Raw genomic sequence first — 117,735 nt, 5'->3', positions numbered from 1 at the left:
GTTTTGGGGGTCCCCTAGCTCTGCCTGACTCCTTCCAGCAGCTTTTTCCATCCCAGCTCTGCCTTCTCCTTGTCCTTGACAGTTCCTTGGCACCGGGAGAGGAGCCAGGATGGGTCTGGCTACCAGGATTTGTCCCCCCCGAACCCCCTCAGGCTTTTCCAGGGGGTCCTTGGGGTCCCCCAGCCCCACCTGAAGGGATGTTTGGGGTGCTGTGTCCCCTTGGGAAGGGGTTGAGGGGCAGTCAGTGCTCCCAGGGGCTGTTTGGAGGGTCCTTGGGGTGCCTTGTGCCCCTAAAAGGTGTTTGGGGAGGTCCGTGTGGTGCCCCCATGGGGGTGCTGGGGGTTCTGTGGGGTCCCTGTGGCTCTGGGGGGTCCCTTGGAGGGGTTCTCGGGGTCTTGGTGCCCTCAAGGGTGGGTGTTCAGTGGCTTCCATGGGATCCCAATAACCCCTGGGTGGGTTTTTGGGGGATCCCGGTGCTCCCGGGGTGTTTGGGAGTCCCGGTGCCCTGGGAGGGGTGTTTTGGGGTGATCCCAGGGCATGTTTTGGGGCAGTTTGGGGGGTCCCAGGTGGCATGTTTGGGGGTCCAGGGTGGGATTTTTGAGGGGTACCGGGTGGGATTTTTAGGGGTCCCCGTTGGGATTTTTGAGGGGTCCCGGGTGGGATTTTTGGGGGGTCCCGGGCGGCATTTTTGGGGGATCCCGGGTGGGATTTTTGAGGGGTCCCGGGTGGGATTTTTGGGGGATCCCGGGCGGCATTTTCGGGGGTCCCGGCGCTGCGCCGCGGAGGAGGCGTGGCCTGAGACTGAGGGGGCGTGGCCTGAGGCGGTCTCAGCCAATAGGAGCGCTCTCCGTCCCGGCGGCCGCGCGTGCGCCCTGCACGGCCCCGAGCAGCGGCGGCGGGAGCGGAGCTGAGGTAGGACCGGGATGGACCGGGACGGGCCGGGACGGGCCGGGATGGGCACGGCAGCCCTGCCATGCCACAGGGAACAGGCTGCGGGGACGGGCCGCCCAGGGGAGGGAGGCAGCGGGCCGGGGGGAGCGGGCTGGGGCCGGCCCCGAGCCCCGGATGGGGATGGGGGATGCAGGGGAGGATGCAGGATGCAGGCGAGGATGCAGGATGCAGGCGAGGATGCAGAGAGCGGCTGTTTAGGGTTTGGGACCGGTCCTAAGGCCTGGGGACAGCCATGGGGGCTCGTTTTGGGACAGCCCGTGGGGTCTGCGGCGGGTGAGGGTGCAGGTAGAGGTGGGGTCTGAGGTGGAGCACCCCGTTATGGGGTGCAGGACTCAGTTTTGGGATGCCGGGCCCAGTTATGGGGCCTGACACCACCAGTGGAAGCTCTGGGACCAGGCAGCGGCGGTGGGATTGGGCAGGGCCTGGGGGGCAGCAGCAGCTCCGGTGCAGGGGGCACGGGGCAGGACTTTGGGGTCCGTGTGGGGTGCGATGCCCGGGGTATCTCTGGGGTATCTCCGGCTTTCGCTGCCCATCTGCCCGCCCCCGGGCCTGCGGGCTGGGGCCACGGGAAAGGAGCGGACAGAACCGTCCGGAGGCTCCAGGGGTGTCCCTGACCCAGGAACGTGCCCGCTGCCGGCCCCGGGACGAGCCGCAGGTCATGGAAAACCTTCCCTGCTCCTCCTGGAAACGCTCCTTGCCGCAGGACACGTGGAGCGGCGTTTGCTCCGGAAGGAGCTCGGCGGCCGCTGGCTCTGACCGCCCGGGCAGGAGCAGGACGGGTCCGGGGGGGGATGGAATGGGGGGGTCCCCGCTGTCCCCCTCCCTCCCTCCCTCCCTCCCTCCCGTCCAGGTTTGCGGCAGCCCGCTGTCGCCGTCCCCGCGCGGGATTTCGCGGAGCGGCTGGCGCGGGGCTGACGTCGCCGGGGTCATGCTCGGCCGTGCCAGCGGTTCTTATTCCCGGCGTCACCTTCCCGCTCGGAACGGGGGGAGGGATCCGCGTGGGGATAGCGGCCGGGATCGAGGATCTCCGGGAAGTGAAGCCCGGGGAGTTTGGGAAAGGGTTTGCCCGGCCTTGGGAGCTGCCCGGTGCTGTCGTGGCATCGCTCCCGGCCACATCCCTCCCCGGGCATCGGTCCCTTCCCGTGGCAGCGGTTTGTCCCCGTGCCCCATCCCGAGGAGCGATAAAGTAGGTCAGGCGCTGGCTCCGGGCTCCGGGAGCGCATCCCGGTGGAAGGACGCCCTTGAAGGTAGCGAGCAGGAGGCCGGGGGGCTCCGGGGGTACCGCAGCTGGCGCTGGGGATGGCGAGGGTCGGCGGTTTTTTTTTGGTGTTTGCCGCATCCCGTTTGTCCCGGGACGCTGGGCTGGGTGTGCTCGGCACCCTCCTGCCTTGCCCTGGGATTCCAGCAGGTCGGAGCCCCTCGGGATTGTCCCTCTTTGGGCCCTTCTCTTCCCCAGGGGCGGCTCCTCCAACCTCGTTTTGCCCTAAAACGGAGCGAGCCCGTGCAGCTCCGGCCGCTGCCCGGCTCTGCCCGCTCAGCGCTTTCCTTTGGCAGCTGGGCGAGAGTTGAGGTCCGGTTTTCCACCCTGGGCGTATCCGGCTCAGCCCGGCTTTGGGAGAAACCCCCGGCAGGGATTTTGGCAGCGGAGAGAGCTGCGTGCCTTGGCAAGGGCCCGGGACATCGGTGTGCAGGGGGCAGGACGGGCTCCCGGCGGGGTCGGGGACACGGGGAGCACTGGGCTGGGAAGGGCAGCCAAAGAGACGTGCGGCCAGCCGGGACAAACCTTTGGCACGGTGGGCTCTGTGCCAGCACCTGTGGGAGTCTGGATGTCCCGTGCAGCCCAGGAGGAGCCACCTGGAAAGGTGGATTTGGGATAGGGAGCAGCCTGGATGTCCCGTGCAGCCCAGGAGGAGCCACCTGGAAAGGTGGATTTGGGATAGGGAGGCGGAGGAAGGGTCTGGGCTCGCTGGGGGATGCTGAAGAGGCAGAGCTCCCTCGGGTCCCCCCACCCAGCAGGGTGTTCCCAGCACCAGCACCGCTCTGGATGGGCTCCTTCCCTTGTTTTGGGAGGAGAGGGGTTAAGTCAAAGCATCCGAGCTAAGCCCTGGCAGGAGGAGGCTAAAACCTCCCGGAGAACAAAGCTCACAAAGTGGTGGTAAGCTGGTAAAACCTGTGGGAACGTGGGAGCCTTCAGGGGGAGCGGGGTCCCGGATGGGGAGCGGGGTCCTGCGGGTTCCCCGGCAGCCCCTTGGCATGGAAATCCTGGCCCCAGGTTATTTTTGGAACAATTGCTTGGCCAGGCTTCAAAAACGTCCTGGTTTTTGGAAGAGACTGTAGCCTGTGAGCCGTCAGCACAGGCCAGGCACTGCGGGATATCCAGGGCTGGGTCAGGAGCACCAGGAGCCCCTGGGAAGGGGAGCCAGGGGGATCAGGAGGTGCACCTGGAGCCCCACACTGGGATCGGGATGGCTGCTGCACTGACGGAGGCAGCAGACTTTTATTTCTCTCCTTGCACATCCCAAATTTGCCATCCACCTTTGAGGGAAGCTTTTCCAGGGAGGTGGCCTGAGCTCCAGGCTCTTGGGGGAGCTCCCAGGGTGGACGTGCAGGTCGTGCCTGGCGTTCCCCCCCTTCTCCCTGAGCCCCTTCCTTTGCACCCCGGGGCTCTGCCACCCCTCTTTTATCAATTCCCGGCACACATGAAAGGGGCAGAGAGGGCAAGGATTGATTCTGGGCAAACACTATAAAGGCACCTCCAGTTAGAGCAGGGAAGCACTCGGTTCATGGTAATCATCCTGGTTAAATTATAACCTCAGGAACAGGCCACCTCTGTCCCCGGGGCTCCCGTGTTCCTCCGAGCGCTGGCATTGAAGTCCTGGAGGTGTTTGTGTCACCGAGGGGACCCACGCGTGGCCGAGGGCCGGAACGTGACTCCTCACCCCCCCGGAGAGCTGGATTTGGGGCTGGCACAGCTGGATTTCGGTGCAGCCCTGCCTGCTTCCCGACCATCCTGCTCTTCCCAGGGTCCCCGAGGTGCTGCGGAGCTGGAGAGCCCCCGGGAGCCGTGTCCTGGCAGCCCCCCACGGTGAGTGAGGGTGGACAATGAGGAGGAGGAGGAGGGGGTGGTCTTGCATGGAAAGATTGTGGAAAAATACTGAGTCCTCCTCAGGATCTGGGTGCTCCCAGCGCTGTTCCCCCGTTTCCCTGCGGATAAATCCATCGGCGGGGTGGAGGAGCCGCAGTTGGAGCGCTGGGAATGCCAAACCCAACGGCAGCGTGGTTTCTCTCCCAGCATCCCAGAGGCACCATGATCCCCAGCGCGGGCCCCCGGAGCTGCTGCCTGCTCCTGCTGCTCTGCCTCCTCCCCTGCCCGCGGGTCCGGGCGGGCAGGGACAGCACCGGCGTGTCTGCAGCCTCCTTCCTGCAGGATCTGCTGCAGCGCTACGGGGAGAGCCAGACCTTGAGCCTGAAGCAGCTCAAAGCCCTGCTGAACCGCCTGGATGTGGGAGTGGGGCACGCCAACGTCTCCCAAACACCTCAGCAGCGCCTGAACCTCTCCCGGGTAAGGAGGGGACCCCCCAAAACCTCCCTGTGGATCCCCAAAATCTCCCTGCGGAGCTGTGGGAATCTCAAGGCACCTTTCTGTCCCTTCCCTCCCCCCACAGTGCTTCAGCTCCGTGGAGCTTTTTGCCATCCACAACCTGAGCGAGGGCTCCCCTGTGGGGCACAGCGAGTTCAAGGAGTTCTGCCCCACCATCCTGCAGCAGCTGGAGTCGGGGGCGTGCGCCTCCGAGAACCTGGAAAATGAGGAGAACGAGCAGACAGAGGAGAGCAGGCCCAGCTCAGCTGAAGGTAATTGGGGTGCTGGGGGGGGCCCACGGGCACTGCCTGGGCCTGGGCACGGAGCCTGGGGACATGAGGAACAGCCAGTTCCCACTCCTGGGAATTCCCTGGGAATCCTGACCGAGTATTCCTCGCCGTGGATCGTGCCGTGGTGTGGTTTTGCCAGGATAAGCTCTGTGCCTCCGGGATGGCTGGATGAGGAGGGGACTCTGCTGGGAGTTCCTGTGGGTGGGAGGGGGTGACCTGGCCCCTGGAGGGACCCGCTGGCCTCCAGCCGCCGGCAGATGCTCACCCAGCTCCCGCCTATCCCGGTCCCAGCGATTCCCAAGGTCATGGATCAGCTGCCCTGAGCACAGCTTGGTTTCTCCCACGCTGGGGCCAGCTCGGGAAAACCTTTTCCAAGGAACCTGGTGGCTCCATTCCCACCTTCCCTGCAGCAAACACGACGGTTTTGTCACAGCTGGAGCATCCGGAGCGCGGGGAGCAGCCCTGGAGCCAGCCTTCCCCACCTGCCCGAGGCCGGGCTCTCCGAGAGCCTCGGTAATGTCTGGCCCTCGTTTCTTCTCGTTCCGCAGTGTGGGGCTTTGGTTTTCTCAGTGTGTCCATGATTAACGTGGCCTCCCTGCTCGGGATCCTCATCGTTCCGTGCTCCCAGAAGGCCTTTTTCAGCCGGGTGCTCCTGTTTTTCATCGCGCTCTCCATCGGCACGCTGCTCTCTAACGCGCTCTTCCAGCTCATCCCAGAGGTGCGGTAGAACGTCCCTGCCTCTCCTCCCGTCTCCAGGGGCAGCTCCCCTGGGCGCCCTCTCTGCCTCCACCCCGCCGAATCGATCCGACCCCTCGTCACCCGAGGCTCAGGGCTTGGCTCAAGGGGCTCCGCAGGGCTTTTCTGACCTCTCTGAGCACCAGGAAACCCTCAGTGTCCTCTGTCCCCGCCATGTCTGAGGAGTGGGAATGTGCTGGGAGAACGCATGTGAATGTGTGCCAGAATGCGTTTGCTCCTGCTCTGTGCATCCAGGAGTTTATCCCTTGGAGGGATGGGCTCAGCCACGCTTGTGGCAGCGCTACTGGCATGATCCGGAGGGAAAAGAATGTGAAATATCCATGAAAATATTATCAAATATCCATAGAAAAGCATGGAGAACAGCCCGGAGAAGCACTGGCTTCCTCTGGAGTCAGCCAACTTTTACAAATCCTTTTGTTGCCTTTTTTTTTTTCCCCCCCTACCTGGTTTCCCAGCCCGATGTTCCCACAAGGGTTCTGGCTTCCACGAGGTTTCCTGGTGCTCCGACGGGACCGACAGAAATGTCGCACATTAATTGTGTTGTAATTGCGCCGTTCTGGAGCTGAATAAATCCACCTGGATTGGAAACCTTTGGAACGTGCTCCAGGTGCATCCTCAGAGGATGAGCCAGATTTGGCACAGTCCAGCCTTAAAATTCCAGCGGGTTTTTTTTTCCAAACCCTGGCGTTGCCTGTTTTGCTGCCAGGCAGCGAACGCCTCATCCGTGCTGGCGGTGGGATGTTTTTCCGAGGTTCCTTTTCAGCTCCAGAACTGCAACTTTTATTTGAAACTGAGTGCCTCTAATTCCTGATCTGCCGGGAATTGAAATGCCGGAGTTACGCTCCAGCCCTGCTGGCACCTGGAACATCCCAGCAGGGACCGGCTGCAGGGCAGGGATGGAGCGTACGAGGTTGCTCGGGGGACCCGGGCGCTCTGTGGCTTGGGAATGACCCACGGAGCAGAGCCAGGGGCTGGCTGGGACACGCAGCCTGGCTGCCCAAACTCAACTGAGATTCCCAAACTTTTCCCAAAGCCGCTCAGCGCCGGGTTCACCCTTTGGGAGGTGGCGCCAGATGAACAGCAATCACTAATGAATGTCCCTCTTCTCTCCCTCCCTCCCTCCTCTCTCTGCCCTGTCGGTGTGGATTCCTTCCCTGCCCGTCCCCACGTTGATCTCGTCCCTTCCTGTCTCCCGGGGTGGGTTTGGCTCTGCCAGTCTGGGGTTACGGTTTCCTCTGCGTCTCCGTCATCTCCCTGTGCTCGCTGGTGGGAGCCAGCGTGGTGCCCTTCATGAAGAAGACCTTTTACAAGCGGCTGCTCCTCTACTTCATAGCTCTGGCGATTGGAACTCTCTACTCCAACGCCCTCTTCCAGCTCATTCCCGAGGTAGGGAGAGGACTGGTGGGTCTGGCTGGGCTTTTCTCTCTCTCTCTCTCTCTGGGGCTGTTTCTCTGGGTGCTCGCTGGCTGCAGAAGGGGAAGGCAGCATCGGAGGGGAGCCCAGAGTGAGGTATGGAGGGCTGGAAGCCCCTCGGAGCTGGAGTTTGGAAGGGAATTGCCCCAGGGAGATCCCTGGTCTGCTTCAAGCAGAGAATCGTTGTTTTATTGCCTTTTCTGGCTTTTTCTAGCCCTGGAGGCAGGTGCCCCGTGCAGAGCGGAGCCTGGTTTTGGCATCCCTGCCCCAGTGCAGGTGCTGGATCCAACGCCTTGGGGCACAGCCGGCTTGGATGAGGGAATGAGGGGGATTAAAGGTGCACAAAGGTGTTTCCTGAGCTTGTCCCCAAAGCAGCTGCTCTTCAGAGAGAGCTCAGAGCTGTGTCACCCCTCCAGTGTCACCCCCAGGGGCAAAGGCAGATGAAGGACACTGCCAGGGCCTGCTCCTCATCCTCTCCCCTGTCCCCTCCTGCCTGCAGGCGTTTGGATTCAACCCTCAGGAGGATTATTACGTTTCCAAATCCGCTGTGGTGTTCGGGGGCTTCTACCTCTTCTTCTTCACGGAGAAGATCCTGAAGATGCTCCTGAAGCAGAAGGACCAGGTGAGGCAGAGCAGGGGATGGTGGGGTGGGAAAGAGCAGGAATTTCAGGATGGAGGGACGGGAGGGATATCGGGGTGGAGGGATGGGAACCAGCAGGAGTTTTGGGATGGTGGGGTAGGAAAGAGCAGGTATTTCGGGGTGGTGGGGTGGAAAAGAGCAGGAATATCGGGATGGCAGGGTGGGAAAGAGGAGGAATTTCAGGATGACCGACAGCCCTGAATCCTCTGATCCTGCAGCACCACCACGGGCACAGCCACTACGGCCCCGAGGCTCTGCCCTCCAAGAAGGACCGGGAGGAGGGGGTCACGGAGAAACTGCAGAACGGGGACCTGGACCACATGATCCCACACATCACCAACGACCTGGAGTGCAAGCCCCCCTCCGGGGATGAGAAGGCTGTGGTGGGCTCCCTCTCTGTCCAGGTGAGCGCCTCATCCCGTGGGACTGTGGCAAAATCCCACCTGTCAGTTAAAAGCAACTCCGCAGCCCGAATTCTCTGCGTGCGGTGGGAACAAAACTGTAAACTGTGGATTTAACGAACGCGGGGGGGGCGGGGTGGTTTTCCCATCTGGAGGAGGGATCAGTGATCCCCACCTGGGTGCTGAGCCCCGTCTCGGGGTGCCGTGGCAGGACCTGCAGGCCTCCCAGAGCGCGTGCTACTGGCTGAAGGAGGTGAGGTACTCGGACATCGGGACGCTGGCCTGGATGATCACCCTCAGCGACGGCCTCCACAACTTCATCGACGGCCTGGCCATCGGCGCTTCCTTCACCGTCTCCGTCTTCCAGGGCATCAGCACCTCCGTGGCCATCCTCTGCGAGGAGTTCCCACACGAGCTGGGTATGTCACTCCTTGCACCTGCCCCTGGTGCTGCTGGCTCTGGAGTCCCTCCTTTTTCCATCCAGAACGGCGGATTTTGGGGTGGAATAAACAGTGATGATGCTGGGAGTGGTGTGGGGTGGGGGGGGAAGGGAGGGCTGTAAATTGCTCTGAGTAATCGCTGCTCTAAAAATAACGAGGTAATATGATGTCTGAGATTTAAATTTAGATGGAGGCATCTGAAGACAAAAAAAAAAAACCCAAAACCCTCGATACCTCGTTGGTTTGGGAGGGGGGAAGGTGGGTTTGGGTGGGAATGTCTGAATTTGGGGGCAGTGGAGTGGTCAGTGGAAGGGAGGTGGGTTTGGGTGGGAATGTGTGGTTTTAGGGACAGAGCTGTGGTCAGTGAGTGGGAGGCAAGTTTGGGTGTGAATGTCCAAATTTAGGGGCAGTTGAGGGAGGAGTCTGGGTATGAATGTCTGGATTTAGGAGTAGTGGAATGGTCAGTGAAGGAGAGGCAGGTTTGGGTGTGAATGTCTAATTTAGGGGCAGTGCAGGGGGCAGGCGGGTTTGGGTGTGAATGTCTGAATTTAGGAACAGTGGAATGGTCAGTGAAGGAGAGGCCAATTTGGGTGTGAATGTCCTCATTTAGGGGCAGTGTGATGGTCAGTGCCAGCAGCCACAGGGAGCCCACACTTGAGCTGGCACGTGCTGTGATTTTTGGAGTGTCCAGGGGTTGGACTCTGATCCTTGTGCGTCCCTTCCAACTCAGGATATTCCGGGATTTTATGAATTCAAGCCATTGCTGTCCCGATGCTGCTGACAACCCTTCCCTCCTCATCCTCCCATCTTCTTCTCCCCCAGGGGACTTTGTGATCCTGCTGAACGCTGGCATGACCATTCGCCAGGCGCTCTTCTTCAACTTCATCTCCGCCTGCTGCTGCTACGTGGGCCTGGCCTTCGGCATCGTGGCTGGCAGCCACTTCTCTGCCAACTGGATCTTCGCTCTGGCTGGAGGGATGTTCCTGTACATAGCACTGGCTGACATGGTAAATCCTGAGCCCCGAATCCTGAGCCCCCAGGAGTTTTTCCTTGGAAAAGCTCTGCTTGCCCTCAGCCTGCAGGCCCGGTGGGGTTTGCTCTGCCCCCTTGGCACGCGCAGATATCTCTGCTTTGCTTTGCCTGGCTGAAATCCCCGGGATGGGAGGGTGCTGGAGGTTTGGTGAGGAAGGAGGGAGCTGTCACTGAGCCCTGCCATCCCAACTTTTCCCCCCCGCAGTTCCCCGAGATGAACGAGGTGAGCCGGGAGGACGAGCAGAACGGCAGCGCCCTGATCACCTTCGCCATCCAGAACGCGGGGCTGCTCACGGGCTTCACCATCATGGTGCTGCTCACCATGTACTCGGGGCAGATCCAGATAGGGTAGGACCAGCCTCAGCTGCAGCCCTGATCCAGTTTTTCCATGTTTTGGTTTTTTTTTTTGGGGGGGGGAAAGGGTTTTTTTTTTCTTTTTTTTTCTTTCCTTTTCCTGCTGCAAACATACGACGGTACCTGTGCGGGCACTGACGTCACACTACAGGAGAGACATTGCTTTGAAAGCTATTCCATGGATTTTTAATTTTTTTTTCCTGGTTTAAGGCTGAGGGGAGTGGAATTCCCCTTCCCATAGGACTGACCTGACTTTTTTCCAGTGTCATATCCCTCCTCTCCTCGCCTCTCCCAGGAAGGATGGAATGGGGAGACAGGAGCTGCTCCAGCCATGCTGCTCCTCTCATTGTGTTCAGAGCGTTCCCGTGGGACGTGACGCTGTCCTGACCCCTCTGGGGGCGTGTGATGGGGACAGACCCTTCTCAGAGTGTTCCCCAGCAGCCAGCCCTCAGAGCTGTGCTGTCCAAGGATGAGGAGGTTCACAATGTCACCATCATCTCCGACTGCTTTTGCTTCATTTCAGCCCCGACGCTGCCCTGGCAGGAGCGGGGTGAAGAGGGCAGGGGTTTTAAAGCACATTTTGGGTGTCAGTGCTCAGAGCAGAGGACACCAAACTGGGTTGGAGTGACACTTGGGCTGCTGGGAGAAGCCTGCCAGGGTGCCCTGACCCCCCTTCAAGTCCATGCTGCTGGAACTGGGGGCAAATCCCAACTCCTCCTCCGTGAGGGCTGGTGAGAAGGGGATGAGAGCAGAGCCCTGCCTGGCCGCAGGCTCCAGCCCAGGGATCTTTCCTCAGGCTGTGTCCAGGCTCACAGGGACACCTGGGAACATCCACCAGTTTTTAAACAGTGCTGAGGTTCACGGTGGGGTGGGGGGGGGCTGTTCTTAAATGCAAAACTCAGACTGTGAACCTCTTGAGGCTGCGTGTTCCCAGCCTTAGGGAGTAGCCAGAGAAGGGTGTTCCAGGCACTTCCCAGCTCTGCCTCCGGGCTGGCGTTCCCCAGATTCACTAGGTGAATTACTTATTATCATATTGATAAGGTTGCCCACCTTGAGGTTCCCTCGCACCCCTTTTGCCTCCAGACCCCTCATCCTGTACCTGGTGTGAGCTTGTGGCCGTGTGGATTCAGGGGAATCCCTCGTGGTTTGGCGCTGGATTGGGACAGAGGAGATGTGCAAGTGTTTCAGAAGTGTTTGTGAAGTGTCTTCCTTCAGCCCTCACCTGTGTGCAGGTGTGTGGGGTGTGACAGGGTGGTGGCCTGTGGTGGCTCCCACACCTTCCCTCCCCTCCCTGAGGAAAGCAAACTTGAGGCTGTGCCAGGTCTCATTCGTGCCCATCAGAGGGACTTCAGCCCCTGGCACAGGCTCAGCACCCCCGGCAGTGTTATACCCTGGCTGGATCGCTGTAATCCCTGAATTCCCGTAGTTCCCAGCTGGGTGATGTTCTTCCTAAGCTCCCAACGGCTGTCACTGAGCCCGTGGCCTCTGCCACTGCCAGGATCCTCATGGATCATCACCTGCATTCTCGGTGGCTTTTCAGCTCTGGGCATTTTTCCTCTCAGCACCCCCCAGCTCTTGGCTTTGTCCTGCTCCCCAAAACCTAAATGTCAACTTCTGGAGGAGCAGGGAGCCTTTTTGGGATCACCCTTCACCCAAAGGTGCCCCACGGTCCTCGGGTGATCCCCTCAAGGAGAAACAGGCTCCGCTTTGTCCCGTGTGCTGTCTCTTGTGGATTGTCACCATTGAGTCACTTTTCCCTCTGGGACAGAGCAGTGTGGCCTGTGCTGGCTCGGGCGATCCTTCAGCACCTCGCAGGCATTCCCTGTGCTGCTGATTCCAGGACGAAAGCGGCATTGGAAAGACTTTTTTTCCTTGCTTGAGAGAGCCGCAGCCCCGGCTGACTGACTCGATGTGGAAAATCTGAGCCCTTTCACTGGCACAGGTGCCCTCTCCTCTCTCTCTCTCCCAAGGAAGCACTTGGAAAACACCATGTGGCTGGCAGGGCACGGGGCACTGGAGCTGCATCCAGGCTGGAAAAGCCTACCGGGGGGGGGAATCAGGGGGTTTGTCCCCTCTGGACTGTGCCTGGGAAGTGGCAGAGAGCAGGGCTTGGGCAGGATTCGCTGTGGGAATCACCAGTCTGATGTCTTCTTGTTATCCCTATTTCCTGAGAAATATACAACCCAGAGATTTGGGATGTGGTGGGGGTGAGAAACGAGGCTGCCCTGGCACCGAGGAGAGCTGCTGTTCCCGGCTGGGCAGGCTGGCACCTGCCAGTGGGAAAGGGATGGGAACCCACCCAAAATCCAGCTCCTCGTGGATTTCCATCCGTGTCTCCTTCCCCTCATCCTGTCGGAAGCTCGAGTTCCATCTCAGTATTTCAATTATAACTCAGGTGTCGGTAGGAGAGAACGCGCCGGAACAAAGAGCGTTAACTTAAAATGTCACGTGAACTGTAACAGAATATTTGTAAAATTCCATAAATAAAATATATTCTGTAATGAATGATGGGGAGGGCGCTCCGGGCAGTGAAACCCTCCCTGCCGGTGGGGGATGGAGGGGGTGGGAGCGCTGCTGGCTCAGGAATTTTTCCGAGGGGAAGGATCGGAGCTGGGGCTGGGTGATGCAATCCCGGTTTTCCAGCTGGATTTCTGTGGCTGTGCAGTGCGGCGCGGCTGACGGAAGGTGGCACTGAGAACCCCCAGCCTGCCCGCATGGCACGGCCTTTGCGGCTACTAAAACCCTTCCTTAATTTTTTATTATTATTATTATTATTATTATTATTATTATTATTATTATTATTATTATTATTATTATTATTTTAATTTATCTGAAATATATTGCCCAGCCCTGGTTTAGCTGGGAGGTGTGGGATGCTGGATTCCACCCCGGCTCACATTCCTCTCTGGCAGTGTTTTGTGTCCTTGTTTTCCTACCCTCCGTTAGGGGGGAAAAAAAAAAAAAGCAAACTTTTCTACTTCACCCCTTTTGCTTTTTTCTACTTCACCTTTTTTGCTTTTTTCTACACCATGCCCCCCTCTTCATCTGCCAGCTCTGAGCGGCAAACACAATTTTTAGAAACCCTGTTGCAGCTAAAGAAACCAAATCTTGACATTCTGAGGTGTTTTATTTAAAAAAAAAAATGTTTTATTAAGCAAGGAAGGTCACGGTGAGCATCGGACACGCTCCTGCTCAGCAGCCCTTCCAGGGGGGCTTTGGGTGGGCTCTTTTCTGCTGTAAAATCTTCGTGTGTTGCTGAACGCCTGAAACCAGAGTTACCTCGGCAAACTTTTCTGGACGGGGTCATGGAACTCCTGGAATGGTTTGGGTTGGTTAAAGCCCATCCAGTGCCATGGGCAGGGACACTTGCCACCGTCCCAGGTTATCCCCAGCTGGCCTTGGGCACTCCCAGGGATCCAGGGGCAGCCACAGCTTCTCTGGGAATTCCATCCCAGCCCCTCACCGCCCTCCCAGCCAGGAATTCCTTCCCAATATCCCATCTAAACCTGTCCTCCTTCGTCTTCAAGGGAGGGTCTGCGGGAACAGACCACCGTCTGGTTTTCCTTTCCCTCAAAAGATTTTCTGTCTGAGGAATATCAGCTCTGGAGCCAGGGAGTGCTCACCTGGAGAAGGAAAAGGCTCCAGGGAGAGCTCGGAGCATCTTCCAGGGCCTAAAGGGGCTCCAGGAGAGCTGGAAAGGAACTGGGGCTGGAGGGACAGGATACAGGGAGTGGCTCCCCACTGCCAGAGGGCAGGGATGGATGGGATATTGGGAAGGAATTCCCAAAGAAGCTGTGACTGGCAGTGCCCAAGGCCAGGTTGGAGCAACCGGGAGTAGTGGGAGGTGTCCCTGCCCACGGCAGGGGTGGCACTGGGCGATCCTTACAGCCCCTCCCGAGGCAGTGTGGGCTCCCACCGCCCTCCTCCCGCACCAGCCACGCTGTGCCCGAGGGCCGCCCTAACACCCCGGGCGCCATCCCCGCGCTCCCCCCTCAGCACCGCCGCCATGTTGCCCCCCCGTTGCTTAGCAACGCCCCCTTCCCCTCCAAGATGGCGGGCGGGGCGGGGCGGGCGTGGCGCAGGCGCGGGCGGGGCGGGGCGGGGCGGGGGGGGGCAGAGGGCGGAGGGCGGTGTGGCGGCGGCGGCGGGGGCGGGACGGGGGGAGCGCAGCGCCGCGGAGCCGCCGCCGGGGCAGCCCAGCGGGTCCGCCGGGAGCACCCGCGCGGCCCCCGCTCCGGGTGAGGGGGAGCGGAGCGGGGCACGGCGCCGGAGCGGGGGGGGGAGCGGTGCCGGTGCCGCCGCCGCCGCCGCCACCATGTCCGGGCGCGGCCACAACAAGCTGCCGACCACCGAGCGCATCGTCAAGGGTGAGGGGGCGGCGAGGGCGCCCCCTGCCTGCGCGGGGGGCGCGGGGGGGCGGGTTCGGCTGAGGGGGGCCGGAGAAATGGGGGGCGAGAGGGATTTGGGGGGGACCCCCAAGCTGGGGGAGCCCCCAGAAAGGGGAGAGGAATATGCCTGGTTTGTGGGGGGGCACCTGGTTTGGGGGAGGCCGGAGAAAAGGAGGGAGGGGGGAGGAAGCGTGATTTTAGCCGGGGGGATTCCAGGCTGGGGGAGCCCCGAGAAAGGAGGGGGGCGGGGGGCGTCTCCAAACTGGGGGAGCCCGAGGAAAAGGGGGCTCATTTTGGGGGGGGGAGGGCACGGAGAAAGGAGAGGGGGGGGAGCGTGATATGGCAGGAGGGGGAGCCTGCTTTAGGGGGATATTCCCAGAAATACGGGGGTATGCCCGGTTTGGGAGGGGGGTCCCCAGGTTAGCGAACCCCCCCCGGCTGGGGAAACCCGGAGAAAGGGAGGGGGATGCCTGGTTTGGATGGGGGGTACCTGTTCTGGAGGGAGAGGCTGGTTTGAGGGGGGGTCTCCAGGTTGGGGGAGCCCCGAGAAACGCCGGGGGCAGCGTGATTTGTTTTGGGGGTGGGTTTGTTCTGGCGGGGCACCCCCGTTCAAGGAGGGCCCTGGGGGCTGAGGGGGCAGGGATGCCTGGAGGGGTGAGGAGGGGGTGTTCTGGGGGTGACCCTCCTTCAAGGAGGACTCTGGTTTGGGGGGGAGATCATCCCCTGAGTGGGGGGAGATTGGGGGGGCACCCCCAAATCGGGGAGAGCGTGGTTTCGGGGGGTCATCCCCAGGAGAGAGGGGAGGGGGAGGCCTGGAGCAGCTGGAGGGGGGGTCCAGTGGGACACCCCCCTTAAGGGAGAGCCCTGAGTCGGGGTGTCAGGCTGGGGGGACACCCCCTGTTCCATCAGAAACCTCTGCAGAGGAGCCGAGGGGTTTTGGGGAGCCATCTCTGTTTGGTGGGGGGGGACGGGGACACCTGTGCTGAGGAGTGAGGAGGGGGGGCATTTTTAGGCCCCCTGGTCCAAGAGGATGCAGCCCCCTCCCTCCATTCTGTGTGAGCGGTGCTGCCTGGCCGGGGGTGACAACAGGGGACATCCCTGTTGGGAGGAAAAGGGGGGAATCCCCATCCTGCCACCCCCAAGATCCTCTCCCCCAGATTGGAGGTGCTGAGCCCCCTGCTTTGGGTAGAACTGGGGTTCCCATGAGGATTTTGGGGTAACGGGGGGGGGGGATGAGAGCCCTCCCTGCCCTCATCCCGCAGGGACACAGCCCCCGTGTCTTTCCTGCCCCGAGTCCCCGCTCCGTGTCCGGATGCCCCGCGGCCGGTGCCAGCTGGCCCCCTCCGCGGCCCCGTTATAGTAGGTACTATTTTGGAAAGAGCAGAAGACACCGAAGCGGTTAATGAGGAGAGAAATACGTTAGCGGAGAAACTCCTGGATCGGGAGGAGGAGGAGGAGGAGGAGGCTTGGGGGGGGCGGGGGGGATGCACATTTCGCTGCCCTAATTGATCCGGTGCCATCCTCGTCCCCACGCACCGGGAACATCCAGCGGGTGCCTCAACTTTGGCCGGGAGGCTCCAAGTTACACAATCACCCCGTTATTAAACCTCCTCCCGCCATGGCTTCCCATCATTCCGGGCCGCTGGAAAGCGGCGATTTCCCAGGAATATGGTTGGAATCCACGGACATGGAGGTGTACCCACCACGCTGCCATCTCTCTCCCTCATCCCCTCTGGATGTGTCCGAGCGATTTTTTTTAAAATTTATTTATTTTTTTGGTCGGGTTTTTTTTTTTTCTTTTTTTTTTTTTTTCCTTTTTAGCCTTTAGCCTGTCATGTGGCCGATCACATGTTTGATGTTAATAACCTCAAACCCAGGGAAAGGGGATCCGGGTGGCAGCCGGAGCGTGGAGGCCCCTCGGGCTCGGGGGAAGCTCCACGGTTGGGAGGGTTTATATTTTATTTTTTTTTTCGTGGGGAATAATCCCAAAAGCACTCAGGGATTTTTTTGGGGGGGATCCAGGGGTGTTCCCGGGCCCGTGGGTGATTTGTAGGTCTCCGGGCAGCCCGAGAGGCCGGTGCTGTCTGTAAATCTCCTGCTAAATCCCAGGCAGCTGCCTGTGTTTAGGTTGGCCTTGTTGGGGAAAGGTAATGTCAAATGCAGCCATTATGATTCAGCTGAGTCGGCCGGATCCAGGCACGCTCTCCCTGTTCCTGGAGCTTCCAGATCCTGGGAATCCCTGTCAGGGATCCTGCTGGGTCCCTCTCAGCGCTGTGGCAACCCCACAAAAAAATCCTGCTAATTGCGGTCATTAATCCCTATCCAGGTGGAGTGGAAGGCTCAGGGGCTGCTGGCTCCAAAATCACCCCAAAATCTTCCCCAAAGATCGCTTCTTATTCTCCCATTCTTCCTGGAGCGCCTGTGGAAATTTGGGGAGAAATCTCTCCTCCTCAGGCCGGGGGTTATTGTTTAAAGGTGGTGACATTGTTGGTGGTTATTAATAATTAAAAGCTCGTTCTGTTCCGTGGAAAAATGCCTGCAATTAAGTAGGATGTGGAATTTTAACTATGTTTAACCTATATATTTCCATCTCCAGGGCCCTGCAGAAGGCCTTAACTGTAATTACGTTTAGTCAGAGGAAATGCAGTTTTAGGTTAAAACTTGTACTGGGGGAGTTTCGTTGTTAAAATCGCGAATTTTGGGGCGTGTCAGGAATTGATTTTTATCAAAACCTTGAATTTTGAGCCAGGCCACGGATTGCTTTTTTTAAAATCCAATTTTTGGGTGCTTCAGGGAATTACTTTTATTAAAATCTTGGCTTTTGGGGTAGGTCAGGAATTGCTTTTTTAAAAAAAATCTCGTATTTTGAGATTTGCCGGGTGTTTCTTTTTATTAAAATGTTGAATTTTGAGGCAAGAATTGCTCTTCATAGCCCAGTTTTAGCAGGAATCTGATGGTTGATGGTGATGGAGACCATTGATGTCCAAATTTTGGTCTCCAGAGAGCACTTGGGATGGTTCTGCTGGAAATCTGAGGGATTAGAGAGTCTGGTTGTGTGCATTAGCCCAAAATGAAGCTTGAATTACCTGGTGAATCCATGGGATTGACTGATGGAGCCACATCCTGGAAAATCCACATTATCCAGGCAGGTGGGAATGGTGCTTTGGGCTGCTGCAGTGGATGCATCCTGGAGCTCAGGGTGTTTTAAAACAAACGCGCAGAGCATTTTTGGTCACTTTTGGTTGAATTTTGTGGTCATTTTTTGCTTGGATTTTGTGCCCCTGCTCCATCCTTCCCGCTGGAAGGTGTAAAATCCTCTGGGAAGCAGAGCTGCGTCCAGTTCCATCCCTAACAAATCCTTTAAAAACCCCGAGATATTGGTATTTAGACACCAGAGCAAATAGCCCACTGGAAGTTTTCTCTATCCGTGTGTTACTGTTTTGTTTATCGTGGGCAAAACGTTGGGAAGCTGCTGAGCCGGGATGCAGTGCCCTCTTTTTGGCTGCTGATGTTGGAAGTCAGAGACATCCCTAATTCCCACCCTGATCCAGAGTGCTCTGCTGTGATTCCTGCTTTTCTGAGGAGGGGTGAATCCCAGGAGCTGTGGTGTCAAGCTGGGGCTGCAGCCAAAGGTGTCCTGGAGACACCTGAGTTTTCCCAATTTGTGCTTTGCTCTCCTTTCTTAAGAACTTTCAGGCACCTTTCTCCATGTCCAGTCTGTTTTGTTTGTTTTTTTTTTTTTTTTCCCAAATGGAAGACATTTGAATTGTCTGTGGAGATTTTAAAACCCCTGAGGTGACGCTTCTTGAAATTTCGGTGTCTGCTTCGTGTGGATGTGTTTCAGCAGGGAGAGGGGCTTGGGACAAGGGATGCAGTGCCAGGATGAGGGAGAACGGGTTCCCACTGCCAAGATGGCAGGGTGAGGTGGGATAATGGGAAGGAATTCCTGCCTGGGAGGGCAGGGATGGAATTCCCAGAGGAGCTGTGGCTGCCCCTTAATCCCTAGAAGTGCCCAAGGCCAGATTGGGATAACCTGGGATAGTGGAAAGCATCCCTGCCCGTGGCAGGGGGTGGAATGAGGTGACTTCAAGGCCCCTCATCCCCCAACCCATCCCATAATCCGCAATTCCATGCTGTCACTGACCTGCTTCACCCCCAGCCAAGGTTTTTTGGGAACACTGGGACAACCAGGAGCTCCCGTAGCCTCAGTGACACCTCCAGCAGCTGCTCCCTCATCCCGGGTGGAATCACACCCGAGGAGCCTCTCCCTCCTCTCTCCCCGTGTGCCTCCGGAGCTGCTGGAGGCACGGAGAACAATCCCACGGGATTTGTTCCAGAGCAATCCCACGGGATTTGCTCCGCAGCCTCTGGGGAGCCCAAGCCCGGCCTCAGATCAATCTCTGCCTCCTCAGAGAGTTCAGAGGCTGTTCCAGTTCATCTCGCTGCCTCGAGATGCTTTTTGGGGGATGAAAAGATGCGTGCAGCTTTCTTCCTACCTTGATTTTTTTCATATTCAGCTACAACTCCGGGAGTCGGGGCGTTGGATTTTCTCCAGGTTGGGAATTTTCATCACGTAGCACGCGCCAAAGTCAAAGTGGCTTTTTAAATGAGGGAAATCTTAAATGGAAAGGAGCTTGTGGGGGTTTAGAGCCACTGGTTGGTTTGGCTTGTTCAGTGTTGGTGTTTTTCAGGAATTAAGGGATACCGAGGTGGGAAAAGGAGCTCTGAAAATGGCTAAAAATGGAATAAAGGCCGAGGTCCATGCGCTGGGACCTTGGGATGCCAGGGGAAAAGTGCGAATGCCACCAGGGTCAAGACGTGGAGGGGGATCCCTAAAAAGCAAGTTGTGTCATAATACAGCAACTTGGCTGGACAGAGCTCAAGGAGGTGTGGGGTGAGGCAGTCCTTAAAGCAGGAACCCCATGGGATCCCATGGAGATACTTGGGAACGTGGCGTTTTTTTGGGGGGGGGTTTCCAGGAAAAAACCCCAAAACTTGCCCTAGTAATTCCCTTGTTCTTATGATTGTTCTATATAAACAGGAAAGATGCTTTGTTATCCATAAATGGGATGTGCTGGGGAAAGGGGGTTGGTTTGTGGCTGTGCCAAGCTTGGGGCACTGATTTTGCTGGATTTTGTGGCATTTCATCCCAAAAACGAATCCAAAGGCAAATACCTTGGAGAACACAAGCTGTTCCTCTCCAGAGTGTTCCTGGGATGCCCCAAACAGAGCCAGAGGTGCCTCGTTTTGGGCTCAAACTGCCAGATCTCTGGATCCTGGAACACAGGCATGCTCTGCTGGCTAATAAACATGCTGCTGAACGTGCTAATTAACAGAAAATGCTGGTGGCAAACCCCAAACCCAGCCTCGGGCACAAAACACTGTTGAGGGAACGGTGATAAAGCATCAAGGCACGTGGCTTGGGCTGGGATTTATCCCTTCCCTCTGGGAATAACAGCAGCTGCTTCAGGTGGCTGCTGGAGGTGGGCAGGGCAGGAGGGAAGGTCGCGTTCCTCAGGATCCCAGTGTTCCATGTTATTTTTCTGCCCGTCAGGCTGGGAAAGGTTAATCCCATTTTCCCCGCTCGAGGCCGTGAAGGGCCTTGTGGCAATAAATGAGCCCGGATTAATTGGATACCGTGCCGAAAGGCTGTTTGTTGTTTTTTTTTTATTTAATGAAAGGTGTCAGAGGTGGAGAGAGGAGCGGGTTTGGGGCTGCTCTGGCTGCACAGGCAGGAGAGAAGGCAAGGCTGTTCCTTAGGAAGTAGGGCAGGGTGCTGGCTTAAAATAGCTCCGAGCGCTGGGCTGTGCTGAAGGAGCTATTTAGGTAAATCCTGGGGTCTCAGTGGGGGCAGAGCCGCCTGCTAATCTAAAGATACTCCTTGGAGATCTATATTTGTCCGGGATCCTTCCCAGCTTGGCCGGTTTTCCAGGTATTCCCTGCCCGATCCCGCCGGGGCGGGCGCTGGGCCGGCGGGCGTGTTTACGGGATGGGATCCTGGTGGAATCATTAAGACATCATTAAGCAGCAGGAGTGAGGGAACCGGGCTACGTGAAGGCATCAGCGTTATCCCATAATGCAGGACTGGGCTCCTGGAGGGCGGGATCGCCCGAGGTCCGAGTGATCCTGGAGATCCGGGTCAGCTGTGGAATCCTGGAATAGTTTGGAAAAGGGTCTTAAAGCTCATCTCGTTCCACTGTGCTCTAAACCCCATCCAGCCTGGCTTTGGATACTTCCAGGGATGGGGAATCTGCAAATATCCTGGGAAAAGTCCTCAGGACAGCAAGCGTGGGGCAGAGGGAGCGATGGGTTGGGGCAGAGGTGAGATGAGGATGGAGGGTGGGTGCTTTAAAGAAAAGGGAATCTCAACACAGATTTCAAGGATTTTCCTAGCAGGAGGAGGAATGTTGGGCTGTCCAGGCTGTTCTCCTGATTTTCCAGCCCCTGAAAGAAAACCTCGCTGCTGCCTGGTGAGAGCATCAGGGCAGGGATGGAACGAGGTGATCCCTAAGGTCCCTTCCAACCCAAAACCATTCTGGGATTCTGGGATCTCCCTGTTTGCACTGAGGAGCAGAGCTGGGTGTGAGCGTGTGGAGCAGTGGGATCTCCTCCCTGAGAGGAGGAGAAAATTCTCCACCAGTCTTCCATCTGGGAGTTCCTTTCGCCATGGTGGGCCTGTAAAATAAGAGTTTAAAGCACTTTCCCTGCTCCGAGGCGGATCCGAGGAGAATTTCCCAGGATAAATTTCCCACGTGGTTCAGGGTGAATTTCGGAACAGGAACAAGTGATGTCAACCTAGATTGCTCCAGAAAATATTCCCTTTTATCGGCTGCTGAACACAGCAAGACGTGGTGAAATGGCTTCTCAAACAGAAGATTATCCCAAAGGTGATGTCTTGGAAAAATACCACGAGGGTTTCCCACAGGAAGAGTGACCAGGGCACAGAGGCTGGAATTGCTGCTTCAGCAGCAGCTGGAGGCTCCTCTCATCCTGCTGCATCCCTGACACGTGCACGTCTGGGAAGCTGCTCTGGGATGGATTTATCCCAGTTTTTTTTGTGGGGCTGCTTTTTGGTTTGCAAGGGAACTGTTCTGGCTGATGTCCAGGGAAGGTTTGAATTCCTTTGCAGCTGCCTTTTGGCCATCAGCACCTTGGTGTGGTCTGAGGTGATTCCCAAACCTGGGAATAGGCGCCTTGCAAGGAATGTTTTATCCAGAGCAGTTGGATCCAGTGAGGATCCCACTCAGGGTGAGAGTTTTGAGGCCTGAGATGGGAAGAAAAGAGAATTTAAAGCTCTGATTGTGTCAAAATCCATCATTTTGTGCTCACGTTCCCTGTTTATCCACGCCGTGACCACCTTTTGCTGGATGCATCCCAACACTGGCTGTTTTGTCCAGGATTCCCACGTGGATCAGCCCATTCCCCAGAGCAGGATCTTGGAAGGACTCAAAGTTGTGTTTGCTTTGGGCCGGTCTGAAATGGGATCCAGAAGCCCCTGGGGGTTCACATTCCCGGGATTTGCCTTTTCCACAGAGCCCCCGCTGTGCCTCCATTAATGATCTATTAGTGGCCGTGCTGGAACCTCGGGAAACAGGTGGTGAATTTCCCCTGCCTGCTGACATCTAGGAATCCCCTCCCTGCTCCTTTGGGAGCGCACTTTTTTTAAAAGTAGCTGCAGCTGTTTGCTCTAAACTTCCTCCTTTTCCTCCTCCTTTTCCTCCTCCTTTTCCTCCTCCTTTTCCTCCTCCTTTTCCTCCTCCTTTTCCTCCTCCTTTTCCTTTTTTTCCTCAGACTTTGCAGCGACTCCCTGGATTCCCACCAATGAGAGGGAGATACCGGGGTTGTTGAGTGATGATTTTCTGGGAATACGTTGATTTTTAACCTCTGGAAAGTTTGGAGAGCTGGAGGGTCTCAAAGAGAGAGGTTTTCCAGGCTGGAATGGCAGGGTTTTGGGCTCTCCTTGGTGAGCTGGCACTCGGTGATGTCCAGAGCACACATCCCTGGCAGAGGACTCGGCTCTGGGCTGATTGGCTCAATGACAATCCCAGGAAAATCCGCATCAGTGCCGGTCATTAGGAGCCAAATCTGAGCTGGAAACTTGATGGACCTTGCAAGCAAACGTGGATTTTATCACTTCAGGGAGGCTGAGGGAGGCTCAGTGCCCACTGAGAACAGTTTTGAGGTCTCTGATCCACGGGGAGCTTTGGCAGGAGCAGGAGCAAGACCCAACAGCACGGATGCTGATGTGGGTTGAGCTTCATTCCAGAGTCAGGGCAGGATGTGGGGTGTGAAGAGCCCTGGCTGCCATGCCAGGAAGGCTTTGGGAGCAGCTCTGCTGCTGCCTGGTGTGGCTTAAATCGCCTCTGTTCTAATTAAATACACCCGGGTTTAATCCTGCCTGGCTCCACCGGGAGCAGAGTTCCAGCTCCACCTCGTGGGACCGTCACTGCCACCTCTGGAATGATCCGGACAATCACCTGCTATCCCAAGGATTTTAGGGAGCCATGAGCACAGTTCAGGGAGCTGTGAGGTTTCAGTATTTGTTTCTTCCCTGTGAGGGTGCTGAGGCACTGGAATGGTTTTCCCAGAAAATCTGTGCCCGCCCCATCCCTGGAAGTGGCCAAGTCCAGGTTGGAGCCACCTGGCCTAGGGAAAGGTGTGTTGGAATGAGATCATCCTGAAGGTCCCTTCCCACCCAAACCATTCTGGAATTCTGTGCTATTTCCTTGGGAATTCATGGCTGGGCTTGGGTCTGTGTGGTTTTTTATCCTCCTGGCTCCACACGCCGTGTTTCCGTGGGAGCCGCGAGCGCGGCCGGGGCTGTGCTCTGTTTGTGTTTGCATTTCCATACTCGGAGCTGTCACCTGCTTTTTTTAGCCTTAAATGCACCTGGCTCCTGCTCAGCCCCTGCAGAGGCCTGCCAGCTTCTCCCAACGTGGCCTCAAATTTTGGGTGTTACTCCTGGGAGGGAGCTGATGAGGCAGGGACAGATTTGCCGCTCCCCCGGTTCATCCCACCTCTGTTTTGGGCTGAACTGTGACTGTCCCCTTCGAAGAAATCATTCATTCGGGCTCGTACAATGCAGATATTTTTAGGGTTATTGTGAGGAGATAATTCTGGTTGTCCTACAAAAAGGAATCCGTGGCTCCAGGTGAGGATCAGAAGCAGCTCTGGGAGGTCGGGCACAGCTCCGAGGAGTTCTGGATAAAACTGGGACGTTATAAAACTCCGTCCCTTCAAAGGATCTCCTGTTCCAGAGGAATTCAGATAACCCCAAATCTCGTGGGCTTCCTGCAGCACTGCCAGGGCTGAGAGGCAGAACTCTGCAATTTTTTATTTCCCCCTCTATTAGTGAGTTCTCCGGAACTTCTGAAATCTGGAGGTTCTTTACCCGGAGCAAAAAAAAAAAAGGAGGATTGGAACATGCAAAAATTTGGGGGAAAACAGATGGAAATAGCAATAATAATAATAATAATAATAATAATAATAATAATAATAATTGCTGGCTTTAATAATTGGCTGGCACATCACTATTTGGTGATTTTTCTTGGATATTAATGTTTATTTTAATAAGGGAGAAAAGTTACTTGTTTCCTCAGGTGGGAGGTGATCAAGCTCCACTTTTTTTTTTCCCCCTTTTTTTTTTTTTTTTTTTTTTTTTTTCCCACAGAATTCCTGCAGCTGGAACAAGAAGTTCTGTGCCATGGCAGGGTCAGGCTGCCCGTGCCAGCCCTGAAAAATGGCACAGATGATTTGTCAGGGCTTGATCCAAGGAAAAATCAGGATATCAAACGCACACACACACACACACACACACACCTGGTTTTGCAGGTTCTCGCATCAGGGCACTTCAGGGGAGAAAAAAACCTCCCAGAAATCAGGGTGGCGATTCTTAAAGCGAAGATATTTTGTGTTTAATGACCAGAAATTCGTGTGGTTTAAAAATTTTTGGGAAGAGCAGCGATTATTCCGTGGAAAATGGAGTGGGTGCTGATAAATAGGGTGGTCAGGCGTTGGGAGGGGGTGGAATTCCCATCCCTGGAGGTTTCCAGGGAATGCCTGGATGTGGCAGTGAGCGCTCTGAACTGGGGACAAAGTGGGGATTGGAATTGATGACCTTGGAGGGCTTCTCCAAGCTGGATAATTCTGGGATTCTGGAATTCCAACATCACCCAGCTGCTGAGATCCACCCTGTCCTTGCTTTTGGCCTGGATCTGGGATGGAGCAGCAGGAAAAGCAGGGTGGCAGGAGCGCTGCTGGAGTGACAGTGACATCCATCCCCTGCCTCCAGGGGTTTATTTCCTGTTAATGACTCTGAAAGCTGAAAATCCACTTTTTTCCCAGAAAAAAAAAAAAAAAAAGCCATTTCCTTGGCCTTTCTGTGCTGGATTTCTCCACATTATTCCCTCTGAGGCGGCTCCATGTGAGCCCTGGACTCAGCTTTGAATGGATGAATGTAGGTTAGGTGTGAATGGGAATAAAATATCGGATAAAAATAACGTTGGGCTGTTTGGAAATTGGGAAAGAGGGAAAGGAGAAAAACCTCACCCTGCTGCTCGTGCTGTGCCCAGCTCAGCCCTGGAGGCGGCTGGTTTTCCCTTTCACAGGGGGTTTGGATGGCTCCTGGTGGAGTTTTCATGGGAATTTTCTACCTCTGACAGCCCATCCTGCATCCTCACTGTCCAAACCCTCGCTTTTGCCCCAAAATGCGCTTTTGTTTTTCCCCAAAGTGCATCTCTCACCATCTGCCCCACGACGAGGAGCAAGCAGGGAAGGGGCTTTGCTTTGGGTTCGCTCCCAGATGTGCAGCAGGAGCTCCAGGGAAACCTCTCTGCAGTTTGTTTTTGAGAATTCTGAATCCTGTGGGATTTTTCTGGGGGGGATTGAGGGGACTCCTTGTCCCTGCAGACCCTGGGAGCAGCGTTTGGCCAGCGCTGCCACTCCGGGCACGGAGCTCCTGCTCCTTTTTCAGTAATGAATCCGACTCAGCTGCTCCCTCCAGCCATCCAAGGGACTCCGGGATGTATAAACAATCATTTGTGGATCACTTTGTTTTCCCTGCCTGGAGGTGGGGATGGGGAGCCCTGGTGAAGCTGAATTTTAAATGCGTTTTAAGGACAGGCTTAGGGAGGAATGGGATTTTTTTTTTTTTCCTGCAGGATTTTCAACTGGCACTGAGAGATGAGCGATGCTGGTGGTGGGAAAACAGCTTTTTCCCAAATTCTCCCATCCTTAACTGTCCATGCACTTTCAGAGCGTTGCAAATGCCCCCTTGCCTGTGGCCTGGCAAGTAAAATCCGTGCAAATTTGGTGGGAAATGGAATCTGGAGTCCAGATCCCTTTGATTTTCCTTTCAATTTCCTTTTCATTTTCCCTTGGGACACACCTGACCCTTTACACCGTTTCACACCCTAAAAACTTCCCTTGTGTCCTTTTGTTTGTGGGTTTTCCCTCAGCGCGTGTCCTGTTGGTGGAGCAGGAATTGCCTTTTCCTGGGAATGGCTTTGGATGCCCTTGGTGGAATTACAAACCCCAGACCTGCAGATTTCACTGTTCAAACAAGGCTGGGTGCAGCACTCGGGTTTGTGTGCCGAGGGAAGGTGGCACAGAGGTCACAGGGTTTAATTCTTGGGAGCGTTGTGAGTATTTTATCCATCATTTTCATTAATTATTTGGGAGCTGGCTCTGAGGATGAGCTTCACCCTCTGTGTCTGCACTGCCTGGGCATTCCAGGACCAACCATGGAGTTTCAGTGACCGGAGCAGTGGGTTTGAGCTGAAAGAGGGGAAATTTAGGCTGGATAAACAGAAGGAATTCTTCCCTGTGAGGGTGGGGAGGAGCTGGGATGGAATTTCCAGAGAAGCTGTGGCTGCCCCTGGATCCCTGGCAGTGTCCCTGGAGGGCTGGGCAGGGCTTGGAGCAACCTGGGACAGTGGAAGGTCCTTCCATCCCAGGCCATTCCAGGACTCTGATATTTTTTGTGAGATAAGGAGTTATCTCATTATTCAGACAGGAGCAGGAACTGGGTGAGTCTCTCCATGCCCTGGAGGTACAAAATCCCAGGTCAGTTTGCCCTGAGGGCTGTTCCTGCTGTTGGAGAGCCCAGCCTTGGCTGCAGGAGCATCCTCTTCCCCCTGTCCAAGAGAACGGAGCGTGGATAAGGATAAAACCGAGATCTTTAACTGAGGTGGGGTGACTGAAGCCTGGCAGAGCCGAGGAGGAGCCGGTTCCTGGTCGTGCCCAGCTCCCTGTGGGAGTGGAGCTGTGCAAAGCCAAGGAGGGAACTTACATAAAAGTTCTTGGCTGAAGCCTCAGATTTGATCTTGCATAACTTTGCTCGCTGGGGCTACGAGGAAAAGGCAAAAGCCAGGAGCTTTCTGTGGATCTCTGGATTGGGCTCTGCTGTCCTGGGGTCACATCCCGTCTTTGCTCAGCTCTCCACCCTGACTTCTGGGCCTTTTCACTTCCTTGGGGCCGTGCTCGAGGGCCTGCAGTGATGGGGAATATGGAGATGGATGGTTTCTGTTCCTCTGTTCTCTTCCTCGTGAAGCATTTGCCCTCCCAAGTGCTCCCTGGCTCCCTTTGGAGTCCGATGGCAGATGCCAGGACAACCACAGGGTCTGTAGTACTTACAAATCGTTTTCCAGCCTCACAGTGGCCCAACAAATCCCTCGTTCCAAATCCTGGACCTGCATTTCCACCCAACTCCTTTGGCCCTCCCTCATCCCAGCCGATCCCGTTGGTGTCAGCCCCACATCTTCCCTCCTTTCCTCCCGCAGCACTGCCGACCTCACAGTGACCCAGAGGGGAAAAACCCTGCAATATGATTTTTTTTATGCCTCTCCAGAGGGGTCTTTTTTGGAGCAGAGCTGAGCTGTGGCTGCAGTACAAGCCCTGCTGCAGCCCGTGTTGGTTTAAGCAGGTCTGGTTTAACCCTCTTTAATTGGCAGCTTGGTGGGGAAGGCTCTGGAGCGTTCCAGGCATGTGGGACACCAGAGCACAACTTCCAAAGGGGTCGATGAAAGCGGGGCCACCTCCTTGCAGGCACCAGCTCCCCTTTCATTAGAGCCACTCCTGCGGTTCCTGTGATTTGAAAATTGATGTTCAGCTGTAAAGAATCTCTTGTGCCGCCTCTCTGCGTTTCCTCTTGGGGTTTTCAGGGTAAATTGCTGCTGGATTTGCATTTAAAAAGGGAGCCGTGGCACCGCTGTTCTCACTGTGTTATTTGGCCAGCTCTATCCTGGGAAATTGTACGTATTTTAGCGTGTCATGGGATGGTTCGGGTTGGAGGGGAGCTCCAGGGTCACCAGGTCCAAGCTGTGGCCGATCCCCACCTTGTCACCAGCCCAGAGCTGAGTGTCACATCCAGGTGTTCCCTGGACACCTCCAGGGATGGGGACTCCAAACCTCCCTGGGCAATCCCTTCCTATATTTAGCAGCCCTTTCCAGGAAGAAATTCCTGCTGCTGTCCAACCTGACCTCCCCTGGCCCAGCCCGAGGCCGTTCCCTCTCCTCCTGTCCCTGTTCCCTGGGAGAAGATCCCAAATCCCCCCAGCTGTCCCCTCCTGGCAAGGAGTTGTGCAGAGCCACAAGGTCCCCCCTGAGCCTCCTTTTCCTCCAGGCTGAGCCCCTTTCCCAGCTCCCTCAGGAATTCTCCAGCCCCTTTCCCAGCTCCGTTCCCTTCCCTGGATTCACCCCAGCCCCTCAGTGAGGCTCCCAGGACTGGGCACAGCCCTCCAGGTGTGGTCTTTGCTGGGTGATGGATGAGGGCAGGGATTTGATGATTTACATCCCAGGTATTTTCCATCGGAGCTGGATTCCAGCTCGGTGTAAATCTGCCTTCCAGCACGGCACGCTCCTGGGAGAAGGGGAATGATGGAGAGATGGTTCATTATCCAGTGGGTGGGTTCCTTGCTCACAGAGGCTGCTGGAGGTGCTTACTCAGACACAGGCTGGCACCACCATCATTAAAATCCCCGTGAAAAAACCCGCTGCATTCCAGATTTTGGGATATTTTGGGGGCTGCCTGGCAAGGGTGAGGTGGTGTGTCCAGCTGCCCGCATCCCTACGGACAGCAGAGCTTCCAGCACGTTTTTGGGGGAGGTTTGTGCCTTATCCCCGAGGCTGGGAGGGCGATTCCTGCTCCCTGTGGGATCTGCACTGGGATAAGAGGCTTTTCTTGGAGCTCTGTGTGGATCACGCCAAAGCAAACCCCATCCCAGCCTCTCCTCCTCATCCCATTGCTTGGCTGGGGTCGTTCTGGTCCTGCCACAGCCGGGGGATGCTGACCCCAGAGGGTGAGGAAATCCTGCTTTTACTGATTTGGGGAGGAAATGGGGGATCTGAGAGGATCCCTGGGATAAGATTCCCATCACTCCGTGGATTGCAGGAGCTGCTGGCGGCCAGGCCACGCACTCGGGTCTGTTGCACAGGGTTTTATTCCCAGTTCTTCCCAAACATCCAGGCCTCCTTCCTGGAATTCATTTTAATTCAAGACACTGTACAGCCTTTTAAATATTACACCAGGATCATGTGTGCTCCCATCTTTTTTTAATTAGCCGGGCCTGGGAGAAGGGAGATGAGGAATTCAGATTTTTACTGAAAACTCTGATTTTTGTTCTGTTTTTTTTTGTTTGTGTTTTTGGTTTTTTTTTACTTAATTTCTGCTAGAGGTCACCTTCTCCCACACCATCCTATTCCATACCATGAAATAATTATGATTATGACAATAATAATAATAATAATAATAATAATAATAATAATAATAATAATAATAGTAATAGTAGCAGTTTTTGATGGGGCATTTTTCTATCCAGAGTTAAAAACTAAGGAACATGCTGCAAATAGCTGAGGCCTTAACTTACCTTAAATATTGGAATCCATCAAGATTTGCCAGTTTCTAAGCTTGGGGTGAAGTTTTTCGAGGTATTGGGGCAGAGAAGGGCAAATTCTGCTTTTTGGGGGTAAAGCTTTTTGATGTATTGGGGTAAAGAGGAGCAAATTCTTCTTTTTGGGGGATGTGTGGTTTCCTGATAAGGAAGAATTTTACATGTTGGTCCTCCTACCTGGCTCTCTGGTTCCTGCTTTTCCTGGTTTTGCTGATATTTCCATGGAATCTGGTGTAGGTTCCAACGCCGGCTGTCCCCTTGGGATTGGGAGGCAGCTCTGGGATGGGCGTTTAGGCTGCACCAAGCGGGGTTTGAACCAAGCTGAGAGGTGGCTCCAGCAGCTCAGCTCTCTTCTCAGTATTCGAGAGCATCGTTTCGGTGGAAATTCCGTTTCTGGGTGTCAGCTCGAGGCTGGGAAGCAAAGCCCGTCGTTCCCTCTCCCCGAAAACGCGCCGTGTTGCTGACTCCTTCCCTTTCCCTTGCCTTTCCAGCTGTCCCATTCCCTCCCACGCAGCGGCTCACTCTGAAGGAGGTGTTTGAGGATGGGAAGCCGAGGCTCGATGTCCTCAAGAGCCACTTGGTGAAGGAAGGGCGGCTGGAGGAGGACGCGGCGCTGAAAATCATCAACGACGGCGCCGCCATCCTGAGGCACGAGAAGACCATGATCGAAGTGGAGGCTCCAATCACAGGTCAGAGCTCAGGGGCTGGAATCCTGAGTAACAGCCAGGAGAACCCCAGCAGGCTTTGGTTTGGTTTTTTGGGTTGTTTTTTTTTTTTTTTTCCCCTGTTTCTTCCACTCACAAGGTTTTTTTAACTCTCCTGAGCTCTCAGAAGAGTGGATTTTGCCGGTGCTTGCTCTGCTCCTCGCCGCTGTCGTGACCTTGCTTTTCTTAGTGTGGTAATTCTGTCCCTCTTTTGTGCTGTTCTTCCTCCCCCAGTGTGTGGTGACATCCACGGGCAGTTCTTTGACCTGATGAAGCTGTTTGAAGTGGGAGGATCACCCAATAACACCCGCTACCTCTTCCTGGGGGACTACGTGGACAGAGGCTACTTCAGTATAGAGGTGACCGAGGAGTTTGGGGGTGCCGGGGCTAAAGGAACCCAAAGTGTTGAACCTCATGTCAAATTCAGCTCAGAATCAGTTAAATACAACTCAGAATCAGTTCAAATGCAGCTCAGAATCAGTTCAAACTCAGCTCAGAATCAGTAAAATTCAACTCAGAATCAGTTCAAATGCAGCTCGGTAAAATCCAGCTCAGAATCAGTTAAAACCAGCTCAAAATCAGTTCAAATTCAGCTCAGAATCAATACAATCCAGCTCAGAATCAGTTAAATACAGCCCCAAATCAGTTTAATACCTCTCAGAATAGTTAAAATGTGACTCAAAATCAATTAGATGCAGCTCAGAATCAATTAAATGCAGCTCAGAATCAGTAAAAATACAGCTCAAAGTCAGTAAAACAAAGCTCAGAATCAGTTCAAATGCAGCACAATAAAGTACAGTTCATAATCAATTAAATAAAGCTCAAAATCAGTAAAATGTAGTTCAGAATGAGTTCAAAACCAGCTCAGAATCAGTCCAAACGCCAAACCCAGCTCTCTCATGCTGGGTTTTACCCTACAATGGAGTTCTGCATGCTGAAATGAAAGCAATGCTGATAAACTCAGAGTGTGATTTTGGTCAGGAAAATGATGTCCCAGTCTTTGGCTCAGTGGAGTGGCAGCGATGGGGTTAATGCCCGACCTCTGCCTTCTGGAGTGGCTCTAATGTCACTTGGAGCTGTCACTCAGGGGCAGGAGAGGGACAGTCCGTGGTGCCTTGCAGGCAACAGGATCCCACCAGGCAGTGGGAAGCAAACGCTGAAAAAAGCTGCAGGATTCAGGAGCGAGCAGGGAGAGAAAGGGCCACGTGCCTGAGTCACTGCTTCCCTCTGAAAACCCTGGAATGGGGTCAGGAGAGAGGAGCTGGAGTCACCTGGGCTGTGACAGGGCTTGGCAGCTCCCTGGGATTTCGTAAGCAAGAAATTGGGAGTTGTTGGTCGGGAGGATGAAGGATTCAGTGGGTCCCCGTGGCTGCTGCTGGCTCAGTGGAGACCTGGGATGGGACAGGAAGGGACAAATGCCACAAATCCCGAGGGGTTGCAGCCATCTGGGTTCACAGAGGCAGGGCGGAGGGGAAGTGGAGCGCTTATCCCAGTTGGAAGCAACGTAAGGAAGGGCTTTTTGGGCGAGCAGGGGCCTGAAATGTGGCTGAGATCAGCTGGAATAACAGAGGGAATGATTTCTCTTGGGGAAAAAAAAAAAAAAAAAAAAAAAAGAGGCTGCAGGAGCAGCTGAGCCGCTGGCTCTGCAGAGGAATCTTCCCCAGTGAAATTTTTTTGGGGAGGAACTGTTAGGGATGAGTGCAAGGGGTTCTTTGAAGGATTCTGCAGAGGATTTAGGGAGAGCAGGGCTGACAGCTTGAGCTCCAGCAGCCCCTGGCTCTGTTCCAGGCCTGGAATCCTGACAGGGAGCCAAGGTGTGACGAGGAGCAGCTTCCAGGGGAGCTGGGACGGATGCAGCCGAGGTGGGGCTGGGTCTGCTGGGGTTTGGGGTGCTGCTGGCAGGAGGAGCCCCCCAGGGAGGAAGGGGAAGGACACATCCCACTGCTCCTCTGGGTTGCTTGGCTGGGTTTGCAGTGGGAATGTGTTCACCTGGAAAAGGGATTATATTCCAGAACAGCAGCTGCTTCTGAGAGAAAAGGTGGATTTTTTTTGGTGTTAACCCAAGAATCTTCAAATGAGAGGTGTTGAGTATGGATTGTGTAGATCCTGGGTGGAAAAGTGCTGCTCCCACTCTCTGCTCTTAGCCCAGGATTGAGCTGACACGGAGATTTTACTCACAGATCTCCAGGAGTGCTGGTCTCTCCATGCTGGGATCATCACAGAATCATGGAATGGTTTGGCTTGGAAAGAACCTTAAATCCCATCCAGTTCCACGCCCTGCCCTGGGCAGGGACACCTTCCAGTATCCCAGGTTGCTCCAAGCCCCATCCAATCTTTGACACTTCCAGGGATGAGGAAGTCTTTCCCAGCTTCTCTGGGCAACTTATGCCAAGGCCTCCCCACCTTCCCAGGGAAGAAATTCTTCCCAATATCCCGTCTAAATGCCCTTTTAGTTCAAATCCATTCCCCTTTGTCCTCTCTGCCTGTGATAACGTGGAGGAATTCCAAGACGATGTATGGCCTTGGAGAACTGAGGTAGTGGGGCAAAAAAGATGTTTTATCTTTTGTTTCCTGCTGCTTTTTCCTCTCCTCCTTCCCTTTCTCCCCATGTTGCAGCGGAAATGCCACAGATTCCCCCTGGAGAATCCTCTGATCCCAGAGCTCAGGGTGGGCTTTGATGGGCACAGGCAGGGGCTGCTCCAAACATCAGGATAAGGCAGAATTTCATTCCCACGTGCCTCTCCCTTCCACCTACTGCACTGTGCTGCAAGAGATTCCCACCTGGCTGTGCGAAATCTGCTTTCTGTAGTAAAACAACAGCATGTTTGGACTGTCCCAGATGGAAAAACATCCAGGTTTTCCCTGCGATGTCACTGCTGGGAAGGTGAGGTGCAGCAGCAGCAGCCTCGTGAGTCAGCACACGAAATTTGGCATCTGTGGGGAGATGATCCAGTGCCTGCCCCAAGCAGCTGGGGGTGCCCTGAGCAGAGCCAGGCGTTGGAATCCCTGTGGATTCCTCCCAGCTTCAGGATATTCCACGATTCCATAACCGTGACCTTTTAACGGGATGAAATAGGAGGGGATGGTTTAATTGCATCCTGCTGCAGGCAGGCAGGAAACGATGCCAGAGCGGGGGGCCAAGGAGGTGTAAGGGCCAAATATCCCTTCCAGGTGTTCCCCTTGCTTGTCCAGATAAAAGGAGGAATTTGTGGCTCAGACAAAACCTTTCAAAAACGCCCCCATTCCCCCCCGAAGCCTCTCAGTTCATCAGCTCAGCTGGATGTCGGCAACAAATCATTCAACAGATTCTTGCTGGGCCCTCTGGCTTAGGGAAATTCGCATTTAAAAACATGAATTCCCAGTATAATGAGGCCACGGAGAGTGGATTGGTTGATGGTTTTGGTTTGGTTTTTTTTAAAGTAAAGAATTGTGAGGGGAGAGGGGAAGAAACGTGTGAAAGCTGGAATGCTGCTGGAAGGGGACTTGGGGAAGGGTTTGCTGTCCCAAACCCGCTGTGACAGCGAGACTGACGGGTCACAGCTCCCAGCTCCAGGCTGCGGGGCTGACAGGCAGCACGGAAATCGGGATGAATTCCTCTGTTGGGAGATGCTGATGAGGCAGGGCCCTGCTGAAGGATTCCCAGTGGGAAAAACGCTCCTTTCATTAAGCTTTTAGTCCCAAATCCCAGAACGGCACAAGAGAGGTCTGTGCTCGTGGCAGGGAAGGACCATCCCCGCCCATGAAGCTGCAATACAATGAATAGAACGATTTTGTTAAATTAGAAAGTAAAGCAATTGTTATGACCAGGAGCAGAATCCATGGAAAGAGGAAATTTATCAGGAAAAGTGGTGTGCTCATGGCATGCACCTTTCCCAGGCCAGTTCTTCCAATCCAATTATGACAGGACACGTGATTGCTGTCTAATTATGGAATTATATGTTAATCTTGGTTTAATGCACTTTTTATCCAGAATAATATTAAAGAGATCCTGAGTAATATCAAAGAGAGTCAGTCAGCCCTGTAAAGTGGGAGTGAAGGTGGATTTGTGAGCTGGATTTGGGAGTTTTGCCTCTGGTCCCACTCTGGCAGGCTCTGTGTGTAAAACTTCTTACAAATGCCAGGTTTTGGCAATGGTGAGGGAGGTCGTGGTGGGGGCAGGTTTGGCACCAGCCCCTCTTGCATTTTTGGGCTTGCAAGTCCCAATTCCTCTTGGAAATCCTTTCCCTGTGTCCTGCTGAGCTTTCCCTTTCCAAGTGGATCAAACCCTCGGCTTCAGGCTTCACCCCAAAGAGGCAGAATAAGGAGAGAAGGAGATTATTTAAAATTATTTAAACCCAAAGAGCCGTGACTGCCTGGATTTGCTCCTTGGCTATTGCAAACAGGCAGTAATCAATTCCTGGGCACAACACCAGGAAAAGGATCTGTGCAAAACACCAGGAAGCATCCGAGGCATGCGAGGGTAGAAATTCCCTCATTCCTCATTCCAGCCCCTCTGGAGCCCTCGAGGGCTCTTCAACGTCCTTTACTCCGTGTCCTCCTGGTACCTGGCAGTCCCCACATCCTTGGGATGTGCCTCCAGCCACAGGGAATGGTCGCTCTCCACGTCCCTGGCATGTCCAGGAAGAATTGCGGTGCCAAATTCCAACCCCATTTCGCTTTAAACCCCTTCAAATGTGTTTTAAAAATCTCTCTTCTGCAAGCTGCCAACCTCCCAAACCCTCCCCTACTGATGCTGTATCTCTGCCTTGCTTTGATGCCAGGGCTGGTTCTTTCTCCAAGTCATTTGGTTCATTTATAGCAACTTCCAAGTTCTCCTGCCAGCCCAGAAAAAAGTGACATTTCGCTTGCAAACAGAGGGAGGTTAAAGCTTTAAATCCCAAAATAATTATAAATGGGTTTGTTGGGAGCATTCCTCCTGGTAACAGATGCAATAAAACATGTTTCTGCTACTGGCCTTGGCCCCGTTCTCTTTTGGAATTCCCAATTAATCAAGTTGTTAATGTGGGGTTGAATTCCAAGTGAGACACAGGCTGTGCTTTGCAGCTCCTCAGGGTTTTGGGGATCAGCTGGGATGATTCATGCAGAGCTTACCTTGCAGGTTCAGTGCTTAAACACCACCAGATCTGAGCTGCCTGTGCTGGGAACCAACTGGGAACTGGTTCGTTTGGGTTCTGGAGGTTGTTTCCAGCTGGTTCCCGGGGATCTGTGCCCCGGATTGGGAATGTTGGAGGGTGTAGAACAGACTTGGTGGTGCTCCCCGTTCCCCAGGCGTGTCCTGCAGCCTGTCAGCCTCCGGGGTAAGCTCCTATTAGTGACTTTAATCCAGATCCTGGAGCTTGCTGTCGTTATGGATTGTCCTTCCAGCACTCCACAGCAAGGAGGGAAATGTGATAACATTTCCTGTGCGAGATAACGGCTCTGCCGCTGTCAGCCCGAGCACACCGGGCTGAGTGAGCCCTCCCTGCCTCCCAGCCCTTCCCTCAGGCTTTTTTTTGGGAAGCCAGCATGAAATATTTCTGCTAAAACCCCCTGTTTCAGCCTGGCTTTGGTCTGTGCCTCATCAAAGGCGCCGGCTTTGCAGGTGCTGCTAGCCAGAGAGCTTTGCTAAGCTAAGCTTGTTTTTTTGGGCTCAGCTTTTCCTGTTTTGAGCTTGAACTTCACATGACTGTAGCGTAAGCAGAAAAACCGGGGAGGGGGGGAAATCAGTGGGGAAGGTGAAGTTGAATTTTCCGCGTGTTTCGTGGACAAATTGTCCGCCTGCTCCTCTCGCTGGTCTCCGTCCCAGTGGAACATCTGGAGCAAACAGCTGGTTCTGCTTTGCTGCTGTGCAAAAGGGTTGGGTTTTTTTTTCCCTTTGGTTTGTGCTAGAAGCAAAACTGCCCCCACCCAGCCCCGAGCTGCTTTCAGTTGGCTACGACCTCATTTGTCACTTCTCCAAGTCAGCCCTAATATAGAGAAATCCCCGTGGCTTTTCCCCACTTGGCCAGGAGAAGATCCGCTGCCCATTATGGAGCTGGGTTCCACTTTGGGTGTCTTCCCAGAACCTCTTAGTGCAGTCTCAGGCTGATGAGTGCCCTGGGAAAGGATTTTATGACATCCCCTGCTTGCCTCTCTTGCAGTGCGTGCTGTATTTATGGAGTTTAAAGATAAATCATCCCAAAACGTTGTTCCTCCTTCGAGGGAACCACGAGTGCAGGCACCTCACAGAGTACTTCACCTTCAAGCAGGAATGTAAGTATCAGCAGTGGGAGAAGGATTTGAATCCATTTAAATAATACATTTTAAAATGTATTTAAAAAAAAAAAAAAAGGTGTTGTGAGAAGGCGTGGGCTTCAATTTTTGTGCCTCTGAGTGGCATCAGAGCTGTAAAAACCTGTTGTCTTGTTTTCCTGCTCTTCTGCTTCCACCCCTGCTATAAAAAATACCCCAAAACTCAAATCTTTTTATGTTCTGCTAAGCACCAACTGTGGCCTTTTGGTTTCAAAGGCAGAGCGTGGATGGGAAGAAATGGGAACACTTCTCCTCTGATGAGCCAGGCACACACATCCTCCCCTCCCTGACTTCCAGGCCCAGCAACGTGTAATCAGTGCCAAAAGACTTCCAGATTGTGCAGCTGGGATCAGTGATTGCAGTTGGGAACTGGGGATGGATTTGCTCCTCCCTGTTTGCACTGGGGAGGATCATTTACCTCTCAGATCGTTTTTTCACTTAAAAGATGGGTTTGTGCACAGCATTTGAATATTTTTAAAGCAGCGATGAGGAAAGGTCAGGGAATGATGGGTTGATTCTAAATCAGAATTTTCACCAATACACAAGTGCAAAGTTTGGTTCCAAGTCAGTATTTTCACGAATAGACGGGTGTGAAGTTTGATTCTAAATCAGTATTTTCACAAATACACAGGTGCGAAGTTTGATTCCAAGTCAGTATTTTCACAAATACACACGGGCAGTTTGATTCTAAATCAGAATTTTCACAAATACACAGGTGTGAAGTTTGATTCCAAGTCAGTATTTTCACAAATACACAGGTGCAGAGCTGATTCTAAATCAGTATTTTCACAAATACACAGGTGCAGAGTTTGATTCTAGATCAGTATTTTCATGAACACACAGGTACAGAGTTTGATTTGGGGGCCGTTTTCATTTTGAGCTCCCATATCTCCTTCAGGAGCTGGGTTCCTTGAATTTATTGATCAGCACTTTAGCCCATCAGAGCCTGACTGATGATTCCTCCTCCCCAGGTCGAATCAAGTACTCGGAGCGAGTGTACGACGCGTGCATGGACACCTTCGACTGTCTTCCTCTCGCTGCCCTCCTCAACCAGCAATTCCTGTGTGTCCACGGGGGCCTGTCGCCAGAAATCACGTGTCTAGATGACATTAGGAAAGTAAGTCAGCTCCAGGAGCTTCTCCCTTCTCTCCCACTTCCCTGTGGGTTTCACTCCCGGGTGGATTTGGGGCTGGAAGGGTGGGGATCCTGCCACGGCTCCTCCTGATGTTTTGTCCCCCTCTCCAGTTAGACAGGTTTAAGGAGCCTCCAGCCTTTGGTCCGATGTGTGACCTGCTGTGGTCGGATCCCTCGGAGGATTACGGCAACGAGAAAACCCTGGAGCATTTTGCCCACAACACTGTCCGAGGCTGCTCCTATTTCTACAGGTGAGGGGTGTTTGAGGGGCCATTCCTCTCCCCTCACACTAAAATCACTGCTCAGGCCACTCTGTGGGGCTTTGCAGTGTAGCTGACATTCTCCTCACTCGGCTCTAGTGCACAAATTCTTGGGTTTTTTTTTCTTCTCCTGTAATACTGAGCTGTCTTTGGAGGAGTTACTTTGCAGAACTGGGGTCTCAAACAGCAGAGATGCTTCTTTGGACTGGCCCTGTGAGTGGTTTTCAGCACCTGGATCTCTAGGAAATAATCTTTCCTTCCTAAAAAAGAAGGATTTGTGCTGACAGTCCACTTATAGGGAGGGTTTAACAGAACCCTTTGCAATTAATTTTTGAATGAAAAACCATTTTGGGGTGCTGGACAGAAACTGGATGTTTCCCACGAGTGGCTGCTTCCTGAATCCAAGACCAGCCTGAGCTCTGTGCTCTCCTTTGCTCCCTGCTGAGTTCTCCTCCCTTTTTGTCTTCCAGTTATCCTGCAGTGTGTGAATTTTTGCAGAACAATAGTTTGTTATCCGTAATCCGAGCTCACGAAGCCCAGGATGCTGGGTAAGTGCTGCAGCCCAGGGGCTGGGCAGGGTTTGGGCTGGCCTGGGCCAGGTTTAACTCGTGCCCTGTTTTGCAGGTATCGAATGTACAGGAAGAGCCAGACCACGGGCTTTCCCTCGTTAATCACAATCTTCTCTGCACCAAATTACTTAGATGTCTATAATAACAAGGGTAAGGCTAGGGCTCTGCTGCTCTTTGGGGAGGGGTCAGGAAATCCCTCTGCCACTCTGCCCTCCCCAAATCACAGGATAATTTAAGTTGGAAAAGAGCTCTAAGGCCGTTGAGTCCAACCTGTGCCTGATCCCCACCTTGTCACTGAGTGCCACGTCCAGGTCCTCCTTGGACACCTCCAGGGACAGTTGCAAGGCCTGAGCACCCTTTCCATGGAGAAATTCCTGCTGCTGTCCACCCTGAGCCTCCCTGGGGCCGTTCCCTCTCCCCCTGTCCCTGTTCCCTGGGATAAGATCCCAAATCCCCCCCGGCTGTCCCCTGCTGTCAGGGAGTTGTGCAGAGCCACAAGGTCCCCCCGAGCCTCCTTTTCTCCAGGCTCAGCCCCTTTCCCAGCTCCCTCAGCCTCTCCTGAGGCTCCAGCCCTTTCCCCAGCTCTGTTCCCTTCCCTGGATTCCCTCCAGCCCCTCCATATCTCAGTGAGAGGACCAGAACAGGACACAGCCCCAGTGCCCAGCCCAGAGGGACAATCCCTGCCCTGCTCCAGCTGCCACCACGCTGGTTTTGATACAGAAAATACACTATTTTTGATACAAAACCCTCTCCTCCAGTCGCATTCTTGTGCCTGGAATGAAAGAGAGCTTTGTGTGCTGAGCTGAAGTGGTTGACTTAATGTGTTACTGTGGCAATTAACTGTGGAGTCATAAGGCCTGGGATAAAGCTTTCATTCCCAGCCACAGGACAACAGAGCCCTTTTGAGGGATGCTGCCATCCCACAGAAGCTGATAGTGTAGGAAAGCTTTCCACTTCCCTCTGCCCCCTAAACCATGGGGACCGTGGTGGAATTTTCTCCAGCTGTGGGGTTTTCCACCCCTCACTTTGGATCTTGGCTCTGCTTGAGCTTCACTGTTCTAAGCTGAGAACCAGCCTGAGTAAACCAAAAAACTGTGGCTTAAACCTTCTCGTGTTGGAGAGTTGGTAGCTTAGTTCTGTATGAGTGTAAATGGATTTTGATAATGAAGGTTTTTAACACTGGTAAAACTTCCAGAGGGAGCCAGGCTGGGAGAGCTGGGGATGAAAGAGGAAAAGGCTCCAGGGAGACTTTAAAAGTCCCTGCCAGAGTCTAGACGGACTCCAGGAGAGCTGGAGAGGGACCTGGGACAAGGGGTGGAGGGACAGGACACAGGGAATGGCTTCCCACTGCCAGAGGGCAGGGCTGGGTGGGATATTGGGAAGGAATTCCTGGCTGGGAGGGTGAGGAGGGGCTGGGAATTCCCAGAGGAGCTGTGGCTGCCCCTGCATCCCTGGAAGTGCCCAAGGCCAGGTTGGACAGGGCTTGGAGCAACCTGGGGCAGTGGGAGGTATCCCTGCTCATGGCAGGGGTGGCTGATCCTTAAGATCCCTTCAGATCCAGCTCATCCCAGGATTCTTTAAGTGGAAAGTGCCCATGGACATTTATTCTCTTTCCCTTTTCTCCCCCAGCTGCTGTACTGAAATACGAAAACAACGTCATGAACATCAGGCAGTTCAACTGTTCCCCTCACCCCTACTGGCTTCCAAACTTCATGGATGTCTTCACATGGTCTTTGCCTTTCGTAGGGGAAAAGGGTAAGAGTCATTTGGGGTTCTGTTCCGAATTCCCAGCGGCTGCTGCTCACATCCTGCGTGTCACAAACCTGTCCCACAGTGCTGGGAGAGTGTTGCAGCTGCAGGTGGCACAGGAGAGCAGTTCAGGCTCAAGGAGATCTGCATTACTGGGTGTTAAATTCTTGAAAAAACGGCTGTTGGTACCTGTTTGAAAAAGCTTTTGCCTCTAAAACCCTCTTGCTCTTTCTGCATTGCTGGTGGAGCTGATCTTGGGTGCTGTAGCCCCACCTTAGAATTTGGAGACATTTCTCTTGATTTGCAGCAGAGGAATTTTAAATTCCTGTTGGCTCCTGGCCCACCAAAGAGGAAGCATTCACTTCAATCCAAGGCTTATTTTGTTCTGAAGAAGGCGAGGCAGCTTAAAAATATGACCAGGACTTTGCCTCAGCTTTTCACCGAAAGGATTTTTACCTCTCCTGACGAGCTTCAATTCCACCCCAGTCTTGTATGTTCAGAGTGCAGCTTCACCTTCACAACTCCCAAAGGGGTTTTTTTTTTTTGACTTTGAGGCACCAAAGGTCGAAACCCCCCCACCCCCCCCAAATTTGGCCCTTCTCGGAGCCAGGTGGCTGTGGCGTGGGCGAGGATGGGGACGGGGGGGGACCTTGAGGGAGCTCAGGCTGTTCTGCAGGAATGTTGGCACCTCCTTCCCCACGTCTGGTTCCTCTGTGATGTGCTTGGCCTGCATCCACCTCCTTGGCAGAAGATGCAACGTGTGTCGTCTGCTCCGGCGCCGCTGCGGGTACCGGCAGCTTGCGCCTAAAAGTGTCTTTAGGCTCCCACTTGCAGGGGACAGACAACCTTGAAATCCTTCCCTCGTCCTCCAAAACCCCTCTGCGTGCCTCTCTGACCTCGCTGTCTGTGCCTCTTGCAGTCACCGAGATGCTCGTGAACATCCTCAACATCTGCTCCGACGACGAGCTGATCTCGGATGGCGACGAGACGTTGGAAGGTAAAATATCCCTGCTGGCACCCGAGAGCAGCGGGGGGAAAGGCTGGGGAAGGGCTTTGATGCCTGAGCAGCACATGATTTATAGCTGGATGCCCAGCCAGGGTCTCCAGTTCCTTTTTGCCCGACCTTTGCAGTTTTGGGTAGGGAGTGTTATTTTTTTTTGCCTCCTTTACTGTTCAGTCACAGAGAAATTAAATGACATTCACTGCGACAGACACTTCTTGCCAGCTACTCTGGGAATGGTTTTCTGCTCCTTACACAGGCTGCTGGTTATTTTTTTCCCCCAATTCAAAAATTTCTGCACCAAAATATCCACCCAATCTTCTCATCTGTTGCAGTGAACTCCTCTGTAAAGTGGTTTCTCATGTCAACCCCCTCCCCAAAAGCGCTGGGTTTGGCCCTGGTTTTAAGCCGTGCATGAAGGGGACAAATCAGTGGCTGAGCTGATGAGCAGGTTGGATTTTGGGGGGACTCAGGAGCGAGGTGGTGACCTGAGCAAGCTGAGGGGGGCAACGAGAAGTGGGGCCTGAGCTGCTTCTGCCCCAGGTGGAGACTCTAACCCGCTTCTCCCATTGCATTTCCGTTTTGTTTTTTGGTGTTTTTTTTGGTTTGTTTTTTTTTTTCTTTCCTCCCTCCCATGAAAATTAAATTTGTTTCTTCTATCTCTGTCTTCATCTACTTGTTTCTTGGTGTCTCCTCTCCCTGAAGATCACTACATTTCAAGCTATCCGAAAGGTACCCAGCTAGAATTTGCTACGAGCTTAATTATCACTGCCTGTGCCACCAGATCCTTGAAGTGGATTTCCAGAGCTGACTAGTGGGGCAGTCTCTTCATCCCCTTTCAGTTTTAACATAAGCTCCATGTGTTTTTTAACCCTTCTGCGTTCCTCCAGGAACTCTGAGAAACGGGGGTCACGTTTCTACCCGATTCTGAATGCAGCCACGTAGTGCATGGCTGAGCCATGGTGCATGTTAGCCCTGGGTTTGGCTTCCCTGTCCTGATGTGTACTGGGCCATGTGAGGAATCTCAGCTGAGAGGAGATGGATTTGTTCCCTCTTTTGACCTGAATTTTTCCGTTTGGTTTCAGCTCCCTCCGTGCTTTTTTTTTTTTGTTGTTCGTTTGTTTGTTTGTTTCTCTCTCCCTGTCGGGTCGGTAGAGCGGAAGGGGTGTTCCCCCCCTGTCCCCTTGTGTCCGTGTGGGGTCAGAGCAGAGCTGCCAGGCTCGGGCCAGCCCTTCCCTGTGCTCCTTGGATGCCAAAGCTGATGCTTGCGAGCGCAGCGGCGCCCATCAGCCGTCAGCCCCCTCCGTGCTCTGCCTTGCAAACCGTGTCCTCATGGCTGAGTCATTTGTGTCACATCCCGTGCAGTGTGAGCCCACCCCTGGCGAGCTGCCAGCCAGACCTCCCCAAATCCGTGTCCTGTGGTGGTTCTACTCTCTTTAGCCCTCTCGAGTTCCGTGTGCCATCTCGTTGGTGTTGCCCTCCTCACCGCCATCCTGGTGCCATCCTTGATGCCATCCTGATGCCATCCTTCCAGCACCGTTCTCTCTTACTGTGAATCTGTAAAAAAAAAACAAAAACAAAAAACCATGATTTTCTTTTCCTGGAGTCAGGCAGGTGCTTCATGCTGACGTTTCCCTGGAGAGCAGGAAACCTCCAACGTGCTGCTGTTTGCTCTTTTCTCTCCCTAAGGTGGGACAACGGTGCGGAAGGAGATCATCAGGAATAAGATCAGAGCCATTGGGAAGATGGCACGGGTCTTCTCGGTTCTTCGGTGAGGATGGGCTGGGGACTGGGCTTAATTTGGGGACTGGGTGTAATTTGGGGACTGGGTTAAAATTGGGGACTGGGCTTGATTTGGGGCTGGGTGATGGGGGGAAAAAATCACCCAGGATTTTTTAGGAGAAAAATTAGGTTAGGAAGTTTTAGGTTAGGAAAAAAAAAGAAGTTTAGGAAAAAGAGAAGGGAGAAACTTCATAAGACAGGTCCTGAAAGAAAGTTGTAGCCAGGTAGGGTTTTGGTCTTTTCTCCCAAATAACAAGTGACGGATGGGAGGAAACAGCCTCAAGCTGCACCAGGGGAGGTTCAGGTTGGATATTATGGAAAATTTCTGCATGGAAAGGGTTGCCAAGTATTGGAATGGGCTGCCCAGGGCTGTGGTGGAGTCCCTATCCCTGAGGGGTTTAGCAGATGTGCGGGGTGGCACTTCGGGACACGGGCAGTGGTGAACAGGGTGGTGCTGCTGGGTTGATGGTTGGACTTGGTGACCTTAGAAGTCTTTCCTAGCTTTAATAATCCCCTGGCTCCATGATTCCCATGATCCATGACTCCCACACCATCCACCAGCCTTGCCTGGACCAGTCCAAGCACTGCAGTGCTCAGTGTGTGTGACTGGTGCTGCTGTTCCCTGCAGGGAGGAGAGCGAGAGCGTGCTGACCCTCAAAGGCCTGACCCCCACAGGTACCCTGCCCCTGGGAGTGCTCTCAGGGGGGAGGCAGACCCTGCAGACCGGTGAGTATCCCTGAGCCCCTGCACCCCCCCTGCCCCAAACCCCCTGGAGCAGCTCCCACGGGCAGCCTGGAGGGTGCCAGGGGACCCCAGCCAGGCTTCAGGCCCGTGGGGAGGAAGGATTCCCAAGCAGGAGGAAGCAGAGGTGTAGGTGGGGATGTGGAGAGATGCCAGAGATGTCCCCGTGTACCCTCGAGGAAGAAAACCCACAGCACCCTTTGCCTAAAGCATGTTTAGTGCTTAACTGTTTGTTTCTGCAACGAGTTTTTTTATCCTTTATTTCCCTTCTAACGCTGCATGGTGCGCATCCTCTGCCTCACCTCGCTGTGCTGCTGCTGTGTGACAGCCTCTGTGTGAATGTGACAGTGACACGGCCTCTGTGTGAATGTGACAGTGACACAGCTGCTTGTTTGTTCTTCGTTCTACCAAACCCCTCTGACTCTGGCCCCCTGTCGAGTCACGAATCCCAAACAGGAGGAAGGTTCAGCCAAAGGAACGAGGTTTCCTCCAGGGCTGGATGGTTCAGAAAAAGGTCTTCTCTCAGGTTTTGAGGTAGTTGGGGAGGTTTCTTCCCAGATTTGCTGCCTCCCTCAGCAGCTCTGGGAGCAGGGAAGGATCTGACCCTTCCCGCTCACAGGGTGGGGAGGTTGGCTGGTGCTCAGGGAATGAGCTATCCCAGAGGGAATCCTGTAATCCAGTGTTTTTAATCCTCCCCTGCCATCAGCCTTTGAAGGCTGGCACCTCCCCAGCTTCCCCCTTCCTATGGGCACTGGGGATTTCCTGCAGCCCTCCCCGGGCTGGGGCTGGGGTTTGCCTGGATTAAATAGTTCACGAGTCAGGAACGTGGAAATATCTCTGCCTGCTCCCGGGGAGGATGCAGCATCACTCCCAAGATCATGGATTTCTCTGCCCACAGAGGAGGATGGATATTTTTCCCCTTTTTTTTATAGAAACCGTCACAGCCCCGTCGCCCCAGTTCTGGGAACAGAGCCTGAGTGGGAAGGTGGCTGTTGCAGCAGCTCTGTCCCTGTATCCCGACAGCGCAGGGTCATGCTGTGACGTTCTCCAGCACCTTCCCCTCTCGGGGGGGTTCTCTGAGGGGTACCAGGGATCTCCCCACCCCCAAAATCAGCTTCTCCCCAGGACAGAACAAACAAGCTGGGCCTTTGCTGCTGCCTTACCCGCCCTGCCCACCGCCTGCAGGCTCCCCCCGCTCCCCTCGGCGCCTCCCGGCTTCTCCTCACCCCCCTTTCCTTGTCCTTGCCCCTTCTCCCACCCTCCCTTCCCCATCCTGACCCCTTCTCCCATCCCCTTTTCCCCCATCCTGACCCCTTCTCCCGCCCCCTTTTCCCCGTCCTCCCACCCTTTCCCGTTTCAGATGTCCCTTCACGCTCCCGGTGAATTTCTGGGAGCCCCATCTGCTGGGTGAGGAGGAGAGGGGGCTGCCCCCCTTTTGGGGTGCCTGTGCACCCCCAAAAAAGGGAAGCAGGGCTGCAGTAAGGGGGGCCCTGCCCTCCTGAGCCTCTCCCCAGCCTTTCACAGCAGGGCTTGGCAAAATCAGCTGAATAAAGTCACGGAATCTGGGGCAGAACTGTGCAGCCACAGCTCCATCCTTCCTCCGTGGCCTCCCGAGGACCACGTGGCCTCTGCATTGTGTCCAAAGCAAAAAAACTGCTGATTTGAGGCTAAAATCCAGGGAATCTGCTCAAGGGAAGGGCCCTCCTCCCAGATGTTGAGGCAGGGCCTACCAAACCTTGGACCTTTCTGCAGCAGATTTAGGAAGGGGGACATTGCTCAGCTCTGTGGTGCCTTGTTGCTTGGTAACACTTTCAGGAGGTGGAGCTGGAGCCAAAGTGGATTTGGAGGCTGATTTTCTGTTACAACTCAAGGCACCAGGAGCCGAGCAGCCCAGTACCTGCTGCTTGTCCTTCCCTGGAAAACAGGCTGCCCCTCTCCTTCCCACTGCTCCAGGACATCCCCTGGGACCCCTTCCCTCACGCAGCTGTGGTGGTGGAGGGTGAATTCCACATATCTGACCATCTGAAGGTGGCCTGGAGCCACCCAGCTGGGAGCAGATCCACGGCTTAGTCCGAGGCTGTCCCTGTCCAGTGCACGCAGCAGCAGGGAGCCCTCACTCTCTGCTCCTCTGCTCTTCCATCAGATCAATCCAGAGGAAAGGAGACTCCCCCTGAGCCCTCAGGAGTCCCCTTCCCCCCTTCCTCTCCACCTCCTGTCACCTCTTTCTCCCCTCTCGCCACTGGTTTGGCACCACCGGGGCTGGGGGGCCGCGGGCTCTGCGTCGCAGCCATGATGTCGGAATCACTCACTGTCACTCTGTTTTTGTTTTTTTCTTTTTTTTTTTTTTCTGTTTTTTTTTTTGTTTTTGTTTTTTTTTTCCCTGTCTTCATTTTTGCATGCCACTGTTCTTCTGTATTGCAGCCACAGTAGAAGCGGTAGAGGCACGGGAAGGTATGGCTAGAACCCGGCGAGAGACTCAAATCATCTCCGTGTGTGCGTGCGCTCATTTTAAAGAGCTTTACCAGCCCTTAACGGAAGCTTTTTACTCTTGCATCACCAGAAGTGGGGGAGGACGAGGCCCTGCTGGGAAGGGAAAAAAACAAAAAAAAATACCCAGGGGTTTGGTTCAAGGCTGTTGCAGCTTGAACAGTTTATTCCTTCGTGGAACACGTTTATTTGGAGTTGCCGGAGCGGTTCCTGCTCCGCTGGCTCAAGACCTTGGGGTCGAGGTCCTGCAATCTGCCAGCACCATCAGAAACCCTTAGAAAACAGGATTTTGTGGTGCTGCTGTAATCCCTGCCTTCCCCACAGGTAGGCCAAGGTGGAGAGGCAATTCTCTGCCTGTGGAGTGTAGGAATGACAGATCCATGAGGATTTTTCCTCGATACCGAGCGGGGCCACGCAGCTCTACAGAGGCTTTGCTTACCAAAGGAAGTTGTTTGTAAGCCAGCCAAGTCCTTGTAAAAGATCTGGCACAGCCTCCTTTTCCTTAAATTCTCCGTAGCACAAAGGAGTTTCACATTTGGTCCGTGTCATCAGGGCGAGGGTGACGTGCTCGTCCCCGCAGTGATGGAACAGGGACTTGAAATTCCTCAGTGGGATTCATCCCTCTCAAATCTGCCCGTGTGTCTCCTGGTCATGCAAGAATTTTGCCTTTGTGATCCAAGGACTAGCTGTTCCCTCTCCTGGTGTTGCAGTGTGTGGTTTGTGTCAGAGTTCAGAGCCTTGTGCTGGTGTCTTTGTTCTGTCGTTCTGGGTTTTGCCTTTTTTTTTTTGTTTTGTTTTAATTTCTTTTTAATTGTTATTTTTTAGTGTCGTGTTTTTTCAGCTTTGAAATTTTCCTGAGATTTCACTCTCTGGGGACAGCAAGCACTTGTCTGGTTTATTAAGTTCCTCCTGTTCTATTAAAAGAGGAGGATAAAAAGAGGTTTAAGAGAGGTTTGGGATATTGGGAGGAAATTCTTCCCTGTGAGGATGGTGGGATGGAATTCCCAGAAAAGCTGTGGCTGCCCCATCCCTGGATGGGGGAAGTTGGAAGTGTCCAAGGTTGGGGGGGAGTTGAACCTGGGATGGTGGAGCCCTGCCCATGGCAGGGGGGTGAAACTGGATGATTTTAATCTCCCAACCCAAACCATTCCATGGTTCCGTGAAAAGCTCTTAGGGAGCAGAGCGAATCCTAAACCTCTCTAAAAAAACAAAACAAAACGAAAAGAACAAAATACCTCCTAATCCTCCTCTCAGGGAGCAAAACAAGTCCTAAAAAACCTTTGCCAAACACCAAAGAATTCCCTAATCCAGACAAGGCGCTTCCCGTCCCCGCCACTCGTCCCCGTTGGTGTCTGCCGTGTGCTGGAGGGCTCCTCCGGGGGGGAAAACAAATCCACCCCGGGGGGGGAGCTCCTCCCTGACCATCCCTCCCTGTGCTCCCTTCCCTTTTCCGCAGCCATCCGAGGCTTCTCCCCGCAGCACAAGATCCGCAGCTTCGAGGAGGCGCGGGGGCTGGACCGCATCAACGAGCGCATGCCCCCGCGCAAGGATTCGCTGCACTCGGACGGCCCCGTCAACCTGGTCACCTCCAACTCGGCCGACAAGAACGGCACCGCCACGGGCAAGAAATCCCAGTAACGCCCCCAGCGCCCCAGAGGATCCAAAACTTAATGGATTTTATTTATTTATTATTATTATTATTATTATTGTTATTATTATTATTATTATTATCGGGGGTGGGGGTGGGGGAACGGGGGGAGAAACCGACTTCACCTGGAGGCAACGTCCATAAATCCCAGTCCGCATCCTGTTCTGTGAGAAAGCGACCATTTTGTAATTTGTTGGGGTTTGTTGTTTTTTTTTAATTTATGTTCGATATATATAAAAAATGTCCTTTTTTTTTTTTTTTTTTTTAATTTAGAAACCAATCCAACTGTTAGTGCATCCCGGGAATGTTGTGTGCTGTCCAGCTGCCCTTCCTGAGAGGCCAAACCTCTGCTGGGGGGGGTTGGATTAAAAAAAAAAAAAACCACAAAAATCAGTCAAACCAGGCAACTTGGGTCGTTGGCTTTGGCAAAATTTGAAATCAGCCTGAGCTTTCCAAAGCAGGTCCTTCCCTTCAGGATACGGTTGGGTTGGTTTTCCTTTTCACACCTGTTTTCTTCCCAGATTTTTCCCTGTTGTTTTCTTCCACCTCTTGCCTACCTGCAGCTGCTGCTTTAGCAACCAATTCCCTGGAAGGCAGATTGTTGGGATCCATCCCTCTTTTCCAGGGTGACAGCCAGGGGTAGCTCCGAAGGACTCCAGGCTTGGTAACACAAATCACAGCACCTTTTCCTTCAGGAATTCAGCTTTATCCCAGGGGAGTCCCAAAGGAAAACAGGGAGAAGGTGGGGGAAGTGCTGCCCCTTGTTGTGGCTCTTCCTCTTGGAGCAGCCAGTTTGTGCAGCAGAGTTCCCTTGGGAATCCCTCTGATTCAGAGCAGAGGAATTATCTCTGCTGTCTGATGATCCTTGGGAAAGCTGCAGCGCCTGAATTTTAAAGGAAAAGGGGGTGATTTACACCCTGGAGGCTGCAGCTCCCACCAGCACAGGCCACCCAGCCCACGGCACATTCCCTGTTCCCAGCTCTGCAGTCAGCCCTTGCTGAGCAGTTCGGGGTGTGGGGGACAGGGTGGTCCCCCCCAGTGTCACTTCCCTGTCCCCCAGCGGGGTCCTCCACTCACTGTGTGTGACTTTGGGCATCACCCACCCTTGGCTATTCCGGAGGAGCCACGGGCAGCCTTTTTCCCAGCAGCTGGAGCAGGGGGTTGCTGATAAAAGTTTGGGATGAGTGGGGCACTGCTGGTTTTGGGAGATGTGGCTCGGTGCTGGTGATGGGGCAGCCCCACGGATTGGGAAACAGGGAGGGGTTGGAAGGCAGAACCGAGTGGATCTGGCAGGGATTTTGGCAGGGTGTTCAGGGCAGGGATCCTGGGGGTTCCCAGGGGACCCCCCCTGGGTGTTGTCAGGCATTTTGGAGTGGGAGCCGAGCGTTCTGTGCCTCTGAGCGTTCTTTCACTTATAGCTGGGAGTGCTGGGGAAGGGATTTGTGAGATCCCCGTTGGTCGCTTCCCGTGTGAGCCGTGTCCATTGCCTGGAGCTGAGGCAGCAGCTCCTGGAGCACCCCCACCTCCAGCTTTCCCTTTTCCCCCCTTTCTCCCGTGCTCTCCGCAGGCAGGGCTGAGCCTCTCCCAGGGGATCTTTGCTCTCTTCCCTCGGCCTTTCCAGCGCCGGAGGGAAACAGCAACTTCCCAGGAAGCTTTCAAATTGTCTTAGGATCACACGTCACCTAATCCCACGGGGCTGTTTAGGATTCTGTGAGCAGACCGCTGGGTTTCCACACTTTTCAGTCACATGCCTCCACTTTCCCCTTTTCTTTATTTTCTTCTTTTTTTTTTTTCTTTTCTTGGTGTTTCCCCCCTCCTTTGATCCCCCTTTTTTTTTTTACACGCCCACCGCTTCGCGAAAAAAAAGTGCGAGATGTTTGGAGCGAGCTTCTCTTCCCCCCAGTCCGAGGAGTGGGGCCAAATTGCCTTTTTGTCTGTGAGTATTTCTTTGTCCTTTCAGGGCCTCCCGTGTGTGGTACCCGGGCGCACAGACCGTGCCCGGGGCTGCCCGTGCATGTTCGGGCATGTTGTGCTGACCCAGGCTGGGATCACACCCAAGCAGCCAGGTTTTAGTCGGGATATTTGGGATGGGAATTGCGGGACCCCGAGCCTGGTATTCCCCTGCACCCCGTTGTTCCCAGCGTGGGGGGGGTCAGCAGGGCCTGGCCCATCGCGGAGGGGGATTTGCTTTGCTGGCAGTTTGTTCCCCTCCCCGCCCTCTTCTCCTGCTCTGGCATCACCAGTTCCTCCTCCCCCAAAATCCTTTTGGACCTTGTGTTTCGTGGGTTTGGGGGCTCAGATCCAACCTCCTAATCCTTGAGGCTGCTGGAGCTGCAGCTTCCCAGTGTCCCAGCCCTGGAAAAGGGCTGGATGTTAGTTGTCCTGACCCTGGAGAAGGTGGCCAAGGGTGGGGTTTTTGTCCCCCCTTATCTCTGGGGCTTCTGGAGCTGCACCTTCCTGGTGTCCCAGCCCTGGAGAAGGTGGCCAAGGGCTTGATATTGGTTGTGGAGATGGTGGCCAGGGGCTGGATGTTGGTTGTCCTGGCTCTGGAGAAGGTGGCCAGGGGCTGGAAGTTGCCCCCGTGTCCATGTGACACTGGAACACGTGGATGTCACAGTGCCAGGTCCCCTCTTCCCTTTAAAGCAGTTCCCGAGGGGGTGAGGAGCAGCGATGGAGCTCTGGGTGCTAATTACCCCCTCAATTAACGCCCCCTCTCCGTGCTGGGCTTCCCCTGCCACGGCCCCGAGCTGAGATTCCCCCCTCCCCTCTTTTGGGGACAACCTCGGAGCAGAATTCCCTGCCCCGATCCCCACCACAACAAACCAAAAACAACAATCCAGAAACGCCCCCCGAATTCCCCCTTTTTCCTCCTTTCCCCCCCCCGCCCCACAAATCCAGCGCCTCGGAGCTGGGCTTGTCTCTGACCCCTCATCTCCGAGCTCCCGCCCATCCCTTCCCCTCCCCGGCTGCCACCTGGAGCTTGGACACCCGGGATTGTGGGGAGCCCAGGGGCCCCGGGGGAGCCCCCCCGGCCCCAGGGAGCCCCCCAAATCCAGGGAAAGCCCCCACCTCCCCGCAGCCTGGGTTTTTTTGCATGTTCTAGCAAGGTGCATGTCCAAGGAGGGGAGTCGGCAATGGGGCGGGTGGTGGGTTGAGTTTAAGCTTAAATTTTCTTTTTGGGCTTGGGAGAACCCCTCTGGCTGCCTCTGGCACAGATCCCACCTGGCCAGGGGAGCTGGCAGGGATGCAGATCCCACCAAACCTCGGCCAGGGAGGACCTGAAGCCCTCCAGGGGTGCAGTGATGGTGATTTTAGGGTTCTCGATGCTGAAGGATCATACGCCCGTTGCCTGGAGACTGCCTCCTTTTTTAATTTTTATTTTTATTTCTTGCTTTTTTTTTTTTTTAGTTCTGTTGAAAGGAGAAAAAAAATGGTGAAAATGTTATTTATTGGCAGAAATTATTTAATATAATTTCTTCTCTTTTTTGTTTATTTTTTTTTTTTTTGTGAAACAAGGAATGAATTTGTTAGAACTGTCTCGATGTAAATCGGAGTCATCTTTAAGGAGGAAAAAAAAAGAAAAAAAAAGTTAAAAATTGACACAGTCACTGGGCTCCACTTTGGTTTTTTTGGGGGGTGAAGGGAGTTCTGTGATGCCAGAAGGAGGATTTTGGGGGGGTTAGAGCCTCTCCAGGGCTGGGGCAGCACCCAGACGGCGTCTCCAGCCCCCGGCACGTCGGCACACGCGGAGCGGCGTCTCCTGGTTGGATTTGGAGAGCTCTCAGCTCCTGCTCCTCGTCCTTCCCTGGGTAAATAACGCAGTGCCAGCAGGGACAGGACGGGATGTGCCAGCTCTTGTTCCACCCCGGCTCCTTCCTTGTCACTTTGGGGGTTGTTCCCTCCACAGAGGGGGAGAATTCAGGGAGCAGCCCTGGGGTCGGGATCCGTCTGCGTGGATCCAGATGGTCACAGGCTCGATCCTGCCCGGGGATCCCTCCATTCCTGTGACTTCCACACCTGGGGTCCATCCCCTCGTTCCCAAGTGGCAGCCGAATATTCAGGATGAGGACTCCAGGGCGTTATCCCTGTCACAGCAGCATTTCCTTTGGGAATTCAGCGTCCCGCCTCGAGTTCGGCTCACCGCGTGCTCCCTGTTTCCCACCTGCTCCTCCCGGCAGCATTCCCGCTCCCAGCCGCCGGATGCATCCAGGGCACGCCCGGAGCAGGATGCTCCGGCTCTCCCACCCTTTTCCTGGGTGTTCCCACCAAAACTGGGGAGCCCCCGACCCCCAGCAGCGCTCCCAGACCCCGCGCTCGGCACCGGGGGGAGGTCCCGGCACATCCCGGGCCATGGGAGCATCCCTGGGAGCATCCCTGGAGCCGGCCGCGAATTCCCGGCTGGCATCGCCGCGCTGAGCAAACAGGAAACACTCGCCCTTTGTTAATCCCGGCCCGGGCTGCGCGTTAAATATTTATCTGTGAGCGGAGGCTGGTGCTGGGAGCCGCGGGGAGGGAGGGACCGAGGCTGGACCGGCGCTGGAGGCTCCTCGCCGGGCACGGGGACGGTGCGTGGGGACCAGGAGGTGAGAGAGGGGCTTGGGGCAGGGGGTGGCGGCACCCCGAGGGGGGCTCTGATGAAGGGGGCTGCTCCTCGCATCGCCAGCGGGCGCTGCGACCTCGCGAGGTGGCACTTGGTGGGCTGGAGGGGACCTGGAGGGGACGAAGGGATGGTCACCCCTTGGCAGCAGGGATGGAGTCGGGGGTCCCCTCGCTGGGTTTAACCCTCCCCGACCCTGCTGCCATCCCTGCCCTTGTCACCCCGGGATTTTTCAGCACCATCAGCCCCTGTGTCCTCGCCGCGGTGTCCCCAGCTGGCAGCCAGGAGCTGCCTCATTCCCACGGCATTGGGGTGGGAGCTGCGGCCCCCAGCGCCGTGGCAGGGGGGAGGACACCCGACCCTGTGTCCCCGGTGTCCCCCGGGAGCAGCATCGCAGCCGTACAGGGCTCCTGCCATCGTCCCCCTGGTCCCCAGCAACAGGGGGCGGTGACTTGGAGGGGACCGAGGGGTGGCAGCGAAGCCACCATCCATCTCCCCGGGGAGCTCACGTGGGAGCTCACGGGATGAGGAAGGGCTGGGGCAGCCCTGTTTTGGGGGTGTCAGCAGTTTCGGGGAGCAGGAAGCGGCCGGCGGGTGAGTGGTGGGTGCGGGCGCTGCCCGAGGGGGCGAGGGGGGACACGGGGCACCCCCAGAGCAGGGCACGGGGGTGTTCCATGGGGGACCCATGGCCGGATTCCTTAGGGATGGGCGGATGGAGGGGATGGAGGGGTGCAGTGGGATGGGGGCTCTGCTCTGACTGTGCCCCCACACCAGAACTTGGCGGGGCAGAGGACCCCAGACCCCACTTCGGTCCTCGCCTCTCAGCATTTCCCTCCTCATCCTCTTCTAACCCCCCCCCCCCAAACCGTTTCTCCATCGGATGGGAACCGGTGACGCTGGAGGGGGTGAGGTGGGACACAGGCAGGGCACGGGGGGGCTTACATGGGGGTCCCCGGTGCCCGTATCCCTGGGGGATGAAGAGATTGAAGGGATGGAGGGGATGGAAGGATGGAGGGGATGGAGGATCACCCTTGGGAAGGTGGGCAGCAGTGGGGGCTCTGCTCTCCCCGCGCCCCCATCCCGGCGCTCAGAGATCCACAGGAGCACAGACCCCACTCCGCGCCTCAGTCCCGACCTCCACCCGGCCCTTCCCTCCCCGTCCTTTCCCGAAAATCCCCCCCGAGTCCCCGTCTCCATCGCGCCGGGGGGCCGGCGACGCCGGGCTCGCCCCGTTTCGTAAGCGGGGGCCGGGTGAGCGGGAACGCGTGCGCGGGGCGTGGGATGAGTTCAGCCTCTTGGCTCCCTTCCCTGGATCCCATCCCTGGAAATGTCACTGGAAACTCTGAATGGGCCGGCCCCGCTCCAGAGCGGCGAGCGCTGGGGGGGCAGCGCACCCCGGGGTGGGGGGGGCCGGGCCACACGGGGACCCAACGCCGGGGAGGACGGCGGCTCCCGGGGGATGCTCTTGGGGGGTCTCTCCCCGCCGGCCCCCCCACACGATGGGCTGAGGGCCCCTCCCGCTCCTTCTCCCGGCAAAGTTCGTGCCGTGGATTTTTCTTCCCCGCCGCTCGCAGCTCCGTCCCGCTCGCCTCGGGGCTCCCCAAAACCCCGGTGCTTCCCGGGGGTCCCCGTTGGCACCGCCCAGGAGGTAAGAGCTGGCTGGGGGGGCCCCGAGGGGACCCCCGGGGACAGGTTTTGGGGGATACTCCAAAGGAGGAGGAAGATGAGGCCGAGTCCCGTGTGATCGCTGGGCTGGGAATGGCGAGGAGGTTTTTGGGGTGCCCTGGGGGGTGGGAGCCTGCACCCCACTCTCTGTGCCCCGGGGCACATCCTTCCTTGGTCCTCAGTTTCCCCACGGGGTTAATTAGCATTAATTACAGCCTTGGGGCCGCGGAGCCTCCAGCGGTGTGGGGAACAGGGAGCCGAGGGGTGGCCGGCCCGATTTGGGGGTCCCACACACACAGAGGGCACCGTGCCGGGCTGGCACCCCCCGGCAGCCCCCCAGAATGCCCCGTTTGGGGCGGGGTCTGGCCCTGGTGGGCACCTGCGAGCGCCGGTGGGGACGGAGAGGCGAGGGACGAGCCAGGGCACAGGTGTCCCCAAAGGCCCCGGTGCTGCGCTCGCCTCCGGAGCGGGGGGTCCCGTCCCCCCCCAGCTGCCCCCCGGCCGCTCCGCGGTGAGTCAGAGCATCGCCCTCCCGGCGGGCGGTGCCGGGCTCGGCCGCGCGTTCCCGGCTCCCCGGTCCCTCCGTCCCCTCTCCCTCCGTGTTTGCGCTGCAGGGCGGGGAAATATTTCTGCCCTGTCGTGTTCCCGGCACTGGCAGCGCTCCCGGGCGGGCGGCGCTGCTGCCGCCACGTGCCCGGGCGGGAGGGCACCGCGCCGGGCCGCCGGGAAGGCGGCGCGGCCATCGCCCCGACCCGCTCCGGGCGTGCTCTTCCCGGAGAGCCCGGCGGGCTGGATCCGTCCGTGCCGAGCCAGGGCAGGGAGAGGGCCGGGTGGTCTGGAGCCGCACGGAGAAGGCGGTGGGGACCCGAGCCAGGGCTGGCTCTGAGCAGGAACAGCCGCTTTCCCTGGCACCGCGAGGCTCCCTGAGCAGGGAGGACGCTGCCACCGTGGTTGCCGCCCCGCCGCGATGGTTGTCACCCCACGCTTGGTGTCCCCTGCGCCTCTGGATAACAGGGGATGCTCCCAGGGGTGGGGCTGGGGGTGCTCCGAGCCCCCATCGCTCTGGCAAAGCCTGGGAATGCCCGGAAAACAGGGACACGGGACGCTCCGTGAGCACAGCTGCTCTTCCCACAGGGCAGGGACAGCTCCGGGGCACCACCCCGGCCCCCCCGGCCATGGCGGGCCGGCTCCTGCCCCCCGACACCAGCCCGGCTCCGGGCGTGCAGGACGTTCCCCGCCTCCAGCCGCCCCTGCAGGTGTCCCCGCAGCACACGGTGACACGGGTGAGTGCGGCTGTCACACGCTGGGGGATTCGGGGGGGGGCTGCGCTGCCCCCGTGCCAGCCCCTCCCTGTGCCCCAGGTGCCCGTCATCCGCCACCGCGGCTCCAACACCCTCAACTTCCACTTCCATGACCCGGAGAGCCGCGGCCCGGCCGGGAACAGCCAGGGAGCTCCCAAGAGCTCAGGTACAGCCCTGGGGACACCCCTGGGGGGCTCCCCCGAGCGATGCTCACCTGAGCCGTGCTCACCTGAGTCGTGCTCACCTTGTCTCCAGTGAATGATTGGTACCAGACCTGGCCGGCCAAGGAGGGGAAAGCCCCCAGCACGCCGGTGCCCGTCCACCCCACACCCAGCCCCAGGGCTGTCCCCGCCTGCCCACGGCCGCCGGGCTGGTCGGCGACCTGGACCAAGGACAGCAAGCGGCGGGAGAGGCGCTGGGTGAAGTACGACGGCATCGGGCCCGTGGACGAGACGGGGATGCCCCTCGCCTCACGCTCGGTGAGTGGGGGCGCAGGGCGGGGATGTCACCCCAGGGCGGGGATGTCACCCCGCTGTCACCCCCTCACCACCCCTAATGTGCCCCCACAGAGCGTGGACAGCCCCCGGGACTGGTACCGCAGCATGTTCCGGCAGATCCACCGCAAGCTGCCAGGTGAGCCCTGCACAGCTGGATGGACGCGTGCACATCCGGATGCGTGCCAGGCCAGCTGTGCCCACCCTGTGCCGCACCCACACACCTCCTCCATCCTCAGAGCCCGACTGGGACACCCATTCCTGCCCCACCACAGCGCCTCCGTCGCCCCCCAAACCGCGGAGAAGGGGGTCAGCCCCGGCCGAGCCCCCAGGGATGCCCAACGGGATGGACTGGTGAGCCTGGCACGGGGCCGGGGGTGCCCGCGGCGTGGGGGCCGCGGTGGCTGAACCCCTCCCGCCCTCCACAGGACCCGCTGGGGTGCCACCGGTGCCACCGCCGAGCCTGGCAGCATTTTTGACTACGAACCAGGGAAGTTCTCCCCTCGGGAGCAGGTAGGCGGGTCCTGGCGCACGGGGAGGGCGGTGGGCACCGCGGTGGGCACACACCTGACCGGCCCCTTGCCCTCCCCAGACCCCGGCGGCAGCACGGCCAAAGCGGGCTCAGTCCATCGAGGTGAGGTGGTGGTGGTGGCCCGGGGGGGGGACAGGGGGTGACGACGGGGTCCTGGTGCCCGTGGGCAGTGCCAGCCTGGCCCGCCAGAACCACATCCTGCCCGTGCAGGTGCTGCTGGAGCAGGAGCTGGAGCAGCTCAGCGAGGAGCTGGACAAGGACATGAGGGACATGGAGATGCTCCGGACCCCCCGCCAGGTACCCCCGGCCCCTCCTGCTGCCCCTTGGTCCCTGCAGGGCATCCAGCTGTGGGCACATCCAGTTGTGAGCACACCCAGCTCTGAGGACACCCAGCTGTGGGCACACCCAGCTGTGAGCACACCCAGCTGTGGGCACAGCCTCTGTGCAAGGCGTGGACATGCACATGGTGGGGTGCACAGCTGGATGCAGGCATGGCCGGATGCTTGCACATCTGGATTAACGCTTGGATGGGCGCATGCACACCTGGGTGCACGCGTGGTGGGATGTGTGCACAACTGGATGCCTGCACAGCTGGATGTGTTGCACGGCTGGATGTGTGTGTGTGTCTGGATCCCTGCACATCTGGATGCCTGCACGGCTGGGTGAATGCACAGCTCGCGGCGTGCACATCTGGATGCCCGCACAGCTCGGTGCCTGCCTGTCTGGGTCCGCGCACATCTGGCCCCACGCGCGGCGGCTCAGCGGCCTGGAGCCGTGGCCGTGGGGCTCTAGGACCCAGCCCGTCCGTCCGTCCGTCCGTCCGGCGGTTTATTGGCGCAGCCGAGCTGGACTCCTTCGCTTCCCGCCGAGACTCGGCCTCCTGGATGATTAATTTTTCTCTCCCACCCCCTCCCGCTCCTCCCGGCAGAGCCCGGCGGCTGCTCCCACCGCTCGCTCCCCTGCTCCGGCCTCCCCGGCTGCTCGGTGAGTTCAGCGGCTGCTCCCGCCGCCCGCACCCCCAAATCCCCCTGCCCGGACCCCACTGGAGGCGAGGGACAGGACCCCGCTCGGGGGGTGGCCGCAGGGTTGTCCCGCGGGGTGGGGGTCCCCAGGCATCCCCCGCGGGATCCCCCCGGTGGCAGCGCTGGCCCCCTGGTGCCCCCCACACCCCGGCACGGGTGGGAGCCGGCACCGGGCGGGCTGCCCGCTGGGTGGGACGGGGCCGGAGCGGGGCTGACCCTTTCCCCCGTCCCTGGAGCAGGGACGCCGTGTCCCTGGGTTTGGCTCCGTCCCAGGGGAGGTGACGGCGCTCGGATTCCCACCGCTGTGTCCCCACGTCCCCGCGGGCACAGGGAGGGGACAGCTGTGCCAGAGGGTGCCGGAGCACCCCAGGATGGGATGGGCACCCCGGGATGGGGTGGGCAACCCGGGCTGTGCCCACAGACCCCTCCGTGCCCCGGGCAGCGGGAGGAAAACAAACAAACAAGCGCCTCCTCTTGTAGGACCTACCGTAACCCCCAGGGGCGCACGGGGGGGCGGCTCCCCCCCTCCCCAGCCCCTCCTCCGGCTTGGGGGCCGCATTTGGGCTCTTTAAGCGCCCCCCGAAGCGGGTTGTTCATTAGCCAGCCGCCCTCCCCGACGCTTGCCTCCTCCGTGTTTCCTGCTCGGCGGCAGCGGGGCCGCGCTGCCGGAAAACTTTGGACCTGCCCCGCTTGGCTGCCTCGGGGATGAGACCCTGGAGGGGTGAAGAGAGCAGACCCGGCGGTCCCGGTTCTGGGGCACCCCCATATCCTGGTCCATGGAATTCAGGGATCCTGGTCCTGGAGGACCCTGAATTTCTGGTCTGTGGAACCCGGGGGTTGCTCCGTGGGATACAGGATTCCTGAGGGTCCCTGGTGTCCTGGTCCATGAGACCCGGGGGTCCTGGTCCATGCAGTTCACGGGACCCCGATATCCTGGGGGTCCTGCCCCCCTCGGAGGGCAGCAGGGTCAGAGGGTTCATGGCAGCCGGGCTGGACACGAGGCTCAGCCCTGCCCTGAGCCACTGTCACCCCACAGGAGCCCCCTGTCACCCCCCCGGCTGTGGAGCCCCCCTGTCACCCCCAGCATGGAGCGGGGTGGGCTGGGGCTGGCCAGTGACCGGAGCCATGCAGCCCCCGGCAGAGGTGAGCCCCCCTTTAGCCCCCCTGAGCCCCCCAAACCTGCCATGGGGCACCCCAAGCTGGTGACACCCCGCTCTTCACAGACACCCTCAGGCCAGGAACCCTCCCCAGCTTGTCAGACCTGGGGGACCCCGTGGAGGCCGTCAAGAGGGAGGAGAAGAAGGTGAGGCTGGGACGGTCCCATCCCATCCCAAGTGGGATTTGGGATGGCTGGGACTGGGGGTGTCTCCCTGTAACCCTTCCTCTCCCTCCCCAGATGAAAGCTGCTCGCCTCAAGTTCAACTTCCAAGCTGAGTCTCCCAAGTGAGCACCGGGGTCACTCCTGGGGTCACTCCTGGGGTCACTCCTGGGGTCCCTCGGGTGATGGATGGGGACGCGGGGAGCCCCAGCACGTGGGGTGGCCCTGCCAGCAGGGCTGGGGGCGACTGTGACAGTGTCCCTTGCAGGGAGCTGACGCTGCAGAAGGGGGACATCGTCTACATCCATAAGGAAGTGGACAGGAACTGGCTGGAGGGGGAGCACCACGGCCGCGTGGGCATCTTCCCCTCCAACTACGTGGAGGTGAGCCCGGGCCACAAGGGGACAGCGGGCCCGGGGGGTCCCGGCGCTGCCCCTGACCCGCGTGTCCCACGCAGATCCTGCCCCCCACGGAGGTGCCCAAGCCCATCAAGGCTCCCACGCTCCAGGTGCTGGAATACGGCGAGGCGCTGGCGCTCTACAACTTCCGAGGGGATCTGCACGTGGAGCTCTCCTTTCGCAAGGTACCGCCGCTCGGGCTGTGCCGTCCCGGGCCGTTCCTGCCATTCCCGGGCCGTTCCTGCCAGTCCCGGCCGTTCCGGGCTGTGCCATCCTGGGCCGTTCCTGCCAGTCCCGGCCGTTCCGGGCCTATCCGTGCCGACCAGCCCCCTCTGCTCCCCCGGCAGGGCGAGCGGATCTGCCTGGTGCGGCGGGTGAACGAGAACTGGTACGAGGGGCGGATCTCGGGCACCGGCCGCCAGGGCATCTTCCCCGCCACCTACGTCCAGGTGCTGAAAGAGCCGCGGGTCAAAACCACGGCCGAGGACATCCCCTCCTCTCCCGGCCCCGCCAGCCCCCGGCCCGCGGCCGGATCGCCGTCCCTGCAGCGCTCGCCCGGGATCCCCCAAGCTCGCCCCGGCTCCCCCCGGGAAGCCAGGCGGGGTCCCGGGGTGGCGGGCGGGCGTCCGTCCTCTCCGCGCCACCTCGGTGCCACGTCCCCAAAGCTGCCCCACGCCGGCACCCCCAGCCCCTTGGTGGCCTCTGCCAGCCCCCCACACCCTGCGGCCGCCCACCCCCAGGAGCCCCGGCGTCCCGCCTGGACCCCCGAGCAGGTGAGTGCCCCCGGCCCCGGCACGGTGCCCCCCGCCCCGGCACGGTGCCCCGGGGCTGTGGGGGCTGCCCTGATCCCACCCTGTCCCCCCACAGCGCCCGACCCCGGGGCCACAAACCAGCGCCCGCCCCGAGCCCGCCCCGTCCTACAACGGCTCCGAAATCCGGTGGACTCCGTAAGCAGGGCCGGGAGTGTCCCCAGGGCGCGGTGTCCCCACGAGGGACCCGTGGGAGGGGTGGGATCTGCCCGTGTTTTGTCTCGCAGGTACCGGGCGCTCTACCAGTACCGGCCCCAAAACGCCGACGAGCTGGAGCTGCGGGAAGGGGACCGGGTGGATGTCATGCAGCAGTGCGACGACGGCTGGTTCGTGGGTGCGTGGCCGCCGGCTTGGGGACAGGCATGAGGACAAGGTGCCACCCTCACCCCCTCACCGCCTCTCCGCGTCTTTATCCCCGCAGGAGTGTCCAGGAGGACGCAGAAATTCGGCACTTTCCCCGGGAATTACGTGGCGCCGGTGTGACCCGCGGCCGCGGGGACCCCGAGGGGAGGAGTGGGGCTGGGGGGCTTCTCCCTGTCCCCCCTCGGCCACGCTGTGTCCCCGCCGTGTCCCCCCACGGGGGTGAAGTGCCTCCAGCTCCCTCCCGCCCCTATGGGGCTGCCTCTAACAGGGACAAATCCCCCCAGCGCGGGGTGTCTCCGCCAGCCCAGTGCCTTAACCCGCCCCCTCCTCACCGCTGCCCGGTGCCACCCCCCGGGGGTCACCCCGGGGGTCTGGCCGGTGCCGGGCCTGACCGTGACGGCCGCGACCCGGGGTGCGGGTCCGTGTCCGGGAGTCGCCTTCGCTTTTTTCCATCATTAAAGCTCAGCTCAGCCCGACTCCGAGCGTGCCGGGATTGGGGAGGAGCCGGTCCCGGGACACGTCCCACCGGGAGCCGTGGGGCGGGGGGAGGACGCTGCGTGGGGCCGCGGGGATCCCCCCACGCCCACGGGCGGTCCCGGGGCGGGTCCAGCCGTGGCCGTGCGCCCCGTCGAGGGCGGGGGGAGCAGTCCGCAGCCCGGCCCGGCCCGGCCCGGCTCCTCCCGAGGAGGCGGTGCCGTCCCGGGGCCGCGCTCGGCTCCGCAGCCCCGCGGGGCCGCCCGGCTCGGCCGCCCCGGTGAGTGCGCGGGGGGCGCGGGGGGCGCCGGCTGCGGTTGGGGAGGGGGTGTCCGTCCGTCGGGGGTCCCGGTGCCCGAGGGTGGAGAGGGATGTGCGGGCAGGTCCCGCCCCTGTGTCCCCAAGTCCCCGCGAGTGCCAAGTCCCCGTGTCCCCACGTCCCCGCTCCTCCTGGCATCGCCCGTCGCCGCCGCTCGCCCCGCGGGTGCCAGGCGGCAGCGCCAGTCGCCGCGGGCACAAAGACGTCGCTGTGCGGCGGGGACGGAGCCGGGAGGGAGCGGGGACACAGGTGGGGTGTGGCGGGCCGAGGAGGGGAGCAGGGCATGGAGAAGGGGAGCACGGACAGAGCTGAGGACAGGGATGGAGAAGGGGTGCAGGACACGGAGGGGAGGCACAGGGGTGGAGGAGGGGGACAGGGATGGAGAAGGGGAGCATGAGAGAGAGGTGGGGTGCAGTGTCCAGTGAAGGGGTACAGGGTCTGGAGAAGAGGCCCAGCCTCTGTTGGGGGGTCAGGGTTTGGTGCCCAGCTGGCTGTGGGGGTCCCCGGGCTGCCCAGGGATGCTGAGCAGGGCTGGGCATGGGGAGGGGGTTTGGGGTTTCCTCCCGGCGCTGGAAGCCCAGCCCAGGAAATTCTTCCGGGCAGCCTCTCAAGCCCCTCTTTGTGCTCTTGGGATTTTTAACATTCCCGGCGGCTGCGGACGGGGTGCCCGGTGCCGGATGGGGTGCCCGGTTCCAGATGGGCTGCCCAGCTCCCCCAGGCTGTGCTGGGATGGGATCTGGTGTGGATTTAGGGGATGTGGCTGCCCGTTCCCAACCATCCCATCGGAGCCAAGGCTGTGGCACTCACTGGGGTGCCACGGGGACCCTGTGCCACCCCTGGGGGATCCTCAGCGTCCTCTACCGGTGTGGATTTGCTGTGGGAGGAAGGACTGGGGCCGCTGGTCCTTGCCGGGTGTCGGACCCCGCTGTGCTGAGCAGCAGGACCCGTCCCTGGCTGCCACATCCTCCCCTCCAAACGCCACAGGCTGGGCTCTGCCAGGCCACAGCGCTGGCCTTGCTGCCAAGGCGTCACCGATTTCCTGCCTTGCTCCAGCTCCTGGGAACGACCTTGGCTGTCTCAGCTGCGCCGCCGAGTGCCTGGGTCCCCCTGGGCCCGGGGGAGGAAGCTGCCAGCCTTGGGGGACAAGAGGAAGCGGCGGTGGCTGGTGACACCCTGCAAGGACCTGGGTCCCCTCCCCGGAAGGAAAGCGCTGCCGACGCTGGGGACCCTCAGGGTGCAGCGGCGACAGGGAGGCCCTCGTTGTGTGGTCTGTGGGTAGAAGGAGGGGGGGCGGGGGATCCCCTCTGCCTGGTCCCCTCAGCTCCCGGGATCGCTGACACCTCGCTCCTGCCCGCCCAGAGCCACCGCTGCCATGCCGGTGACAGTGACACTGCCCGGCCCGGCCCCGTGGGGCTTCCGCATCTCCGGGGGAAGAGATTTCGGCAAGCCCATCACCGTCTCCAAGGTAGGAGCCCCCCACGTGTCCCCCGGGCCGGGGGAGCCGCCAGGGCGCCGGGCAGGCCGGGCTGCTCCGGGGAGAGGATCCTGTTTGCTCTCCTTGAGGGATCCTGCTCCGTGGGAACGGCCCACGGCGGGACACGGCGGCTGGGGGGGGCTCCTGCGGCCCCCGGGCTGTGCCAAATTTCAGGGTGTTGTTCCCGAAGCCGCGGTCCCCTCGTGGCAGAGGGTTTGGGACTGTTCTGTCAGGGCCCTGTTGGTGGGAGCATCCCAGCAGGGTGGGCTTCGGGTTTGGGGCTGCCCGGGGGATGCTGCACTGCACGGGGTGGGCTCACCGGGATTATCCCATGTCCCCTTCTCCGTGGAGGTGACGGAGCACGGGAAGGCGGCCGCGGGTGACCTCCGGCCGGGGGATGTCATTGTCACCATCAATGGCGAGAGCGCGGCCGAGATGCTCCACGTGGAGGCGCAGAACAAGATCAAGCAGAGCCCCGGGCAGCTGCGGCTGGAGGTGGACAGGTGGGTGCTGGGGACAGCCCGGACACCTGGCCATGCGGGCTGGGGTCCCCAGCCACGTGTGTGTCACTTGTTCCCCCCCCCCCGGTGGCTCTTGGGGCGGTGACATCCCCGCGGGAGCTTGTCCCGGCTCTCTAATTAAGGAATCGGGTGCTAATGAAGCCAGGCAGCGCTGGCAGCCGTTACCTGGCCAACTGGTCCCAGTTTGGGGACACAGCTGGTGCCTCTCTGAGGCTGCCGGGGTCACACCGTGCCCTGCACGGGGGTTTGGTGCTCCTGGGGCAGATCCCAAACCCCGCTGCCCTCCCTTGGCCCCCAGGTCACTGGTGCCACCTCCCAGCCACAGCAACGGGGACACCTCGCCGGAGAGGTTGGCCACGCGCTTCCAGGTGAGCCCTGGGCAGCCCCTGCACACCCTGGCCCCCACACAGGGCTGGTGGCAGCTGCTGGTGTCACTGTCCCCTGCCCAGGACACGCTGTGGACACGGAGTGAGAGCCAAGGGGCCCTGAGAACACTCGACCCCAGCCTGGCATCCCTCACCCACCCACCTGGCAGTGCCAGGTAAGGCTGAACCAGGCTATGTGTGGGGCTGAGGGGTGGGGAGGGGGCTGGGGAGGGCCAGGGACCCCCCTGATGTCTCTGTTCTTTGCCCCAGCTCACAACCCGTGGAGCAGGAGTTCACCTGTCCCGGCCTCCGCCAGGTGAGCAGGGAGCTGGGCGAGGGCAATCTGTGCACCAAAACCTTTTGAAACCACAAACCAGAGCCCCCAAACCATCCCCATTTTAAACCCCAAACCACCGAACCATCTCCCTTTGCAAGGCCAAACCTTCCCCCCTTGAGCCCCCCCCAACCACCTCATTTTAAATCCCCGACCCGCCCTCCTTCGAGCCCCAAAACTGCCCCACTCGGAGCCCCCAAACCCCTCCCTGTGCAGCCCCGCGGCCGCGCCACTGCCCAGCCCTGCTGTCCCTCAGGGTCCCCGTCTGCGGGTGTCCCCTGGCGGGGTGTCCCCTGGCGGGGTGTCCCCTCCCCGGCCCCGCGGGCACCGCCGCACCTGCCCGGGGATGTTTTGCTCCTCCTTGGCAGCGGCGCCAGCCTGGGGAGGCCAAACCAGTTTGGGAAGGCGCAGCCCCGCTCCCGCCGGCCCGGAGCACCGGGGCGTGGGCCGGGCAGGGCCCCACGGCCCGGCGCAGCCCCGGCACTGCCCGCGGTGGGATACCCCGGCAGCGGGATGGGGATGTCCGGGAGGGGCCGGATGCCTCCTCCACCCCCGAGCCGAGTCCCAGGATACCCGCGGCCGCCCCATCCCTCCCTGCGGGCAGCCGCTGGCTCCGGGCTTGGCGTCGCCCTCCGTTCCTCCCTCCCTTGCTTTCTCTTTTTCTTGTTTTTCAAGCCCAAATTGGGAAGCGCCGCGGCCCCGAGCGCGGCCCTTCCCGGCTGCCTTTGGCCGCGGCCCCGGCCGCCCCTTGGCTCCTCCGGCCGCCCGCTCCCTCCTTCCTCCCCAGCTCCTTGTTTGCTTCGGTGCCGGCTCCGGAGGGTCGCTCCCTGCCCCACAGGGTCCATCCCTGCCCCGGGGGGTCCCCCCCAGCTCGGACACCCCCCGCCACAGGGTTGGGGACATGAGGATGCCGCGCCCGAAGCCCCCCACTCAAATTCCCGTGCTCAAGGGGGTGGTGAGGGGGTGGCTGCCCTTGGATCCATCCCGCTCTTCCTCACACCCCAGGCCGGGCTGGACGCCGGCAGGGATGAGGCCAAGGCCCGGCTCCTCCCGTGTTTAATTTTAGCTCATCCCTCGTGACCCCGCAGAGCCTCGGCGCTGCCCCTCTCCCTCTCCGTGGGTCCAGGGAGGGGGTCCCTGTACCCATCCCGGGGTCCCGCCGGGATTCATCCTCATCTGCGTGGCAGCTGCTCCCGGCAACATCAGATTCCACTTATCCCGGGTTCCGCTCCCCGGCCTCGCTAAGCAGGAGCAGATGGAGGGGAGGGGACGGGCTCAGGCACCGGGGTTTGGGGTGGGGGGGCTGCCCTGGCCCCTCCCGGGGGGTCCCACTGACCCCAGCCTGGGTGGGAGGGAGAAGCAGCTGCCCCATGGAGCATCTCTGGAGACCTGGGCTTGGGGAAAACTCCTGGGCCTGGTCTGGGTGTCCTTGGGGTGCCTGGGGGTAGAGGGAGGGTCTGTGGGTACCCTCAGGCCGTTTTGGAGGCCCCCAACCCCAGGACATCCATCACTTCTCCCCCCGCCAGGAGCGAGGACGCCTGAGCCGCCAGAACAGCTCCCAGGGACCCCCCCTGCCTCCACCCCCCTGCCCACCCTCCCCGGAGCTCGGAGCCCCCCCAAACCCCCGGGAAACCCTCAGGGAGAGGCGCCTCTCCTCCCCCTCTCCCGGCTCCTGCCACAGGTACGGAGCACCCTGGGGGCTCTGTGGGTGGGGGGGACAGGGAAGCCCCCCCAGCCCCGTGTCCCCACTCGGGTTTGTCACCCGTGGGTGCCGAGGGAGCCCGTGGAAAGGGTTAACTCACCTGCAGGCAGGTGGGGCCGTGGGAGGGCCGGGCAGGCCGGGGCAGCTCCCGGGGTGGAGGGAGCAGGTGGCGGGCGGGTTGTGGGGTGCAGCCGGGTGGATCCTGGAATCCGGGTGCTGGGAACCCCCCCCCAAATCTCCCCTCGGGCTGCCCCCCACAGCCAGGGCTCGGAGCCGGCCATGAGGCGCTTGGAGGAGGACTCGGAGGTCTACAAGATGCTGCAGGAGCGCCGGGAGCTGCGGGCGGCCCCGCGGCAATCCAGCACCTTCCGCCTGCTCCAGGAGGCTCTGGAGGATGAGGAAGGAGGTGAGGCCGTGGGGCACGGGGGCAGGTGGGAGGTCTGGCACGGGGGTGGCAGGACCCTGATGGCCTGGTGTCCCCCCCACAGGAGGTCCCGCAGCCCCCTTCCCCAGCCGGCTCTCGGCCGGGGCCCGCAAACCCGTGGCCGGGGTGCAGAAGCTGCACGTCTGTGAGAAGTGCGGGAGCAGCATCGCGTGAGTGGGGCTGGGGGCCCGGGGGCGGGGAGGATCCCGGGGCTGGGGGCTCGGGGAGGGGTCCCGGGGCTGGGTCCGTCCCCGCCATCCCTCCTGGCAAAGCCCAAAAAGGCGCCGCTGCTCTCAGGGGTGGGGTGTCCCGGGGAGGGATCGGTCGCTGACGTTGCTCCGGGCAGGGATAAAATGATCCTGGGCGTGGGTGGGGCACGTCCCGGGGCAGGATCGATCCCTGCGGGGTTAAAATGGGGCTGATCGTGGGGTGGGAGTGGGGCTGGGGGCGCGGGGGTCCCAGGGCGGGATGTCTCCTTGCCATTGCTCCCTCAGGGGTGGTCCTGGGGCGTGGGTGGGGTCCCAGGGCAGGATCCAGCCAGGATGGGGCTGACCCTGGCTGGGAGGGGACCCTGGGGACACCCTGGGTTGAGCCGCTGTCCCCGCACCCGCAGGACGCAGGCGGTGCGGATCCAGGAGGGCCGATACCGCCACCCGTCCTGCTACACCTGCGCCGACTGCGGCCTCAGCCTCAAGATGCGCGGCCACTTCTGGGTGGGGGACGAGCTGTTCTGCGAGAAACACGCCCGCCTGCGCTACCAGGGACCCCCGGCGGGCCCCGTGCCCCGCCCGGTGTCCCCCCGCTCCTGAGCCCCGGCCAGCGGCACCGTGACACCGCCAGCGTCCCCCGTGTCCCCAGGGCTGTCCCACCCCCCTGCGGTAGGGCTGGGGAGGGGGGCTGAGGGCACTGCCAGGGTCGGGATGGATTTGGGGGGGATGAGATGCCCATCTTCAGCCCTCTGTGGGTGGGTGTGATGAGCAGGGTGAGTTCTCAGCCTGGGGGACACCGAGGGGACACTGGGGGGGGGTCACTTGAACACTTGGGTACCGGAGAGGGGCCTGGCACCGCTTGTGCACTGACTGCAAAGGGATTCTCTGAGGAATTAAACCAGATTCTCTATAAATATAATTTATATTTGCTCCACTGCCGTGTCTGCTCCGTGCCGGGACCCCAGGGCAGGGGCAAGGGGGGTTTCACCCCAAACCCAGGGTGCAGACAGGGACCCCCCAGACCCCTCAGCCTGCCTGCCGGCACCCGGGCTGGGGGTCCAGGGCTTGGCAGGTCCTTGTCCTGCACCCCGGAAGGTCAGGGCTGCCCGCAGGGCTGGACGGCCCCTCCCTGCTCCCGGCGTCCCTGGGAGGTGTCCGCGTTTATTGGGGGCTGTTGGCCGAGGCCTTTGTCCTGCTCCAGGTGCTCTTATCGCCCTCCGTGCCCGCGTGCACGGAGGTGGCTTTGCTGTTATCAGGGCTTCGCTGTCATCTGAGATCGCCTGTTATCTGAGATCTGCTGTTATCAGCGGCCTGGGAGGGACCTGTCCCTTCCCGTGTCCCTGTGCAGCAGGGACAGCCAGGACCCTCCCTCCCCTCCTGCCTGGGGTCTCACTGGGGTCTGTCTGGGGGCGCCCCGGGCTCGGTCATGGAGCTCTCACCATCCAATTCCCAGTTAACCATCCCAGAGCAGCTGGGGCTGCCCCTGGATCCCTGGAGGCGTCCAAGGCCAGGCTGGACGGGGCTGGGAGCAACCTGGGACAGGGGAAGGCGTCCCTGCCCATGGCAGGGGTGGCCCTGGATGGGCTTTAAGGTCCCTTCCCACCCCAAACATTCCACGGCCCTATGGCACCCAGGGAGGAAGGAGGATGATGATGATGATGGTCCCCGCCCTCTCCACACGGGAAAAAGAGGCACAAACGCTTTGAGCCCTCCTGGGATAACACAGCTGGGGCTGGGGGCAAAGCGGCTGCCCGGGCAGGGGGCGGCCCCCCCACCCCCGCCCCGCCCCGGGGCTGTGCCGCCCCCCAGCCCTGCCCCATAAAGCAGCAGAGGGGCAGCCCCTCTGCTCCCTGCCCGGCTCCCGGTGCTCCCTGCCCGGTTCCCGGCTCCCCTGTGCCCGGTTTTACCCCCGGAACACCCCGAGGATGCTGCGACGCCGCGGAGCCTTCACGCCGCAGCCGCTCCGTGGTGACCTCGGTGAGTCGGGGGCCCCCGGGGCTGTGGGGGACCCCCCGCGCCTGGCCTGGATTGGGGGTTCCCTCGGGGTCTCCAACCCGCCAGGATCATGCCGGAGGGGATCCTCAGGGATCTCTGTTTTGAGGTGTCTGTGCTGGAGAGGGAACTGGGGCCCTCAGAACCCCAATTTGTGTTTGTGTTTGGGAAGGAACCTGAGGGGTTCCCTGGAACCCCCAGTTTGAGCTGAAGAGGGTCCTGTTCAGCAGCAATATCTGGGGGCTGAGCTGGAGCTGCCAACGCGCGGGGGACCCCCAGGAGGAGCAGATGGGGACCCCCCGCGCCCCTTCCCGCCCTGCCTGTGTCCCCCACGCCCGTGGGGCTCCGGTGACACCCCCGTGGTGGCGGAGCAAGCGGCCCCTTGGCACGCGGGGTCCTGTGGAATTGCGGCGTGTGGGAACCGGGAGCCGGCAGCGGCCGCGGAGCTGCGCTGGAGGGGGCTGCCCCCCGGAATTCCTGGGATTCAATCCTGCTGGGGCGGCCCGGCTGCTGCCCGGCATGGCTGGGATTCAATCCCACTGAACGGCCGGATTGTCCCGGGGCTGGCCGCCGCTCCCCGGCTCCCCTCGGCCCCTCCAGCCCCCGAGGGATGCACGGTGAGTGGAGGGGCTGCAGGAATTTGGGAGCGCTGGGGACCCCCGACCGGCGAATTCAGCCCACGCTGGAGTGCTGAGTGAGTTCTCTGGAATTCGGTGGGATGCAGCCGGCACCTGGCTGCCTGCTGGCACCCAAACAACCCTCTCGCCTTCCCGGCCGGGGTGGGAAGGGATCCTTAACCACTGGCCCAGCCAGTATCGCCGATCCCAAACCCCGCGAGGAACCAGTTGGGAACCGGTCCTGTAATGAGGCGCCTCTGGATGCAGGGCCCGTCGCCGGCTGGGGTGGCTTTAAAAGGGAGCGCCGGGACGCGCGCCCGGCACTCGGCTGCGGCTCCCGGCGATGTGGGGTGGCTCCCGCGCCGTCTGGAAGAGGAGGTTCAGCTGCTGTGAGTGCGTTAGAGGGGGGATGTCAGCCCCCGAGCGGGGATTTTGGGGGGTGGGCAGCCCGCGGGAAGCTCCGCTCCCACCTCCCTGAGCCTTTCACCGAGGCCTGGCTGGGAAGGGAGCGACTGCAGGGCAAGGAATGCCGAGACCTTCCCGTGGATGCGCCACAATCCCACCCGGAGCTGCGGGGCGGTCGGGGGCACATCCCGGCTGCCGATGCCCCCCATCCTGTGGGGACGAGTGCGAGGTGCTGGTGGTCCCTGGAGCCATCCCAGACCCGGGATCCCACGGCCGTGCTGTGTCCTGGGTTGCCGGTGGGATACAGGAAAATCCCGGCTCAAAACCCCTGCCCAGGTCAGGGTGGGGGCCGTGGGTGCCCCCCAGCAGCTCAGCAGCACGGCTTTGGGGGAGGAGGAGGAGGATGGGGCAGGCCGGGGCCGTGGTTTTGGGGAGCAGCGACTACACTCTGGGGTTGTAGGAGCACATTCCCGGCTGGAGGGACCCTCTGGTGTGGGGTCCTTGGGCACGGTTGGAGCCGCTGTGGGGGGCTCGGAGGGGTGGTGGGCACCCGATTTCCTGCCCAAGGACCCCCCAGATGAGCCCCCCCCCCCGTCCTCCCTCCCCTCGCAGATGGTCCCTGGGATTCGGCCGAGAGCTGCATCGTGCGCACCTCCGCCAGCGTCTACCGCCGGCTGCAGGAGAGCCCGCGGCAGCCCCCGCGGGGCATGAGCACCCGGGGACCCCCGCCACCACCACCACCACCACCGCAGCCCCCCAGCAGCCCCCCGGCCGGCGGGAGGTTCCTCAAGTTCGAGTCGGAGGATTCCGGCGTGGAGACGGCCAGCAACGAGCACTCGCCCTCCACCCCGCTGGGCTCCGAGAGCAGCTTCTCCCTGGACGGTTTCCCGGCGGAGAAGCCCCCCGGAGAGGAGCCCCCCCGGAGCCGCTCGGCCAGCCGGAGGCTGCTGCAGGCGGCTCAGAGGAGCAGGAGGCAGCGCTGCCCGCGACAGCTCAGCCGGCGCAGCGCCAGCGCCGCCGACCTGGCAGAGCCCCCGCGGCACCCCGAGGAGCCCGAGGGGGCTGCGGCTGGGGGGGCTCGGCCGCCAGGCAGCCCTGGGGACCCCCGGGCTGAGCCCGAGGCCGCGGTGTCGGGGCAGGGGCTGCGCTACCTGGAGCACGTGTGCCAGATGCTGGAGCGCCTGGCGAGGCTGCAGCAGGACAACCGAGCCCTCCGGCAGCGGGCGGCCGGAGCCCGGGGCGCCCGCCCGGCCACCCTGGTGAGGGCCGGCAGCAGGAGGGGGGTGCGCGGGCTGGGGGTGCGGGGGGCTCAGCTGACCCCCCTGCCTGTGCTCTGCAGCCCACCCGGCAGTCTCCGAGGCAGGATTTGGGCACGCGGAGGAGTGAGGGGTTCCGGCCGCGCTCCTGCTCGGACAGCCAGGCACCAGGTGAGCGGGGCGGGGCTCGGGAATGCTCACCTGCGGCCAGGTGAGCACTGGGGGAATGGCAGCACCGCTGCCAGGTGAGTGGGGTGGGATGGCGGGACCCGGTGAGGGGGGCAGCACGATGCCCCCCAAAGCTTCACCAGCTTTGTTCCGCCACGCCGCAGCTGAGCCCGGGCCGTGCCGGAGGATGTGGGGACACTCGGTCAGCTCCCCCAGCCTGCTGGACCCCTCCGAGGGCGGGGCGGGGGTCCCGGCGCCGGACAAGGTACGGCCGAGGGGTGTCGGGCTGTGGCGGGGAGGGGTCCCGCGGGTCCCCCCCGCTGACCCCAGCTCTCCCGGCAGGACGGGCGCTCGCACTGGGGCCGAGTGAAGGAGCTGCTCACCCGCCTGACCCGCCGGTCGCTGCGGGGCGGCCGGTGCAGGTAGGACGGGGGGTGGGTCCCGCTCCCACCGCCACACCTGGATGGAGGAACTGCGTCACCCACCTCACCCTATGACGTCACGCCCGCCCGGGGCCGGCCCCCGGTCCGGCGCACCCCCTTCACCTTTTATTCCTTTCCCCCAATAAAGTCATTTCAGCGATAAAGAGGTGGCTCTTGGCGCGGTGCTTTGCTGTCGCGCCGTGACGTCACACTCCTCGTCCCGGCGTGACGTCACGCGAGGACACGTCACTGCCGCATCACTTCCGACGGCTTTTCCGCCCCTTTTGTCCGAGCGGGCCCCGTCCCACGGACGGTTCAAGCGGCTGCCGCCGCTCCTGAGCCCCCTCCCCTGCGTCTCCCCGGAGCCCCCTTCCCGGGCAGGCTCCGGAGGGGTTCCGCTGGCTCGGGGTGGGGGTAAAGCTTGTCCTCCCCCCAAAACCGCCCCCCGGGCCCCTCAAGCTGCTCCGCGGGGGGGTTGGTGGGGAGGGGGCGCCGGGGGGTCCCCGCCAGGACGGGGATGATGCTCCCGGGACCATGGCGGCTTTCTCCAGGGGGGCTCCCCAGTTTGGGGGTAGAGGAGGAGGGTGAGGAGGGGCTCGATGCTGTTTCGGCGCTGCTGGAGCCCCTCGCGGTGTCGCCAGCTCTGCGCGGGACGGGCCGGTGCCGCCGGTGAGGAAGACGCTGCCCCGAGCCCCGGCCGGGCGCTCTCCCATCAGGTATCCCCTTATCCCTCCCTTTCCCCCCCTTTCCTGCTCATTTCCTACCGTCACTTGGGTTTGTTTTTTTTTTTCCTTCCCAGCGGTGAATCCCGCGATCCTCCCGAGCCCACCCGGACGCGCCGGGGGCATCCTCGGAGCCGCAGCGTCCTGCATCCCACCGCTCCTTCCCGGGAAACGTGAGTGCTCATCCCCGCCGTGCCCATCCTCATGGCAGAGGGGGACAGGGGGTCCCCGGCAGCGCCCCCCGGCTGGGTCACAGCCTGATCGGGGGTGCTGAAGGGTTTTTGGTGGAGGGAAGGTGTCTTATCTTTGTCTTAACCCCCCTTTCCAGATCAAACCCCTTCCCATCGCCCCCCCCCCCCCCCCGCTCTCCTGAGCCCCCCCGGGGTGAGGAGCAATGGGGAGGGACTCGGGGAGGTGGGGAAGGGACACGGGTGGGTGGTCCCAGTGTGGGGTGGGAGTCTGGGCACCCCCTCACCCGGGGCGCCCCGGCTGAACCCCAGTGTTTGATCCCAAGGAAGATGCTGAGGCTGATCCAGGGGATGCTGATTCTCCTTCCAGGGCCCAGGTGAGGAGGAGGAGGAGGGAGGTCTGAGCCTCGCTTTTCCCACCCCAGCAGCCCTGGATCACCTGGAGCAAGGGGAAGCTCCCGAGCATCTGACAAGGAAAAACTCCAGGTGTGGATCCAGATGTGTGCTGGTGTTGGAGAGGGTTAATTCATCCCATTTGTGAGGAAAATCTTCGGGATTGGTGGTGGGCTGGCATCTGCTAAACCTGTCCCGAGGGGGGTCAAGGGTTTTGGGGAGGAAGTGGGACAGTCGGGATTGCTGCAACACCACCGGGCCAAGCCGGAATTCCCCACGGGGAGGAGAAAGGAGGAAGATTTCCTCATCGGCAGGGGATGCTCCCCATCCTGGGACGGCCCCACTGCCACTCACGTGGGTCCTCTTGGAGCGGTGCTTCCCTTCCCTCTGCTCCTGGAGGTCTGAGTGCTGAGGAACGGCACCCAGGGGTGCCTCAGGCACCCAGGCTGAGCACGTTCCACAGTGTAGAGTTAATTTTCCCTTCCTGCCAGCTCTCCCTATTAACGCTGGGATCTGGTGGGTGGTGCAAAACCCGGTAATTATCCACTTTTTACTACGAAAGATGGAATTCTCCTCCCCAGCCACTGCGGAGAGTACGCAGAGTGAATCCCTGGGAACGCCTGGGTTAAGTTTCCGTGGGTGAAATCCCTCTCCTGAGCGCTGGCAGGGCAGGAGGAGCTGATGGCACGGAGCAGGAGCTGGGATGTGCGGATACTCAGGGCGCAGGAGAGGTGGGATGCTGGGGGTGAGGTGGCCAGGGAGGTCTGGCTGTGCCACACAGGGTGACAGTGATGCAGACAAAGCCACCAGGTGGGTTCAGGTGAGCCCAGGTGGGGTTGAATCCGGCCAGGAATCAACACTTCCAGGCCATGGAGGAGCTGCCAGGGATCTGGGAGCCACCCTGAGGTCTGCAGGGCTCAGATCCCGTGAGGGAGCATCTCCCTTGCTCGTGCTCACGGGCTCTGTGCGTGGCAGTTAAATATATATATATAAATATCTGTATTCTGTATATTTAGCATCCCTGCTCTGGGTAACCGTGGCAACTGGGTTTATTTTGCTTAAACCTGGCCCGGCATGTGATGTAGTTGGGAAGGAACAGCCAAGGGGAGAGGGAGGGATGAAGTTCTGCATGCTGGGAGCCGGGGAGGAGCCTTGGCACAGGATGCTCTCGGGGGGACCTCGCTGTGTCCCTGCTCTGGGGACAGCCACCAGCATTCCTAGGGCTCTGTTCCATTCCCTTTGCTCCAGCTGGGAAGGGAAGGTTTGGGTTTAGGGAGTTCCATCCCCATTTTCTGCTGGGTTCCCCAGGACACCCCTGACCGCCGTTCCCTGTCTCGTGCAGGTTTGCCAAATCCCAGGTCCAGGTGGGAAGAGGTGGTGATGGCTTCCCTGATGTCCGGAGCAGCAGGAGCCTCAAGGCAGAGAAGTGACCTTCATCAGCTCCACCAGAACCCCACCAGGGTGGCCTTCCAGCCTCTTCTCCCACCCAGCACCTGCTCATCCCAGGACACAGCCTCTCCTTACCCTTAAAGTCGCCAGCTCAGGCCTGAATTGCCGACATTTCACTGGAGAACTCTACTCCTCGTGCTCTGACGCCGTTTCCTTCCCGCGCCTCCACGGGGGGATGTTCAATCCCGGTTTTTCCCTTCCAGGTGACACCCCGAGCCCCCCCAGCCGTGTCCCCCCTGCAGTGGCGGCCGGGCGGCGGCAGAGGGCGACAGCGGCCCGGCGGTGACAGCGACAGCGACACGGCCCCGCCGGTGGCACCGACACGGCCCCGGCCGCGCCGCGCTCCCAAAAACTTTATTGGGGACAAGAGACCGAGTCCCTGGGGCCCTTCCCTGAACACCGAGGGGCTCCAGCCCGCCCCTCATCCAGTTTTCCATAGGTTTGCTCCTGGTTGGGTTGTCTCACTTAGGAATGTCCCCACCTGTCCCCACTCTGGGCACCCCCCAGCTCTGGGGCACCGGCTCTTTGGGACAAGAGGGATGGATGCTCGCCACGGGAAGCATCACCCTTCTCCCCGTGCCTCAGAAAATGGGATTGGAGTGATTTTTACCCTCCCCTGAGGGGGCCACGGGGCTCCCAAGGCACAAAGCGACAGGGAAGAGTGGGGGTCTCACCCTCTGGGCTCAGGGGGTGCCAAGGCAGGCTGGAACCTGAGAAAATCCAGCACCCCACATCCCACTCCCCATCTCCCTTTCCTGCTCCTCCGCACCCCAAAATTTAAGGCAAAACTCATCGCTGGAGCGACAAAGACCATCCCGAGCCCGGCAGGAGCGCAGAGCCTTGGGGTGTTGGGAACAGCTCCAGCCCCACAAATCCATCCCCGGGATGAGAACTGGGGTGAAGGGGCGGCATCCCCATCCCCTCCCCATGCCCATCCCGGCCTCAGTCGTCGGCCACGATGGAGAGGGCGCGCAGCTCGCTGAGCTTGGCGTCGTTCTCCCGCTCCCGCTGCTCGTCGCTCAGCCCGGGCCGGTCGATCTGCGCCGTCAGGTCCCCAAAAATCTTGTGCATCTCCGTGTAGTAAACAACCTGTTGGATAAGCAAGGGGGGATTGGGGAGGGAGAGGTCTCCTCCCCATCCCACCCCCTCCCCGCGGCTGCCCTCGGCAGCCCCTCGCCCGCAGCGTTGGTGTCTAAAATAGCTCCCTCCCACGTGGCGATGCCACCCCCTTTGGATTATTACAACTCAACACGTTTTAATAACACGCTGCCCTTCTCCGCTCGCTTCCCATCTGGGGAGCCGCGCGTGCGGGGCTGCCACCGGCACAGCCGCCACCCTCCCGCGGCCGCCTTGTCCCCTGGATTGTCACCGGCGCCACCGGCACCGGCCGCGCCCCGCCCGCCGCTCGCCGGGCAGGGCTCGCTGGGCTCCCAGCGAAGGGGGCACGCCCGGCAGCGCCGTGCCCCCCGTGAGAAGCACGGGCGAGGAGGAGGAGGAGGAGGAGGAGGGAGGGGTGTGTTAATAACGTGCTAATTAGCACCGCCAATTATCTCCGGCAGCGAGCAGCGCTTGCCGGCGCGGGAGCCCGTGGGTCAGCGCAGGCAGATGGCAGCGGGGTGGCTGCTCGGGCGCGGGCTCCAGCGGGGAGAGGGGGGCTCCCAGCCCTGCCTGGGACACCCTCGGGGCTGTGGGACCCCCCCGTCCTGGTGTCGCGGGACCCCCAGCCCTGCCTGGGGCATCCCTGGTGCCCTGGGACCCCCGGGTGCTGCAGGGCTTTGAGCCCTGTGGTGCTGCCTGTGGGACCCCTGGCTCCGTGGGACCCCCAGCCCTGCCCGGGGTGCTCCTGGTGCTTGTGGGACCCCCCAGTGCTGCCTGTGAGACCCCCGGAACTGCAGAACCTCTGGCTAGCTCAGAACCCCTTGCACTGTAGAACGCCCAGGAGCCACCGGACCCCCAGACCTGCCTGTGGGACCCCTGGCACTGCAGGACCCCTCGGAGCTGTGCCAGGTGTGGGATCCTGCCCTGGACGTGCCCCCACGTCCCTCAGGGAGGGATTGGGGAGCGCTGCCCCCCGGGGGGGGCAATGCCAGCCTTGTCCCCATTTCCCAGAGGGGCCCCAGCAGCTCCAGCAGCACCGGTGCGGAGACAGACACGGTCTCCATGGAGACCAGCTCCCCTAATCCTGCTCAAAACCACGCCGATTTTGGGCAGGCCCGAGGGGGCACTGTGAGGCCCCACACTCCAGCTCTGGCTGCCTGAAGCCCCCTCCCCAGGCCCGTCCAGCCCGGGGCTTTGGGGGCTGCTCCGTGGCCGGGGCTCCCCACGCAGCGGCGCTGGCTGAGTCACGGCAGTGCTCATTTACACAGTGACTAACAAACCCCGCACGGGGCTGAGCTGGCAGGGCCCCCCAAAAATCCCTGCACGCCCCCCCAAATCACACCCCACTGCTGGGTCACCCTGAACGGCCTCTGAACCCCCCTGCAAGCAAGAGGTGGCAAAAAAAAAACCCACCCGAAATCCCTCGGCAATGCCACGGGTGAGCAGGGATCCGGGGGGCAGGGATGACAAGTGGGGTGCCAGAGCCCTGGAGCTGCCCCCCATGTCCCTTGTCCCCAGGCTGGAGTCAGCTGGGCACTGTTCAGTCACATACGGCCAGGTGGCACTGCCAATTCCAGCACAGAAAAAGCACCCGGGCCTTGAAATGAATCTTGTCAGGGTGGAAGGGCTGGAGGCAGATGCTGCTCCCCCCAGGGTTGTCCCACAAGATTTGGGGACATTTGGCCCCAGGATTGTCCCTCCAGGTCTGCTCTCAGGATTGTTCCCCAGGATTTGAGGACATTTGCCCCTCAGGATTGGCTCTGGAACTGCCCTCCCACCAGGATCCAGAAATCCCTGAGGATTCCTCCATGACCAGGATTGCACCCTAGGATTTTCCTCAGGATTGTCCCCCAGGATTGTCCCCACAAGATTGTCCCCCAGCATCCACGCTGGAGCGAACTCCTCGGTGCTGCTCCCCCTCCACCCACATCCTGCAGCCACCAATCCCTTCCCAAGGGACACCTCGTGTCCCCAGGGCCCGGTGGGTGTCCCTGGGGATGCTCCTGCCCCTCAGCAGGCCCCAGTGCAGAACCAGCTGGCACCATCCAGGCACTGCTGCGCCTCACCAGCCGAGTCTCCCGAGCTCCATCAAAGAAACCCCACTGGCATGGATCCCCCCGTGATTTCTCCTGTTGAAACAGGAGTGAAAACCCTCCCAGGGAGGGGATGCACCCCAAACTGGTGACAGTGACAGCGGGGCCGGCCAGCTCGCCCTGCCCTACCTGCTCCCGCCAGCCCAGTACTTTTCCAGCTATGGATACCATATGCTCCGTCCCCATCCCATCAAATCCCAGCTCCAAGTCGCCTTTGAGCCTGAGCCAACGGCCCCGAGTCCACCTGTCTTGAACTAATTCTGTTTGGGGACGCCGTGTTCCGTGGATTTTCTATAGATCCCGGCCACAATGGCCCAGCCGGGCAGCGCCCGCTTGTTTGGGGCAGCCCTACCCAAAACAAACCCAGGGCTGGGCTCCCCCAACCCACTGCACCACATCCCTGCCTGCCAGCCCCATCTTTCCCCCCCCATTCCGTTAAAATCCAAAGGAATCTCGCATTTTCTGGTTGGAGAACAAAAGCACAAAGCGGGAAGGAAGTGCTGTTCACGCCTCACACCAGCCACAGCTCCAAAATCTCCCCCCCTTTCATCTCCGTGTGGCCACTTCAAAGCCCCCAGCCAGGGAAACATTTGCCTCCCTTGGCTTGGCCCTGGCCCGTGGGTGGAGAGAAGAATTCGGTGTTGAATGTTACAGTCCTGCGAGCTCAGGACATGTCCCGGCGTCAGGAGACACCCGGCCTCGGGAGCACAGCCAGGCTGTGCCATGGGAACTCGCCCGCCCGGGGAGGAGGGTTTGGGAGGGTCTCCTTGGGTCAGAGCCATGGAGGTGCTTGGGAGCAGGGTCCTTCTTCCTTCCCCGAGAGGCAGCTGATCCCTTCCCAGCTTGTCGTGGTGCTGGACGCTGTCACTGTCACACAGTTTGTCTCGCTTTAACTCCCGGCTTCCTCCAAGGCCAAAAAATAAGGGAGATTACGTGGTTTTGCCTTTGGATGGTGGGTTTGACCCAGGGAGAAACAACCCCAAAGTCACGGCACCCACCCTGCCAGTTCCACCCCGTCCAGCCCTTTCCTTGTGGGATGCACCTGCAGCCTCATCCCACTCCAGTAAAGAGGTACCTGCAGAAAAAGCTGAAAACAGAAATTCCATTCAGGAACACGACCCCCCGCAGCTGCTCAGTCACCCCAGGGAGGCCCAGAGGGAGGGAAAGCTGGGCGGTATTCCCACGCCAGCTCTCACCTGGGATGGGGATGCTCCCGCCTGCCCTTCCCAGCCAGGTGCCTGCAGGTGAGCAGCTGCTGAGCTGACTCAGGGCTCGGGCTGCTATTCCTGGCTCGTCACTGACTCATTACCTTGGGCAAATCGCATCCCTTTTCCATTTCATTTCAGCCACTTCGGTGGGAAAACGCTCCTCAGAGCTCCCGAGCCAGGGGGGCACACACAGCCCGAGCTCATGCCTCGGCACAAACATTCCAGGCTCTCCTCCCAGCATCCCTTCCCGGGGGTGGAAGGATGCAGCCAGTGCCGGGAAAGAAGAGGGATGCGGCTCCCATGGAGGCTGGCGGGGAGGGAGGGATGCGAGGAGCTGCATCCATCTGGGACCAGCTTTAGTCCAGCCTACGGAGATGCATCAGCTTTTGTTGTGACGCTGCCTTTTTGGGTGTTAAAAAACGGGATTTCACTCGGTTTTCCCAACAAATTCCTCACCTGAAGAGAGGCAGGGCAGATAAGACGGGAAAGAAAAGCCAGAGGATTCCCAAGGAAGAAGAGGGATATGGATGGAGAGTGTCACAAAGAGCCCCAGCAGTGACACCCTGCTGCTCCGGGCGCTCCGAGCACACCTATCCCAACGTCCTCCTCGCCCCAGATTCCCGGGGAATCAGGACACAAACGGAGCCAGGAGAAGCCAGAGGGGCAAAGCTGCTCTCTGAGGAAACCCCACGGATCACAAACCCCCCGGAGAGGGCAGAGAACATTCAGGTTTCAAGGTCTCACCCGTTGGAGAGGGTCAAAGGGCCAGCGAGACTCCGCGGTGGCTCCGGGAATTCTGGTTATTCCGGGCTGGGAACAGGGAGCCCCGCGCCCGATTGCTAAGGGAACAGCAGGAACAGCATCCCCAGCACCCACCCTGCGGCGCAGGGAGCATCGGCACCATCTGGTAGGTGAATCAGCCTGCAGACAACTCGCTGGCAGCTCCGCAGAGAGGGCCCCCCCCACCCCGAGTCGGAGGTGAGATGGAACACGTGCTCCCGGCACCTCCCGGCAGCTCCCCCCGCAGCGCACCTGGGGCCCTGCGGCGCCTCCCGGCCCCAAAATGCCGCAGGGAAACGCCCACGGAGCGGGCACCGCCCTGTTCCGCCCTCCTGCCGCCGCTGGATCGCCCCGGGAGCCCCCCCGGTGTGGGGTGCCAGAGCTTCTCAAAGCTTGGTGAGATCCCGACCCTGCCCCTCTGCAGCCTAAGGGAAAGGGCACAGGGAGGAGGAGGAGGAGCGGCAGCACGTTCCTGAAGGAAGCTGGAGGATGGAAATGGAAGCTGTTGGGTTATTCAGGGCACCTCTTCCTGCAAATCTTTAGTGTGGAGATGTCCCAGGAACCACAGGAGACCCTTCAGATGAGCCCAAACACCTCATACCTAGTCAAGCCCTGAGCTCAGGACTCCAAACTCAAGGAGATGGCATTCCCAGGTGGATACAGCCATGGAATTCCAGTGGATAAAGCACAGGCAGGGCTGGGACACAACACAGGTAATCAGGAAGGGACAACGTCTCTCACCTGCGCCCGGACCAGCGACTCGAAGCTGGGTTTGAAGTAGTCGATGCGGCTGCTGTAGAATTTGGGCATCTCCTCCAGGAGCTGCTTGTTCTTGGCCTCAAAGTCCTCCTTCACCGGGCGCAGCTCCTCCCGGGCCTGCGGGGGACACAGGTGGGGTCAGACCCCGGGGACAAGGATCCTCCTGGCGTGGAGGCCACCCCAGGACAATGGGGCGCTTTGCTTGGTTGTGGGGACAAGCAATGGCCACAGCCTGGTGGGACCCATGGGACCATCCAGTGGAACCTGGTGGGATCCAAGTGACCATCCAAAGGAACCTGATGGGACTCATGGGATCATTCAATGGGACCAGGTGGGACCCATGCAACTATCCAACGGAACTTGGTGGGACCCATGGGACCATCCAATGGGACCTGATGGGATCCATGGGACCATCCAATGGAACCTGGTGGGACCCATGCAACTATGCAATGGAACTTGGTGGGACCCATGGGATCATCCAATGGAACCTGGTGGGATCCAAGTGACCATCCAGTGGAATCTGATGGGACTTGAGTGACCATCTAATGGAATCTGGTGGAATCCCTGTGACCCTTCAATGGACCTGGTGGAACTCAAGTGACCATCCAATGGGACCTGGTGGGACCCAAGTGACCAGTTAGTGGATCATGATGGGGCCATCCAATGGATCCTGGTGGAATCCAAGTGACCTCTCAATGGAACCTGGTGGGATCCAAGCAACCAGTTAATAGAACCTGGTGGGACTCAAGTGACCATCCAATGAAACCTGGTGGGACCCAAGTGACTATTCAGTGGGACCTGGTGGGACTCAAGTGACCATCCAGTGGAATCTGGTGGGATCTAAGTGACCATTCAATGGACCCTGGTGGGACCCATGCTGTGACCCTGGAAAAGCCACAGGACACCCAGAGAGGTTGTGTCTTCTCTCCTTCAGAAAAACACGGACAAAACCCAGGCCCAGAGCTCAGTCAGGCTGGGGAATGTCCCTGGCCACATCCACGTCCCCTCACCCTGCGATTCCCAGGAGCGTCGCTCCAGGATCCTGCCCCCACCCATCACCATGACCTTCAGCTCAGTGCATCCAACTGGCTCCTTTAAACAGAGCGTGGGGAGAACGGGAAATGTCTCTGGGATGGTGTGGAAAAGGGCAGGAGGGGGTGGGCTGTGAAATACTAGACCGGTTCAAGTCTGCCACTTAATCCCAGTGCCATTCCGACGGGAGGGGGAGCCCGGCCCTGGGGACAGGGACAGCGTGCCAGGGGCACGGCATGGACTGGGCTCCAGGCTGGAAAAGCCTGGAATCATCCCAGAAAAGGAGCAAATTCAACATTTGCCAGGAAATCGGGAGCGTTGAAGCTCCCGGGATGGAGTTCATGGTGGGAAACTCCTGGGATGGAGTTCATGGGGAAAATCTTGGGATGGAGTTCATGCGGAAACTCTTGGGATGGAGTTCATGGGGAAAATCTTGGGATGGAGTTCATGCGGAAACTCTTGGGATGGAGTTCATGGGGAAAATCCTGGGATGGAGTTCACAGGGGGCAGAAGAGCACAAAACCTGAAGCAAACAACAGATGTAAATTTGCAGCTCGAGAATTAAAAATGGATGAGATGGGGCCCTTTCCCATCAATTCCAGACCCTCTGCATACCCCAGGTTCAGGATTGCTCAAGGCTCCCTCCCACAGGTGTTTAAACTCAGTGTTTGGTTAAGATTTTTGGGGTTTTTTGGGGGGGAATTAGATCAAAAGTTCATTAAGGGGAAAAAATAAATGAAATAACTAAACCCTGCCTAATCACCAGGACAAAAGAATTCTCATTTTTCTAGCCCCAGCTTTAGTTGCTGAGGCTGAGCAAAATAAGCTGCTTACTGTTAAACCAGAGGTGTCTTTTGTTCAGGCTGTTCTTTAACACAAAACTTCATTTTTTTTTGGGAGGGGGGGGAAATTCATCAGAAAAACACATTTTCTTTGACTCTGAGAATCAATTGTTCCTGGGAGGATCAAGCCACGTGCTGCTGGAGCGACAGATTTTTGGGGAAAAACGCCGGGGAAGATTTGATTATAAAAAAAAAAACAACCAAAAAAACCCCACCCAAACCCAACGAACTCATCACGATTTCGCTAAAATTCCGGAGAGAGCAAAAAAGAACCTGGCAAAACTTCCTGTTAACCAATTACTGCAATTTTCCAAGGCGAATTTTTTTTGGGAACAGGTGGCAAACACGAAGCTGGGAAACGCTCTGATCTGTTCCCTTCCCCATCCAGCTGCTCGCTCAGACGCCGAGGTCGGGGGGAACCCCCCTGTGCCACGACCTCAGCGCTGGCTCCGAGCTCCCCCAGAGCTCCCGAGGCTCTGATCCCGTTTTTCCCTTGGAAAACCTTCCATTTTCTCTTGGAAAAGAGGCTCCCTCCCTTCACCGAGCGCTCGAAACCAGCGTTGTGCTGTCAAAAAATGTGATTTTTTTTTTTTTTTTACACGGATAAAAAACAACCTCCCAAAATGTTCTACCCGTGGCACGGATGCCAGAGAAGGAGGGGAAAAGCTTTTCCCGAGTTTTCCCAGGAATGCTGCCGGGATTGTGCCTCTGGGGACAACTCAATACCTGGTGCAGCTTGGCCAGGACGGGGCCAGTTCTCTCCTTTTCCTCGTATTTTTCCACCTTGGATTGAAGGCGTTTGTAGTCCTGGAGCGTTTGCTCCCGGCGCTTCACGGCCATGTTCAGGCTTGGGAAAACGCTGCTGAACCTGGAAAAAAAAAAAAAAAAAAAGATGGGAAAGGCTTGGGATGGGATATTTTGGGTGGATGAAGCATCCAAGGCAATCGTGGAGCACCCTGGTCCAGCAGAAAGTTCTTTGCTGTGACACTCGAGGAGATTTTTCCAAGCCAAACCGTGCCAGAATTCTGAATATTCTTAATTAAGGTGGTGTTTCCCCCAGTTCCTGGTTGGAAAGGGAAAGAAGAGGTAGATAATTTGAAATAAAAGTCCAGGAAAAATAAATAATGAGTGCAAAATAAATACTAGCTGCAGCATTATTTTTTTTGCACAATTGTTTTTTCCTTTTTGGGTATTATTTTTTGTTTTTTTTCCATTAGTTTTCTGCTTTTTTTTTTTTTTGGTAAATTTTTTTTGCTCTTTTTGGTTAATTTTTTGCGCTCTTTTTTTTGTTATTTTTTTTGCGTTTTTTTTTTTTAAGTTAATTTTTTGTCTTTTTTTTCAGCGAATTTTTGCTCTTTTTGGGTGGCAAACCCAGCTGAAGAGGAGCCCTGAGCCCTCCCCAGAAGGATTCACAGCAGCGAACAATTTATCCGGGCGATGGGAAAGATTCCTATTATTAAAACGTGTTACAAATTGAGGAAACATGAACATCTGATGGAGAATATTTTTGAATGTGACAGAAAAGGGAAACGCAGGAACCGGAACGTTGCTCCTGTCTCTTAATTCCATAAAATCGAATTATCCCAGGGGACGCCAGGGCTGTGGGTTGAAATCAAATAGGTGATGCTCCCTCTGCAGATAATCATTTAATATTCATAAATTCCAGGGTGATTTTGGGGGGTTCAGACCAGGAATTGATGGTGAAAAATTTCTCTGAGCACCCTGGCGCTGGATTTTATTTCCACGAGGGAACAAACAGCTTTCCCACTTCTTAAAATGGACCAAAAAAAAAAATAGAAATAGAAATCCAACTAGGGGGGCCATTAGCAAGAAGAAAAGACACAAATGTCACTTGAGGAGTGTCATTTGCTCTGGATGTGACCTAAATCCACGGTTCAGGCGGAACCACGGGTGTTCCCAGCCACTCCAGCCCTATTAAAATCCCATTTTCCGCTCGCTCCAGAGGGTGCTGATGGGCTGGACCGGTGGGTGCTGAGGGAAAACTTCCATCCCCGAGCCTCAGTTTGCAAAAGGGCAAACGCCAGGAGCCAGGGAGAAGTGGGAATATTTTGTATCCATGTTTTTGTGTGGAGCATCCCTGGGCGAGAGAGGCTGATCCGGGGATGTGATCCTTCAATCCTGCCCGGTCCTACACATCCCCCGAGGCTGGCACAGAACAAATCCATTTAAATATAAATATAAATATATATCCCCATGATATTTTCCCTCTGTTGCAACAGATTGGGGATGAGGGAACAACCTGGGAAAGTCATCAGGGAGCCGCTCCAGCTGCCCGCAGCGGATCAGATGCTCTGCCCTGACATTGCTTTTTATGGCCACCGTCCCACACCATCCCATTATATTTAAATGGGAGCCGTGTCCTGGATGCAGCAGGCTCCGGGCATGGCCTCGCCAGCTCCTGGCCTGCTAAAATCTCTCCTACCTCTTTGTAAAATCCAAAAATCTGCCGGGAGAGGGGTTAGGGAAATAGGGATGGAGGGCAGGGGTGGGAAGGGGTGGCCGGGTTGAGAGGTCTCGTGGGATAATGGTTTGGGTTCACGGAAGCAGGGAATGGTTTGGGTTGGAAAAGACCTTCAGGAGTCTCCAGTTTGGGGCAGGGACATCTTCCACTGGCCCAGGAGGCTCCAAGCCCACTCCAGCCTGGCCTGGAGCATTTCCAGGGATGTTTTTATGCCAGGTCTCCTCACTATGGGATGCTCTTTCCCAGCGTGGTACACACACCTCGCCAGCAGCTCCAGGTGGCAGCTCCTGTAGGAATTTCTCCCGGTTATTAATGATGGGAAGGAGGACCCCATCAGTCCAGAACCTTTCCTGGTTTATTTCATGTTCTGTCCCTCACGGGGGAAGTTTGGGAAGGACACAAAACCTCGCACCTAAAGCAGAGAATAAAGACCACGGGGATGAGCTGGGCTGCTCCTCCACAGTGGGAATCCAGGCATGGGAATGTCAGAGGAGAATCCAGGCTGGAGGCTGGGAAATCCTCCCTTCCCTGCTGTGCACCAAGCCCTCAGCACGGCCACCACATCCAGCAAATCTCGGAAAAGCCATTCCTGAGACGTCCCCAAACCACCGAGCCTCGTGCTGGCGGCCAAACCCAGCTGTTAGCGGCGTTTTCCTGGCCTTTTCCTGGCACTCCCCAGTGCTCCTGCCTGAAGAGAGCCACGAGACTCCAGCAAAGTCACACGCAGCCCCTTCCACCCCCAATCCCGCTCCGCAGGGAAGAGCCAACCCTTTCCCTGGGAGAAAGCAGCGAGGGAGGACGCCCAAGACGAGCAGCGACGCAGTTTCCATTTACTTTGAAGTTAAATCTGGGTTTTAAAAAAGGGAGGAAAAAAAAAAAAAAGGCTTGATTTTGATTTTTATTTTTTTTTCCCCCCTTTTTTATTCCCGGTATGGACTCGGTGCAATTTCGCAGCCCAGTAATGGAAGGACACTGTGCTCCGGCAGAGCTTTAAAAAAAATATCTACAGGGCTGGATCTGAAGAGGCTGGAACTGTGTAGGCACAGCAGCTCCTGTCTCACAAGGACTTTTAATGCATAGATTATACGCTGCATTTCCGAGAGCAGGGGGGGCCCAGCTCCCCGGAGCCGCAGCCGTGCCCGGCTCCGAGTGTCCTGAGTTCCAGCCTGGGCGCTGGGAATCGTGGAATCCCACACTGGCTCGGGCGGGAAGGGACCTTAAATCACCTCGTTCCACCCCCCAGCCATGGGCAGGGACACCTTCCACTGTCCCAGAGTGTTCCAAGCCCCATCCGAGCTGGCCTTGGGCACTTCCAGGGGTGAGGAAGTGTTTTCCAGCTTCTCTGGGCAACCTGCGCCATCCCCATCCTCACAGGGAAAAAAAATCCCTTCCCAATATCTTGCTTAAATCTCCCCTTTTTTAGTTCAAAACCAACCCCATCACTGTTGGAGGTTCCCTCAGTGTGGTTGTCCTCCACCAGCGGAGAGCTGGGTCGCTTGTGGCTTTTCTGGATGCCACCAATGCCCCAAGGAGCTCTCCCTGTGCCCACCGAGCTCTCCCTGTGCTCACTGAGCTCTCCCTGTGCCCACCGAGCTCTCCCTGTGCCCACCGAGCTCTCCCTGCGCCCACTGAGCTCTCCCTGTGCCCATTGAGCTTTCCCTGTGCCCACCGAGCTCTCCCTGTGCCCACTGAGCTCTCCCTGTGCCCACCGAGCTTTCCCTGTGCCCACCGAGCTCTCCCTGTGCCCACCGAGCTTTCCCTGTGCCCACTGAACTCTCCCTGTGCTCACTGAGCTCTCCCTGTGCCCACCGAGCTTTCCCTGTGCCCACTGAACTCTCCCTGTGCCCACCCAGCTCTCCCTGTGCCCACTGAACTCTCCCTGTGCCCACTGAACTCTCCCTGTGTCCACCAAACTCTCCCTGTGCCCACTGAACTCTCCCTGTGTCCACCAAACTCTCCCTGTGCCCACTGAACTCTCCCTGTGCCCACCGAGCTCTCCCTGTGCCCACCGAGCTCTCCCTGTGCCCACTGAGCTCTCCCTGTGCCCACTGAGCTCTCCCTGTGCCCACCGAGCTCTCCCTGTGCCCACTGAGCTCTCCCTGTGCCCACTGAACTCTCCCTGTGCCCACCGAGCTCTCCCTGCGCCCACTGAACTCTCCCTGTGCTCACCCAGCTCTCCCTGTGCCCACTGAACTCTCCCTGTGCCCACTGAGCTCTCCCTGTGCTCACCCAGCTCTCCCTGTGCCCACCGAGCTCTCCCTGTGCCCACTGAACTCTCCCTGTGCCCACTGAGCTCTCCCTGTGCCCACTGAACTCTCCCTGTGCCCACCGAGTTCTCCCTGTGCCCACCGAGCTCTCCCTGTGCCCACTGAACTCTCCCTGTGCCCACCGAGCTCTCCCTGTGCCCACCGAGCTCTCCCTGTGCCCACCGAACTCTTCCCACGCCAGCCCCACTCTCCCTGGTTTAATTTCCACGCAGGATCAGCTCAGCTCAAGCGGGGAAGGACCTTCCTTGGACTGCTCCGGAGTGAGGCAAAGCCGCCTCTGGCTGCTGAAGGAATGCTGAATTCCCCGTGAGCCCAGCGGCTCTGAATTCCCCTGGGGTTCACGGAGAAGGGGTTCCAAGCCCTGCTCGGGTTTTTCTCCCTGTGTGGACAGAAAGACGATCCCAAGGCGGGTGCCCGGGGTGCCAAACACCCGTGCAGGGGGAGAGGCAGAGCCGAGCTCCCGCCGGCGCCAAGTTATTCCGAGGAATTCCTGACTCCACACGTGGCCCCAGTGTCTCCACAACCATCCCATGCACGTTATTGACAAATGCCCCCGGTGCAGAGCCTGGCACAAAGGCTGTGCAGAGCCTCTGCCATCCACAGCCACTGCCACGCCCTCCAACAACAGCCCCGCAGGGATCAGAAGAGTTTTCCAAAGCCTTTGGAGAAGCACCACCAGCCCCACCCGGCAGGAGAGGGACTGGGATCGACTGGGAGGGGAGCAGCAGCCAAGGAGCCCTTTGGAAATGGAGTCTGAACAGCTCCACGGAGAATTTCAGGGGAGCAGGGGCATGGGGAAAGAGCAGGGAAGGCTCACAAGCAAATCCCGGGTGTTTCACTCATCCATTCCACTCATCCACAATTCCTGTCCCCGTGAGATGCACAGAGGAAAACCCCGGAGCAGATGTGGGTGTTTATAACAAATCATGGAATCAGCAAGGTTGGAAAAGAGCCCTAAAACCGAGTCCAACCACTAAGCCACAAAATGCCACATCCATACATTTTTTGAGCACTTCCAGGGATGGTGACTCCTGGGCAGACTGCGCCAGGGTTTGACAACTCTTACCCTGAAAATTATGTTCCTAAAACCCAATATTGTCAATAACCCATCTTCCTCCATAGGGAATGAGGGGGTCTGACAGCCACGACCCACTCCCAAATCCCCCCACCAACCCTCTGTAACCCAAGACTTCCTTCTCTTAATTCAAACTCAAGAAAATCAAAGCCGACTCGAAAGCAAATTTGGTGGGAACGGTGGCAAAGTGAAGGTAAAACAGCACACGGGGTATTAGAGCCCCTGCCATGAAAGCAGCTTGAGGAATAAGCTGCTGTTGTTCCCTGTCACTTTTTAGGGAAGGCTGCTGAGAGGGGATTACAGCCCAGGCGGCTTAAGAGGAGCAGGTGAGGGGAAGATACGCAGGGATAACGAAAAGAAAATACAAATTACTATGCCCGTGGCTGTGGGGGGGTGAGAGGGGGAACCTGTCGGTGAACTCCTCACAGGATGACAGGTTATCCTTGGAAAAACATCTAAATCAGCCCGTTCCCTGCATTCGAAATCGTGTTCCCACCTCGTCTCCACGCCAGCCTCCCTTCAGCTCCCCGTAATTAAAGGACGGGGTTGGACAGACGCTGCCACGGGAGATAAAAGTGCCCCAGGATTCCCAGTGCTGCCAGATCAGTTTGTTACTCAGCCCAGCTGACAAATCTGGGGCTGGGAAATTGGAAATTCCTTCCCATGTCTCTGCTGGGGAGAAGTCCTGGGGATGGTGGGGATGGCTCGAGGAGTGGGAACATTCTGTCACCTCTCTGTCTTCTCACCCTCTCCATCCCAAATCCTCATCCCACTGCTTCCTCCAGGACCCATTTTTAGTGGGAAAAGGGGTGCTGGAGCTTTGGCACAGGGAAAAATAATGGTAAAACCTTCAATTCTCCTTGTTTTCAAGCACCTCAAAGGCCCTCACTGGCAGCCTGCGAGCTGGACCTGTGGCTCTTCCCCAGGGCATTATTTTTGGGATGAGATCTTGGATAAGAAACCAAAAGGAAGCGGACAAGATCTACAGCTGGTGATGGACAGGTAAAGAAAAAGGAACAACAGAGCTGGGAAGCATCAGATGCCAAAGCAAGCGACGGTGGATGAGGTGGGGGCAAGTTTGGAGAGGCACCAGGATGGCTCAGGAGAGGCTGGAGCATGGAGAGGGATTCCTGCCATTCCTCAGCTCGTGCCCACACATCCGTGGGGGCCCATCCACCCACCAGGAAGGGGGAAATTAAACCCAACCCTTCCTCCTGGAGGGAAAAGGTGCAGGAATGGAGAGGCCAGGACGAGGAAGCGGCGTGCTGGAGGATTAGGCGGCCATGTGGCTGCTCCAAATCCTCATTAGGGGCTCGTTAAGGACATGAAAGCTGCTTTTCCTGCTTCCGGTCCTGCACCCCTGGAGCTGCTCCTGGCCAGCTCTGGCTGCCTTTTCCTGGCAGCTGGAGGGACCCTGGGAATGGTGGGGTGGTGGGAGGGAGGTGGAATGAGGGATCTCCCTCCCGCTTGTGTCGCCGGCGGATGTTGGTGACACGCGGCTCTGATGGAATTTATCCCTCACTGCTCCTGGATTGCACCTCTGGGATGTCCCACAGGTCTGACACCTGCCCCTGGGTGGTGGCACCTCGGTGGCAGCACCGTCTGTGTCCCCCCTGCCAAAGCCAGGGTGACCAGGACATCCCCGTGGCCGATTTTCCAATTTTGGGAGCAGGACAACGCCCCAGATCAAAGGGGTTGTACTATGCCAGGGTGACCATGACATTCCCAATGCCAAAACCTCTCCAGTTCTGGGACAAGGACAATGCTCCAGTGGGGTGATCCTGTGCCAGCGTGACCAGGACATCCCCATGGCCAAAACTTCTCCAATTTTGGGAACAGGAACGTGCTCTAAAGGATTGGCACCAATTCAAGGTGACCATGATATCCCCATGGCCAAAACCTCTCTGGATTTGTGAGCAGGACAATGCTCCAAGGGAAGAGCACCAAGCCAAGGTGACCAGGCCACCCCCTTGCTCTGAGAGGGTCAGACAGAGCCAGTTAAATTGAGACCTGTGGCCCTGGAAATCGGCTCCCAACGTGAAAGGCCCTAAATCCCGTGGATTTCCAAACCACCTGGCTCGTGTAAGCCGCTTCCTTCCTTAAATACGGACACACAATATGGAACATTAAGACTCCATCCCCAATCCCTGACCCTGCCTTCACTGGGTAGAACTGGGAGAGCAAAGTCCAGACCAGCTTTTGTTCCCTTTTGCCCCAGATCCGCTGCTCTGCTGTGAGATTCCACAGGCAGCTCCCAAAGAGGAGCCCATCCCTCCTGCCCAGCTCCTCGCCCAACCCATCCCCTGAAAAATGCAATATTCTCACTGGAGCTTTGCTCTTTCCCTGAAAATAAATGAGTCATTCCCAGCCAAAGGGCTCTTTGGGGCTCAAAAAGCCAAATTGTGAATAACCCTACGAGCCCAGAAGCAGAAGGACTGAAACAATACAAGCCTCCACCCCGCCCCCTCACTAAATCTACTACTGCTTTTTTTCAACATGGTTTAACAAATTCCCCAATATTTGCCCGGAAACTCCAACCCCTGGACAACTGAATGGAGATTTTACTGCCCATGTGCCTCTGATTACAATATATTACCACTAATGATAATTGTCTGGGTTATACTTATCTGTTTCTTTGGCTAACAAACTATAAAAGACCACCAGTGAAGATGTAATACAGTGCAGCTGTTGGAGAAAAAAAAATAAATTAAAAAGCCTCTTTTTTTTTTTTTTTTTTTCTAGGTCAGAGCAAAGTTGGGAGAGGCTTTGGGAGAGCTGGAAAACCTAACTGGAAATAAGAAGGGCTCCTCAAGGCAGCTTTCATTAATCTGGAACTTTTCTGCCAGAACCGGCACTGGGGTTTATCTGCCAGCAGGACAAGGGGAGGGAGGTGCAAGCTCTGCATTTCTCTCCTGCATCTCATTAGCCTCAAAATGGACCCTTGGGCTTCTCAGAAATGTTCCTGGCCAGGGATGCACCTACAAAGGGAAGAAGGAGGGAAGGGAAGAAGCATTTTTGTTCTCGGAGTGGGGATGAAGCTTCCCCAGCACGGAAGGTAAGCTGGTTAAAGGCACGCAGGGTGAAGCTTTGCAGGTGCCAAAGGGCAGGAAAAGGGAAAAAAAAAACCAAACCCTCTCATCTGCTAGGCCAATGGAAATTCAGGAAGTTGGAGAGAATTGTTGAGGTTGGAAAGCAGCCAGGAGGTCAGAGTAAACACCCTGGTGTTGGACTGAGGACTGGGCAGATAACCGAGTGTCCCCAGTCAGGGAAACGTGGAATGGGCTGGGTGGGACCCGAAGGATCATCCAGATCCATCCCCTTCCACACCTTCCACTGCCCCATGTTGCTCTAAACTCGCCTTGGACGCTTCCAGAAATGGGGAATCCTCAGGGAATTCCATCCCAGCCTCTCCCCACCCTCACAGGCAGGAATTCCTTCCCAATATCCCACCCAAATCTCCCCTTTTTCAGTTTGAAGCCATTCCCTGTGTCCTGTCCCTCCAGCCCTTGTCCCCAGTCCCTCTTCACCTCTCCTGGAGCCCCTTTAGTACTCTGAGGTCTCCCTGGAGCCTTTTCCTCTCTCACGCCCTGCATTCCCTAAAATTGGAGAGGTTTGGCCATGGGAATGTCCTGGTCACCCTGGCCTGGCACCATCCCTTGACTTGGAGCAGGCTCCTGTTCCCAAAATTGGAGAACAGCCCTCGGAGCACCTCCCACGAGCAAATGGAAATGGTTTTCTTGTCCTGAATTCACCACCCCGGGGTTTCAAACCCAAGGCAGGTTTGCAGGGGAAGGGATTGTCTTTCATTTCACCAACTAACACAAGCTGAGTGGAAGAAAAAAAGAAAAAAAAACCCACCCAGAATATCTCAGAAACACAAGTTCTTCCAATTTTAACAGAATGCTGGAAGAAAAAGTTAATGTATCTTTCATGAGGACAATCTAGATAATAAGCAACACAATTCCACAGCAAAAGGCTGAGATTTTTTTTTCCCTTTTTTTTTTTCTTTCTTCTTATTTTTTTTTCTCCCTGAAATAAGCAGGAATTTCTGGTGGTGGATAGAGGACCAAGGTAAAACTTGAGTCACCAAACGTCCCCCAGACAGGAACATGCAGTAACCTCAGGTGTTAAGTGATCCATGAGATTTTACTTTCAGATTTGGGCAGAAACAACAACTTCAGGGGGAAAAAAAAAAAAAAAAAAGGCAAAAAACCCCACAAAAACCTAAACCACGACAACCCCTCTGTGTGTCAAACCTAAACTGAAATTGTTATTCAGCAATTTGCAACACTTACTGTCATATTAAAGTAATTTCATTTTATTTTTTGCTCGCTGGCTCTGCTCCTGTAACAAAACAGCAAATCTCGGGATTTAAGGGGATATTTGGGGGAGAATTGAAGTTATCCTGAAAGGTTTGGGGGGTACAGCCTGTGACCCTGGAAAAGGTGGAAATTTCACAGGCCAGATGTGACAAAACTGTGAGATTTGGGTGTTTACTCATTTCCAACCTCGCTGGCTACAAAGGCTCTGCAATCTCTCCTCCTTTGCATGGAAATATTATTTATAAACATGCAGGAACTTTCACTTTCTCCTTTTTCTTTTTTAGGAAAATTTCCAAATGAAAGAAACTTTTGCTCAACCAGCCAATTTCTGACCCCTTCTGGATGATCTCCAGCTGGTTTTGTGCCTTCGCTGGAGCGAAGAGTTGGTAAAAACCAACACATAAACAGAGAGAAAGTTGAGTTATTCATCTTTTAGGGGTCCCTCCAAGCCCAGGATGCTCCATGATTTTATATCTCAAGAGTTCTTTATGCTACAGGTGGCCAAAAAGGTTAAAATTATGATGAATTAAGGTACCGAAGCCAGTGTGGCCAGCAGGACCAGGGCAGGATTGTCCCTCTGTGCAGTAGCTGATTTCCAGCCTCTCTCCAGGATCCACACCCCTAAAGCTCAGGATGAGGACAAACCCCACGAGATGACGGTTGGTACTCACTTTTTCAAAGGCTCTATGACCGTCTTTTGGATCTGATTCACCTGTGGAAAGCAAAAAAAGGGAGGACTGCACGTCAGGATTGTTGGAAAATCCCATCTGCACAAGGACGGGTTTGAACGGAGCCCACCACGGGATGGGGAGGGATCCTGAGCACAGCCACGATGGCCTTCAACCAAAAGAGAGGGAATTTCCCCCATGGGAGCTGAAATCCCAGCCAGAAGACTGAGATTCGAGAAACTCTTGTGGGAAAAGTCTCAGGGTGATGACAAAAAGGGAAAGAGGGGAGACACGAGGATTTTGGACAAGGGATGGAGGGACAGCACACAGGGAATGGCTTCCCACTGCCAGAGTACAGGGATAGATGGGATTTTGGGAAGGAATTCCTGGCTGGGAGGGTGAGGAGAGGCTGGGATGGAATTCCCAGAGGAGCTGCGGCTGCCCCTGGATCCCTGGAAGTGTCCAGGGCCAGGCTGGAGCACCCTGGAACAGTGGGAGGTGTCCCCTGCTCGTGGCAGGGGGTGGAATGGGATGGGTTCAAATCCCTCCCAACCCCAACCATTCCACGATTCCACGAACCCCCCAGCAGTCCCATTTTCCAGCCAAAGCCATTCCACCTTCTCCTGGTTGAAGGAGTCCATCCTCTTCATGGCCGTGTCGAAGGCCGTGACCATCTCGAGGAACGAGGGCTCCTGCTCACACAGGGGGTTGGCCAGCAGGTCCGAGGAGATCTTCACAGCAGACTTGGACATGGCTGAGGGAAAAAAAAAACCAGAGAGGGTCACATTTCCCACTGCCAGGCATCTCCACAGGGGCAAAAAAAAATCCCATGAAAATCAGGGAGATGAGCCAGCCAGGAGGGGCTCAGCACAACCTTCCAGGGAGATGCTCGCAGGTGGCTGAGAGAAAAGCAAGGAAAAGGCACCAATTCATTCATGTAAACACCCAGAGAAGTGTTTTTATATAAGTTAATCTGAACCACTCCAGTGTGAGGCTTGTGATGCTGCCAGAAATAATCCCAGACTAACAAAAGCACTGTTCTCTTAAAAAAAAAAAAAACAAAAAAAAAACAGAGATGGGGGTTTTTGTACATCTTCTCTCGACAGACTATTAAGTGTCACTCTCAGCCTCACTATAGCTCTTCCACGACGAGAAAAAATCACAGTCCATTAAGTCTTTCAAATGGCTTTATGAAAAAAAAAACCCAAGTATTTGAAGTGGATTTAGTGGGAAAGGACCAGACTGACAGGGCTGGGAGACGAGGTTTCTCTTTCCCTCTCCAAACACAAAGAGCAGGGACACAAGTTAAGCATTTTCCCCTCAATAAGTGTGAATTTTGTGCCTGTAGAGAACAAGCCATGGGGGGATATGAAGTCCCTACAGGCCCTGGGAGTGCCACCAAGAAATCCAGAAGCACCAGGTCATGCTGTGACTGAGCATTCCGTTTGTTTTCCATCAGGCACGTCCCTCTTTATCCAAACACTTGGTCTGCAAAGGGAAAATGTAATGACAGAACGGCTGCACAAATGAGTGAGAAATCAGGGAAGGTACAGAATGGAAAAAAAGACTAATAAAAAGGAAAGCATAAATACAAACAGGGATAAAATAGACCAAAAAAAAAAAAAAAAAGCCAGAGGTACTAAAAAAAAAAAAATGTTCTTTTTCCTCAGTGCTGGAAGTTATTCCAGTCAGAGATCACAAAGCCAGATGCTTGAGCCATGCTATGGAGGAGCTTTGGAAAAAGCCTCCCTTTAGATATTAAAAGTTAAAAATCATCCGAATAATGGGGCTTAAGATCATAAATCAAGGGGTTAACCATTCTGTTTTAAAAGGTTACACACAATTATAACGGAGAGAGCTCAGAAGCTGCAGAGCCGGGGAGCTCAATGCAGAACGAGCCTCTCACTCCGGAATAACAAAGCTACCGTATCCATCTATTATCCAAACATTAAGGCTTTAGGCATTTAAACCTTTAAACAGATGGGATATAATCCATATGTGTGACCACATCTGAGGAGGGATTTGTGCCAGAACGGGACGAGAGTTAAGAATGGCAGAACTCCTTCGGCTGGAAGGGAAAATGAAGTTCTTCCTTCACAGGAAAGGATTGGAAGGGAACTGGAGGGAGGGAGTGGCAGGGTCAGGTTGGGAGATTGGGAACTGGGGGGGGGGGTTTGGGCATGTCCAGGGGGAATTTGGGTCAGGAATTTCCTCTGCATCACTGACATCACCTACAGAGAGCTGAAAAAGTGGGGTCTGAGAGTCCTGGGGCAGGGAGGAGAGGAGAGAGAAGGGGAAGAAGGAGGAGAAAGGACTGCCTGTCTCTCAGGGTGGCCTTCAGGAGGGTCTGCACTGCTCTTTTGCTCATTAAACATGTGAGACGTAGCTCCAATTAAAGGAATTTCAGATTTTAGAGTCCAGGAACAGCCAGAGAGCAAACCAGAGCCATGGGAACCCCGTGGGTTACCTGCACCTCATTCCAAAGGAGAGCTTTTACCTCCAGTTAAACAACATCCTCCTGCTCCTGAAGATGCTATTCTGTTTGGAAAGAGGGTGGGGAAGGGGGTGAGTGACCTCCAGCCACGGGACAGGGCGTGCTGCTAACACCCCATTCCCTGTTTGCTGGCAGGGCAGGGGAAGAGCCTCGCTGGGATATTTCCATGCACAGGAATCGCTCTCCTCCTGAGCTGAGCTTTTTGGGAAGAAGGTGGAGACTCGAGCCACCAGTCCCACTTGGCCAGGGAGTGTTTGCAGGCAGGGAAGAACCAACCCCCTGAGCCTGGAGGAATGATGCAGGAGGACAAAACGCTGCCAGCCTCACCGGATTTGGGGGCTGGATGTTGGGAATGGGCACTGCCAGGTGAGGAGAGCCATCCTCAAGGATTGATCTGATCCACCTCCTTTTCCTTCAGCCCTCCCTCAGCAGGCTGTGTGCAGTCCCTCTCCCTCCACTCATCATCTCAAGCCTTTAAATGAGAAATCAGATCTTCCTGGCTCTGGCCAAGGCTCATTTGTGACTCTGCCATGTAACAGAACGGAAAAAGAAAGTCCTCCCACAGCTCCTCTGGGACTTGAAATGCTCCATATAAACAACGCCCACTGCAAGGGAGGGGAGGGGAATCCTTAACAGGGAAAAACTTACCAAGGATCCCAGAGTCCTTGGAAAGGGCAGTTTTCACCCTGGAAAAGTGTCCTGGGTGTCTGATGCTTTTCCCACCCCTCTCCCTAAGCTGGGAAGGGTGGGAGAGAACGGCAAGAGCCGGGATCTGTGTGTCAGGCACTATCCACACACACACACACACACAGGTGAGAGGCTGGATGATGGAAAGCCCCAAATCTGCCTCCTCCCCACTGCCCTGCCCCGCTGTGACCCCGATCCCAGGGGATGAGAGCTGGCCCAGGGCAGCCCACACCTGTTTGTGCTGGTGCCTCTGCCTTGGCTGCGGAGCTGTGGGGGCCAAGCAGGGACTGCTCCAAATCACACGCCGGGAAAAACCATCTGGGTTTGGAACAGCTCTTTGCTGCAGGTTCCTTGCTCTGCTCAGGATCCAACAAACACGGCTCCCAGTCCCCCTCCACTGGATCCCTCTGTGGGCACAGCAGATTCCAACCAGAGGGATGCGAAGGGAGCTGGGACATGGGACAGGACACCTGCGAGGGCAGATGTCAGTCACCCCAAACGCGCAGGCAGAGCCCTTTATTGCTTCCTCCATCGCCCACTGCCACCAGGGGAAGCCAAAACGAGCAGACACCGAGGGAATGAGCTGGGTTATTCCTGAAGGAGAGCTGCCAGGTCAGCATTTCCCACGGGAAACACGGCCAGCTGTGTCCAGCTGTGCCCTGCAGACCCCCCCAGACCCATCCCACCTTCCTGGGGCTCCAGAGAGGGAGGTGAAAGGAGGACTGAAGGCTCAGCTGGAGCTGCTCCTGCTGGATAATCTGAAACCTGGAATAACGACTCCTGGATTTTTTTTTTCAGTGGCAGGAATTGAGGCAGAGAAAGGGACTTGTCCAAGGCCACAGAGCTGAGGAGACAGGGACTGAGCCCGCAGCACTCCCTGTGTTCCCTGGGCTGAGCTGCTGCTCGCAGCCCTCTCGCAGATGGCCTTGTAACTAAGCAAACTGAGTGGGACTGAGCTCTGGATTTGTTTTCCAGACTTGTCACACATTACTCATGTGATCTCGAGAAAAGTCACTTCATCTCTCTGTGGCCAAGTTCACAGTCTATGTATCCTCCAGTCACTTACCCAAATCTGCATCTGTGCTTTTCTTCATATCCTTCTGAAGTTTTTTGGTCTGATCTTCCAATCTGAAAGATGGGGAGAAAGAAGGCAAAGTCGGAATCTTGGAAAGAAAGGAACCCGAGTGTATCATACGTGCAACAAATCATTTACGGGCTGAATATGCTGGCTTCTGGTGGGAGTTAAAAATATCCAGGCAAGGCTCGATGAAGTTCAGTGCAGCTCAACCCTTTCGGGTTGTTTTCAGATGGTTTTTAACCTTTTCAAGTTGGTGATCTCTTATTCATAGTTCGCATATTTCCTGAAAGTTCTCACACTTAGCACAAATGGTAAAGCCAAATGCTTCCAGATGATCCCTGGGAGCTCCTGTGACACGAGGCAGGATGGCAAAGCCACTCCTGGTCCTCCGAGGTGCTGGGCTCTTCAGGGACCCCGCAGTTTTTCCTGGCAATTTTACGCATTTTTCTTTTCAAAAGCTGCCAGGATCTGCAACCCCACTGCAAATACTTCTGAGGGACACCTTTGAACACTCAGAGAAACCCTGAAGAATTGGAAATTACAGGGCAGAGAGGGATTTGCTCACTGGGAAGAGCATCCCTGGCTAAAAATTCCCTGGGAAGATGCAATGAGAGGAGGGAAGCACGCGGCCGGTCCTGTCCGACCAGTGTGGTTGATACTCACTGCTGCAGCTTCCCATATTCCCTTTCAAAGTCTCTCTCCACCTGTGGAAAGAAGAGATGGAAATCAGCTTCAGGGCACTGCAGGGCAGCCTGGAGAGTGCAGGGAAAGTTGCCCCTGGGAAATGCCAAGCTGAGCCCAGCACAAGCTGCAGCTTCAATGGGAGTTACACCTCAAAAGTGAAGGAAGTCTCGGGGGTTTTGAGCCCCAGACTCTCTTGGAGCTGGCACCAAACACGTTCAGCTTGAGCCAAGGATGTGCTCCAGGATATGGACTGGGAGCTGATGGGATAAATGGGAATGCTGTAAAAGCAGGGAGGTCGCATCCTAGCATGGCTCAGTGCTGGGGGACGAGCTAGTGTTCTCTCCCCAAAACTGAGGGGAGCTGCTTCTCCTCCAGCCCCGTTAAGGACCCCGAGGTGGGTCTGGCTGTTTCCTCCTTCCTCCTCCTCAACAGGATGGTGAAATTCCCCCCCAAACCACCAGTGAGCCCTGCCACCTCTGCATTATTCACCCCCTCCATACACTCCTTACCCCCACAACAGTTCCTTCCCATGAAACTCTTGGGCTGGAGCACAACCCCAGTGAACTGTGACACCTCCAAAAAGGGAGGGGAACCCTGAGCTCCGAGCTCAGAGCTCCAGCCCAGCCTTCTCCCGATGCTACCTCAGTGCCTGCTCCCTCCTACTTGCTAGCTGGCAGCAAACCTCCAGTGATAGGAGATATTTTAAGGAACTTTCTTTCCATGCTGACTGTTTTAACACACTTAAAACATTCATTCCACACCTCGTCAACCAGAGAAGCAAATGGATTTCAATTGACCAGCCAAGAGTAAATCCGGGCGCGTTTGTTGTCATGGGATCAGCGCTGGGTTCAGTTGTGTTGTCAAGCTCCTGTGCTATTAAGGAAATGCGGAGTGCTAGGAGCAGCCAGGACTAGAAGGATCCAAAGGGTTCGCTCCAATTCCTCCTGCTGGCCCCGGGATTTCAATCCCAGGCTTGATGCGGCACCACAACGTTTAATGGGGACGTTTTGCTTTTCAAGCAGGATCGCCGTTAAAAGCTTGGCTGGGGGGGAGGGTGGGTTTAAAGATGGAGCTCGTTTTTCTTAAAAATCTCCTTTTTTTCAACATCTTTTTGGGCTGCACTTGAACTCCAGCAGCCTGATCCCAGCTCAGGCTGGGACCAGCCACATTCCAGCCCCATCCCAGCGCCCAGCTGTCCGCACCATCCGCTCCCACCATCCGGGGGACGCGAGCTGGGCTCTCTCTCCCCCCACCACGGGCTTCAAAAAACCCCTCCCCGGAGCTCCAGCTCCCTTTTCGTGCTGCTAAAATTGGGCTCTGGAGAGAACAGACACGGAGCAGTGTGGGGGCAGCTCACACGACTTGTGCCTGGCGTTCGGGGAGCCGCAGAAATCCGCGGCAGCTGGCGCCCCGCAGGTCAGGTAACCAGCACATAGTAAAAAACTCACCCTCCATCCCCGTGCCTGTTCCGGCTGCTAAAATATCCAGGGAGAGTATTGCACTCTATTTATAGGCCTTAGGTGTGAATTGTTTTGGTTGCAAACCGCACAGGGTCGGGCACGACTCAAAAAAAAATGTTCCCCCCCTCCTCTGCTTTGAAAGGCTGGGGGTGTCATTCCCTTAGCGTTCCCTCTCCGTGTTTAGGAGGATCTGCTCAGCAACCGATTCCTCCAAAAGCTGGAGGGTTTGGCTGTGCAATACCTGCAAACATTCAGGGTTTCTGAGCCTTTTTTTTTTTTTTTTGCCGTCAGATTCACCCGTTTCTGTGCAATAGGCAAAAGGCATCGTTGCTAAACGGGTACGGAGCAGCTCCCAGGGCCTAAAGGGGCTCCAGGAGAGCTGGAGAGGGACTGGGGACAAGGGATGGAGGGACAGGACCCAGGGAATGGCTCCCCACTGCCAGAGGGGATTTTTTTGAGAAGGATTTCCTCCCTGTGAGGGTGCTGAGGGGCTGGGATGGAATTCCCAGGGAAGCTGTGGCTGTCCCTGGATCCCTGGACGTGCCCAAGGCCAGGTTGGAGCACCCTGGGATAGTGAAAGGCGCTCCTTTCCTCCACGGCAGGGGGTGGAGCAAGATGAATTTAAAGCTCCCTTCCCACCCAAACCACTGTGGGATTTCAGGATTCATTCCATAAAGGCAAATCCTCCCTACCCTGTGAGACCCTCTGGGTGCTGTGGAACCCCCAAAACCTCGTGAGCTCCCCCAAAACCCCCATCCCAGTGCCGGAGCAGGATCCACACGGGATCGAGGTGACTCCACGCAGAGACACTTCAGCTGCCCAGCCTGACTCACATCCCCAGCCCCATCTCAGAGACAGCTGCCCATGGATTGCTCTTATTTTTCACGCCCACAGGCAGCAACTGGCTCCCAGTCCCCACAGTCTGCGAGCTCACGGAGCCTCCCAGCCACGGCTGGAGCCCGGATATCCCGCACAAAACAGCTCCCAGGAGCTCTGGAGAGGGAAAACGCTGCTCTCACGTGCTCCCACCCAGCAGAGTCACAGGCAGAGCCCTGCAAGGAGGACAAGCTGGGAACGTTTTGCAGAGCACACAGTAATTCCCACTCCCAGTAGCTATCCGTGGTCACATGCAGCCGACAGAGGAGAGGATTATCACGTTAAGAGTAACGAGAACAAGAAGTACAGGCAAGAAAATTACAATATCCTGAAGGGAAGTTTCCGTATTATTAAAATAATCCCGCTGCTCCGCAGCCTCTTTCTGAAAACTCCAAATCAAACCGTGCTCTCTGCATTGAACCTTTTTTTTTTTTTTCTTTCTCCCAGGCACAGGGGCTGGGTAATGCAAAAATCGCTCGTCTCGGGGTTTTTATTTAAATCTACATCACGAGCGACGAGCTCTGGAAAGCTTTGAAATGAAACAACGTTCTCTCCTTCACCCCGTTCTTTATTTTTTGTTTGCAAACACTGGGCCTCCCACCTGTGATCAGATCCCTCCTGCTTGAAGGGCAGGATCATCATCACCACCAGCAGCGTGGTGATGAGGCAATGGAGCAAGATTGAAGGCAACACTACAAAGAGATGGAAATAAGGGACTGTCAGGAGCCTTCTTATCCCCCTGGGGCTCATGTTTTTTCCTGGAGGAGGAAGATGAGCTGATTTCTGCATCTTCCAGTGGTCTCAGCCTCTTTGTGGATCTTGGGGAAAAGAGGGAAGTGTGTGTTTCCTTCTCCCTCTTCTCCAAAAAAAAAAAAATTAAATTAAAAGGCACCCATAGAATTAGGCCGTGAATTCTGTTCTGAGATGGAATTTCTGCGGAGCTTTTGCCACCCCATCAAGAATTTCAAGGTAAGTCCTATGAGTGAATATTCTGAGGCAGAGCTGCAGCGTGCAGGTGGATCTGGGATGTCACAGTCTCCACCCAGCAAGACCTCCACATCCCCATCCTGCGAGAAAGCCTCCCAGAAAAGTGGCAAAGGGAAAAAGCAGAGACCAGTTTGGCCAGAAAAGACTGAAGGAAGAGAGTGAAAACGAGCACAATGCTTTAACTGCCATCACTTGAATCCGCCCCACCATCCCCACGACATTTCCTCCATTGTTTTGGGAATTCCAGCTCGCTGGTGGAGCCCAGTGGAAAGGTGCTGAGGGCCACAGCTGCACTGGAATCCTGCTGCTCACGGAGCTCCTCCGGCCGACATCCCTGGGGAAGGCAGAGCTGCTGGGATGAGTCAAGGAAAGGAGGTTTGGCAGCTCAGGTCTCCCCTCCCTGCCAAGCTGACTCAGGCCAGCGAGGAGGAGGAGGAGGGCGAGTGGTCTGAGTCAGCCCAGGCCAGGGGAAGCAGAGAAGGAGGGAAGCAGGGAGGGAGAGACGGGATAAAACCTCGCCGGCCCCATCCCGAGCGGCCCGCGGCCATGCAGGGCTGGCTCTGCTCCCTGGCTCCCTGCCTGCTTGGATCATCCCAATCCCGGTGAAGGGCAGGGAACAACCTCGGGGGGACACAGGTGAACTTCAGCTGCAGCTGCAGGAGAGCCGGGGAGACGAGACAGCTCCGATGGCAGCGCAGCCTCTGCTGGGAGCCGAGCTGTCCCGAGGGAGGGGAGAACGTCCCTGCCGTAAGAGGCTTCGTGGCCGAGCAATAAACATGGAGAGATATAATTCTAACAGGTTTAACTCCTATCACTGGGCATTAGTTTAATTGGGCCGTGGGCCCGTGGCCCTGCTGACAGCAGGTCCCTTCTCTGAGCATTAGATCCTCCCAGCCGGCTCCCGGAGCCCGGTGACAGCTGCTCTTTTCAGGCAAGAGGAGGGGAGAGATTATGCTGTCTGGAATTGGATTTGCCCAGGTTAAGGTGGAAACAAAGCACAGCCACGTCTGGGGAGGGGGAGATCACCTCAGTTCACCAGCTGATATTTTCTACCGGGGTTTCCTTCTCCCTCAAGAGCTAAACTGTGGCTGACACCGTGCCCTTCTCCAAAGGATCACAAGCGAGTGGGCACGGGGAGTCATGACTAATTCCTCGGCAGCCCAGGCAAATTGCTTTTCAGGACTTACTCCTGGCCTAGATCTGACACCAGCCCCAGCATGGAGACAACAAAAAAGCCGCTCTGGCTCGCTGAGCCTCTCAGCAAAGCCACCCCTCTCTCAACTCCAGTCCCAGGCCTCACTGAGAGCCAAAGTTACATCCTAACAAATGCTGGGGGTTTTTTTTTGTTGTTTTTTTTTTTTAATCCTTCCCCCTCACCATCCTCTTTTGTGGTCCGGTCTCTGTGAGTGGGAGATCCCCTACCCACAACCACTTCCCTTCTGATGGGCTTGGGATGCAGCCCTGGAGATGCCACACCTTCCCACTTCCTGCAGCGGGCTCTGGAGCCCAACATCTGGAATATCCCAGCCCTTGGCTGCTGCTGCTGCTGTTCCTGCACAGATGGAGCGTCTCAGGCTGCAACTGGGAGGTAAATTTGGGGGCCTGCAGCTCAAAGCAACCCCATCCCTTCCACACCACGGCATGGAATGCCTGATCCCGGGGGATATCCGTGGTTTCCTGCCGTTTGTTGTGCTTTGATGAGCTGCGCTCTTCAAAGTTCCAAAGGTTTTGGGCTTCCTGTTTTCTGCTTCCCCTGTATCTGGTGCCTGGAGAGCAACACCACCACCACCACCATCATCATCATTATCATGATCATCATCCCAGGGCAAGTGGAAGCCTTTCAGAAATCACCTTCCAGCTTTGTTGACACAAAATCTTGTTCCTGGGGAGCCGAGGAAGGAAGGAAGGAAAAGGAAAAGGGTTGGAAAGGCTCTGGGTGCTGAATGAACCTCTGCCTGCCGGATATTCTGAGCTGTTCTATTTAATACACACACATGTATATATAAGCAAAGGCTGCCAACTGCTTCAGAACAGCACATTCCAGCAGCTCCGGGGAAGGGAAGATCTCAAAGGTGCCGCCGCTCATCTGCAGGGAGCCTGAGCTCAGGGACGGCTGATTTTAGGGGAGAAAAACCTCCCCCAACAGCAAAAGCAGCAGGAGGGGAGGAAAACCAGCATGGAAATCGAATATATTCACCTGGGATGTGAGAATGGGTGGGCTGGAGACGCCCAGCAGAGCTGACCAAGACACCCAGAGCTGCAGAGCAGCTGGTCCTTGCCCCAGCCTGGAAGGACATCGGCGTTGGGAGCACTGGGAAAGGCAAAATGCGGTGGAGCAAGGAATGTGGAGGCTCCTGACACGAGCTGGGAGACGTGTGAAGAGCTGAGGCTGGGCTGCCTCACCTGAGGGATCACAGGCAGCAGCACCTCGCTGGTGGATGGCCAGCCCCTGGAAAAAGGCAGCCGAAAACACGGAAAAACCGCGGAGGAATTTTTACCAGTCCTCGCCTTCGCCGCTTGCCTGGCTGAAATTCTGTTCTGACAGTTTGGAGCCGTTACAGAAAATTGCTGCTCCACGGCAGCAGACAACCACCAAAATCCTTTAAAATAAAACATGACAATCAAGCCTTGAAGGGAGTGGTGGGATTAGCCCTCTGCCTCCAGGGAAAATGTCATGTCCCAAGGAGAAACTGCCCCACAAACGCGGGTGCCCACGCATCCTGCGGAATTAGCCGAGTGTCCCGGAGAGGAAGGATCAGGGATGTCAGTCTGTGCAAGGGATTAGGTCACCAACACTGTCAGAGGGACAAGCTCTGCCCCACTCTGCCTCTCAGGGCTCCCTTTTTTAGAGCAGGTGTCCAGGTGAGTTTTCAGGGCCGGCTCCTTGGAGGTTCCACAGTTTTTTTTGGGGGGGGGTTTTGGCACGGGACAAATGCAAAGCCAAGCTGCTTAAGAAGGGAAAATACCACAGCCAGCTGCAAGCAGCAGCACTTGGGGTAGGAGCCTCAAATCCACGGGAATACAAAATGCTTTTTTAATTTGCTTTTAAAGCAAATGCTGTGCAGCACAAATTAATTCACGCCCGAGCACTAAGCATCTCAGCTTATAAGCCTTTCTTTGGAAACAGTTATATTCAGCGATCTGAACCACTCCTCCTCCTCCATCTGCTCCGAAAGGATGAACAAACAAGCCATTGCTGAAAGAAGGAAGGAAGGAAGGAAGGAAGCAAACCCGTTCAGCCATCTCCGAGGAAAACTGTGCCAGACCAAGAGAGCTCTTTTCCCTTACCCCACACACACACACACACACACACATACACCCCTCCCGAATTTAAAAAAAAAAAAAAAAATTAAAAGAAATTATAATTTCAACAGATCCCCAAAACCAAAATATTCTCCCTGGCTGGGGCTCCCCCTCGCTCCTCGCACGAGGAGCCGAGCGCTGGTCACACGCGGCAACAGGTTCTGCTGCTCCAGCTCCCTCCCACACGCTGCAAAATGGGACGAGTCAAAGTGCCGCCTTGACTCATCAGCCACATGATCCGAGGCTGGAGCTAAAAAGGGGGAACTGGTTTACTCACTGTCTTGGGTACAATCTGTTTCTTGGGCTGCCCGATCTTGAACGGGATCCTGGAAAAGAGAGAGAGGAGAGAGAAGGGAATGAGGAGGGAACGTGTGAGCGGCGATGATGCTGGGGGTGGGTTTTGGGGGGTAGCAGGGGGTTGTCCCGGGGTGGCAGCTCCTCATTCCAGGCACTGTGCACCCCACAGAGGGTGGGAGAGGCTGTGGGGAGACTTCTCAGCATTCCTCCCGAGGGGCAGCTCCCATCTCTGCTCTGTGACAGACCCAGGAACGCCTGGAGCTGCACCAAGGGAGGGTCAGGTTGGATTTTAGGGAAAGATTCTTCCCCAAAAGGCTGGAATAAACACTGGGACAGCTCTCCAGGGAATGGGCACAGCCCCGAGGCTGCCAGAGCTCCAGGAGGGTTTGGACAACACTGCCAGGGATGGGATTTTGGGGTGCCTGTGCAGGGCCAGGAGCTGGACTGGATGGTCCTGGTGGGTCCCTTTTGATTTTCCCGAGCCATTCCTTCCTTCATTCCCACACGTTCTCCTTCCACCCCAAGTCAAGGCAAGGATGCTCCACAAGCAGCTGAAGAACCCGCTCTGTTTAAAACCAAATCTGCCGGGGAGGATAAAATGATACTAAAAAAAAATTAAATAAATAAAATAAACCCAAACAAAGCCTGTAAATATTTAGAAAGAGGATATTAAAAAAAAAAAAAAAAAGTAACAACCTGGTGTCTGGAGCTGCGAGCTGCTTCAAAGGATTCCTCTGCTCCAACAGCTGGAGGAGAAGCTCACCTGCCAGCACAGCCTTCATTCTTAAAATCCCTAATTCCCAGGAAAATCTGGGTTACCTGAATGTGAAGAGTACTCTAAATAAATTACACAACATATGTAAGGGTGGCTGGGTCAGCTGGGAGCAGCCACGCAGGCGGCCTAAAAATAATTGGATTTCTTTCACCTATCCGTATAATGAAAACCCAGGAATTCAACTGCTGCTGTCAATGGATTTAATTAAGTTAAAGAGGTGCTGCTTGGTTAGAGCATCTCAGCCAAAATCTCTCCCGGTGTTTTCTGGGTTGTGATGCTTTAAATAAATGGGAAAAATTGAGGTCATAATGACATTAAAGTGTTTTGGGGTTTTTTTTTTTTTGGGTTTTTTTTGCCAGAGATGTTTCACCTACAGCTCAGCTTCATTCCCATCCTGAATCTGCTCCAGGAGCTCCTGGGAAAGAGTCTGAGTCCCCTCCTGAGAATTTGGAGGAGCAAATCCAAATCCTCCTGCTGCTACACGAAACTTGAGATAAAAACACGGATTTTGGGGACTGTGTTGGATGCTGCCTCCCAGTTTGGCTTTTCCCACTGCTGCTTTTCCCTTTGCTTTTCCCACCAGCTCCACTCCCAAGCCCCCAGCATTGCCCCATCCAACAGCTGGACCCCCAGGAAATAATTTTTTATCAGTTTTTCTCAGCGTAACCCGCTGTAAAACCCAACTGTGTGCAACAGGAGAATGAGTTTGCCATGGAAGAACGGGCGGGATGAAGCAAAAAAAAACCCCGGATTATCCAAACTCCAAACCTTGCTCTTCCCACTTTTCCCGTCGTTTTCAAACCAAGGCTGTAATTACCCACCGGGAATAATCCAGGGCTGCAGCCCCTGTGACCTTCCCCTGAGCAGCTCTGGAGCCAACCTGAGTTAAAACCAGGTTTAAATTTAATTTTTTTTTTTTTTTTCGGGAGAACTTCCTGTTTATGGTTCTCGGGTGTAATTTTGGGTTTAACCCTTTCCAGCTCCTGTGGCGGCATGAATCACCCTTCTTTTCCAAACAAACACCACTCTGCTGTATAATTTTCCTGTCAATAACTGGGGGGTGTGGTGCCTTACAGGAAGAAAACAAAAATATATGGATTTTTTTTTTCCTTTTTGTTTTCGTGGGGTTTTTTTTTTGTGGGACAAATATAAACCAAAATGAGGCACCATCCGCAGCCAGGTGCTGTCACTTGATGTTTTTGGAAGTGATGGCATCGACTTGGTGGTGTGAGGATAAGAAAAAAATGAGGATTTTACTCAGGGGAATGTTATCCCAGTTAAAACCAGTTTGGGACTCTCTGCTGGAGCAGGGAGCTGGAGCCAGGCTGGTTTTTAGTGGGAAAGAACAATTAAAAAGGTGATTAAAGTATTACCTGTGCACAACCTGCCCCTCTGGGGGGTACAGAGAACACCCCAAAGCGGTGCTGTCCACTGGAAAAACGGAAATTTTTCTCAATTAAATCTCAATTAATTTCTCAATTAAATCCAGGGAGTCGTGGTGACAAGAGGGATGTGGGGCAGGAAAAGCCATGGATCAGCACTGGTTGGGTACCAGAGCTGGGAAGGGAAGGCAGAGGGAGCACAGGGGGTCCCCATTCCCCATCCTCACCCCACCACAGAGGGCAAGGAACCCCCAAAATCCCCTTTTTTTTGTTCCCTCCCAGAAACAAAGGGAAGTCAGCGGAGCGCTGCAAATCCCCCGCGCAGCAGTAAATATCTCTATCAGCATCATGATGCCACTTGGTAATTATGTCTGTCTCAGTAAAACCTCTAAAAAATAACCCTGTGCAAGTCAGGTCTGTTCCTCAATTATTGGGCTTTTTTTTTTTTTTTTTTTTGTTCTATTTTACAATTTTACATAATTTTCCCGGTTTCGAAATCACTGCCTTTGAATATGATTCTCTGGGAGGGTTGGGGGGGGGGGAGAAAGATGGATGAGCAGGAAAGAAAGAAGAAAAAAAAAAAATATGAAAGGTATGGATTTTATTGGAGCTTTTAAACCAAATCGATTCACCCCAACGCCTCAAAACCGCTGCCGGCACCGAATTTTCATCCCTTTGGGAGTTTGTGCCCCAGCCTGCAAAATTGTGGGGGGGACAAAGTGAAGCTGCCACAGCAACATCACAACCATTTGCTTCAAAATTAAGAGGTTTTTTAGGGGTTTTTTTTGTGGTTAGAAAACGCACTATGGGGGACAACACAAATAAACCAAGGGGGGAGGTGGATCCATCACTGCCACGAATCCCCAGCGTGGCACGGATCTCCCAAATCCGCGATCTATAAACACCAAAGAAAAAAAAAACAAAACAAAAACCAAACAGAATCGGTGGGTTTGGCTTTTTTTTTTTTAATTTATTTTATTTTTTTTTCCTGATGTCTCGATTCTGCTGAGCGAGAGAAAGCCGGGGTTGTGTTTGGGGTGTGAAATCCCTTGAAATCCCGTTTTCCTGAAGAGCCGAGGAGCTCGAGCTGAGTCACAGCCGGAGCGTTCCCACCCCGCGGGGGTTTTTTTTGGGGAGAGGGGGAACAGCCCGGCCCCTCTCAGCCCCCTTCCCTTCCCAGGGCACCCGGAGTTTGGGAAAGGTTCAGAAGGGAGGGGAGGAGGGTGAAACACTGCAGGGAGAGGGTGGGAAGAGCTTAAAGTAAAAAGGAAAAAAAAAAAAAAAAAAAAAGAAGGGGAAAAAAAAAAAAGTGTGGGTGGAGAGAATCCTGCGAGCTCTACTCGGGGATGCTCAGGAACCCCAGGGAGGGGAAGGTGGGAGAAGCTGTGGCTGATTTCTCTCTGAAGTTTCCCCCAGCAAGCCCGTCTATTTACTTGGCTTTTCCATGTGCAAACGCGGGGCCACACACACACACACACACCAAAGCGGTGAATTCTCCTCTGGATGCACGGGAGAGTTGGAAACAAACGGAGACAGCTCCATGAGGTCTGCGGGGAGCTGAATTCCAGCAGGAATCACTCAATCCTCGCTAAATTAGGGGAGGAATGGTCCTTTCCCAGCGCGGACATCAAACCTCGGCATCACCTCCCCGGCCTTGGGGAGCTCAGAGCGGGGCTCAGGGGATAAATTCCCTGTGGGATGTGATCCTATTTCCCAGCTCGTTCCAGCTGAACGTGGCTTTGCCGCCCCTAATCAGGCCCCAGAAGACCCTCGGCGGAGAAGCAAGGGATAAACACCGAATATTTTCACCCACAGCTGATAAAATGCTGCCCCTGGGGATGCTGAGCTGCCAGGCAGGGATTGGGGAGGAAGGGAAGAAGGACGGACAGACAGCTGGACACGCAGGGACAGCAGAGGCTGGGGCAGTTTGGATTGTTAATTATTTTGGCAAAAGTGACCCTGAGCCTCTGAATTCAATATTCCTGCCCCAGGTGGGCACGAGTGGCAGTTGCAGGGTCCCACTTTGGTACGAACTGGTGGCCAAAACTGGTTTTTACTGGCACCGCTGCCAGACCGCCGACTAAATCCATGTTTTGTGGGAAGCGCCCGCTTCCCGTGGAAAGTTTCAGGGTTTGCTTTTTTTTTTTTTTTTTTTTCCCCTTCCTCTCTCTCTCTCATCGAAACCCCAAGCGCCAGCATAGCCTGGATCCCCGCCAGAGCTTCTCACTCTTTGAATTTCCACCAAAAATCTCAATTCCTTCACCGGAAAGGAACCTCTCTGTGCCTGCAGGCAGGATGACACCCAGCCTCCCGCGCTGCCAGGGTGACCCCGACCCTCCGAGCCTGGTTTTCCCCCAGGATTTTGGCATGTGGGATGACGAAGGAGTCTACAAATCCATCCCTTCACACCTGGATGACAAAAATCATCCCGAAGTTCTCGCAGGAACCGGGTCCTTCCCTGAGCTTTTCCCTCTGGAAGCTCCCGGGCTGGGAATGGATTCAGCTCAAGGTGTGGCTGCATCCAGAGAAGCTGCCTGGTCATGGGATCAGCTGCTATCCCAGAGGGATCGAAGTGCAAACCCCAACAGGAAGGTTGGGAGCATTCGAGGAAGGATGTGAAGCTTCACTTTCCCACTCGGTGAACTCGGTTGAGCTTCTCCTCCCTCTCCTCCGGGGTAAAGCTTCCCTGTGGGATGGAGGTGTCAGGGAAGGACTTTTCCAGGAGAGAGGAAAACCAGGAAGTTCAAAGCAAGCTGAGAGGCCTTGGCTGAGCAGCATTCCCGAGCCTCATCCCAGCCTGCACACCAAAACCTTGGAAACCTGGACATCCCTAAAAAAAAACCCCCAAAAAAGTGCAAAATCCGTGGCTGGGAGGGGGATCCCAGCCGTGCCCAGGTGAGGCAGGCAGGAGGGCAGGCTCAGGTTAGGCACGAATCTCCCGGATTTCTCCTCGCCGTGCTCCCGGCGTGTCCATGGAAACCGCAGGCACCGTCCCACCCCTCTTCCCCCCCTCCCAGGAACTCATGGCAACCGCTCCAAACACGGCGCCGAGGCAAAAAAAAAAAAAAAAAAAAAAAAATTAAAAAGAAGGCAAAAAAAAAAAATTTATTCCAACGGATGACAAACAGCTTCTGTCGAGGGAGACTCTGCGCCAAATCCCCGTTTGGGTGCTCTCCTCGTGGAGAGGAGAGGGGAGGTCACGGGGTGGGGATGGGAGGGATGCAGGGATGGGATTCCTCGGGAATGAACGTGCCCGTGCCGCAGGTGAGCGCTCCCACCTGGATTCCAACCCCATCCCTGGAGACTTGGAGGCTTTAAAGCCACGCAGGGGTGTCAGGGCGAGCTGCTGCGGCGGGGGGAGAAGGGAAAGAGAGAGGTGTTAAAAAAGAGGAAAGAAAAAAAAAAAAAAAGAGGTGTAAACATCGATTTTCTGGATTTTAGGTCAGGCCAGGGAAAACAAGGCACCTTCCCGAAGTTTGGCAGCGGAGGGATGAGCTGCTGGGAGCGGGTCCCTCCGCATCCCGCGCGGAGCCAGGCGCGGTGTCGGCGTTGAGCAAAATCAAAAAATAATGTCAGAATCCTCTCTCCCACCCATTCCAAGAGGAGCATGAAGGAAAAAAAAAATTAAAAAAAAAAATAAAATGATATTTTACTCACCCATCAAAAGAAAATTACTCACGCCAGGCGCGTGGGCGAGCAGAATTTTGCAGGGCTGTTTTAGGCCCTGACTATGCTACAAAAATATCCACTTTAAGCACGGTTGTGAAACACACGGCTGTGTGGCTCAACCAGAGCGCTGGGTTGGAGCTACCTGGACAAAACAGGTGGAAAAATTAAGGAAAAACCACTCCAAGGCTTGTGATGGTGGAAGGGGAGGTGGCAGGTGGCTCTTCCCAGCTGCTCCACCCCTGGGAGATGCCTGGCCGGCACTCCGGTTTCACCACGATAAAAAACTTTGGGGTGTGCAAAGCGCCTTTGCACGGGTGCTCCAGGTGACAGGGAGGTGTCTGGGAGCCTCGCTCACCGCTCTGGTATCCGCTGGCTTCATCCCAGGTAATTTTATCCCGGGTAATTTATGTCCCTGTCCCAGTATCACTGAAACCCGCAGGGAAGGGGGAGAGCTGACACCGGGCACGTCGGGCTCCGAAAAACATCAGCGTTGGTTCAGAGGGAGGAAAACAGAGCCCGGGGATGTGTTTGTGTCGCACCTGCCGACGTGGTCGTGGCTCCAAAACGTGGAAAACACCGGGAATAACCAACAGCCACGCTCTGAGCCTGTGCAAATCCATCACATGGAAAACACCGGGAATAACCAACAGCCACTCTGAGCCTGTGCAAATCCATCACATGGAAAATACTGGGAATAACCAACAGCCACGCTCTGAGCCTGTGCAAATCCTTAAAACAGAAAACACTGGGAATAACCAACAGCCACACTCTGAGCCTGTGCAAATCCATCACATGGAAAACACTGGGAATAACCAACAGCCACACTCTGAGCCTGTGCAAATCCATCACATGGAAAACACTGGGAATAATCAACAGCCACGCTCTGAGCCTGTGCAAATCCATCACATGGAAAACACTGGGAATAACCAACAGCCACGCTCTGAGCCTGTGCAAATCCATCACATGGAAAACACTGGGAATAACCAACAGCCATGCTCTGAGCCTGTGCAAATCCATCACATGGAAAACACTGGGAATAATCAACAGCCACACTCTGAGCCTGTGCAAATCCATCACATGGAAAACACTGGGAATAACCAACAGCCACGCTCTGAGCCTGTGCAAATCCACCACATGGAAAACACTGGGAATAACCAACAGCCACACTCTGAGCCTGTGCAAATCCATCACATGGAAAACACTGGGAATAACCAACAGCCACGCTCTGAGCCTGTGCAAATCCTTAAAACAGAAAACACTGGGAATAACCAACAGCCACGCTCTGAGCCTGTGCAAATCCACCACATGGAAAACACCGGGAATAACCAACAGCCACGCTCTGAGCCTGTGCAAATCCTTAAAACAGAAAACACTGGGAATAACCAACAGCCACACTCTGAGCCTGTGCAAATCCTTAAAGCAGAAAACACTGGGAATAACCAACAATCCCACTTTGAGGCTGTGCAAATCCATCACATGGAAAACACCAGGAATAACCAACAACCCCTGCGAATCCATGACACAGAAAACACTGGGAATAACCAAAACCCCCACTCTGAGGCTGTGCAAATCCATAGTATGGAAAACACTGGGAATAACCAACAACCTCTGCAAATCCATCACATGGGAAACACCGGGAATAACCAACAACCCCACTCTGAGGCCGTGCAAACCCATGCAGCCTCCCCTCCTCTGGGAGAGACTGGCGGCTCCTCCTCACCTCCATCTTTCAACATCCCAGGAATCACTCCCGGCCACTCTGACAGGGTTAAACACCGAGTTCCCACCCGTTCCCACTCTGCCTTCCCGCGGACGCCGGCCCTGGAGTCCACTCAGAGCTCCCTGAACACGTCCCCCAGCCCTGTCCCGAGCACGAGGCACGTGCTTCACACTCCCCACCAACGTTTGCTTCCCGTATTTTCTCCTCCCAGCAAACAGCAGCTGTTGCAGCTGAGGCAGCACTCGGACATGGAGCTGGCAGGCTGCTGAAAATCCCCTTTATCCTGTGGGAATTCACCTGGGAGGGGGGAGTGGGGAAACAGAAGCGGGGGATGTTTGGGAGCCTGGTGACCAGGTTTGGTTTGATGCGGTTTCGGGAACCTTAAAAATCACTTTATGGAGTCAAAAGGGGGTGATAGCAAAATCCAGCACTCCACTCCTTTCATCTTTGGAAGAAGGGATGGCCAAGGGAATCACTGGGTGAGGAAGAGGAGGATGAGGATGCTCCAAGACTCCCAATCCAAGGTCTAAAGGAAACCAGAGCTCGGCTGGGATTCCGAAAACACCTCAGCTATCCATGCAAGGCTGTGTCCCAAAACGAGCCTAGTCCTGCTCTAAACAAAGCCCAGTCTGGAAAGGCAGAGCTGCCTCACTGCCTGGCTGCAGGAACCGGGAATGTGGGGGTTCAGGAGCCCTCTGGAACAGTTTTCCTGTGTGCCTGTGCTCTGGGAGGGATCTCTGTTCCTGGGAGCATTCCCTGCCCTCCTGGGGGCATTCCCTGTGCTCCTGGGAGCATTCCCTGTGCTCCTGGGGCCATTCCCTGTGCTCCTGGGAGCATTCCCTGCCCTCCTGGGGGCATTCCCTGTGCTCCTGGGAGCATTCCCTGCGCTCCTGGGGCCATTCCCTGCGCTCCTGGGGCCATTCCCTGTGCTCCTGGGGCCATTCCCTCTATTCTTGGGACCATTCCCTGTGCTCCTGGGGCCATTCCCTCTATTCTTGGGACCATTCCCTGTGCTCCTGGGGCCATTCCCTCTATTCTTGGGACCATTCCCTGTGCTCCTGGGGGCATTCCCTCTATTCCTGGGAGAATTCCCTGTGCTCCTGAGGCCATTCCCTGCCCTCCCAGGACCATTCCCTGCCCTCCTGGGACCATTCCCTGGGGCCATTCCCTGCCCTTCTGGGGCCATTCCCAGCCCTCATGCAGCCCAGGGAGCTCACAAGGAGCGAGGGATGTCCCAGGATTGACCCCACACAACTGAACAAAGCATCAAACCTGCCAACAGCCCTTAAATCTCCAGGGATTTCCCTTAACTTAAAAAAAATTAAGGATTTGAGTGCCCAGGAGCCCAAACGGCGGCAGTTTGTGCCACTTCCCAGCTCTGCAAGACAAAATTGAGGACGAAGCTCCATCCTCTTCCTCACACCAAAGGAACCAGTGTGTTCAAGGCCTCGAAAAAGAGGGATCAACCCAAGACTAAACAGTGCCCAACGCCAGAAAGACACACATGGGAGCTGAAAAAAGCCCTTGCTTCCCAAAGGAGCCAAAGGGACAAAGCTCCACAATGATGTCCCAGCTCCCCAAAGCTGGCAGGGCTGGGACAAAGCTCCACAGCCATGTCACAGCTCCCCAAAGCCGGGAGGGCTGGGACAATCCTGCTCCAGAGCAATGTTCCAGCTCCCCAAAGCAGGCAGGGCTGGGACAAAGCTCCACAGCCATGTCACAGCTTCCCAAAGGAGCCAGGGCTGGGACAAAGTTCTCCTGCTCCAGAGTGATGTCACAACTTCCCAAAGCAGGCAGGACTGGGACAAAGTTCTCCTGCTCCAGAATGATGTCCCAGCTCCCCAAGGCAGGCAGGGCTGGGACAAAGCTCCACAGCCATGTCCCAGCTCCCCAAGGCAGGCAGGGCTGGGACAAAGTTCTGCTCCAGAATGATGTCCCAGCTCCCCAAGGCAGGCAGGGCTGGGACAAAGCTCTCCTGCTCCAGAGTGATGTCACAACTTCCCAAAGGAGCCAGGGCTGGCACAAAGCTCCCCTGCCCCACAGAGATGTCACAGCAGCAGCAGCAGCAGCGGGGCAGGACGTGCCGGGCTGTGACATTTCAGCAGCGGGGCACGACCCCGCCGTGTGTCAGCGCGGCCACGGACGTCACGCCGGGCCCTGACCCCCCGGCGCCCGTGAATGGCCCCGATTCATCCCGGGTGGGCAGCCCCGGGAAGGAGCAGCACGGAGGGCCCAGGGCAGCACTGAGGGGGATTGTGTGGCTGCCAGGGCGCTGGAGCCCTGCGGGCGTCAGCAGGGTGACGTGGCCGGAGGAGAGAGAGAGGAGACTCAGAATTCCCCGGAGTCCCCGGTTCTCCCCGCTCGCCGGGAAACAAGGTCGGATTCCTCAGGAGAAAAAGGAGAACACACCCCAGCTCCCAGAGAAAGGGCTCCCAGAAAAAGGTCTCAGAGAAAAATCTCTCCCAGAGAAACGTCTCCCAGAGAAATCTCTCCCAGGAAAAGGGCTCCCAGAGAAAGCCACGCGTGTTGTGGTGACAAGTGACAGTCCCCAGGGCTGGATGGACACTGCAAGTGGAAGTGTGGACACCCTGCAGCCGAATTATTCTGCACCCAACAGAGGAAGGGATTATTTACTCCTCACATCCAGCTCCTGCTGGACTCCTCCCTTCCAGAGCCCATTCCCTCAGACTCCCTGGGAAAAGTTGGCTCCAAGTCCTCGTGAGCCAACGCCGCCCATAACTGTTGCTGTTCGGAGATGAGCAAAGCAAAACCCAAGCGATGCCAGTGGACAAATGTGTATTTTTAGCCCCAAAGCCCCATTTTAACCGGCACCTGTGTGTGCCTCGTCATGTCCTTGCAGTTCATTTCCAAACCACAACTTCCACAGCTCCCAGCCCCAAAAACTTTCCATTGTCACCACGGAACTCAACCTCCCAGGCCAGGAAAAACCCTTCGAGCCCTTGGTCCATCCCATCCTTTGGCTCCCACAACAGCCCTGGATCGCCAGGACTCCCCAGGAGGAGAAATGACACACATCAGCCCAGATTGATTTCTAATATTATTGATTTCTAATATTATTAATTTCTAACACAATTCAATAAGCACCGAAGGAACGAGTGTGTCCAAAGTGAGATTTCATCAGGTCGATTCAAACACACGAGAATTCTTCTTTCCTCTTTTTTAATGGACTGTAGACTGGGACAAGCCCGGCCAGGACTGGGACAAGCCTGGCCAGGACGGGGACAAGCCCGGCCAGGACTGGGACAAACTCGGCCAGGACTGGGACAAGCCTGACCAGGATTGGGACAAGCCTGACCAGGACTGGGACAAGCCTGACCAGGACCAGGACAAACCCGGCCAGGACTGGGACAAGCCTGACCAGGACTGGGACAAGCCTGACCAGGACCAGGACAAACCCGGCCAGGACTGGGACAAGCCTGACCAGGACCAGGACAAACCCGGCCAGGACCGGGACAAGCCTGACCAGGACTGGGACAAGCCTGACCAGGACTGGGACAAGCCTGGCCAGGACTGGGACAAGCCTGGCCAGGACCGGGAAAAGCCCGGCCAGGACCGGAACAAGCCCGGCCAGGACCGGGACAAACCCAGCCAGGACGGGGACAAGCCCGGCCAGGACCGGGACAAACCCAGCCAGGACGGGGACAAACCCGGCCAGGACTGGGACAAGCCCGGCCAGGACGGGGACAAACCCGGCCAGGACTGGGACAAACCCGGCCAGGACTGGGACAAACCTGGCCAGGACGGGGACAAACCCGGCCAGGACCGGGACAAGCCCGGCCAGGATGGGGACAGCACCGGGGACCCCACCAGGACCAGCTCCAGGGTCTCCAGCAGGACAAGCCCGGCCAGCACCGGGGTCGCTCCAGGCCAGCTGCAGACCCGGCCCCGGGGCCACCCCTGGGCAGCACTGGGACCCCCCGGGGCCAGCACCGGGGCCAGCACCGGGGCCCACTCCGGCACAAGCCCCGGCAGCACCGGCCCCGCTCCAGGGCCTGCACGGCGGCTCCCGCCGGGCCGAGGCCGCCCAGCACCGGGGCCGCTCCGGGCCCGTCCCCGGCCCCTCGCCGAGCGCAGCGCCCGGGCTGAGCAGCCGGGACCGGGCGGGCCAGGGCCAGCGGGGCCCGTTCCTCCGCCCTCCGGGGCCGCTGGAACCGGTTTCTCCACCCTGACCCGCTGCTGGTGCTTCCGTTCCCCGCGGCCTGCCCCGGTGCCGGTGTTCCCCGCGGCCTGCCCCATTCCCGGTGCCGGTGATCCCCCCGGCCTGCCCCATTCCCGTTCCCGGTGTTCCCCGGCCTGCCCCATTCCCGGGGCCCGTTCTCCCGTTCCCGTCCCGGTGTCCCGGGGTCCCCCCGCACTCACCAGCTCATGTTCCCCCTCCGCCCCGCGCCGCTCCCGGAAGTGCCGCCGCGTTTGGCCCCGCCTCTTCCGGGAGCGCTCCCCCCGCCCCTCCCGGGGCCGCGCGCCGCCGTGACGCCACGCGAGGGGCGGGCGTGACGTCACACGGTCGGGGAGCGTGACGTCACGGGCAAGGCGGGCGGGGGGAAGACCCTGAAATTCGCCTGATTTGGGTGCAAAGGCTGGAAATGGGGCGGGAAGGGGTGGAGTTAAACCGCGGGGAGCTGTGGAGCGTCCCGGGGCAGGGCGAGGAGGAGGAATTGCCTGGGACATCCCTGGGGTGGGCGAGGAGGAGGAATTGCCTGGGTCATCCCCGGGGTGGGCGAGGAGAAGGAATTGCCTGGGTCATCCCCGGGGTGGGCGAGGAGGAGGAATTGCCTGGGTCATCCCCGGGGTGGGCGAGGAGGAGGAATTGCCTGGGTCATCCCCGGGGTGGGCGAGGAGGAGGAATTGCCTGGGTCATCCCTGGGCTGGGCGAGGAGGAGGAATTGCCTGGGTCATCCCCGGGGTGGGCGAGGAGGAGGAATTGCCTGGGTCATGCCCGGGGTGGGCGAGGAGGAGGAATTGCCTGGGTCATGCCTGGGGTGGGCGAGGAGGAGGAATTGCCTGGGTCATCTCTGGGGTGGGCGAGGAGAAGGAATTGCCTGGGTCATCCCTGGGCTGGGCGAGGAGGAGGAATTGCCTGGGTCATCCCCGGGGTGGGCGAGGAGGAGGAATTGCCTGGGTCACTCCTGGTGTGGGCGAGGGCACAGGGAGGGAATGCCCAGGAACATCCCAAAAGTGGATGAGGGCCTGGAGTGCTCAGGAACACCCCGGAGTGGGCAGTGGCACAGGGAGGGGATGCTCAGGAGCATCCCTGGGATGGGCAAGGGGAAGGAATTGCCTGGGGTCATCCCTGGGGTGGGCGAGGATGCAGCGGAGGGGTTGCCCGGGAGCATCCCTGTGGTGGGAGAGGGGGAGGAATTGCCTTGGAGCATCCTGAGCTGGATGAGGGCACGGACAGGGGATGCCCAGGGTTATTCCCTGGGGTGGGCAAGGGCCCAGGGAAGGGATTGGGATGGGCGTGGGCAGGGGGTGCCCAGGGACACCCTGGGGTGGGCGAGAGCAGCGGGAGGAGCAGGACTGCCCCAGTCGAGGAAATCCAAGGGATGTGCCTCACCTTTGGAAGAGCAGGAACACCCAATTTTGGGGAGAAACCCCCCAAAGCCACCTTGAGGGGGCTGGACAGGGCTGGGAGGGGCAGCAAAGTCGTTTTGGCGACGAAAAAAAACCCACTCAGTGTGTCCTCAAACACTGACCCCTCCGTGACCCCGGGATGCAGCTGAGCCCCCCCGAGATTTGGGGGTGCCCTTGGACCCCTTATTATCAGCCCAGGGTGACATCCTGGGGGTGGGAACGGGCTTGGTGCCACCGGGCTGGTGACACCGGCCACATGCCAGCGCACGGGGCGGAGGCCTGGGCCGGGCGCCAGGGGTGGCTTTATCAATTAACAGGTGGAGGTAAACAGCGCGGTAATTACAGCCAGGGAGGATGATGCTAAACTGGGAAGGTGTTACCGACACCGCTGAGGACAGGGATTAGCCCAAAAGGAGCCGGGGGGGGGGGTAGATCTTGGGGGGGCAGACAGGGTGGTCACCCCCACCAGTTGTCCCATTTTGTGCCGGGGATGGCGAGGAGGAGCCAGGATGGGGGAAGAGGGGAGGTTGCGAGGGAAAGGGATGGATTTTGGGGTGCCGGTGGGTGTCAGAGCAAACCCCCGAGGGGAGGCAGCCAGGAGGGTCCCCCACATCCCCGGGCAGGGGTGAGCAGGGCGAGGAGGAAGAGGAAGGCGGAGACCAGGAAGGTTTTGCTGGTGGTTCCCGCTGCCAGCT

At 57.3% G+C, this 117,735-nt stretch overlaps 7 protein-coding genes and 2 long non-coding RNA genes across 21 annotated transcripts; 6 read left to right on the top strand and 3 right to left on the bottom strand.

The window, feature by feature from the left end:
- The first annotated feature begins 2,587 nt into the window (after positions 1 to 2,587).
- Positions 2,588 to 12,362, top strand: LOC136304279 (metal cation symporter ZIP14-like). 2 transcript variants are annotated; one of them, XM_066207901.1, is made up of 10 exons: positions 2,588 to 2,634; positions 3,768 to 4,036; positions 4,244 to 4,513; positions 4,617 to 4,803; positions 6,794 to 6,963; positions 7,490 to 7,612; positions 7,849 to 8,034; positions 8,243 to 8,450; positions 9,294 to 9,478; positions 9,709 to 12,362. In XM_066207901.1, the coding sequence occupies exons 3-10, from the start codon at positions 4,259 to 4,261 to the stop codon at positions 9,853 to 9,855; spliced, it is 1,461 nt and encodes a 486-aa protein (XP_066063998.1). In that variant the 5' UTR covers positions 2,588 to 2,634; positions 3,768 to 4,036; positions 4,244 to 4,258; the 3' UTR covers positions 9,856 to 12,362. The 2 variants fall into 2 exon arrangements, with proteins under 2 accessions (XP_066063998.1, XP_066063996.1); XM_066207899.1 differs by lacking the exons at positions 2,588 to 2,634; positions 6,794 to 6,963 and adding an exon at positions 5,370 to 5,539 and having other exon boundaries at positions 3,954 to 4,036.
- Positions 12,363 to 14,137: 1,775 nt separating this feature from the next.
- Positions 14,138 to 50,961, top strand: LOC136304277 (serine/threonine-protein phosphatase 2B catalytic subunit gamma isoform). 3 transcript variants are annotated; one of them, XM_066207896.1, is made up of 14 exons: positions 14,138 to 14,224; positions 29,625 to 29,822; positions 30,072 to 30,196; positions 35,957 to 36,068; positions 37,079 to 37,224; positions 37,353 to 37,492; positions 37,972 to 38,049; positions 38,126 to 38,220; positions 39,700 to 39,825; positions 40,739 to 40,816; positions 42,509 to 42,590; positions 43,230 to 43,327; positions 45,764 to 45,793; positions 47,286 to 50,961. In XM_066207896.1, exons 1-14 carry the CDS (start codon positions 14,173 to 14,175, stop codon positions 47,465 to 47,467), a joined length of 1,542 nt encoding a protein of 513 aa, XP_066063993.1. In that variant the 5' UTR covers positions 14,138 to 14,172; the 3' UTR covers positions 47,468 to 50,961. The 3 variants fall into 3 exon arrangements, with proteins under 3 accessions (XP_066063993.1, XP_066063992.1, XP_066063994.1); XM_066207895.1 differs by having other exon boundaries at positions 45,764 to 45,835; XM_066207897.1 differs by lacking the exon at positions 45,764 to 45,793.
- LOC136304288 (chromogranin-A-like) lies at positions 19,849 to 25,221 on the bottom strand (the record flags this gene model as incomplete). Its single annotated transcript, XM_066207914.1, has 3 exons — positions 19,849 to 22,276; positions 24,065 to 24,093; positions 24,851 to 25,221. Coding segments are annotated over 3 exons (744 nt in total), but the record flags the coding sequence as incomplete, so codon positions are not given.
- Positions 50,962 to 51,668: 707 nt separating the features above from the next.
- On the top strand, positions 51,669 to 60,453 carry LOC136304276 (vinexin-like). 4 transcript variants are annotated; one of them, XM_066207894.1, is made up of 19 exons: positions 51,669 to 52,060; positions 54,874 to 55,022; positions 55,101 to 55,206; positions 55,296 to 55,519; positions 55,610 to 55,673; positions 55,774 to 55,888; positions 55,963 to 56,047; positions 56,127 to 56,168; positions 56,277 to 56,363; positions 56,995 to 57,050; positions 58,125 to 58,231; positions 58,312 to 58,391; positions 58,485 to 58,531; positions 58,675 to 58,789; positions 58,864 to 58,989; positions 59,152 to 59,577; positions 59,672 to 59,751; positions 59,841 to 59,947; positions 60,035 to 60,453. In XM_066207894.1, exons 2-19 carry the CDS (start codon positions 54,915 to 54,917, stop codon positions 60,094 to 60,096), a joined length of 2,037 nt encoding a protein of 678 aa, XP_066063991.1. In that variant the 5' UTR covers positions 51,669 to 52,060; positions 54,874 to 54,914; the 3' UTR covers positions 60,097 to 60,453. The 4 variants fall into 4 exon arrangements, with proteins under 4 accessions (XP_066063991.1, XP_066063990.1, XP_066063989.1 ...); XM_066207893.1 differs by lacking the exon at positions 51,669 to 52,060 and adding an exon at positions 52,570 to 52,668; XM_066207892.1 differs by lacking the exon at positions 51,669 to 52,060 and adding an exon at positions 53,477 to 53,722 and having other exon boundaries at positions 55,810 to 55,888.
- A 206-nt stretch (positions 60,454 to 60,659) lies between these two features.
- On the top strand, positions 60,660 to 66,717 carry LOC136304256 (PDZ and LIM domain protein 2-like). Of its 4 annotated transcripts, none has more exons than XM_066207858.1 (11): positions 60,660 to 60,730; positions 61,823 to 62,040; positions 62,129 to 62,234; positions 62,595 to 62,746; positions 63,063 to 63,132; positions 63,214 to 63,305; positions 63,400 to 63,445; positions 64,990 to 65,144; positions 65,426 to 65,571; positions 65,654 to 65,759; positions 66,203 to 66,717. In XM_066207858.1, exons 3-11 carry the CDS (start codon positions 62,142 to 62,144, stop codon positions 66,396 to 66,398), a joined length of 1,056 nt encoding a protein of 351 aa, XP_066063955.1. In that variant the 5' UTR covers positions 60,660 to 60,730; positions 61,823 to 62,040; positions 62,129 to 62,141; the 3' UTR covers positions 66,399 to 66,717. The 4 variants fall into 4 exon arrangements, with proteins under 4 accessions (XP_066063955.1, XP_066063954.1, XP_066063952.1 ...); XM_066207857.1 differs by lacking the exon at positions 60,660 to 60,730 and adding an exon at positions 60,778 to 61,018; XM_066207855.1 differs by lacking the exon at positions 60,660 to 60,730 and having other exon boundaries at positions 61,102 to 62,040.
- A 920-nt stretch (positions 66,718 to 67,637) lies between these two features.
- LOC136304257 (uncharacterized protein C8orf58-like) lies at positions 67,638 to 70,880 on the top strand. Of its 4 annotated transcripts, XM_066207859.1 has the most exons (6): positions 68,354 to 68,484; positions 68,675 to 68,796; positions 69,425 to 70,071; positions 70,152 to 70,239; positions 70,401 to 70,501; positions 70,579 to 70,880. In XM_066207859.1, the coding sequence occupies exons 2-6, from the start codon at positions 68,751 to 68,753 to the stop codon at positions 70,660 to 70,662; spliced, it is 966 nt and encodes a 321-aa protein (XP_066063956.1). In that variant the 5' UTR covers positions 68,354 to 68,484; positions 68,675 to 68,750; the 3' UTR covers positions 70,663 to 70,880. The 4 variants fall into 4 exon arrangements, with proteins under 4 accessions (XP_066063959.1, XP_066063956.1, XP_066063958.1 ...); XM_066207862.1 differs by lacking the exons at positions 68,354 to 68,484; positions 68,675 to 68,796 and adding an exon at positions 67,638 to 67,775; XM_066207861.1 differs by lacking the exon at positions 68,675 to 68,796.
- Positions 70,881 to 70,900: 20 nt separating this feature from the next.
- LOC136304259 (uncharacterized) lies at positions 70,901 to 73,539 on the top strand. Its single transcript, XR_010724455.1, has 4 exons — positions 70,901 to 71,374; positions 71,458 to 71,553; positions 71,939 to 72,054; positions 73,304 to 73,539. It is a non-coding gene; the product is annotated as an uncharacterized lncRNA (long non-coding RNA).
- Positions 73,540 to 73,717: 178 nt separating this feature from the next.
- LOC136304258 (bridging integrator 3) lies at positions 73,718 to 117,095 on the bottom strand. Its single transcript, XM_066207863.1, has 9 exons — positions 115,829 to 117,095; positions 103,883 to 103,931; positions 96,959 to 96,999; positions 96,284 to 96,345; positions 92,654 to 92,790; positions 92,040 to 92,080; positions 81,949 to 82,090; positions 79,331 to 79,465; positions 73,718 to 74,499 (listed from the first exon to the last, which is right to left on the bottom strand). Exons 1-9 carry the CDS (start codon positions 115,834 to 115,836, stop codon positions 74,353 to 74,355), a joined length of 762 nt encoding a protein of 253 aa, XP_066063960.1. The 5' UTR covers positions 115,837 to 117,095; the 3' UTR covers positions 73,718 to 74,352.
- Positions 77,033 to 78,498, bottom strand: LOC136304275 (uncharacterized). Its single transcript, XR_010724458.1, has 3 exons — positions 78,266 to 78,498; positions 77,911 to 78,175; positions 77,033 to 77,688 (listed from the first exon to the last, which is right to left on the bottom strand). It is a non-coding gene; the product is annotated as an uncharacterized lncRNA (long non-coding RNA).
- Positions 117,096 to 117,735: the final 640 nt, after the last annotated feature.

Source organism: Chamaea fasciata, unplaced genomic scaffold, assembly GCF_029207755.1.
Source record: "Chamaea fasciata isolate MVZ Bird 193981 ecotype frontalis unplaced genomic scaffold, bChaFas1.0.hap1 SCAF_67, whole genome shotgun sequence".
NCBI classification, from domain to species: domain Eukaryota; kingdom Metazoa; phylum Chordata; class Aves; order Passeriformes; family Sylviidae; genus Chamaea; species Chamaea fasciata.
This window is presented reverse-complemented; position numbering and strand designations above follow the sequence as displayed.

Coding starts and splice junctions, on each gene's coding strand:
- LOC136304258 (XM_066207863.1), bottom strand. Junction 92,081..92,653: donor ACTCCTTCAACCAGGAGAAG/GTGGAATGGCTT, acceptor TGCTTTCCACAG/GTGAATCAGATCCAAAAGAC. Junction 74,500..79,330: donor AGTCGCTGGTCCGGGCGCAG/GTGAGAGACGTT, acceptor CTTATCCAACAG/GTTGTTTACTACACGGAGAT.
- LOC136304279 (XM_066207901.1), top strand. CDS start 4,259: ATGATCCCCAGCGCGGGCCCCCGGAGCTGCTGCCTGCTCCTGCTGCTC. Junction 6,964..7,489: donor TCTTCCAGCTCATTCCCGAG/GTAGGGAGAGGA, acceptor TCCTGCCTGCAG/GCGTTTGGATTCAACCCTCA. Junction 8,035..8,242: donor TGGGCTCCCTCTCTGTCCAG/GTGAGCGCCTCA, acceptor GTGCCGTGGCAG/GACCTGCAGGCCTCCCAGAG.
- LOC136304257 (XM_066207862.1), top strand. CDS start 67,724: ATGCTGCGACGCCGCGGAGCCTTCACGCCGCAGCCGCTCCGTGGTGAC. Junction 67,776..69,424: donor GCCGCTCCGTGGTGACCTCG/GTGAGTCGGGGG, acceptor CTCCCCTCGCAG/ATGGTCCCTGGGATTCGGCC. Junction 70,072..70,151: donor GCGCCCGCCCGGCCACCCTG/GTGAGGGCCGGC, acceptor TGTGCTCTGCAG/CCCACCCGGCAGTCTCCGAG.
- LOC136304256 (XM_066207855.1), top strand. CDS start 61,307: ATGGGGAGGGGGTTTGGGGTTTCCTCCCGGCGCTGGAAGCCCAGCCCA. Junction 63,133..63,213: donor GGTTGGCCACGCGCTTCCAG/GTGAGCCCTGGG, acceptor TCCCCTGCCCAG/GACACGCTGTGGACACGGAG. Junction 63,446..64,989: donor CCTGTCCCGGCCTCCGCCAG/GTGAGCAGGGAG, acceptor TCCCCCCGCCAG/GAGCGAGGACGCCTGAGCCG.
- LOC136304277 (XM_066207895.1), top strand. CDS start 14,173: ATGTCCGGGCGCGGCCACAACAAGCTGCCGACCACCGAGCGCATCGTC. Junction 37,225..37,352: donor GTCTAGATGACATTAGGAAA/GTAAGTCAGCTC, acceptor CCCCCTCTCCAG/TTAGACAGGTTTAAGGAGCC. Junction 45,836..47,285: donor GACTCAAATCATCTCCGTGT/GTGCGTGCGCTC, acceptor CCTTTTCCGCAG/CCATCCGAGGCTTCTCCCCG.
- LOC136304276 (XM_066207893.1), top strand. CDS start 52,599: ATGAGGAAGGGCTGGGGCAGCCCTGTTTTGGGGGTGTCAGCAGTTTCG. Junction 58,532..58,674: donor TTCCAAGCTGAGTCTCCCAA/GTGAGCACCGGG, acceptor TGTCCCTTGCAG/GGAGCTGACGCTGCAGAAGG. Junction 59,948..60,034: donor CGACGACGGCTGGTTCGTGG/GTGCGTGGCCGC, acceptor TTATCCCCGCAG/GAGTGTCCAGGAGGACGCAG.